Below are 132885 nucleotides of genomic sequence, written 5' to 3' on the forward strand. Positions count from 1 at the left end.
AACTTCTCCATCTGCTGGTCCCTGGGCTTCCTCTCATTACCATATTTGGCAGTGAGTGGAAACGCCAAGCAGATGCTTCACACTTATACATCCAATGAAATATCTGGCTCATTGTTCTGTGGCATTATCATGTCTAGCTAACCAGTTGAACCTCTGAGGTCGAACAGCAATTTTGAAACCCGATTTTACAGTATGTGTATTTGTGGGAGACATTTTTCTAAATAGCCTAATTTTCATGCCACAGTTTTTCTATCTAGAATGAGTTATTAAAATGTTGACTGATGCTACAGATACACACATACCAGTATCATACATCAAGTTACCAGTATGCATGTTGATATATCAAATAAACAGAACACATCATGTATTTGTATCTTCTTTATTGTTTTGAAAATGTCCTTACAGGCGAGGTACAGTTTCAGTTGCACTGTTGTCCTTTTAGTTTTTTTTTTTGGGGGGGGGGGGGGGGGGCAAATGGCTGAATGTGGCTTTGATGAAGGCACGACCTCCCAAAACTATTACAACAATCCTGAAGCACAATCTGGGAAAGAGAGAAGTGCAGCTTTAACTCTCAGACCAGTAGATTATCATTTTGTAAAGTTTGGACAACTCAGCTTCCATCATCAGTTGTAATTCTGATGATACAGAGCCTAATTGGTATTGTTAACACTGTTTATTCAAATAAAATATGAAAATCCACTCAAACTATTTGGGTATTTTTTTCTTTAGTCCACTGTTAATACAGCATCATGATTATGTGTACTAATGAAAACAATATCCCTTTAAAAGGTAGTTTGGCAAAAAGTAAACAGTACTTTGGTGAATGTCATCTGAGTTCAGAGGCATTGATTAAACATTGTAACTAAACCTATACATGGGGGGGGGGGTAAAATATGACACATTTCACATCTGAGAAATTAAATGCAAGAAAGATTTGAGAGGGAGTGGATTTAAGGAAACACTGACATTTCTTGCATATTTCCAACTGGGAGTTTTTTTTTCCTACAGTAAATATCTGCAAAAATGATTGACACTGCCATCAGCAGTTCCTACATTTGCAGATACAGATGTGCAAAGAGCAACAACAATTCACAAAAACACTGATTTTTTCAACCCTACACTGGTGAAGAAATAAGCATCAAATAAATGCTGGTGATACAAAGTTAACAGTGCAGATTTTAGGATTAGGAACACACTCATGTGGTGATACTTCAGTAATTATAAAACAAAACAGAGCACATTCCCAGCATTACATAGCTTATTGCAGTTCTAAAAATGTACTTCCTAATGGAATATAAAAATGTTTTGAAAATGTCTCATGGATCTAACATCTGTACACTGCATCTTTGGTCGAAATAGACAAGTATGTAATCTTAATGTCTTACAGACCCAGTGAGAAACATTTGGCACAGAACAAAATTATAGAAGTCCTAAAATTGCTGATAATGTTGCCACAAAATCTTGTGCGCTACCTGCTGTGATTTATATTCTGTATTAGGACAAACATTGCAGATAAATAGTTCTCTAGAAATATTTTAATTTGACAGATTTATTGACAAAGGTATAAATATACTGAAAAGCATAATTATCCTGTCAAAGGTAAACTCAGCGATATGACAGATGCATAAAAGTAATCAGCATAGTGGGTAAATTTCTGCAACAACTAAGAGTGATGAAGCGAGAGGTTCAACTTCTGTTTTGGTATCCAGGCTACCACGCTGTAAGTGTGAAGCGAACTCATACCCATGCGAAGATACTGTGTGTGACTGTTAGGGTGAAGTCTTGCATCTCACTCATCTCAATATCTGCGGTGTTGCTCATGGCAACGTCATTTAGCTAAGTCTACCTTTTTAAATTGCAAATTATGTAGAAATATTGCACTTTTTAAAATAGTGCCACAAAAGGGCTTGCTCTCTCAGATAACATTTTAATCTTACACCTGATATTGGTGGGACTGTACCAAATCAAGGCATTACATTCAGAGGTATATTCTACGTTGTGCAACACCGTTTCCGGCTATTCAGTATTTCCTTAGAGCACAGTGCAGTACTTTGAGGTTGCTTGGATAAATATATATTTTTTAAAGTTAGTCATGAACTCCAACCCCTTCACTATGTCACTAAAGCCAAACTGGCAATATCATTTTGGCAAAAAAGGATGAGAACGTGCACTCGTTTTCACAATTTTTACACACTCACAGTAGGATTTCCTTCATTTTCACATACTTCCTCTTTTAAAAGGGCATTAAGCTAAAATAAAATGGGTAAAAGTCCCCATCCAACCATACAGTAAGAGGCCAGTGACACGTGACTGGTAGTGAGACAGTTTCCTGGTTCTCAGAGGCCGCATTCCTGGGGCTGTGGAGAGGGGGAAGGCCAGTAGCGGTGTTGGGGGGGGACGTGGGCTGGGGTTTCTATTGGTCAGGTGGAGACAGATGGCCCGCTGTGGTTGGTCAGGTCATGTAGCGTGTGATGGCGCGCAGGGCATATAGCAGTTCTGCCTGCATCCTGGCCTCCATTAGGAGTAGGTTCACATGGACCTGGAAGGGGCATGGTGGCCAGAGGATTAGCATACCATACATACTATAACACAGTGCAGTTACTTTATATAACTGGAATGGTATGGACTGCAGTATGGACAGCCATTGAGCTGTAAAATGGATATACATTTGCAGAATGTAGCACAAGGCTGTAAGAGAAAAGACATCTCACTGAGTCGGATATGTAAACCAAGTGAGATTCTATTGAGAAACGTTTTAATGGGGTCTGAAGGAAAAGATGCTTGTACAGACATAATTACTAACTAAAGTGAATGCTGCTGTCCTCATTACGTCAGGTATGAGACATTTGTTCCAGGTTGTCTTGACCGGAGCATTAAAAACAAGACAATGACCCACTTCCACGCTGCTGGTTCTAATAATAACTCGAGCTCGTCTTTCATCTCTTTCAGCCCAGTTCCAACAGGGGGCCTCTCTGCAGAACAACCAAAACACAATAACAGCATGTTCCTGCGGCCAAGAGCTTCATTTCCTCCAGCTCTGCTCAATAGTCCTAGTGTACTCATGAGCCAAAGCCTCCTGCAGAAACACAATCTAACAGCATGACCAATCCTGCCACTGAACTCTGGCCTAGTTACAAAGACATATCAGGATTCACAAGATCATTTTTGTGGCTGTTGACAGTGTAAAGCAAAGCAAAACGTTGTTTTTCAAAGGATACACACGTACATTAACACCATACGATTATACACTCTCACAAATACGAGCATCTGCAGTTTTCTAACCTTCTCGGAGTGGCGGAACTGCCTCCAGTAGCTGTCATACATGCGACGAGTGGTCCTCTCTGGATAACATGTTACGGTCTTTATATAGACCTTCAGACTGCGTTCCAATAGCTGATTCACCTCCCCATAGTCATAATCATCATATCTGCAGACAGGACATCAAGCCTGGAGCATCACTTTACGGTCTGCTATGGACTACTTCAGGGCTTCAATAAACACTTACTCACTCATTTAAATATTATCATTATCACACTAACTTGATTAATTCTAAGTGTCCACACTTGATAGTGAATGAGAAATGTCTGTGACAGAAAGGGCACTGATGCCTTACCTGATGCCATACATGCAGTGCACGTAGTTGAAGAGTGCACGTCGGAGCATGGTGGTGTCCACGTCCTCGTGACTGGCCATGTTGTAGTAGGTCAGGTCACACGCTGTCCGGAACTTGTCATCCAGCAGCAGCCCGATGTCTGAATAAAGCCTGTTGACCAGAGAGAAACCATGGTCCTCCCACGAGTAGTCCTACAGACAGAGAGACAGAGAGAAAGCCAGTGAAGATGTTCAGGCATGACAGTAGAATTAAGGTTTTCCATTATCACCCACCTGTGCTCTAAAAGTTGGTGGATTGTCTTCCCCGCGTCGAGCAAAGTCCTGGTACCCGAAGGTGGCATCTTCCACAAACTGAGACACTTTGGATGTGGGCATCACCTCATCCTCCAAATCTGCAGAGTCACAATGGAGATAGATCATAATTAGTAATCATGTAATCCCTTTACTCAGTGAGAGAGAGACAACAGGAACAGGTGTGGTTGCAGTACCTCCAGAGCCCACCAGTAGGCTCTCTTTCTTCTCCTTCTCGAAGCGTGTGGCCATCTCCTCCTGCGAAGCCTCATCCTCCTCTCTCTCCTCCTGCAGCCTCTTCATTCTGTCCATCAGCGCCTCCAACTCACTGACCGAGTCTGTGGTCTGAAACACACACAACAAATTATTATATTATTATATTATTATGACAATAGAGTTACACATACTTAGATGCATTTCCATCACAATCCCTCCAAACACACATAGTTAAATCTCACCTCAGGGCTGCTACTGCTGAGATCTCGGTCCAGGTGATGGTCGCTGGCCAGGTCACATGTACAGTAGTTGCTGATCAAGACGGCCTGGAAGCCGTTGGTGTTTTGTGTGTCAACCTGGGGGTTGATGCCACTGCCAAACACAAAGCTGGCCAGAGCATGGAAATGGGCCAATATGACCACAGCATGGACCAGCTCTGCCAAAGACCAACTGTGCTCCCCTGTCTTCACCAAATTCTAAAGTAGAGGGGAAGAAAAAGGTTTGGTGCGAGTTACTTTGTCTGCGTATGTGGATAAAAGTCGTGTTTTTGAATAGATACAGTATGTGCATATGTGGATAATGTACTTGAATATGTGTATGCTTTATGTATGTCTGTGTTCTAACCTGAATGTGCTCCTTGGTGATGAGCCACGGTCTGTGTGCTAGGAGCTTGTTGATCTCGTTGAGGTTCCTCAGTCTCTGAGGGACGTACTGCAGGCCCTTCAGCCAGTCCAGACACACCCCCATCCTGTAGAACTCACGCACATGCAGAGACACCAGGAAGGAACACTGGTGACGCGCTGCAGCCTGGAGAGAGAAAGAGGGGAGGCTTTCATATCTATATTTATAGCCTACTGGGAAAACTCTTCCTTTACTGCATATACTTTGTTGTTTTCTACTGTCTAAACTATTTATATTCTTGTTATATATACTATAGGTGTCTGGCTAGACTGTAAACTCTCCTTCCAGACTCACATTAAGCATCTCCAATCTAAAATTAAATCTAGATTCGGCGACCTATTTCACAACAAAGCATCCTTCACTCATGCTGCCAAACATACCCTAGTAAAACTGACCATCCTACCGATCCTCGACTTCAGCGATGTAATTTACAAAATAGCCTCCAACACTCTACTCAACAAATTGGATGCAGTCTATCACAGTGCCATCCGTTTTGTCCCCAAAGCCCCATATACTACCCACCACTGCGACCTGTACGCTCTCGTTGGCTGGCCCTCGCTTCGTACTCGTCGCCAAACCCACTGGCTCCAGGTCATCTACAAGTCTCTTCTAGGTAAAGCTCCGCTTTATCTCAGCTCATTGGTCACCATAACAACACCCACCCGTAGCACACGCTCCAGCAGGTATATCTCACTGGTCACCCCCAAAGCCAATTCCTCCTTTGGCCGCCTTTCCTTCCAGTTCTCTGCTGCCAATGACTGGAACGAATTGCAAAAATCACTGAAGCTGGAGACTCATATCTCCCTCACTAGCTTTAAGCACCAGCTGTCAGAGCAGCTCACAGATCACTGCACCTGTACATAGCCCATCTGTAAATAGCCCATCCAACTACCACATCCCCATACTGTATTTATGTATTTATCTTGCTCCTTTGCACCCCAGTATCTCTACTTGCGCATTCATCTTCTGCACATCACATCACTTCAGTGCTTAATTGGTATATTGTAATTGCTTTGCCACCATGGCCTAGTAATTGCCTTACCTCCTCCCCCTTATCTTACCTCATTTGCACACACTGTATATAGACTTTTCCTACTGTATGTTTGTTTATTCCATGTGTAACTCTGTTGTATGTGTCAAACTGCTTTGCTTTATCTTGGCCAGGTCGCAGTTGTAAATGAGAACTTGCTCTCAACTAGCCTACCTGGTTAAATAAAGGTGAAATAAAAATCAAAGAAATATTCTGGGTAGTACTGTATTTTACAGTCCTGTTTTAGTTGGCATTCCATGTAGCTGGCTTGGCAGACTAATATAAAGCATACATTTTCCCTGTATATACATGATCTATACTAAATTAATATTTTATATGCATGTTGTATACTGTCACTTCTAAGCATGACTTATTTTAAACTGCACATTGATGGTTTCCACATGGTTCTTTGACAATGCATTGCATTCAGCTGTTCCTCCTGACATAACATGCTGTGTCTTTAAGAGTGAGGGGGCAGACTTTGGCCAAGTTGTGGGCCACATCAGGAATTGGGTGAGTTGGAGGTGGGCTGGGAGGACCCTCTGAGATGGCTGCATAACAAAGCTCCACAGACGGAGGTGTTGAGTGGCCAGTATGCCTAGGCGCGTGCGCACACCTCTCCCTCACTCCGGGGAATCTCAGCACTGAGACGAAAGTTTAAAGACTATAAAGAAAAATATAATCTGTCACGTCGGGACAGCTATTGGTTGTTAGGGAAATGGGTGAATATGGAGATGATATAAAATCAGTAGAAGATGTGTTAGGTAGGTCTCCTGAGCAGGGAGGGAGAATCTAAGAGAGGACGTGTCTATGCAGGAGACATCCCCCTCGGCTTAGCTTGACCGTTGACCTATCCTGTATCATGCAGCTTCAGGTAGAAGTTGCCTGTAGGATCAGCTTACCTTACCTATATCCTAACCTCAACCATTGCAGGGAAAAATGGGACACTATATATACTACACTTCTTTTGACGAGTTCCCAGGGCTCTGGTCTAAAGTAGTGCTCTATATAGGGAACTATGGTGCAATTTTAGACACACCCAATGATAATCTCTTGTTCATCCTACTGCAGTGTTTACCATGATGGCGATGAAGTGTCGGCAGTGGAGAGGCAAGGGGCCGTCCATCCTCAGCAGGTAGAACTGGCTGTGCAGGAAGGACTCCAGGTAGTGGGGGTGCAGTCCCATCACCTGGGTCAGGTGGTCCACCTGGCCTGACGGAGAGTAGGCCTCGGCTAGGAGCTGCTCTGTGAGGGGGTCCACTTGGGACGCCTCCACAATCTGGAACCAGGAAGGAGGGATAGGGGGAAGGGGTCCGTCCGGACAGGGAAGAGAGAGGTTTCAGTTAGGCAGTGTGTATTGAAATCGTGTTACAGTAAAAATGCTGCTGCTGTAATCTAAAATATGGTTTACACCTAAATTCGAGGCTAGAAGAAGATAAAGGTGGAAAGAAAGACAAAGGGGAAAAAGTTAGAGATTAAACAAAAGTGACAGAAAACGAGAGTGTAAGCAGGACAGGGGGAAGTATAGCCTCAAGACAGAACGAAAGCATTTTCTCACCTCTTCCTTTGGAATGAAGGCACTGGGTCCACTGGAGAAGGGTCGCGGCACTCTGACTCCTTTATCCTGAGACGAGACAAGAGCGTTAGATAAGGAAACTGGGTTAGCTAAGGAACCATAGTACACAAGGAACTTAGATGTACAACCCCACTTTAAGCACCACTTAAATGAACTCAGCCATGTTGGGGAAACAAAGATAATTAAATTTGTTTTTATGTGAAAAAGAGGGCATGTACGGTGCCTTCGGGAAAGTATTCAGACCCCTTGACTTTTTCCACATTATTACATTAGCCTTATTCTAAAATTGATTAAATTGTTTTCCCCCCTCAATCTACACACAATACCCCATAATGACAAATAAAAAATTTGTTAGAAATTTTCAAAATAACAAAACTGAAATATTGCATTGACATAAGTATTCAGGCCCTTTATTCAGTACTTTGTTGAAGCACCTTTGGCAGTGATTACAGCCTCGCGTCTTCTTGGGTATTAAGCTACAAGCTTGGCACACCTGTATTTGGGGAGTTTCTCCCATTTTTATCTGCATATCCTCTCAAGCTCTGTCAGGTTGGATGGGGAGTATCGCTGCGCAGCTATTTTCAGGTCTCTCCAGAGATGTTCAATCACAATGCCCGCTTAACCCGGGTTCAAATCCGGGCTCTGGCTGGGCCACTCAAGGACATTGAGACTTGTCCCAAAGCCACTACCTGAGTGCTCTGGAGCAGGTTGCCATCAAGGATCTCTCTGTACTTCTTTCCCTCGATCCTCACTAGTCTCCCAGTTCCTGCCGCTGAATGAAAAACATCCCCACAGCATGATACTGCCAGCACCATGCTTCACTGTAGGGATGGTGCCAGGTTTCCTCCAGACGTGACGCCAAAGACTTCAATCTTGGTTTCATCAGACGAGAGAATCTTGTTTCTCGTGGTCTGAGAGTCCTTTAGGTGCTTTTTGGCAAACTCCAAACAGGCCATCATGTGCCTTTTGTCTGGCCATTCTATCATAAATGCCTGATTGGTGGAGTGCTGCAGAGATGGTTGTCCTTCTGGAAGGTTCTCCCATCTCCACAGAGGAACTCTGGAGCGCTGTCAGAGTGACCATCGGGTTCTTGGTCACATCCCTGACCAAGGCCCTTCTTCCCCGATTGCTCAGTTTTGGCTCCAGGAAGAGTCTTGATGGTTCCAAACTTCTTCTATTTAAGAATGATGGAGGCCACTGTGTTCTTGGGGACCTTCAATACTGCAGAAATGTTTTGGTACTCTTCCCCAGATCTGTGCCTCGAAACAATCCAGTTTCTGAGCTAGGACAATTTCTTCGACCTCATGGCTTGGTTTTTGCTCTGACATGCACTGTCAACTGTGGGACCTTATATATTCCAAATCATGTCCAATCAATAGAAATTACCACAGGTGGAATCCAATCAAGTTGGAGAAACATCAAGGATGATCAATGGAAACAGGATGCACCTGAGCTCAATTTCAAGTCTCATATCAAAGGATCTGAATGCTTACGTAAATAAGGTATTTATTGTTATTTTGTAAATGGGAAAAAATGTCTAACCTGTTTTCGCTTTGTCATTATGGGGTATTGCATGTAGATTGCTGAGAAAAACATTTAATTTAAGCAATTTTAGAATTAGGCTGTAATGTAACAAAATGTGGAAAAATGGAAGTGGTCTGAATACTTTCCGAATGCACTGTATAGAAGTGAGGTTTGATATGTAATGGGCAGCAGGTAAACCCAGCGGGTAAGAACATTGAGCCAGTAACCGAAAGTACACTGGCTCAAATCGCTGAGCCGACTAGGTGAAAGATCTAACGATGTGCCCTTGAACAAGGCATCCTACCATAATTGCTCCTGTAAGTCGCTCTGGATAAGAATGTCTGCTAAGTGACTAAAATGTAACAGCCAGGCCTTTGTGCATCAATCCATTTGCTCAGAGGTAAAGTAACCCCCTCCTCTTGTAACCTTTTGAGATGAGCAAACAGCCTGTGTGCACACACATTAGCCATGGAACATTGGGATCAAGTCCTGGGCAGAGGAAAGAACGGCAGCTTTATGGTTCACATTGTCGTGTGTGTGCGTGCGTGCGTGCGTGCGTGTGTGCGTGCGTCTGGCATGGTAAAGTGTAGATTTATGTTAGGTCACTTCTATATAGTATGTCACACCTGTACATCTATTGAACTTAATGTACTGAGAGCTCTGAGGAGAGAGGGAGGTTAAGGAGATTTCTTCCCAGAGGCAGTGATGTAAAGTAACTAAGTAAAAATACTTTTAAATACTACACTGAACAAAAATAGAAACGCAACATGTAAAGTGTTGGTGCCATGTTTCATGAGCTGAAATAAAAGATCCCAGAAATTGTCTGTATGCACAAAAAGTGTATTTCTCTCAAATGTACAAATTTGTTTCATACACTAGCCCCACAACTGCAGACAAATTAGTTTCGTACACACGTCCAACTAGCCCCACAACCGCAGACCCCACGTGTAACCACACCAGCCGAGGACTTCCACATCTGGCTTCTTCACCTGCGGGATCGTCTGAGACCAGCCACCGACAGCTGGACTGAAGAATTTCTGCACAAACTGTCAGAAACCATCTTAGGGAAGCTCATCTGTGTGCTCACCCTTCTCACCAGGGTCTTGACCTGACAAGAGTTTGACGTCGTAACCGACTTCAGTGAGCAAATGTTCACCTTCGATGGTCACTGGAGAAGGCTATACACAATTCCTGGAAACTGAAAATGTCCCAGTTCTTCCATGATCAAGAGACATGTCACCCATTGAGCATGTTTGGGATTCTCTGGATTGCATGTTCCAGTTTGCGCCAATATCCAGCAACTTCTCACAGCCATTGAAGAGGAGTGAGACAGCATTCCACAGGCCTGAAATGGTGGTCACACTGATGGATTTTCTGATCCACGACGCTAACTTATATATATTTATTTTATACATTTTATTTATTTTTTCTCCACAATTTCGTGGTATCCAATTGGTAACTCCCGCTGCAACTCCCGTACGGACTCGAGAGAGCGGTGAATGTCGAGAGCTGTGCGTCCTCTGAAACACAACCCAGCTTCTTGCTTCTTGACACAATGCCCGCTTAACCCGGAAGCCGCACCAATGTGTCGGAGGAAACACAGGAGTCGCTAGTGCGTGATGGGACAAGAACGACGCTGGGCCAATTGTGCGCCTCCCCATGGGTCTCCCGGTCGCGGTTGGCTGGGACAGGGCCTGGACTCGAACCAGGATCTCAATTGGCACAGCTAGCACTGCGATGCAGTGCCTTAGACCACTGCGCCGCTCGGGAGGCCCCCTAACGTTAAAAAAAAAAAAAAAAGGTATCTGTGACCAAGAGATGGATATCTGTATTCCCAGTCATGTGAATTCCATAGATTAGGGCCTAATGAATTTATTTCAATTGACTGATTTCCTTATATGAACTGTAACGCAGTAAAACCTTTGAAATTGTTGCATGTTGCATTTTATATTTTTGTTCAGAAGGATAGTAAAACAAGAAAATTGGGGACATGACTAACCCTAACCCCACAAGAAAAAAGGCTATTTTAGATTTAGGGATTAGGTTTAGGGAACAAAGGATTTTGAATGTGAATCAATTGTTTGGTAACTGGAAAATGTACCAGTTTCTCTAGTGAAATCACAGTTGACATATTTAGTCATGTTCTACTGACTCCAGGAGAATCCTTTTTTCAAACAATGCAAGATGTTTTTTTTTTTCAATTTATTTGGAATGGCAAACCAGATAAAGTTAAACGAGCATATTAATATAACGAACATGAGCATTAAAACGATTAAATATTAAGACATTAAACCTCTCTTAAAGCCTTCATTGTACCACAATTGTATCTACTGTAAATCCAAATAGGATTTCTAGCAAGCTACTAAGAGAGGCCCATCCTATCTTTACCTTTTTGCAGATTAAAACCTTACATTTCGGTGGATTGACAATGGATGCCTGTTTAAAGTATCCTCCTGTTTAAATGAAGTCATACAGAGTTGGCTACAATTTCATCATCCAGAAAAGGCAGATATAATAGTACAGCAAATAATATAGCTAAAGTCCAATATACCGATAGAGAAAAAATATATACAATTTTGAAAAAATGTACATGAAGGGTATAATATTTATGAAGGACATTGTAAACAAGAACTGTAAAATGAGGTCACACAAGCTAACGACAGTGTAGGCTCAATACATATGGGGGTGGAGGAGAAAGAGTCAGAGAGACCCCTCTCTGTTCCAGTGGCATATGTCTTATTACATAACAGACCTTTGAATGTGCCTTCTGTCAACAGACAGGCAATTTCCCGTGAATTTAGCTAATTGGGTTGAAGCCCTGTGTCTCCCACTGGTGACACACACAGACAGACAGACCTGCCCTGTGCTGCAGACAGGTGCAACCTGGTAGCAATCCCTCCCTCTTTCTCCCTATCCCCCTCTATTCTCCTATTCTCTCTGCCCTCTGGCCCTTTATGTGTGATGTGTGTCTGTTGCTGGGGCAGCGTGGCTGATGCAACTACCTGAGATGATACAGAGAGATGTGGCTCAAGTGCTCCTATATATCCTGGCCTGTGCAGATCTAAAAAGAGCCTGGACCCGTCTGTCTCCATCACACAAAAAACTAATAGACAGTTGTAATTGTGGGATAAGTATTTGTTAAATAAGTAATAAAGTAATCAAAAACAAGAATCTTACATCATAATTAAAGATAAATTAAGTAAAATGCCAAGTGACAGTTCTCTCTCTCTCTCTCTCCTCTAATTTCCAACCAATAGGGTGTCTGTTGAGAACAACCTCTATGAAACCTTTTGGGTTTTAACCTACAAAATAAAATATCTATAGTTTCTGCCTTTACCAGTATATGTATATCTGATTGAGGCATAGAGTATTTACCAGTATCTATTGGTAAATGTAGGAGGCAGACATGAAAGTGTTTTTTTTTCTGTCAGTGATGTTTGTCATGAAAGGGCTGACTCTGGTGTGCATACAGACAAAGCTGTCTCTAGGCATTGTAATCTGTATGTCCTCATGTTTTGTTGTTAAACCGATAACTGTGGCAACCGGGATAGGACAGAGTATTGATGCATTCATTGACTGAGAGCTGCTTTTGAAGTTCTTCAACAGAATGTTGTTTAGACCGAAGTAGAGATTTAGAAAGAAGTAGGAATTAAGAGGTGGATTTAGATAAAAGTAGGGATTAACTAGAAATATACCAAAACATTTTTAGAAATGTACTTGAAATGAATTACACTTGAAGTCCATAAAAACATTTTTTTTAAGTATTCTATGACAGATTACAATAATTTTAGCATATAGGTTCATGGTATAGTTGTCCAAATCTATACACTGACATGCCTATACAAATATTACCACTAAATGTAAATACAAATGGTACTTCACAGTGAATCTGCAGAGAAAATGGAAGTGATGCAGTGGAAATATGATCACCATGCTAAACTAATATCAAAGGCAGTCTCTATTTGTTCTGCTAAATGTTTTTGAGTACATTAATGATGTAATGGATATGTGCCATCTGTGTGCAAAATGCAGATACATTTCTAATGAGTTTACCATTTACATGCAGTGAGTGAGTTAGAGACTCTTATCAATTCCCCCCCAACTCTATTGCTATCATACTGATTGATGACCATACTGGGAATTAAATCAATGCAAATGGAACCATTTTTGCAGATTGTTGTCTGATATGTTTGAATGGAAAAACAGCCGGATTGTCATCAAAATTATTATTAACTTTTATGTTGTTCATGAACTGCAAAAAAAGCCCATGATTAATGACTAAATTATTAGATTTCAGATTATTTACAATAGGCCTAAATCTAAAGCAATTTATGTCCTGAAGCAAATATAGAGATGAAGTTGAAATGCAGAATGTAATACAAACATATCAGTAAGGGAAGGATTAGACACATGAAAATAAATGTGTATGTCTGCTGTCTGAATCAGTAGATCTAATCAAAGCCTACTAGAGTCTATAGGCGACTTACTGTACTAGGATCTAATTGAAAACTTAATAGGGTGCAATGATATTTTATCTAAATTGGAAGGAATGACTAATCACCTTGATAAAACATGCTATTGGTCGACTAGTAAAAATAACATTTGGAGAAATCAATCTGAAAACACCATACCTTTTTCCTTATCACCTTTTGACAGATGTTGCACATGTGAAATGGGTTGGGGGAGGTGGAGTCCGCACTGAAGCTCATGCTGGCCGCCACTGTAACCGTCGTAGAAACGGTACTTTAAATAACTGTAGGCCTATGTCACTCTCTTGCAGGTGTGGTAGTGGTGGGTTGGGGAGACCGAAGAGTTGTTATATCACGAAGCCGTTTTTCGAGAGTGGTATACGGAGGCTCTGTCTTCCCCAGTCACCACACAAAGCCAGGCAGTTCCGTGAGCAAACTTCTGACTTTGCTCTGCCGGAGGTGGGCGCGCCCACCAGCCAATAGCGACGCACAACAGCTAGAGGGGTGTGTTTGCGAAACAACATACGCATGCTGTCTTTAGTTAGCTATTAAAGCAATAACTTTCCACAACCCGCATCCTTTTATTAACCCAAGACAACTAAAAAGCAACTTGAATCCGTACCAAATAAAGGAAAAAACAACATTCAGCAAAATAATACAATTTGATTACTTTTCTTTGTGTTACGATGTATAGATAAATTACAATGCGTTTGTCATAAGTCATTTCAATTGGATATAACAGCATGGATAGAACCAGGATACAATACTCTGGCCTACAAGGTTTGTTTTAGTAATAGGCAATAAAGTTTTACGTGTGTGTGTGTGTGTAAACAAACAAGATGAAAAACGAAGGCTCAGCAATTTGCAGAGCAACGCAACACAGGCCTACAGCCAGGTAGATCTTCAAGAATAAAACCATTATTTTCATATTTATACTAAAAACTATAAATAAATACAGACATAAAGGAAGGATCCTGCTTTTGTTTTTCGTGTATAGTACTGGTAAGTCTGACGTGAGTCACCATACTTTCTGCTGGTATGCTGTAAATTCTCTTTAATTTGAAATGCATTATTAGTTGAGGAAGCAGAAAATATTTCATACAAGTAAGTACAACATTGAGTCAGCAAACAAAGAGAGCAGCAGTGGTAACAAAACCACTCAGCAGAAATCTTGACTAATCCAGCCCCACAGACATGTAAAGACATGTCTCATCATCTTTCACCTCCTCTCTCTTCTTCCTTTCAAGTCTCACCCAGGGCTGGGGAGTAGTGAACTATGCTAAACAAAAATATAAACGCAAAATGGAACAATTTGGAAGATTTTACTGAGTTACAGTTCATATAAAGAAATCGGTCAATTGAAATAAATGAATTAGGCCCTAATCTATGTATTTTACATGACTGTGTAGGGGTGCAGCCATTGAGTGGTAGTGATGGGTCGTTCGCGAACGAGTCGGCTCTAAGATCCAGCTCTTGTGGTGAACGTTGGGAGCCGGCTCGCAGATCAAAAGAGCCAAATATATTTATAAAAATATAAAAACATTAAATATGAATAATCAAAAGATTTAAATGAATAGAATTAACAAATTCAAAGAATAAACAAAGAAATCAAATATATAGGCCTAAATGTTCAACACATTCTTTCAGACTGTCTGCTCAGACTAACAGCCTTACCTGTTGTTCCTGTCAATCAGACACACAGTGTCAACCAATGAACCAAAGATGCGTGAGGGCCGAGCCAACTCGCTCACAGTCACACATTTAGCAGCGAGGAGAGAGAGGACGGACAGCTGTGAAAACAACAGCTGGAAAATGAGTCGGAAGCACAGTAGCATGTGGATGCATTTTAATAATGTAGACTATGTTAGAGCACAGTGTAGAATTTGCCAAAACAAAATCTCATATAAATCCGGTTCTACGCACAACCTACACCGGCATATGCGAACTGTGCACCCAACTGTGAAGCTAGCTGTAGCGGAGCTTCGAGAAACTAGCGGGCCTGCTAGTGATACCCACCTATAGGCAAATCGTGCCATTTTGTTTTTACCAAGTTACTCAAGGCCTCTAGTTTCTGTGTACCAAATTAGAAAAAAGTTACCAATCTGTACTTGAGTTATTTGACCATGTCAAGAGAAAAAAATTGTAAGAATAAAAATAGGTTTGACAGCCTCGCTGTGAACCCCTAAATATGGGTGTTGGGAAAGCTACTCTGAAAATATAGTTTACCAAGCTACCAATTCCTACACACTGGAAGAAGTTAAGCTACACTAAAGCTACCTTTGAGAAAAACAGTTTACTTAACTAAAGCTACTTTGACTACTTCGTAAAATTCTCATATCTAAATCTGAAATGTCATCGAATACAAAATGCAATAACATAATGTGTAATTTATGCTATTAAACACAAAAACAATGTTTCAAGGGAGAATTAGGCTGGTCTGATGCCTGAAAATAAAGGACATTCTTGCCTACTTCACCCATCTTTTATTTGAGCAAAAAAGCAATTATCTACAGAAAACACGATGTACATTTGAACCAAGCTACTGCAAACTAGTTTAATTACTAGTTGAACTATATGTAGTAAACTACTCCCCAACACTGGGAATCTTATGAGTGCCACTGATGCAATCAGTTTCTCCCTTTCATTCTCTTTTGGAATTATCTCTTTTGGAACAATCTACATTGTTTTGTACTTAACTGATTGAAAAGGTGACAGGTCAAAAGGTAGTAAGGGACAATCTCCTCCACCTCATTGCCAGGGAGTCTCAGCAGGCGATACCAGGTGACTCTGGCTTAGGTGCTCTACTGCTCATTATCCCTCTGCATTAGGCTTTGAGTTTGGCTTTCCCACTTATATTTGTAAAGTAAAATTCTTTAAATCTCCCTATAAAAAAACAATTACTAATCATTAGCCATGAAACTGAAATGTGCTCCATCAAGTATGTATCAAAGGTCATTCAAAGTCTTGATCAAAGGTCATTCAACAACTGGCTCACCCAAAATTCTCACTGCTTAGTATTTCATCCCGACTATTGTTGTTGTCGTCGTCGTCCTTTTTCTAAGAAGAGTGACATTTAGATTATTATTTACTGTTTGTAATGCTATGTGAATGGGTTGTACATACACAGTACAGGCCTTTAATTTGAAAAATTTTACACTTGAGTGTATCTGTATCTGCACTTATCTTCCAAAATTGTATTTTTATATTTTTTATTTCACCTTTATTTAACCAGGTAGGCCAGTTGAGAATAAGTTCTCATTTACAACTGCAACCTGGCCAAGATAAACCAAAGCAGTGCGACAAAAACAACAACACAGAGTTACACATGGGATAAACAAGTGTACAGTCAATAACACAAAAGAAAAATCTGTATACAGTGTGTGAAAATTAAGTAAGGAGGTAAGGCAATAAATAGGCCAATAGTGGCGAAGTAATTACAATTTAGCAATTAACACTGGAGTGATATATGTGCAGATGAGGATGTGCAAGTAGAAATACTGGTGTGCAAAAGAGCAGAACAACAAAAACAAATATGGGGATGAGGTAGGTAGTTGGTTGGATGGGCTATTTACAGATGGGCTGTGTACAGCTGCAAACATCCAGAGTATTTATATACTGTATGTTGGGGGAATTGAAGACCTTCATTGTACTGTAGGTGATCACTATGCTGTACTAATACTGTAAGAATAACTGGAGAGAAAAATACTCAAGCCCTCATGTCATGTTGGCATTATCTGATTGGCTGTGTCATTGATTCCTGGCTCCTCCCATACAAAGATAAAGAGTTATACATATGACATCTTATAGTCTCAATATTTCAAACTAGTCACAATTGTTTATTCAGGTGTAATTCAATGTGTATTATTGAATTTGACACTAATCTGGATTTCAGCTTGGGTTTTCATATACACTGTAAATCTGCCGTGCGAGAGCTTGCTTCAAACAAGCAAAAAGTGTTACCCAGTAAGAAATCCGACATTTACAATGCTGTAAACTGAGAGACTTTCCAGCCGAAAGCTACAGTGAAAATGGTCAGTCTGCACAAAACATCCCATAATGACAAAGCAAAAACAGGTTTTTAGAAATGTTTGCAAATGTATATAAAAAATAAAATAATGAAATATCACATTTATATAAGTATTCAGACCCTTTACTTAGTTCTTTTTTGAAGCCCCTTTGGCAGCGATTACAGCCTCGCGTCTTCTTGGGTATTAAGCTACAAGCTTGGCACACCTGTATTTGGGGAGTTTCTCCCATTTTTATCTGCATATCCTCTCAAGCTCTGTCAGGTTGGATGGGGAGTATCGCTGCGCAGCTATTTTCAGGTCTCTCCAGAGATGTTCAATCGTGTTCATACCCGGGTTCTGGCTGAGCCACTCAAGGACATTCAGAGACTTTTCCCGAAGGTACTCCTGCGTTATCTTGGCTGCGTCCTTGGGTCATTAACATGTTGGAAGGTGAACCTTCGCCTGAGGTCCTGAGCTCTCTGGAGCAGGTTTTCATCAAGGATCTCTCTGTACTTTGCTCCGTTCATCTTTGCCTCGATCCTGACTAGTCTCTCAGTCCTTGCTGCTGAAAAACATCCCCACAGCATGATGCTGCCACCACCATGCTTCACCGTACAGATGGTGCCAGGTTTCCTCCAGATGCGACGCTTGGCATTCAGGCCAAAGAGTTCAATCATGGCTTCATCAGACCAGAGAATATTGTTTCTCATAGTCTGAGTCCTTTAAGTGCCTTTTGGCAAACTCCAAACAGGCTGTCATGTGCCTTTTACTGAGGAGTGGCTTCCGTCTGGCCTGATTGGTGGAGTTCTGCCGAGATGGTTGTCCTTCTGGAAAGTTCTCCTATCTCCACAGAGGAACTCTGGAGCTCTGTCAGTGAACATCAGGTTCTGGGTCACCTCCCTGATCAAGGCCCTTCTCCCCTGATTGCTAAGTTTGGCCGGGTGGTCAGCTCTTGGAATAGTCTTGGTGGTTCCAAACTTGATGTAGGCCACTGTGTTCTTGGGGACCTGCAATGCTGAAGACATGTTTTGGTACCCTTCCCCAGATCTGTGCTCCTGTCTCGGAGCTCTATGGACAATTCCTTCGACCTCATGGCTTGGTTTTTGCTCTGACATGCACTGTCAACTGTGGGGCCTTTGTATAGACTGGTCTGAGCCTTTCCAAATCATGTCCAATCAATTGAATTTACCACAGGTAGACTCCAATCAAGTTGTAGAAACACCTCAAATGTCATCAATAGAAACAGGATGCACCTGAGCAACATTTCAAGACTCATAGTTTTGAGTTTTGCACATTAGCAAACATTTCTAAAAACCTGTTTTGGCTTTGTCATTATGGGATTATTGTGTGTAAATATTGTATATGTAATCCATTTTATAATAAGGCTGTAACGTAACAAAATGTGGAAAAAGTCAAGGGGTCTGAATACTTTCTGAAAGAACTGTAACCCCTCTATTTGGTCAGTGCTGCTGTGTGTCGCATACATTATAATCTCTCTGTGGCACTGAAGCTACCCACTGGACAAAATCTGGTTGAATCAACGTTTTTTCCCAAGACATTTCAACCAAAATAATCTGTGATGACGTTGACTCAACATGCAAAACTGATTGGATTTGTAAAAAGTCATTAACATAAGGGCATTGTGTTTTTTTCCCCCTAAGTTTGAACATAAATCCAATGACACTGTGAATTATTTTGTTGATTTCTCGTTGAATTAACGTTAGATGTCAACTCAACCAAATGTAAATCAAAGCTATACCGTAAAGTGACTTCTGTACCCAGTGGGTAGTTTGTGTCCTTCGTTAAACCTGTCCCTACTACAGGACACATATGCTTCTCATTTTGCTTCCAATAGGTGGGTATTGAATGTGCACCTTTCTTCCAGTTCCTTTGTAGCTGGTTTACTTTCAAACTCTAAACTCTGTCATCAGGCATTGCACTGCCTGACCCTCATTGGCTGGTTTACACAACACTCAGTCCCACTGGCAGCAACAAAATAATACATCTTATCATCCCACTGGGTCCTCCAACACAATGAAGCCTGTCTGAGCTCACTGGGAAACCCAGACCCAGATCACTGGCTGTGGCTAGAGCAAGAGACTGATTTCCAGACCCTGTTAGCTAGGTGTTTGGGAGGTTATGCGGAAATAGCTTGGCTATATTGCAATTTGTGTTTATGCATATTACAGTCTGCCCCACAGATATGTCTGCACCGTACAGTGAGCATACCTAACCGCTGAGAATTTTTCAAAGCAATAAAATATTTTGTTTCCATTGCTGGACAGTGACACAGAGGAAGTTCAGATTGGTAGCTGGCAGGAGCGAGTGGCTTCTGATTGGATATCAGATTCTCAGTACTTCCTATACTGTGTGAGGATGACTATATTATGCATTACAACACATCGCAGTATAACAATCAAATTCATAAACAACTCCTACTTCATATCTCAGCAATCAAGGTTCAATGCCTGGCCACAATTCAGTTCATACAATGAATAACAAAGCTTTAGTGTGCCTTTGTTCATAAAGTTTTAAGTCTCATTATTGTTGAGACTTATGTAATGTGGTTCTTGTGAATATACAAAAATATGTTGGTCTGATTCAGGTTTTCTTGGCAGAAGTATTCACTTCCTGTTTTGTGAACAGATCCAGAGTGCCTTTCTTTCTGTCAGAGCTCTGTGAATACGTACTGCTGTTCTCTCTTCTCTGCATGAGTTTGAGCAGATTAAACTTGGACATTCACCTGCTGTTTCTCTAGTTAAGGCTGTGTTAACTGTATGGCTTTTGTCAAGCTGTCAGTAATAATTGTATTATCCTTACATTATTGGAAGGCTGAAGGACAACATAGTGTATTATCAACAGTAAATTCCATAAGAACCATTGTAATAGTGCAAAATGATCCCGGCGGATTTTGTAAATTGTAAAGGGCATAATAAAACAGAATCTAAAACTATAAATGTGGGGCCACATATATTGGGTCTAAGTTACATCTACTTTACATAAAATGTAACTCTTAAAGTAACTGTGAAAATATCCTTTTTAAAAGTTAATATTCTGTTAACCCATACCCCAAAAATGCTGTTGACTAGTCTTATACTCGTATTTGTGGTCAAAGCATAAATTGGAGAAAAAACACTTCAAAATCCCCACCTCAAACTTGAATCTAAACAGAAGTTTAAAAAATGCTTGCTATTTCCTAAAAGAGAATGCCATCCTGCTTCATTAGCTAAGCTGGCCGATCAGTGGTCTACATTAATATTTTTAATGACTAGTAAACGCCCACACCATTCTGTTGTTGGGGTAGGTCATTGACATCACCAATAAATTCTGACAGGGAGAGCAGTAAAGGGGGAGGAGAAAAGAAGCATCCATATAGATAATACTGCCTCAGTCAAGAGGACCCGAGTGTAGACCCCAATGCATTGATCCACATTCATACCTGCATTGACCCACATTCTGGACTGTTGACCCTTACTTCAGCCCAACTGACCCTTCTGAAGCCTATGTCCTTCTACAGGGCTGAACTACCTGATCCATAGACTGCAATGTGTTTGCTGTTTGTGCATACCATTTTGAATGACTAGCAGATAACATATGTAAATAGAATTGCGAAAACTTGTTCTAAACAAAGTGACATGGGATGACAGGCCTTCAATGTTGGGCACCTTCTCTCTGCACTCACATAACTTTTTTGATTGAAATCACAAGTCTAAGGGAGATTCTTACTTGAGAAAAAGACTGTCCTCTCCTTGACTCCTTCGTCCTCTCTCCTCTGTGACCAGGAAACCTATAAGTGGTTGAGGAGAATATCAGTTCGTTTGTAGGCAAACGGAGGAGTGTCCTCGCCTCCTTGGCAGCCTCCTTCCGCTGAGGAAGCACAAGAGTATCCTACCTGAGTCCTTTGGGGAAGAATTTAGAGATCCGCCACACCCCCTTTGAATCAGCTGTTGTTTACACGGAGGAGAAAGCATGCATATATTTCAAAAACAATATGCTTTTTATCCTTTTATCTATAAAATGTTTATCACAACTAGCTAAATGTATTTTTACTACTTTACACAATTAATTGAGGACTCCACCACTGGAAACGTAATTTGCATGATGTCCATTTGTTTCTACTTTCCTCTCCTCCCCTCGACTACCATTTACCTTTTTCAAAAGGAGGTGAGGATGGAAGAGTTGATCAAACCAATTGAGAATCTCCCAAAATTCCACTGTGCTGATTCCCTGGCATTTTCTCATTTGGGCAAAAGTCTGTCCTCCGTCCGCTCTCCTCCATCACCTGTAAATTGATAAATGGTTGAGGAGTATGCTAAACAGAAGATTGTCCTCCCCTCCTTGATAGCCTCCTTTTGGTGAGGAAGCACAAGTGTATCCTACCGTGGAAGAGTTTTGATACCTGCCATACACCCTTTGAATCAGCTGTTGTATTTTCAAAGGAGAAAAGCATGTGCACATTTAAAAACGATATGCCTACCTACCTTAATTAGTTTGATCACTTTACACATTTATTTTGGGAACCACCCCTGTAAATGTCATTTGATGACTCGCAAGTGAAGGATCATCTCACAAGCACATTTTCGTCTACGTTCATTCGCCTCGATTATCTTTGACTTTTTTCAAGAGGCAAGAGAGGACGGAGGAGACAGGACGCAGGAGTTGTGCAAATCCAATTGAGAAAAGGCCCTTGTTGTAGGGTTAAGACAAAACAAATCCAAAGGTGAAAGAGGACTTTAGTGCCTTAAAGTTTTAGCATGGGCAGCGCCATTGAGGATATTCGTCATTTTGAAGTAGTCAACTGGGTGGGTCTTCCTATGGGATTAGGGAGCATCATATAATTCCATCCAGGTCATCAGCCAATGAATTATTCTCATGATCAAACATTTTATAACTACAGGTAGTAGTAAATCAACAACCTTGGCTTTATATCTGTTCAAACACTCCAGGTGGCAATGTGTACCCTTTCAGTTTGTTTGCCAACTCAGAACTATCAGAAGGAAATTGACTACTTCAAAATGGAGATGGCCTCACTGGCACCGCCCTTCACCTCAGATGCCACAATTGGACAGATATAAAGAATTCTCTATCGGTCTTCTTTGGAAAAGCCTCAGGTAATATTAGATTAGTTTCAGACCATCCAAACTGTGATCATGGGTAAATTGTAGTGATGGGTGAAAAATACCCAGTTACATATCAGGATATTATTTTTGCTCTTTTTTAATAGAGCCAATTTGTTTTCAGCTTTCTTTCCCCATGACTGATCCAAATCAAATCAAATCAAATTTTATTTGTCACATACACATGGTTAGCAGATGTTAATGCGAGTGTAGCGAAATGCTTGTGCTTCTAGTTCCGACAATGCAGTAATAACCAACAAGTAATCTAACTAACAATTCCAAAACTACTGTCTTATACACAGTGTAAGGGGATAAAGAATATGTACATAAGGATATATGAATGAGTGATGGTACAGAGCAGCATAGGCAAGATACAGTAGATGGTATCGAGTACAGTATGTACAAATGAGATGAGTATGTAAACAAAGTGGCATAGTTTAAAGTGGCTAGTGATACATGTATTACATAAGGATACAGTCGATGATATAGAGTACAGTATATACGTATGCATATGAGATGAATAATGTAGGGTAAGTAACATTATATAAGGTAGCATTGTTTAAAGTGGCTAGTGATATATTTACATCATTTCCCATCAATTCCCATTATTAAAGTGGCTGGAGTTGAGTCAGTGTCAGTGTGTTGGCAGCAGCCACTCAATGTTAGTGGTGGCTGTTTAACAGTCTGATGGCCTTGAGATAGAAGCTGTTTTTCAGTCTCTCGGTCCCAGCTTTGATGCACCTGTGCTGACCTCGCCTTCTGGATGATAGCGGGGTGAACAGGCAGTGGCTCGGGTGGTTGATGTCCTTGATGATCTTTATGGCCTTCCTGTGACATCGGGTGGTGTAGGTGTCCTGGAGGGCAGGTAGTTTGCCCCCGGTGATGCGTTGTGCAGACCTCACCACCCTCTGGAGAGCCTTACGGTTGAGGGCGGAGCAGTTGCCGTACCAGGCGGTGATACAGCCCGCCAGGATGCTCTCGATTGTGCATCTGTAGAAGTTTGTGAGTGCTTTTGGTGACAAGCCAAATTTCTTCAGCCTCCTGAGGTTGAAGAGGCGCTGCTGATCCAAACTCATCCTCATGTCTCTCTGCATCAGACAAATGGTGAGCAATGTTTGGAACATCAAATACTAATTTTATTACTATCCAATCGCAATTCATTAGCCTATCATATTGGGACTTTAGTATCGTGATAACATATCGTGAGGTCCCTGGCAATTTCCAGCCCTAGTAAATTGTGACACAATCAATAATCAATAATTAATATTGAGTAGTTATTTGTGATGCAAGCTAATTTGTAGATCAATCAGTCTGGACTCACCTTTAAAGTCGACTGTCCAATGCACCCATTGAATGTAGAGCAATGTCTGAATCAGCATGTCAGATTTTATAGAATAAAGCAAACAAGTGCCACCTAGTGGTCAAACCTTGAATATCATTTGACACGTACGCCAGCTCTGGTGGAACAGGAAAACGTACAGGCACAATATGGTGGTGTTTGGGTGGGTCTGACAGTATTATGAAGGAATGATACAGGGCACAATAGTAGAGAGCCACTCATTGCTGAGAATGCAACAAATAAAAACCAAAACATGTTTAACCAGATTTAATATTTTTTTAAACATTGGGTTTGGAAAAAAAGTACAAAAGTGATCTGTACGCCACAGTATGAAACCAGTTTGGTCCAGAGCTGTAAAGTGAAAGTTGTGTTCCTTTAAAAACCATATTCTACATATAATTACCCAGCCTACACATACTCACTAAAACCGATACAAGTTACACATTTTAAATACATAGGCTGACCCCTGTAATACCTTTACATGTGATAAAAAAAGGACAAAAGTCTAAAAGTACATGAGACCACAATGCCAACCTGTATATGGCACTAAGTCATGCAGTATTACAATCGTTCCACTACAGAGAAACAGCAAAGCACTACAGCTGTCACAGTGAGAAAGAGGGCAGCCGGGAGGTGTCTCTAAATAACAAGGTTTAAAAATCTCTCAAAGAGTTGATGGTTTTTAGACTTTAACGCCGAGAGAAGTCTCCGCTGCTGGCCAGCAACGCTGTGGTTGGACACTATTTTAACATTTGCATACATAGTAAGTTGAGAAGGGTCTCTCCAATGAGGAGAGAACCTATTCCATAATTATGTCCAATTAGAAAAATATAACTAATATGTTAAGAGAAAGTTGCTGTTGAAGACAAAAATCCCCCAAACCCTGGTAAATGCTCAGAGTATGTGGTGAGAAAACACTAAGAAAGACAATTGAATAAATAATTCCATGACATATATAAAAATCAACTTGGTTCTGTGATGTTGGCAATCTTTTCCACCTTGCGCAAACCATGCTGCTGGACCCAGGCAGTGTTAACGAGGCTCTCTCCTCCCTCCATCCACAGTCACAGCCAGATAAAAAAAAATTAACTTGGGGCCAAAACATGAGGACGCATTCTTATTGTCATGTCAACATGAAAGAGAATTTCCATGTACAGCATGTTCACCAGGTTTTCCAATGAAGAAAACTGAAAATAATCAAAATTGAGAAAACAGAAAGGAGAGGGGAAAGGCATCAGCCTTTCACAGTGTTAAAACAACAAAGCCCCTCCAAGCTGTGGTTGGGTGGGCTTGTCGTTACGGTAACAGCAGTGAACTCCCTGTTCTGTCAAACTTCTTGCCCTTTGAGAGTGCGGCCACTTGTTTTAGCAGATCCCGATTTTTGGCCTGTAGTAAAAGAAAAGTAGTGAGTATGTAACCATCTATGTTTAATGAAAGCATTTACCGCACAAGCTAGTAGTGTTTGATTACATCCTACTGTGCCTCTTTCTTAGGAAAGTTGTTTGAATCCCATGCACTTGAGGGGCTAAAGGTCAACATATTGGGTTGGAACTTGTCTCAATGGCTGCGTTTACACAGACAGCCAATTCTGATCTTTTTCCACTAATAGATCAACCCATTTGCCAATAATTGGGCAAATGATCTGAATTGGGCCAACCGTGTAAATGTAGCCAATGGCTCACAAGATGTCAGGTTTTTTTCTTGTAAAGGCATGCATGGAAATTTCTAGTCTACCTGTTGCTGTTCCATGGACTCTTTGTGTGCCTTATCCATGTTGTTCATCTTCACCCTCATGTTGGATTCCTGGTACTGGAAGTCTGCCTTGAGCTCTGTGAGCTAGAAGTACAAAAAAATAAAAAAGAGGCAGACAATCTAATGAATACAACATGACCAAAAGTCAAATTTCACATAAAAAAAGTTTAGAAGTGTGTATGAGTACCAGTCAAAAGTTTGGACACCTACTTATTCTAATTATTCTTCAGTTGTATTATTTTCTACATTGTAGAATAATAGTGAAGACATCAACTATGAAATAACACATATCATGTCAGTGTTAAATCAAAAATATATTTTACATTTGAGATTCCTCAAAGTAGCCACCCTCTGTCTTGACAGCTTTGCACACTCCTGGCATTCTCTCAACCAGCTTCACCTGGAATGCTTTTCCAACAGTCTTGAAGGAATTCCCACATATGCTGAGCACTTGTTGGCTGCTTTTCCATCGCTCTGCAGCCCAACTCATCCCAATTGGGTTGAGGTCAGGTGATTGTGGAGGCCAGGTTATTTGATGCAGAATTTCATCACTCTCCTTCTTGGTAAAGTAGCCCTTACACAGCCTGGAGGTGTGTTGGGTCATTGTCCTGTTGAAAAACAAATTATAGTCCCACTAAGCCCAAACCAGATGGGATGGCTTACTGCTGCAGAATGCTGTGGCAGCCATGCTGGTTAAGTGTGCCTTGAATCCTAAATAAATCACAGACAGTGTCACCAGCAGGGCACCCCCACACCTCCATGCTTTACAGTGGGAATCACACATGTAGAGATCATCCGTTCACCTTCTCTGCATCTCACAAAGACACAGCAGTTGGAATCAAAAATCTCAAATTTGGACAGATTTCCACCACTCTAATGTCCATTGTTCGTGTTTCTTGGCCCAAACAAGTCTCTTCTTATTATTGGTGTCCTTTAGTAGTGGTTTCTTTTCAGCAATTCAGCCATGAAGGCCTGATTCACACAGTCTCCTCTGAACAGTTGATGTTGAGATGTGTCTATTACTTGAACACTAAAGCACTTAGGGATGCAATTTCTGAGGCTGGTAACTAATGAACTTATCCTCTGCAGCAGAGGTAACTCCGGATCTTCCTTTCCTGTGGCGGTCCTCATGAGAGCCAGTTTCATCATAGCACTTGATGGTTTTTGCAACTGCACTTGAAGAAACTTTCAAAGTTCTTAATTTTCCAGATTAAGACATGAAGGTCAGTCAAAGTAATGATGGACTGTCATTTCTCTTCGCTTATTTGAGCTGTTCATGCCATAATATGGACTTGGTCTTTTACCAAATAGGACTATCTTCTGTATACCAACCCTACCTTGTCACAACACAACTATTGTCTCAAACGCATTAAGGAAAGAAATTCCACAAATAAAACTTTTAATAAGGCAAACCTGTTAATTGAAATGGATTACCTCATGAAGCTGGTTGAGATAATGCAAAGCTGTCATCAAGGCAGAGGGTAGCTACTTTGAAGAATCTCAAATATATTTTGATTTGTTTAACTTCTTGGTGACTGGGGGGGCAGTAATTGAGTAGCTTGGATGAATAAGGTGCAGAGGGTAAACTGCCTGCTACTCAGCCATAAAAGCTAGAAGAATGTGCATATAATTAGAATATTTGGACAGAAAACACTGAAGTTTCTAAAACTGTTTGAATGTCTGAGTATAAACAGAACTCATATGGCAGGCGAAAACCTGAGAAAAATTCAACCAGGAAGTGGGAAATCGGAGGATTGTAGATTTTCAACTCTGTCATTCCAATATACAGTGTCCGTGGGGTCATTTTGAACTTCCTAAGGCTTCCACTAGAAGTCTACAGTCTTTAGAACCTTGTTTGTGGCTTCTACTGTGAAGTGGGACCGAATGAGAGGGGATTGCTTTTCTACAGACAAAGGAATTCTCCGGTTGGAACATTACTGAAGATTTATGATAAAAACATGGTAAAGATTGATTCTATACTTCGTTTGACATGTTTCTACGACCTGTAATATAACTTTTAGGACTTTTCGTCCGACCTTTCCGCTGGACTTGCAAGCGCGCTTGGATTTGTTTACCAAACACGCTAACAAAAGGAGGTATTTGGACATAAATGAACTTTATCGAACAAATCAAACATTTATTGTGGAACTGGGATTATTGGGAGTGCATTCTGAAGATCGTCAAAGGTAAGTGAATATTTATAATGCTATTTCTGACAAATTTTAACTCCACAACATGGCGGATATCTCTGGCTGTTTTGGTCTCCGAGCGCTTATTGCATGGTATGCTTTTTCCATAAAGTTCTTTGAAATCTGACACAGCGGTTGCATTAAGGAGAAGTTTATCTAAAGTTCCATGTATAATAGTTGTATCTTTTATCTATTTTTATTATGAGTCTTTCTGTAAATTGACGTGGCTCTCTGCAAAACCACCGCATGTTTTGGAACTACTGAACATAACACGCCAATGTAAAACGAGATTTTTGGATATAAATATGTACTTTATCAAACAAAACATACATGAATTCTGTAACATGAAGTCCTATGAGTGTCTTCTGATGAAGATCATCAAAGGTTAGTGATGAATTTGATCTATATTTCTGCTTTTTGTGACTCCTCTCTTTGGCTGGAAAAATGGCTGTGTTTCTGTGACTTGGTGGTGACCTAACAATCGTTTGTGGTGCTTTCGCTGTAAAGCCTTTTTGAAATCAGACTCTGTGGCTGGATTAACGAGAATTGTATCTTTAAAATGGTGTAAAATACTTGTATGCTTGAGGAATTTTAATTATGAGATTTTTGTTGTTTTGAATTTGGCGCCCTGCACTTTCCCTGGCTGTTGGCGGGGTGAGACGCTACCGTCCCGAATATCCCAGAGAGGTTAACACTTTGGTTACTACCTGATTCCATGAGTGTCATTTCATAGTTGATGTCTTCACTATTATTCAACAATGTAGAAAAAGGTACAAATAAAGAAAAACCCTGGAATGAATAGGTTTAGGTATATCTCTATTAGTTAGGCATGTACCTTTCGGTCCTTCTCCAGCATTGTCTGATCCCTCTGCTGAAGCATTCTCTTTAATGACATCACTTCCTCTTTCAGCTGGCTGATCAGAATGAAGTTGTCCGTTCCTCCAGAATCCATAGATTGGGTGATTGAACTACTGCAGGGAGAGAGCAAGGAAAAAAACAAGTTAGGGTGGCAGAAAAATGAAAATACCTGTTTGGAGATCTTTTTCACACCGGCCAACTTTACCTGCTCCACCAACACCTTGATGGCAACCATCACAGATATGTGTTAGAACCAAGAAGGCCAAAAATAAGTGTCAGGTACATACTGGATGTTCAGCCCTGTTTACTTCAAAAAGTTAGAACGAGTTTGTAACTCCTTACATCTGATTGAAACTCCTCTCGTACCTGTCCCCGTTGGATGGCTTCATCTCCAGTTTTGGTTTCTTCTTTGGGGTATCCTTCTGGATCGAAGACGATTTATGGCTGAAGGGAGAACCAACACACAACTTAAGCCACAGAGGCTCCATCAAAAACAGAACTCATCCCAGATTGCCCCATAGTTAAAATACATTGCATAACTAAGCAAATGGGCTTGTCATAAGTCAAAACACTAGGGAATGTGATTCAGAAAGAGGTGGTAAGTCACCTCTGCTTCCACATTCCCTGCTCCTGCTCTGGACTTAAGCTCCCACTGAGTCTACAACACAGAGACAAGAAAATACACACACAAACAAAAACCAAGTTATGTAATTTCATCTTTCAAGATGTTTCTTCTGATATTTGACACATACATCATTACTCAGACCCCTACATCCTTCCAAAAAGTGCCTGTTCAGCACAATACATATATAGTATTGTGACAGAGCAGAGACCTGCATTACAGAGGATGTAAAGGACTAACATGTAGAGGAGAGGGCTGTGGCGCCAGGGCCTACTTGTGTGAGCTGCTGTGTCTTTGCTGCTGGTGGTGATGGTGCTGTCTGGAGTGGTGGTCCTTCTCGTTGAGCGAGGAGTTGGAGTGGGAGGAGCTGAAGCCTTTCCTCTGCTCCTTGGTCTTTTGCAGTACACGTCGGTAGGACAGAGTGCACAGCCAGCACAGCAGTTTCCCATCCACCTGACACAACACACACAGGACAGTGGAGGATAGTGAATACGCAAGTGTTGAACAACATGCATGTCAGGGTACCAATGCAGCAGGAATCTGTGCCTACCTTTCTCCTGCCCTCCTCCTTGCGGTCAAATGCGCACTGTTGTTTGCACTGCTCGCAGGTCTGTGGAGGGCCATACTTCTTCTCTGAGTTGGTGCAACGCTGACACTTTGTCCCGATGAAAGCAGCAATGATGTTACAGTATTGGCAGGGTTTGGGCTATGTGGGAAACAGAAGACTATTTCAACCTGCGTTTGCACATTTTGGCCAGCTTAACCAGAACTGAGTCAATCAGTACATAATGTACAATTATAAACAGATAATTCAAGTCAAACATACTGTCCCAAACTGCTTTACATTCTGTGCACACTTCTTGCAAATGGTGTTTGTTTTGCTGGAATAAAGAACGGTAAAGAGAAATCACAACAACGTCCTGAAACCAATGTTTTCACTATATTAAGAATGGAATAAGAATACCAGGTGCTGGAGCAGAACTCACCTCTCCTGCTGAAACTCTGATCTGCAGTATGTACACTTGACGATGGGATGAGCGATGCGACACTCCTGTTGACACAAGAAACAAAGCATTAGTGATTCATCTCTTCAAATGTTTATAAAGCTCTTTCAAGGACAAAATATAAATATAATCGTGTATAACCGTGTTTAAAAAATAATAATAATGTTGGCAATAACACTAATAACTTAGTTATTAAAAACCCTCAATCATGAGTTGTTTGTCCTACCTGTCAAAACACCTTTGTCTGCCTTTATTTAGTGTTAACCATTTGTTCATTATTATTTACCATGAATGGGAAGTATTTACAACAAACCTTTTATTTAGTCAATCTGGGCAGAAAGCTTGAAAACCTGTGTGTGTGGTGGTGAGCTTATGGCAAATATGTATTTACAACGCACCAGCATGAATAGCAAAATGTTTTAATAAAAAATAATAATTTGCCACTGGAATTATAACTCGATTTTTGCCCATTCCATTTTGAATTTCTGTGGAACATAGCCTACCCTACAGGCCGAAGAGGAATGCTACATTGAGCCCACTGGAATTCAGTTTTGTAAATGCCGGTAGTTAGACTACATGATAAAATAGACTTGTAAGTGGCATGAAGTGTAAACTAATGACAACTGAACAGGTCATGGACGATGCAATGTGAAAATAGATAACGCTAGTTAATAACACAAGTTCATCTGACATTATTTTGTCTGTTACACCCAGCGGACACTTCGGTGAGAAAACAACTCGCGGATACATTGTATAGTCCCATTGTATATTATCCAGCTAACGAGGATGCCATTTGCGTCCCAGACATGTTGCAATGATATAGCGGTTACATAATTATCACTTGCTATAAGGGCTGAATGTGGCCAGAGACCTTGGAATTATACATCCAGGTAGCAGTCTAAACACGCGTGAAACACGTATACGTCTGTAATAGTACAGTAACGTTAGTTAACTTAACCATTCATATTGCCAGATTTGGGCTAACTAAATAGCAGGCGCCCACAACTAGCTAGCACCCACACCTCCAGTCCAAACCTTGCACAGCTGCTGTCCCTGCGACAGTTCTTCGAACGGATACCGCTGGTTACACTTCGTACACGCGTAGAGGGCCGTTGTTGCCATTCTCACCAAGATTAACAAAAAGTCACAGATAAAAACAAATAGAGTGAAATATGTAGTCACCTAGACAGCGTGCCGTCTTAACTATTTCCTCCGTAGCTATTTAGCTAAGCATGTAGCTAGCCAGCTAGCTAATAATAGTTAGCTAGGCTAATGCTAAATAAAACAGCTAAATGTTCTCAAATATCTATCATCTCTTTCTGTTGGCTAGCTAACATGAGTTAGTTAACATCGGTAGTCAAAACAGCTGATAATGGATTCTCAAAATATAAAAACGAGTAAAATATTTAACGCTGATCTTAGCTAGCAATTCTCCTAGCTTTTTTCCCTTTCTCTTTTTTTGTATCCGCGGCGGCGTCATTCATACCGGATGCGGACGACTAGAAAAGAAAGAAAGATAAGCCAATCATGACATATTATTAGTGCGCGGGACTTTGCATTTTGAAACACAGAAGCCAATCAGAGAATAAAACAAGACTGAATGATTAAGTTCCACCAGAAAGCGAGAGGATTTGTTTTGTATATGAGACTTTCGAATTACGTGAGGCCTGATCGAATAATAGTTTGGTAATGTTTAGACTATTACAAATGTACTGACATAAGTGGATGCACGTGGCCTTCCAGCCAATTTGAGAAAAACTACATAGTTTTTGCCAGTTGTTCACACGCGTATCTGAACACTCATTGGCTAGAATGGTTACTTCATGAAAACATGTATTTCAATTGTTAGTTCAGTCATCTTGTCAATATAATATATAATCTCCGATTCCAATAGCCTCTGCCGAGTGGCCATGTTTAGATGGGATACAATTTTTCTAGATGGGATACAACGTCAAAAGTCGTTTCTTGCATTTTTTCTTAATGTAGGTCGCAGTTGTAAATGAGAATTTGTTCTCAACTGGCCTACCTGGTTAAATAAAGGAGGGGGGAAATGATCTAACCTGCTACGTTAAATCTCCCAACGTGCTGCGTAAATTTTCCTAAACCTGCTATGAAAAGTTTTGACAAAAGCTGTATCCCTTCTAGACAAAACCCTACAGAAACCCAACAACCGAATGTTCCGGTTTTCAGGGGAATTGGAAAGAGACCTTGTGACGCGTGTTCAGCTTTTGGGCAAATTCATGGAAACTAAAATTAGCTTTTTGGTCTTAATTTAAGGTTAGAATTATGCATAAACTTAGCAGCGTGGTTAGGTTTCAAATCAGGTTTTAAGAAGAGAAATCTTTGAAATAGGCAAGGTTTATGGTTGTGGTAACTAGTGACTACCCATAAACAAGGCAACACTCCATCTTAACTCCACCTCCACATTTAATGGATTGGTTGAACAGTACAGGAGAGAACCTCCTTGTTAAGACCAGTATGTAGGGGATCTAGTTTCAGGCGTTTCTTTTACGACTCCTACATTAGGTTAGAGTTACCTCAATTTGTGATAAGATGAATTTGGAAACTAAGTAACTAGAATATACATGTGCTGTGTTACTATTAGATCTTTTAATTGTACAAGGTAGACACATTTAATGTATTGTTCGTTTTGACTCTACTGAGCCTTTTCCTAGCTCGTTTGTGTGAACCAGTTATAGCCTTCAGTCCTAGTTTTGATTCCTGCCAGTTTGCCTACCTGTGTATGACCCTTGCCTGCCTGTGACCACGATTCCTGCCTTTAGTGAAGGCAAAATTAACACCTGCCGTGCTCTGCGAATGAATCTACACCTTTTCTCCCTGAGTATTCATTACAGAATACCTAACCTAAAAACGTAATGGATTCAGCGGAGCTACAGCGGCGCCTAACCCAGCAAGAGGAGGGTATGGAGGAAATCTGCCATCTTCTCCGCCAGCCTATCCCTAAATCAAATCAAATGTATTTATATAGCCCTTCGTACATCAGCTGATATCTCAAAGTGCTGTACAGAAACCCAGCCTAAAACCCCAGACAGCAAGCAATGCAGGTGTAGAAGCACGGTGGCAAGGAAAAACTTCCTAGAAAGGCCAAAACCTAGGAAGAAACCTAGAGAGGAACCAGGCTATGTGGGGTGGCCAGTCCTCTTCTGGCTGTGCTGGGTGGAGATTATAACAGAACATGGCCAATATGTTAAAATGTTCATAAATGACCAGCATGGTCAAATAATAATAAGGCAGAACAGTTGAAACTGGAGCAGCAGCACGGCCAGGTGGACTGGGGACAGCAAGGAGTCATCATGTCAGGTAGTCCTGAGGCATGGTCCTAGGGCTAAGGTCCTCCGAGAGAGAGAAAGAAAGAGAGAAATAGAGAATTAGAGAGAGCACACTTAAATTCACACAGGACACCGAATAGGACAGGAGAAGTACTCCAGATATAACAAACTGACCCTAGCCCCCCGACACATAAACTACTGCAGCATAAATACTGGAGGCTGAGACAGGAGGGGTCAGGCGACACTGTGGCCCCATCCGAGGACACCCCCGGACAGGGCCAAACAGGAAGGATATAACCCCACCCACTTTGCCAAAGCACAGCCCCCACACCACTAGAATGATATCTTCAACCACCAACTTACCATCCTGAGACAAGGCTGAGTATAGCCCACAAAGATCTCCGCCACGGCACAACCCAAGGGGCGGCGCCAACCCAGAAAGGAAGATCACATCAGTGACTTAACCCACTCAAGTGACGCACCCCTCCTAGGGACGATATGAAAGAGCCCCAGTAAGCAAGTGACTCAGCCCTTGTAATAGGGTTAGAGGCAGAGAATCCCAGTGGAAAGAGGGGAACCGGCCAGGCAGAGACAGCAAGGGCGGTTCGTTGCTCCAGAGCCTTTCCGTTCACCTTCCCACTCCTGGGCCAGACTACACTCAATCATATGACCCACTGAAGAGATGAGTCTTCAGTAAAGACTTAAAGGTTGAGACAGAGTTTGCGTCTCTTACATGGGTAGGCAGACCATTCCATAAAAATGGAGCTCTATAGGAGAAAGCCCTGCCTCCAGCTGTTTGCTTAGAGATTCTAGGGACAATTAGGAGGCCTGCGTCTTGTGACCGTAGCGTACGTGTAGGTATGTACGGCAGGACCAAATCAGAGAGATAGGTAGGAGCAAGCCCATGTAATGCTTTGTAGATTAGCAGTAAAACCTTGAAATCAGCCCTTGCCTTGACAGTAAGCCAGTGTAGGGAGGCTAGCAATGGAGTAATATGATATTTTTGGGGGTTCTAGTCAGGATTCTAGCAGCCGTATTTAGCACTAACTAAAGTTTAGCCGGAAAGTAGAGCATTGCAGTAGTCTAACCTAGAAGTGACAAAAGCATGGATTAATTTTTCTGCATCATTTTTGGACAGAAAGTTTCTGATTTTTGCAATGTTACAATGTTGTAGATGGAAAAAAGCTGTCCTTGAAATGGTCTTGATATGTTCTTCAACAGAGAGATCAGGGTCCAGAGTAACGCTGAGGTCCTTTACAATTTTATTTGAGACGACTGTACAACCATTATGATTAATTGTCAGATTCAACAGAAGATCTCTTTGTTTCTTGGGACCTAGAACAAGCATCTCTGTTTTGTCCGAGTTGAAAAGTAGAAAGTTTGCAGCCATCCACTTCCTTATGTCTGAAACACATGCTTCTAGCGAGGGCAATTTTGGGGCTTCAGCATGTTTCGTTGAAATGTACAGCTGTGTGTCATCCGCATAGCAGTGAAAGTTAACATTATGTTTTCGAATGACATCCCCAAGAGGTAAAATATATAGTGAAAACAATAGTGGTCCTAAAACGGAACCTTGAGGAACACCGAAATTTACAGTTGATTTGTCAGAGGACAAACCATTCACAGAGACAAACTGATATCTTTCCGACAGATAAGATCTAAACCAGGCAAGAACTTCAAAAGCAGCACTAAGGTCTAGGAGCACGAGGACAGATGCAGAGCCTCGGTCTGATGCCATTAAAAGGTAATTTACCACCTTCACAATTGCAGTCTCAGTGCTATGATGGGGTCTAAAACCAGACTGAAGCTTTTCATATACATTGTTTGTCTTCAGGAAGGCAGTGAGTTGCTGCGCAACAGCCTTTTCTAACATTTTTGACAGGAATGGAAGATTCGATATAGGCCGATAGTTTTTTATATTTTCTGGGTCTAGGTTTGGCTTTTTCAAGAGAGGCTTTATTACTGCCACTTTTAGTGAGTTTGGTACACATCCGGTGGATAGAGAGCCGTTAATTATGTTCAACATAGGAGGGCCAAGCACAGGAAGCAGCTCTTTCAGTAGTTTAGTTGGAATAGGGTCCAGTATGCAGCTTGAAGGTTTAGAGGCCATGATTATTTTCATAATTGTGTCAAGAGATATAGTACTAAAACACTTGAGTGTCTCTCTTGATCCTAGGCCCTGGCAGAGTTGTGCAGACTCAGGACAACTGAGCTTTGAAGGAATGCGCAGATTTAAAGAGGAGTCCGTAATTTGCTTTCTAATAATCATGATCTTTTCCTCAAAGAAGTTAATTAATTTATCACTGCTGAAGTGAAAGCCATCCTCTCTTGGGGAGTGCTGCTTTTTAATTACTGTAGCTTTGCGACAGTATCAAAAAGGAATTTCGGATTGTTCTTATTTTCCTCAATTAAGTTGGAAAAATAGGATGATCGAGCAGTAGTAAGGGCTCTTCGGTACTGCACGGTACTGTCTTTCCAAGCCAGTCGGAAGACTTCCAGTTTGGTGTGGCGCCATTTCCGTTCCAATTTTCTGGAAGCTTGCTTCAGAGCTCAGGTATTTTCTGTGTACCAGGGAGATAGTTTCTTATGAGAAATGTTTTTAGTTTTTAGGGGTGCAACTGCATCTAGGGTATTGCACAAGGTTAAATTGAGTTCCTCAGTTAGGTGGTTAACTGATTTTTGTCCTCTGGCGTCCTTGGGTAGACAGAGGGAGTCTGGAAGGACATCACGTGAATTTGTTGTCTGTGAATATATAGCATGACTTTCGATGTTCCTTGGTTGGGGTCTGAGCAGATTATTTGTTGCAATTGCAAACGTAATAAAATGGTGGTCCGATAGTCCAGGATTATGAGGAAAAACATTAAGATTCACAACATTTATTCCATGGGACAAAACTAGGCCCAGAGTATGACTGTGACAGTGAGTGGGTCCAGAGACATGTTGGACAAAACCCACTGAGTCGATGATGGCTCCGAAAGCCTTTTGGAGTGGTTCTGTGGACTTTTCCATGTGAATATTAAAGTCACCAAAGATTAGAATATTATCTGCTATGACTACAAGGTCCGATAGGAATTCAGGGAACTCAATGAGGAACGCTGTATATGGCCCAGGAGGCCTGTAAACAGTAGCTATAAAAAGTGATTGAGTAGGCTGCATAGATTTCATGACTAGAAGCTCAAAAGACGAAAACGTCATTTTTTTTTTTTGTAAATTGAAATTTGCTATCGTAAATGTTAGCAACACCTCCGCCTTTGCGGGATGCACAGGGGATATGGTCACTAGTGTAGCCAGGAGTTGAGGCCTCATTTAACACAGTAAATTCATCAGGCTTAAGCCATGTTTCAGTCAGGCCAATCACATCAAGATTATGATCAGTGATTAGTTCATTGACTATAATTGACTTTGAATTAAGGGATCTAACATTAAGTAGCCCTATTTTGAGATGTGAGGTATCATGATCTCTTTCAATAATGACAGGAATGGAGGAGGACTTTATCCTAGTGAGATAGCTAAGGCGAACACCGCCATGTTTAGTTTTGCCCAACCTAGGTCGAGGCACAGACACGGTCTCAATGGGGATAGCTGAGCTGACTACACTGACTGTGCTAGTGGCAGACTCCACTATGCTGGCAGGCTGGCTAACTACTCCTCCGATGCCAGGTATCGTAACCCATAGCCCTCCTCCATTCATATCCATGCCTGGAAAATATGACGGTTCACCTGGGAAATGTCAGGGATTTCTGATGCAATGCAGCAAATGCATTGAGCACAACCCCACTAACTTCGCCACCGACAAGAGCAAGGTGGATTTTGTTGTGTCTCTACTCACAGGCAAAGCCCTGGATTGGGCAGCTGTCATATGGACTGCCAACAGCACAGAACTGGTATCTGAGACCCATTTCCACACCCTCTTCCGGTCGTCCTATAGGACTTCAACAAGGACGCAATTCAGCTGCCCTCGAGTTCCGCACCATGGCTGCAGGGGGTGGATGGAGTGAGGCTACTTTACTTACCGTCTACCGAAGAGGGCTCAACAGGGCTAAACAGGGAACTTCAGGCGGAGCTGGCCTGTAGAGGTGACCTTCAGGATTTAAATCAATACATCCGTATGTCCATCTCCATCGACCACCTCATCGCCGAAGAACTCTGCCACCCAGAAACCCAAAACCTTGTCTTTCCATGATTCCGTCATCCCATCCGAGTCTTCGAGAGCCATGCAGTTGGACCATGCTCCTCTCCTGTGTATCGAACGTCAAAGGCGGATCAAAGAAGGGCTCTGACTATACTGTGGAGGGAAAGATCATCTACTCAGCCATTGCCCTGTTCGCCCCACACAGAGAGATGAGAAGGGTCCCTCCGCTGGCACGCATGTCCTTATTTATAAATATCTCCCAGAATCAATTCTCCGTCCCAGTATTGATAACCGTGAAGGGGGTTACTAAGTACGTAGAGGGCTTGATAGACTTGGGAGCAGCAGGTAATTTTATTGATCACCAGCTAGTACAAGAGCTTGACATTGATCTAACACCTGTCACCCCTTAACTTCTTATGGGGAGGTGGGATGGTAGCAAAGCGCGAATTTCAAATGACAGAAATATAAATATTTAACATTCATGAAAATACAAGTATTATACATCAAAATAAAGTTTAACTTCTTGTTAATCCAGCCGCTGTGTCAGATTTCAAAAAGGCTTTACGGCAAAAGCACACCATGCGATTATCTGAGGACAGCGGCCTGCATACAAAAACATGAAAAATACATTTCAACCAGGCAGGTGCGACACGAAAGTCAGAAATAGCGATATAATAAATGCCTTACCTTTGAAGATCTTCTTCTGTTGGCACTCCAAAAAGTCCCAGTTACATCACAAATGGTCCTTTTGTTCAATAAAGTCCTTCTTTATATCCATAAAAATTCAGTTTAGCTGGCGCGCTTCATTCAATATCCACCAGTTTCCCTCCTTCAAAATGCATACAAAATGAATCCCAAACGTTAGCAATAAACTTATCCAAACAAGTCAAACAATATTTATAATCAAACCTCAGGTACCCTAATACGTAAATAAATGATCAAATTTAAGACGGAGAATAGTATGTTCATTACCAGAGATAAATAAAAGAAAGCGCTTTCACCCATGCGCATGGAAACTCTACAGCCAAAATGGGAGCCACTTAGAAAAACTACAACTTCTAACTCATATTTCCAAAAACCATCCTGAAACTCTTTCTAAAGACTGTTGACATCTAGTGGAAGCCCTAGGAACTGCAGTCTGGGAGGACTTCGCCTCAAAATAAACATGAAAGCCATTGGAAACAGTGGAAGGCTGAATTTTTTGGGGGGAGGGATGGTTTGTCCTCGGGGTTTCGCCTGCCTGTTATACTCACAGACATAATTTTAACAGTTTTTAGAAACTTCAGAGTTTTTTCTATCAGAAATCTACCAATTATATGCATATCCTAGCTTCTGGGCCTGAGTAACAGGTAGTTTTACTTTGGGCATTCTTTTCATCTGGATGTGAAAATACTGCCCCCTACCCAAAAAAGGTTAAGGATTAACAACCTGGACGGGCAGCCATTGGGCACAGGCTTCATTTGGAGAGCGTCACCCTCCAGATTGGAGACTTCCACACCGAAACCATTCAACTCATGGAACTCTCATCCCCCAAACAGCCACTCCCCTGGCTTTGTCGTCACGACCCTGCCATCTCGTGGCGACAAGGTGAGCTACTGTCTTGGTCTTCTACCTGCTTCACCAGTCGTCTCAGCATACCCTGCAAAGCCACCACCATTGAGGACTCTGCCTCTGAAGTGGCACCCACCATACCATCTGAATACGCCCAGTACAGCAATCTCTTCAGCAAAATCAAACCCTCCACATCACCCAGGGGACTGTGCTATTGGTCACGGTCACGGTCAATAACCGTTTCCCTCTTCCTCTGATCCCAGCGACCCTTGAACAAGTGGGCTGCACCAACATCTATACAAAACTCAACCTGCGAAGTGCATATAACCTTGTCTGTATACGTGAAGGCGACCAAATAGAAGACAGCCTTTATCGCACGAGGGCACTATGAAAACCTGGTCATGCCCTACGGCCTTGCTAACGCCCCTGTCGTCTTCCAATCTTTTATGAACGCGATTTTCCAAGATATGATCAACCGCTTTCTCATCGTCTACATTGATGGCATCCTGATTTACTCCCACTCCCACAGCATGTGCAAAAGGTTCTTCAACGGCTCCTTGACTATAACCTTTTATGTGAAGACTGAAAATACCACCTTCCATGCAACCTCTGTAAACTTCCTCGGCTTCGTACTGACACCTGGAGGGGTCAACATGGAGGAGAACAAAGTCACCGCCGTCAGTAACGGACCCAAACCCACCACCGTAAGGAACTCCGTTTCATTGGGTTCTCCAACTACTATCGCCGGTTCATTCAGAACTTCAGTTCTACTGCCGCTCCCCTCACTGCCCTTACCAGCCAAAAGACTGGACCCTTCAATGGACTGATACCGCCCTGACTGCTTGCAACAACTTGAAACGCCTCTTCACCTCAGCTACTGCCCTTCGCCAACCTGATCTGACCCTTCCTTTCACCCTGGAGGTGGTAGCCTGAGAGAGCAATACTCTCTCAGCGAGTGGGAACACCTACAAAATCACATCCCTGTGCCGTCTTCTCCAGGAAGTTATCCTTCACTGAGAGGAATTACGATGTGGGGAACAGAGAACTCCTCGCCATCAAGCTGGCCCTTGAGGAGTGGTGCCACTGGTTGGAGGGTGCACAACATCCCTTTCTCTTAAACTACTGAAACTACTGAAAGAGCTGCTTCCTGTGCTTGGCCCTCCTATGTTGAACATAATAAACGGCTCTCTATCCACCGGATGTGTACCATACTGTCGCAAAGCTAACTAAAAAGCAGCATTCCCCAAGAGAGGATGGCTTTCACTTCAGCAGTAATAAATTCATGAACTTCTTTGAAGAAAAGATCATGATTATTAGAAAGCAAATTACGGACTCCTCTTTAAATCTGCGTATTCCTTCAAAGCTCAGTTGTCCTGAGTCTGCACAACTCTGTCAAGGCCTAGGATCAAGAGAGACACTCAAGTGTTTTAGTACTATATCTCTTGACACAATTATGAAAATAATCATGGCCTCTAAACCTTCAAGCTGCATACTGGACCCTATTCCAACTAAACTACTGAAAGAGCTGCTTCCTGTGCTTGGCCCTCCTATGTTGAACATAATCAACGGCTCTCTATCCATTGGATGTGTACCAAACTCACTAAAAGTGGCAGTAATAAAGCCTCTCTTGAAAAAGCCAAACCTTGACCCAGAAAATATAAAAAAACTATCGGCCTATATCGAATCTTCCATTCGTCTCCAAAATGTTAGAAAAGGTTTTTGCGCAGCAACTCACTGCCTTCCTGAAGACAAACAATGTAAACGAAATGCTTCAGTCTGGTTTTAGACCCCATCATAGCACTGAGACTGAACTTGTGAAGGTGGTAAATTACCTTTTAATGGCATCAGACCGAGGCTCTGCATCTGTCCTCGTGCTCCTAGACCTTAGTGCTGCTTTTGATACCATCGATCACCACATTCTTTTGGAGAGATTGGAAACCCAAATTGGTCTACACGGAGAAGTTCTGGCCTGGTTTAGATCTTATCTTTCGGAAAGATATCAGTTTGTCACTGTGAATGGTTTGTCCTCTGACAAATCAACTGTAAATTTTGGTGTTCCTCAAGGTTCAGTTTTAGGACCACTATTGTTTTCACTATATATTTTACCTCTTGGGGATGTCATTCGAAAACATAATGTTAACTTTCACTGCTATGCGGATGACACACAGCTGTACATTTCAATGAAACATGCTGAAGCCCCAAAATTGCCCTCGTTAGAAGCATGTGTTTCAGACATAAGGAAGTGGATGGCTGCAAACGTTCTACTTTTAAACTCGGACAAAACAGAGATGCTTGTTCTAGGTCCCAAGAAACAAAGATATCGTCTGTTGAATCTGACAATTAATCTTAATGGTTGTACAGTCGTCTCAAATAAAACTGTGAAGGACCTCGGCGTTACTCTGGACCCTGATCTCTCTTTTGAAGAACATATCAAGGACAGCTTTTTTCCATTTACGTAACATTGCAAAAATCAGAACCTTTCTGTCCAAAAATGATGCAGAAAAATTAATCCATGCTTTTGTCACTTCTAGATTAGACTACTGCAATGCTCTACTTTCCGGCTACCTGGATAAAGCACTAAATAAACTTCAGTTAGTGCTAAATACGGCTGCTAGAATCCTGACTAGAACCACAAAATGTGATCATATTACTCCAGTGCTAGCCTCCCTACACTGGCTTACTGTCAAGGCAAGGGCTGATTTCAAGGTTTTACTGCTAACCCAGAAAGCATTACATGAGCTTGCTCCTACCTATCTCTCTGATTTGGTCCTGCCATACATGCCTACACGTACGCTACGGTCACAAGACGCAGGCCTCCTAATTGTCCCTAGAATTTCTAAGCAAACAGCAGGAGGCAGGGCTTTCTCCTATAGAGCTCCATTTTTATGGAATGGTTTGCCTACCCATGTGAGAGACGCAAACTCGGTCTCAACCTTTAAGTCTTTACTGAAGACTCATCTCTTCAGTGGGTCATATGATTGAGTGTAGTCTGGCCCAGGAGTGTGAAGGTGAACGGAAAGGCTCTGGAGCAACGAACCGCCCTTGCTGTCTCTGCCTGGCCGGTTCCCCTCTTTCCACTGGGATTCTCTGCCTCTAACCCTATTACAGGGGCTGAGTCACTGGCTTACTAGGGCTCTTTCATACCGTCCCTAGGAGGGGTGCGTCACCTGAGTGGGTTGAGTCACTGATGTGATCTTCCTGTCTAGGTTGGCGCCCCCCCTTTGGTTGTGCCGTGGCGGAGATCTTTGTGGGTTGTACTCGGCCTTGTCTCAGGATGGTAAGTTGGTGGTTGAATATATCCCTCTAGTGGTGTGGGGGCTGTGCTTTGGCAAAGTGGGTGGGGTTATATCCTTCCTGTTTGGCCCTGTCCGGGGGTATCATCGGATGGGGCCACAGTGTCGCCTGACGCCACCTGTCTCAGCCTCCAGTATTTATGCTGCAGTAGTTTATGTGTCGGGGGGCTAGGGTCAGTTTGTTATATCTGGAGTACTTCTCCTGTCCTATCCGGTGTCCTGTGTGAATTTAAGTATGCTCTCTAATTCTCTCTCTCTTTCTGTCTTTCTCTCTCTCGGGGGACCTGAGCCCTAGGACCATGCCTCAGGACTACCTGACATGATGACTCCTTGCTGTCCCCAGTCCACCTGGCCATGCTGCTGCGCCAGTTTCAACTGTTCTGCCTGTGAATTATTATTTGACCATGGTCATTTATGAACATTTGAACATCTTGGCCATGTTCTGTTATAATCTCCACCCGGTACAGCCAGAAGAGGACTGGCCACCCCACATAGCCTGGTTCCTCTCTAGGTTTCTTCCTAGGTTTTGGCCTTTCTAGGAAGTTTTTCCTTGCCACTGTGCTTCTACACCTGCATTGCTTGCTGTTTGGGGTTTTAGGCTGGGTTTCTGTACAGCACTTTGAGATATCAGCTGATGTACGAAGGGCTGTATAAATAAATTTGATTTGATTTGATTTCTCGTCAAAGAGGTTAAACTCCAGACAAGCCCGCTGGGCTCTGTTCTTCACACGCTTCCATTTTCATGTCACTTACATCCCTGGAAAGAAAACGTAAAAGCTGATGCTCTCTCCCGCCAGTTTGAACTTCTGACCAGTAACACAGACCCTACACCCATTCTTCCTTCCTCTTGAATTATGGGACAGGTACAGTGGGAGGACCCGGCTCCTCCTGAGACACCAGCTGGGAAGAGTTACGTACCAGCAGCTGTTAGACCCCAACTGATGGTGTCACACGTCCTTGGGGTCAGGACATTTGGGTATTACACAAACCAACGAACATCTAGCCCGGAAGTTCTGGTGGTCCTCACTTGCATCCGACGTAAGGGATTATGTACTCTCCTGTCCAGTCTGTGCCCAAACCAAAAGCCCTCGTCATCTCCCTTCCGGTAAGCTTCAACCTTTGCCAATCCCTCACAGACCATAGTGCCACATAGCTGTTGACTTCATCACAGACCTTCATGAATCCCCTGGTTACACCACCATCCTTGTCATAGTAGACCATTGTTTTCAAAAATGTGTCGTCTGGTTCCTAATCCTCATTTACCTAATGCCATGGAATTGGCTGAGTGTATGTTCCAGCAGGTGTTCCGTCTGTATGGGATTCCGAAGGACATCGTCTCTGACTGCGGGCCCCAGTTTATCTCCCGGGTGTGGCGAGCCTTCTGTGACCGACTGGGGGGGTCGCCCTCAGCCTCTCCTTCAGGTACCATCCCCAGACCAACGGGCAGAAGGAACGCCTGAACCAAGAAATAGGGAAGTACCTCCACCAACAATGTTCTGCCTCTTCACACGACTGGAGTCGGTATATGGCCTGGGACCAATACGCTCAGAACTCACTCATGCATTCATCCCTCCGCCTTACTCCGTTTCAATGTGTACTTGGTTTCCAACCCCCCATGTTTCCCTGGGAGGCGGAGCCTGGTACTGTCCCAGCTGTCGATGACTGGTTTCGGCATAGTGAGCGGTAATGTGAGACCGGCATCTGCAGGAAGCCTCTAATACCCAGAAACGCTTTGCCGACAGACAATGCCAACCTACGCCACTCTTTCACCCCGGACAGCATGTCCGGCTCTGCCTCCCCTACAAAAAGTTCTGTCCTCACTTCATTGGTCCCTTCAAGGTAATCCATCACATCAACCCTGTCATTTACCACCTCGTTACCCGTCAGTATAAAATCTTCTCGTCCTTCCATGTAACACACAGTTCAACAGTTACTGATTTATGTTGATTAAGGATGTGCCCTTGTGAGGCCATTAAAAAAGCCACTTCATCATTGCGCTAGTGGGGAATGAGTCACATTTCTTTCCCTCCGTTTAGTAATCAGATTACTGTTCAAAGACAAAGCCCTGGGGCGTATTCATTAGGCGACTCTTGCAAAATATTTCTTAACCTCTCTAGCGTCCCACCTGACCAACATCCGGTGAAATTGCAGAGTGCCAAATTCAAAAACAGAAATACTCATAATAAAAATTCATAAAACATAAGTGTTATACATAGGCTTAAAGATGGACTTCTTGTTAATCCAACCATTGTGTCAGATTTCAAAAAGGATTTACGGCGAAAGCATACCATGCGATTATCTGAGGACAGCGCCCAGCACACAAAACATTACAAACCAGCCAAGTAGAGGAGTAACAAAAATCAGAAATAGCGATAAAATTAATCACTTACCTTTGATGATCTTCATATGGTTGCACTCCCAAGACTCCCAGTTACCCAATAAATGTTAGTTTTGTTCGATTAAGTCCCTCTTTATGTCCAAAAACCTCCGTTATGTTGGCGCATTTTGTTCAGTAATCCAATGGCTCCAAGGCGGTCACAACAGGCAGACGAAAAATCCCAAAAGTATCAGTAAAGTTTGTAGAAACGTGAAATTATGTTTATAATCAATCCTCATGTTGTTTTTAGTCATAATAATCAATAATATTTAAACCGGACAATAGTCAATATAAAAGAAAAACAAGAAAGGCGCGCTCTCGGTCGCTCGCAGTAAACAGCTCTGGGACACTGCAGGATCCACTCATTCAGAGTGGTCTTACTCTCTCATTTTTCAGAATACAAGCCTGAAACAATTTCTAAAGACTGACATCTAGTGGAAGCCATAGGAAGTGCAATCTGAGTCCTAAGTCATTGGAGACTGTAAAGGCAGTCAATGGAAAACCACAAATCTAAAAAATCCCACTTCCTGAATGGATTTTTCTCAGGTTTTTGCCTGCCATATCAGTTATACTCACAGACATTATTTTAACAGTTTTGGAAACTCTAGAGTGTTTCCTATCCAAATATAACAATTATATGCATATCCCAGCTTCTGGGCCTGAGTAACAGGCAGTTTACTTTGGGCACGCTTTTCATCCGGAGGTGAAAATAGTGCCCCCTACCCTAGTGAGGTTAAGTGGAAGTGAATGAAACAGAGAGGGACCTACCTGAATTTGTCCAATAGAAACCATCGTTTTGCTCTATTTGTGTCCGTTTGGTCCTACAACTGTAAAGTTTCCATAATGAATATGCCCCAGGATGTAATCATTACTCCAAGCAGTTGCAACACGTTCCATTTTGTAACAAACTAGCGTTTCTATTGGACAGGTTCAGCAAACAGGGAATCTGTCGAATAGAAACACTAGTTTTGTTGTAAAACAGAACATCTTGCAACTGTTTGTAGTAATGATTACATCCCTGTTGCGACTATTTATTTTAAATAGTGCACACAGCTCTAAATCACTGCGCATGTGAGAGGCATGTCGTTGGTGAGACTGTTACCATCTTCCATGGAGGACTGGTTAGTGCCACATCTGTGGCATTCAGTTTCTAGTTTATGTATAATTAATTTGTTATTCTATACTGTTAGGTTCTGAAAAAACAGAGTAACACTCACAGACAACTAAAGTTAAAACCAAGTGAATTTCCCACTGGGTCAAACAGCTGCAAAGACAAACACGTTTCCACCAGCACAAGTATTTATACCCTCCTATTAGGCGGAGTTCCTCCTTGCCCATCTAGACAGCCAATACACCTCTGTTGCTAGGCAGGAACTTAGGTGCTGTGTGTAATAAAACGGTTCCTTCTCAGTTCATCTGACCTGACCTGGGCCCAAATTCCTCACTAATCCACAGCTATCTAACTTTTTCCACACTTTTTACCACAACCAGGTGATTGCATTTTCCCTCACTCAGTAACTTTCAAGAACCCTAGTTTTTAATCCACCCTCCACTGACTCCACCATATACATTCCTTATACATGTAATCATTATCAACAGTCCCTCCTTTTTAATAGTAACTTCATACTGTTCAACATTATATCAACTTTGAAATGACATAAATGAACAGAAGATAAAACATGATTAACATTATCAGTTGATTTGTATGTTTGCACCTCCGAGACTTATGACCTCTGATTTATGATCACGCTATGCACACTAATTCCCACTCCTATTGTACTGATAGTGACATTTCAGCTGGAAATTTTGACTTGATCAATTTCCTCCTTCGGGTTCCTAAGAGAGTGATAGCACAATACTTGGAAAGCAAAAGGAAACACAAAACATAACAAGTATTAATAATGCGTTAAGCTATGCATAATTATATATGCAAAGAAAAACCTAAGTTTGATAACATGATGATTCCCACTCTCTATTAGCCTGACTCTATACCTTCGGGATACTGTTCTTCTGGGGTCCACAAACATGAAGGCCCTAAAAAAACCTCCTCATGCTTTCACCCAATCTTCCTCCGTTAGCCACAGGTTACAAAAGTGTTCTAACGCCATATAATTTTCACTTCACTCACAATCTACTTCTTCCTCCATGGCCACCTGATATACACGTGCGGTGGCCTTAATCAACTTTACCTCATCTTGAGGTAAATCAGCACTCTATATACGTTTCAACATCAATGCCTTCAGAAGGTGATATCCCAGCAATGCTAACAAGGTAACTCCTGCTACCACTAACACTGCCCATGATGCATACTTCAAAATACTCCTAATTTGCGCCGTTGTCCAGTTCCATGCAGTTGCTATAGCATCCGTCACCACTACTACTGCTCCTTCAGTTACTGTCCCTACAGCGACTGCCGTGAGAATAGCTATTGCATTAAATCTGTCTTTTGCTCCCGATCTCCTGTTGCCTTTGTGGTTCACTGATAGATCTAGGACTGAATCTTTCAGATACTCTCTCCCAACTCATACCCGGTTTTCTAGCCACCAACATCTCCAATGACATCCTATGTTCAGCTAGAGTCGGTATCTGTGGAGAATACTTCCCTGTGCTCAGGTTAGGTACACATCTCTCATCTTGAGGCCGATCTACACCCCACCCCTTTGTGAACATCCTCGTTACAGTGTAAACTTTGGGTCCCAGCGGTTGATAAGCCGCAACCTTCTGACACTTTCCTGTTACCGTCACTCGGCCCCAATGCTGGTGGTTAGAAATGAGGGAGAGATTAGTGGCGTTGGAAGAGTATCCAACCTTACAAAACTCTGAGTCACATGTTTCTTAATCACACTCTGCAGGAGATGTGATGCTATTATTATAGTAAACTCCCCTTCCGGTGAGGTGGCTTCCTGTATACAAGGATCTGTGGCTATTCTTTCAAGAGTTGAACCAATCACTGAAAGTTGACAATGGTGTCTAAAATGACAACACTAGCTCTGTTACTTCCACCATGATCTGGGTATACGTTCAACTTGTCTTCATAGTAGTTTCTATATTGTACATAGTTAGCTGTCCTTCCTCTACTAAGAGCTATCCCCTGTATCACTAAACAGTGATGACTGTATCGTTCCCCAGAGACTCTATTACCCACTTCCTTAATTTATGAGCCACACAAATCTCCACCCCAGTCATATTCCATTCCACTTTCCCAATTCCCTGTAACTTTATCGCTATGGCTTTTGGGACTCATTAGAATGCACTGATGTCAGTCCTACCATGTTCACACCACCTAGAAAACACATTGACTTCAACAGAGAAGAGAGAATAAATGTTTAATCATTTCATACACCCTTAATGAGAATGATTGGGGCAAGGACCATCCATCCGTTCTGTTCTATGCCAATGGGATGCTAGTCTCCATGCCAGTCTTCTACATCCTCAGGTGTCAAAGCAAGATGCAGACTATGAGCCTTGTAAGTAATTAATTGTACAGTATCATCCAGAAAGCCATATGTATTGATGCGCTTTAACATTAGGATTCTGATGACATGGTAAAACAAAACCCCTACTATCAATGTCCCCATCATGGTTAGCCCAAGCTAGTGGGTTCTCTGATAATCTCCCTATCAGAGGACACTAAAATACAAGGTTTTTTGGGAGGAAATCCTCCCTAGACTCAATAGATTCGAGCAGTGCACCCTCCCCTCACTTTGCACTCTCTCTCCTTGCCTTTCCGAGTCATACTTAGAACTATTGATATCTTATCCAATCCAAATTTAGAATGACATTGCTTCACGTTGAGTCTATCACTCGAATTCAAGACCCTCAACTTAGCACGCACCGACAGTAGCAGAATGTACATTTACAGATGGGGGAAAATGTATATACAGTATGTACTACTTATATTATACCAGCATGACATTTTCTCATCACGGCCACCGTTTATCCCTGTCGCGTGTGACATGTTAATGACAGATCGGTCTCTCAATGCATTTCTAGTCTAAATTAATACACATTTTCCAGTGTGCAGACCCCCCTCAATTGACCTGATACCCCAAATAAACAGTTTAAATGAATTTACAGGCAGTTGACCACCCCACTCCTTCTCGGCAATCATTCTTCTGGCGTCTCTTCATTTTCTTTATCGGATAACGTTACAGTTCATCCTCACAATGGCACACATGTAACTCATGCCTGTCAAAGTGAATGTCCCTTGATAATGTCCCGATCTCAATATCTGGGAAATAAATCAGATTTTCCCAAGCAAACTAATCTCTCACCTAGGTCGCCACCATCATTCTGTACGATCCATTTTGTCCTGTCCATTTTCTGACCAGTACACCAGCAGCATGAGCAGTTTGGACGGGAACTTTCTCAATGCTCCCTCCACATGTAGTGTCAGGACTCATACCGCAATCCCGCCGCTGGAACACAGGTTGCTGGCTCGGACTCAGGTCTCAGGTAGGAATGGTGAAAGACAGGGCCGTAGTGAGCGCAATTGTCATCATTACTTCAGCCGGTTAGAGGGGGTGAGGCTCACACTGTTCTGTTGAATTATCCCTTCCATGTATCTAGATACCATCTGGAGTCACTATGGCCATTACCCCAAGAGAGGGCAGACCAGAATAGTTTAGGGCATTTATGATTCAGGAAATCCAGACAAACTATTCACTGTGCCATCAGAGTCCCTGGGTTCGCGGCCGCGACCGGGAGGTCCGTGGGGCGACGCACAATTGGCCTAGCGTCGTCCGGGTTTGGTCGGTAGGGATCTCCTTGTCTCATCGCGCACCAGCGACTCAAGGTTGCCAGGTGCACGGTGCAGGTGCATTGGTGCGGCTGGCTTCCGGGTTGGATGAGCGCTGTGTTAAGAAGCAGTGCGGCTGGTTGGGTTGTGTATCGGAGGACGCATGACATTCAACCTTCGTCTCTCCCGAGCCCGTACGGGAGTTGTAGCAATGAGACAAGATAGTAGCTACTACAACAATTGGATATAAAAATATTGTTGTATATTTAAAAAAAAATACAAATATTAAAAAAAAAAAAAATATATATATATATATATATATATATATATATATATATATATATATATATATATATATATTTTTTTTTAAATATATATATATATTTTTTAAATATACATATATATATATATATATATATATATGTATATTTTAAAAAAAAAATATTTAAAAAAATAAAATAAAAAAAATAAATATATATATATTTGTTTGTTTTTTAAAATATTTTATATATTTTTTTAAATATACATATATATATATATATATATATGTATATTTAAAAAAATAATAATAATATTTTTAAAAAATAAAGATATATATATATATATATATATATATATATATATATATATATATATATATATATTTTTTTTTTTTTTTTTTTTTTTAATATTATTATATATTTTTTTAAATATACATATATATATATATATATATATATATATATATATATATATATATATATGTATATTTAAAAAAATAATAATAATATTTAAAAAAAAATATATATATATATATTTTTATATATTTTTTTTTTGCTACAACTCCCGTCCCAAAAAAAGCCGATACCGATTAATCGGCCGATTTAAAAAAAAAATATATATATATTTTTTTTAATATACAACAATATATATATAAATATTGTTGTATATTAAAAAAAATATATATATATATTTTCTAAAATCGGCCGATTAATCGGTATCGGCTTTTTTTGGTCCTCCAATCGGTATCGGCGTTGAAAAAACATAGTCGGTCGACCTCTAATTGGTACATCAAAAATCTCTTCACAACTATTTTGCTATCTGTATGGCACAGCTGTCAACAGCCTGGTCCTCAAATTAAACTGGTATACTTTCCTATTTAAGCAATTTTTATTCCTCTGACAGTTTTGATCCTTTATATTGGGCAGACAGACCAGTTCCCTACCTCCTCCCACCGCCACCTGGGGTAATGCTTTAATCAATTGGATGTACTCTTGGATTGAGCAGACCTTCCCGTACAATTCTGATAACTCCATGAAGGACATAACTCTACCATTATAATATAATTTAAGAACAAAATACCCTTTTCAAACATCTTTCTCATAAATACAGGTATTTTTTCAACCAGCACATTTGAGTTCAGCCATAATATTTGTTCTATCTTTTCAGGGGGATGAAATTTAAAATCGTAGCCAGCTCTGCAATGCTTGTTTGAAAGATTGAGACTTTGAAAGTAGTATCATTTTCAATTACCCGGACTATTTGCATTGACCCCCCTCACCACTTTGTTTTTACTCTGCTGCTACTCGCTGTTTATTATCTATGCATATACACTTTACACCTACTTACATGTACAAATTACCTCGACTAACCTGTACCCCTGACTGAGTACCGGTACCCCCTGTATATAGCCTCGTTGTTATTTTGTCACTTTTTTTCCTACTTTTTGTTTATTTAGTAAATATCTTAACTCTATTTTCTTAACTGCATTGATGGTTAAGGGCTTGTAAGTAAGCATTTCACAGTAAGCTACCTGGGCTCATACTTGGTTGACCGGGGTGCAGGCAGTGGGACTCTGTGATGAGTTCACTACTGTAAGGATGACGGTGTTGCCATCAGATGTGGGAAGACCAGTGACAAAGTCCAGGGATATGTATGACCAGGGACGACGAGGAACAGGAATCGATTGAAGGAGACCAGCCAGAGCTTGCAGAGGAGTTTTATTCATGCAGGTGGCGACAAACGCGGAGATGTCAAGGACCATGGTAGGCCACCAAAAGAGTTGTTGCACAACAGGCCAGGTCCAACGAGAGCCCGGGTGGCATGCAAGCCTGAAGGAGTGTGCACCCTCCAGGTCCGAGGGGCGGAAAGCGTCAGGAACAAACATCCGGTTATCTGCCCCCTCCCCCCGGGGTCTGGTTTGGAACGCTGCACCTCACAGACATTATTCTCTATTCCCCAGCTGAGTGCCGCCAGGATAGTCTCGGGGTCCGAGGCAGTAGCCACGGGGCTATAAGCGGCGTGAAAGTGCATCCGGTTTGACATTCTTGGATCCTGGGTGGTAGGAGAGGGAGAAGTTAAACCCACCTAGCTTGCCTGGAATTGAGATGCTTGGCGGTGCGGAGATATTCCAAGTTATTGTGATCAGTCCACACTATGAAAGGATGTTCCGCCCCTTCCAACCAGTGCCTCCACTCCTCCATTGCCATCTTCACTGTGAGAATCTCACAATTCCCCACATCGTAATTCCTCTCTGTGGCGTTAAAAAGATGGGAGAAGTCAGCGCAGGGATGCAGCTTGAGGTCCAGGGCATAACGCTGGAACAGAACAGCCCCCACTCCGACATCCGAAGAGTCGACCTCCACCACGAACTGACAGGATGGGTCAGGATGAACTATTATGGGATCTGTGGTGAAATGGTGCTTGAGGTCCCAGAACGCTCGGTCAGCAGCTGGGGACCACGTGAACGAACCTTGGGAGAGGTGAGTTCAGACAGGGAGGAAGCCAGGGTGTTGTAACCACGGATTAAGCTGCATTTATTTTTTGAAAAACCCAGGAAGAGTTGCAGCTGCACTTCGGATGTAGGTTGGGGCCAATCCACCACCACTCATCTTTCCGGGAGCCATCGGTACATTCCCAGCAGCAATGATGTAACTGAGAAAGGGGATGGTGGAGCGATGGAATTCTCACTTTTCCGCTTTCACAAAAAGCTGGTTCTCCAGGAGGCGCTGGAGGACCTGTCGGACGTGGATCACGTGTTCTTGGGCTGAGCGGGAGAAAACGAGGATATTGTCGAGGTAGACAAAACTGTTCAACATGCCGCGGAGAACGTCCTTAACCAGAGCCTTGGAACACAGCTGAAGCGTTGGATAGACCAAATGGCATGACCAGATATTCGTAGTGAAGGCAGGCCGTCTTAAAAGCACTCGTCCCCTTTCTGTATCTGCACCACGTGGTAGGTGTTCCGCAGGTTCAACTTGGATAAAATGGTGGCCCCCTGGAGAAGCTGGAAGGCCAAGGCGATGAGTGGTAGTGGGTCAAAGCACAGGCTCAGGATTTTGTACTTCTACACAAAAACTCTGCACCGGCGGGGGAGGCAGAAGGACAGATACACCTTGCAGCCAGGGAGTCCTCGATGTAGGTCTCCATTGCCTTGGTCTCCGGACACGATAGTGAATACAGCCGTCCCCGGGGTGGTGTGGTGCCCGGGAGAAGGTCGATCCCGCAGTCATAGTCGGTGCGGAGGAAGCGAAGTGGCCCAGGCCTTACTGAAAACCTCCCGGAGGTCCTGGTACTCTAAGGGAATGGCGGAGAGGTCCAGGGCAACTTCCAAGCCAACAGGAAGATGTCCCGGGGCAGGCTGCGCCGACTTCAGGCAATGGGCATGCAGAATGGACTCCAGCCCATGATGGCACCAGCAGTCCAGTCAATGAGGGGATTGTGTCGCTGAAGCCAAGAGAATCCCAATACCATGGGAACCTGAGGAGACAATAAGAATATATTGGATACCCTCGCTGTGATTGCCTGACACTTGTAGGTTGATGGGAGTGGTGTTGTGGGTGACCCTGCCTATAGAGCACCCGTCCAGCTCTCCAACATCCATGGGAATGGAGAGGGGCTGAGTGGGAATGCCCAGCATAAATAAAAAACTCTCATCAGGCCCAGAGCCATTGAGTACCCGGAGAGATTTCGACTGGCTCCCCTACAGCAGGATGTCATGAAGAGGGGTGCGAGTAAAGGGAGAGGGAAAGTTCTCCGTTCCCGACACTCCAGCGAAGCATTCCGTTGGGAAGCCGGGGTAGCAGGGAGAGACGCGTTGCTGACAGCCAGATTACTGAGGGGCTGGGAGGTTACCGTCGTGGTAGGCTGCCTAACAGACAACCCGCAAAATTGCTCCGGCAATGTATCCAACGCGCGCTCATGGCATTCGACCAAGGTCTGGAAACCTTCCATAAGGCCAAGAAGCAACTCCTTGTGCCTTCCAAGGGTGGCTCCAGAGGAGACAGTGTTCCGGAGCTGTTCCAAGTCTGCTGGGTCAGTCATGGCCAGTTTGTACTATCAGACCTCAGGATAAGACCAAGTTGCAGACAGTTCAAAACAACAAAAGTTTATTTACGAAACATGGGGCAGGAAAACGACAGGTCAAGGGCAGGCAGAGGTCAGTAATCCAGCGCAGATTTCGTAAGGTATAGAACGGCAGGCAGGCTCAGGGTAGGCAGGGGTCAGTAATCTAGGGCAGTGTTAAGAGGTACAGAACGGCAGGCAGGGTCAGGGCAGGCAGAATGGTCAAAACCGAGAGAACTATAAAATAGAACTAACAAGAAACAGGAGTGTGGGAAAACACGCTAGTAGGTTTGACAAGACAAACTGGCAACAGAAACAGAGAACACAGGTATAAATGCACCAGGGATAATGGGGAAGATGGACAACACCTGGAGGGGGGTGGAGACAAGCACAAAGACAGGTGAAACAGATCAGGGTGTGACAGGCATGTGATTTGATGTCTCTAGCCTTTCTAGTGAGGGGGATCAGGCCCCACCAGAAAGTCAGAACTGTCATTCAACACCATTAAGTATTTTCTTTCCCTTTTCTTTCCCTGTACTTCAGACTACATTTCCATCATTCTGCTTACCTGGTTTACGTTGGGTTTTTCAGTACCCTTCTTATCAGGAGAATTTACATGGGTAACCACCACTAACAAATATTCATAAATGGTGTGTTGCGTGTGCTGGTGTGTGTGGTAAAACGTAGTGCAAAAACAAACAAATGGCCAGGCCTTACTTAATTGGGAGCTTCCTTTACAGCCGGATCCAGGTACCTTTTATACTTTATAAAACTGCATAATTTCACTAACTGCTCTCCCAAGACAACAGCCTCGGGAAACATTTCAAAGAGAGAGATAGGGACACCCCATCCTCTCCTGGAAGAGAGTGTGTACATTTTGTTAGTATTCACTATGCTAAATCTTAATCAGCAAAATTACAGACAAAACAAAACCTAACTTCTGGGAGCCCACTGTCCTCCTTCCACTCATCCCAACGTTTATGTACCCTTTATGTAGCCTGTACTACACTTAGACATGGAGACATTCCTCTCGCCACCGAGCCTAACGATTTCCTTCCGTACATGACTGGTCTCTCTTTTCCCCATGATTTTGTGTCACCACCTCATTACAAAATTGGTAAGTTTAGGTTTGGTAACCCCAATGCTGTCGCTTGACAGAATTGCTTTATCAAAACTCCACAATTACTCACAATATTAACTCCACTCTAATTTCTTGTGAGGACCCCTCCTTCCTTTAGTCAATTCTATGTCAGAATAAAGTGTCTCACAAGATTAAACAAAAACCACGGTTTTTAGCCGTGCCAATTTTAACTTGTTACCTTTTAGAATCCATTCCCCTGTCATTTTGCAAAGACTATAATTTTCCCTTGGCAAATTTCTCATCATAAGGAATCAGTGATATCTGAGCGCCGATATCTATTACAAAGTTGTGATACGTGGCCTCCTATGGCCTCCTACATCCCCCTCCACATAGAAACCGTCCTCTCGTCGAACCACAATCGACCATAGAGGCCAGCCAGCCCAATGTGAAGTTTTCCTGCCCCACTGCTTTCAAGAGAATTTGCTGCTGCTGTCTAGTGCGCCAAATGTCTGCATTGCGGCGTTCCCTCCAGAAGAAGCGGGTTGTTGGATTCAGGGTAAACTTTGAACATTAAGATATTAAAGACATGATAGATCAGACTCATTGTGTTTAAGGAGTGAAAGAGACTGGGTTTTATGTCAGGACGTAATGGGTCTCTGTCGAAAGACAGATGGCTTTGGAATGTGTTGGGCAAACGGGAGGAGATCACAGGATTGCTATAGGGGAAGCGGATGGACATCTGTGGATTAGGCAACGGAGGGGTTGAGGTCAGGTCAGATCCCCTGAAGTGAGTAATAAGGGTTTATTATCCTAGTACCGTCTTCCTGTGGAACCATAAGATGTTAGGATTGGAGAGAAGGAGTGTTCAAAGTGGAGTATATATACTTGTGATGGTGAGAACATGTTTTTGTCTGAATTACAACTGTAACAACCCTTTGGGAATAATTAAACTTGGTTAATTAAACTTGGCAATAGGCTCCAGTACACTCATTCTACCAATGACCGACGGTCCCACATTTAAAACAGGGATCTATCGCCCTACGCTTCTGTATTTTTTCGCTACTTTTCCTTCCCTGTTTCTTCGTCTTACTTGGGCCGTTAAAACCACTGTTATTGACTTTCACTGTAGCCGTATTAACTACTCGCACAGCTGCGAAGTGAGCGGAATTAGATTCTACTCTCAAGGCTGGCTGTACTATTTCATCCCAATGAGAATATTGGTCCACCTCCCCCGCAATAGCCGTTTTGATAACAGGTTTCAAACCTGCCATCTAAGCAGAGATACAAATATTTATATAAAAAGGTACTCATATACCCAGCCCTTTCGATGCTGAGTACATCTTCACATTTTTTGTTCCATCGGTTTTGCTTTTCTGTTGATAGAACGCTGAAATCAAAACGCTAGTGTATTGAGATTGATTTCTTTTGTCATTGTGTCAACTCACAACAGCATCTCTGAATTCTTTATTAGATTGGAATTTTCTGTCAGCAGAGATGCGGACCAATTTTATCCAGTTTGCTCAATTATTCCCATATTCAAACATAATTGGTACAATGCTTGTGCGCTTTTTTAGCGCCTCTATGGCTTTACTATAGTTTTCCTCTTCTATTCCCCCTTTTACAAGAGTTTCAGAAAACACGGGTGCCATCTCAATAGTGGCTACTTCTGCGCCTCTCTCGACGGTGTTTAGATTTCCTAATTCACTACTCTAACAATTTTCCAAGGTAGTGATACCCACTTTCCCTGAGAGTAGGTATGGTATTTATACCTATTAATTGGTCACGGCAACTGATACCCTGTATTAAAACCAATACTGAAGCGTCTGCCAACTTACTACTGGACAATACGGTATAAATATCATCGTTAACGACACACAACCAAAATGATTCAGTTGTCTTCCTATTTCCACATAATCTGTCACGGTTCCCCGCCCCAGTAGGGCATAAACCAACCTCTCTCCTTATTGATACTGCTAATACACTCAAATCATGTTCAAACAACATTTGAATATCTTTTTGCTTCTCTAACCATGGATGGGGCTCTCCTCCAGAACTTGTAGGCAACCTTTTATCACCATCCACATTCCCACTCACAATGTTTTATCTTTAAACACAGATATTTCCACCGTATGCATTTCCTTCCTTTGTCCTTCTACATGGACTACTTCTCTACAACCTTTTGTATTAGTACACAAGCATGACAATGTATCCATACACACACTCCACTGCCTCCTGGCCACCGTGGCTACACTTACAGATCTCGCAAGGGAACACCCCCACTATAGACCTATCCTACACAGAACCTACCCTACACTGTAAGTTAGCTATTGATCTAGGGACCTATCCTAACGGAACCTACCTTAAACTATATATTTATATCCTATTAGGCGGAGTCTCCTCTTTGCACATCTAGACAGCCAATACATCTTTGTTGCTAGGCAGGAATTTAGGTGGTGTGTGTAATAAAAACTCACTTCATCTGACCTGGGCCCAAATTCCTCACTAATCCACAGCTATCCAACCAGGTAATTGCCTTTCCATCACTCATTAACTTTCCAGACCCCTAGTTTTAATCCACCCTCCATTGACCCCACCATATACATGTAATCATTAACTTCTAGTATAGCAAGTATTTCAAGCTAGAATCCAATATGCAGCATTTATTAAGAACCTGTGAGTATGACCTTTCAAGAAGCACTTAGTTACAGCTTTCATTTTAAAACCCTAACTAAACCATTAAATGCACATTGTCAATCCTGATTATCCATTTTCTGAGTGAGCAGTCTGCAAAGTGATGTTATCGCAGAAATCACCACAATATACACATAAGCAGATAACAGGGCCAAAATTCTAACATACATTCATATAGCTACCCTCTAACACTATCCCTCCTCCCTATATATGATGCACAGCATAACTCTAGCTAGACTTGTCTAGACTAGTCCATATCATAAAGATTTCCACCACTACTCCCTCATCTTTGCTGTAGGAGTGAGGGATGGTATACAGTACACAGATCAGTCTTCATGCTTATGGTTAACAATATTTAACTAAGTCAAGATGACCACTCATTGCAACAATTCAATGTATTAGATGATTAACTGGTCTTTGCAGTCAAAAAGCCCTCAAGCTATAACCTAATCAATTAGGAATGAGACAGAACTCGGTGTAAGCCTATAAGTATATGGTAAACTGTAAACTATACACACAACCTACAAGACAGAAAATAATATGCAGTTAACTTGCTAATAAAAGGAACTTGACAGCTTAAAAACACAACATACTGATCAGATGGAATGTCATACATAACTAACAATACACCCACCCATGCCCACATTGATTCATTCACACCTATTTGGTCAAAATGTGTCCATTCAGTAACTATTTTCTCAACTCCGAGACAATTCTGACCTCAAACCCTATTTGGATTATGTCAAGTAGAAATAAACATACATTTGTTTAAATAGCCTGCCTTTCTGGAATAAATCTGCACCCTGCTTTAACAACGAAGGAATTAATTGAGCTATTACTTTTAGTGTGTTGCTTGTTTTATCCTATTAATCAATTAGTGTACTTATCACTTAGAATAAATGTAATACCTACATACAGTAAGCTAATATATTTCATACTCATTTGATGATAATATGTTACAGTACTCTTGACCCTGGCAGCAGAGGTCAGTAGAGTGTAGTATGGCTGTAGCAAGGTGGTTGGAAACAAAGGCAGCTCTGTTTGGTGCAGCAGAAGGTTCTGACCATAGAGATATAAATTAAATGTTCTTATTCTCATTCTACAGTTCTGACTCTATATGACCTCAGCTGTTGAGGTGGAGCAGCCAAAGGCCAATATGCGGTTTCTACAGACACTTGTTGGTTGTTTTGCTTCCTATAGGAGTTGGGCCTCTGTCCTCAGCCGTCCACTATAAGCTTCCGGACACCATCCCCCTGGGTTTTGTCTGTCTGCTTGTCAGACAAAGGTCTGAACTGGAGTGATGGAGCGGGTGGGAGAGCCCGCCCTCTCAGAGGATGAGGAGGCAGAGCGATTGGTCACCTCTCGCTGCAGCTCCTCCACCCTCTTCTGAAGCTCCGCCCGCTTTGCCAGCAGCTCCTTGTAGCGCTGGTGAACAGGCTCCTGGGAATAAGGTAGACAAACGGTAATGGTCAACACTAGAACATAACTATGCTATAACAAGCATACAAACAGCCATTTATATGAATGGAAATGTACATTTACCAGTGGAGGCTGCTGAGGGGAGGAAGGATCATAATAATGGCTGGAATGGAACAAATGGCATCAAACACAAGGAAACCAAGTGTTTGATGTATTTGATACCATTCCGCTCGAGCCATTACTACGAGCCCGTCCTCCCCAATTAAGGTGCCACCAACCTCCTGTGACATTTACTCATACTAATTATACCAGAAAGCATAAATATTACTACCATTAACTTCATTACTCCTGCTATAAAAGTGAGGTAGTTTTCCCAGACCTGTGGCCTCATGCGAGGGTTCCAGCGGATGTAGTATCCCACCCAGAGCTCCAGGTGGCGCATGCTGACCACTGGGAACAGCACATGGTTGGAATAGTTGACATACAGAGGGTTGGTGAACTCCTCTGGCTGGCTGTTGATGTAGGCCCACAGGGAAACTGTCTTCTTGGGCAGCTCCTGCAGAACAATACAATGTATGACATGTGGGTGTTAACATAAGCAAATCAAATATATCCCTTAGCATATTCGTTTTAGCAATGTTAAACAACTGTGTATGAAATGTTATCCATGACAGACCATATTTAATTTAGTTTCACATTTCTGCATTGCACTCCATGCGTTTGCCGTCAATCTAACGCCATTGTTGGCACTCACCTCCTTCACCCTCTGCTGTTCACTATTACACATGAACGTCCCAAACAGGCAGCTGTACAGGTGGTCCAGGATGGTGATCAGGAAGTATTCGTTGAACTCAAAGGCTGCAGGAAACTTAAGACGACAACAACAGTTAATTTACAATCCAAGGGGACGTTTGTTAAACATGACCCGTGTACTTTTTACTAGGGCCCAGAGCTTTTCCTGGTCAGGTCATATGGTTAGGAAAAACTCAGGGCCCTAACCCATCAGCACCAAACAGTGATGTCACTCACCTGGCGGGTCATCTGCCACACGCAGTCTATGAACTGCAGGAAGACAGGCGAGCGGTCTGCGTCTGTGTGGTTCTTATCCCCATGACCGATCCTCTGGAAGGAGAAGAACAGGGAGTCATGTGACCATAATGGCTGAACAAAACACAAGAAACAGGAAAGGGTGAAGTTGTGCCATGGGACATGGTTGACCCATGTGACCCGAGTCAGGAAATGATGTAGCCATCCAGAGTTTCAAACCATTTCAACTTCTCTTACCACATTAGAATGTCCAAAGCATTTCCAAAATGTGGCCCAAGTATTGAGACTTGGTATAAGGAACACAACACTGTTAGAGGGAGCAAAGGCTTATTTACCAGCTGGAAGCGGTGGCCGAAGCTCAGCCACTCTTTCTCCAGCAGCACCTGGAAGCCGCGGATGGTGCGGTAGTGTCCGTCCAGCATCACCATGGCCAGGGAGGTGAGCTGGGCAGTACGGTCCCACCCATCACTGCAGTGAACCACCACTGACGTCTTCCCTGACTCCACCTTGTCTGCAATACGCAGCGCCCCAGCCAGGATCAGCTACGCAGGGCACAGACAGACAGGTTAACATGGGCTGGAACAGCATCCAAGACACACCTTCTCCCCATTTTCTGCTTCCACTCTCTAACTCTTTATGTACAAAACAAATAATCTCAACCTTGATTTATTTTCTCTCCCCTCACCTTGATGTGTTCCAGCCAATGAGTGGACTCGAGGTTGGAGAACCAATGGGACTCCTCGATGTTGGGATAGACTACCTCCTTCAGCTTGCGCAGTGACTCCCTCATCACGTGGATGTTGTGGATGTCCAAGAACACCAATTCTGCATTCTGATAGGCATCCTCACTCTCATAACCACCCCCTTTCATCTGAGGACAACACAGAGAATGTAGTCATCTCTTGTAATTTAATAATGTTACAGATTTTTTTTATTTATGCTTCAGAGTGGCGATGCTGTTAAGCAGCTGGTGAAGATACTGCGAGACACTGGGGCAGCCCAGTCCTTCATTTTGTTTTGCCTTTGTCTGACACTTCAACTACTGCCTATAGTGTGTAGCACAAGGCATGGAGATGGGTTGCATGGAAGCTCCTTTGTATAATGTGGAACTCGAGTCAGATCTTATTTATGGATCCGCTGTCGGTGTGAGGTCTAGACTACCGGTGAAGGGGGTCTCATTAATTTTGGGAAACGATTTGGCTGGAGAAGGTTGTGCTAAATCCTGTAATTTGTAAGGAACCCAGAGTAGAGGAACCTGATGGGTTATCAGAAAAGTACACCTGATGCCCTTCCACTGAGAAAAATCACGAGAGGAACGTTACTATGGATATTACAGGAGTTTCCAATTGAAAATCAGACATGTCGGTGGTAAGGACAACTTGGTTGCCGTTTGTCTTTCAAGGGTGGGCAGTTAATAAGTTTTGTATTTAGCCAGTGTGTTGCCCTGGCTCACAATTTGTTTGACTGAACGTTTTGCTGTTTTGGAGAGGAGTATTGTTTTGGTTGGGTTCATTCCAGTACGATGAGAGTATAAGAAACATACTTTATTTTACATGTTTCTCAAAACTTCTGTGTTTTAGTCAACTATATAACAAATAATAACAATCAGGGGGGGGGGGGGGGTTGTCTTGTATTTAATTGTTGACAGTAGACGCCGTGTTAATATTGGAAAAGGCGATGCATAAGTAGCAACGCATTTAAGTGATATTAAAGTTGTTTTCTTTTGGTGGTGAACAAACTTGTCCAACAAAAATATAGGATATATTTGTTGTCATAAGAAAGAAGGTGTTTGGTTTTTCCATTTATGTTTTGAGGTTGGACTTTTTGCCATGTATAGCATGTTAGTACGTAGGGTGCGCCGATTGGCGTCATCTATTTAGTCAGTATGTGTTACACATGTGCTGGTTGCCATCTTGTTAGTGGGAAGGTGTTTCACCTGTGCTGGCCCAGATGCTATTTAAGTGGCTGGCCCAGATGCTATTTAAGTGGCTGGCCCAGATGCTATTTAAGTGGCTGGCCCAGTGTTCCAGTTGTCTTGAGAGATGTGGAGGATCAACACCTTTAGTTGGTGCACGCTATTTGATTTCTAGAAAAAAAAAAAACATTCCTTTGTCTGATCTTCCCTCTTCTCGTTTCACCTATATTTTTGCTTTGCTTCCTGTCTAACTTTGGTGTGGGTTTTAATTTCGTTTCCCTGTTCTTGGGCAAATTTAGTGGGCGCTCATTGTGGATGTCTTTAGTTCCAGTTGTTGTTGCTCGTCAACTTTCAGTGGACAACGCCATGAGTGTCTTTCAGATCCCCTCTTAAAACACCACCTGTTTTGTTTGTTTTCAGTGACTTTATTTAATTATTTTGGTTTTCTTGCTGGAGAATGTTCCCATACAGTGGGGCAAAAAAGTATTTAGTCAGCCACCAATTATGCAAGTTCTCCCACTTAAAAATATGAGAGAGGCCTGTACTTTTCATCATAGGTACACTTCAACTATGACAGACAAAATGAGAAAAAAAAATCCAGAAAATCACATTGTAGGATTTTAATGAATTTATTTGCAAATTATGGTGGAAAATAAGTATTTGGTCACCTAAAAACAAGCAAGATTTCTGGCTCTCACAGACCTGTAACTTCTTCTTTAAGAGGCTCCTCTGTCCTCCACTTTTTTTTTTTTCACAAGTTTGAACTTGTTATCAGTATAAAAGACACCTGTCCACAACCTCAAACAGTCACACTCCAAACTCCACTTTGGCCAAGACCAAACAGCTGTCAAAGGACACCAGAAACAAAATTGTAGACCTGCACCAGGCTGGGAAGACTGAAGCAGCTTGGTTTGAAGAAATCAACTGTGGGAGCAATTATTAGGAAATGGAAGACATACAAGACCACTGATAATCTCCCTCGATCTGGGGCTCCACGCAAGATCTCACCCCGTGGGGTCAAAATGATCACAAGAACGGTGAGCAAAAATCCCAGAACCACACAGGGGGACCTAGTGAATGACCTGCAGAGAGCTGGGACCAAAGTAACGAAGCCTACCATCAGTAACACACTACGCCACCAGGGACTCAAATCCTGCAGTGCCAGAAGTGTCCCCCTGCTTAAGCCAGTACATGTCCAGGCCCATCTGAAGTTTGCTAGAGAGCATTTGGATGATCCAGAAGAAGATGGGAGAATGTCATATGGTCAGATGAAACCAAAATATAACTTTTTGGTAAAAACTCAACTCGTCGTGTTTGGAGGACAAAGAATGCTGAGTTGCTTCCAAACAACACCATACCTACTGTGAAGCATGGGGGTGGAAACATCATGCTTTGGGGCTGTTTTTCTGCAAAGGGACCAGGACGTCTGATCCGTGTAAAGGAAAGAATGAATGGGGCCATGTATCGTGAGATTTAGAGTGAAAACCTCCTTCCATCAGCAAGGGCATTGAAGATGAAACATGGCTGGGTCTTTCAGCATGACAATGATCCCAAACACACCGCCCGGGCAACAAAGGAGTGGCTTCGTAAGAAGCATTTCAAGGTCCTGGAGTGGCCTAGCCAGTCTCCAGATCTCAACCCCATAGAAAATCTTTGGAGGGAGTTGAAAGTCGGTGTTGCCCAGCAACAGCCCCAAAACATCACTGCTCTAGAGGAGATCTGCATGGAGGAATGGGTCAAAATACCAGCAACAGTGTGTGAAAACCTTGTGAAGACTTACAGAAAACGTTTGACCTCTGTCATTGCCAACAAAGGGTATATAACAAAGTATTGAGATAAACTTTTGTTATTGACCAAATACTTATTTTCCACCATAGTTTGCAAATAAATTCATTAAAAATCCTACACTGTGATTTTCTGGATTTTTTTCCCTCATTTTGTTTGTCATAGTTGAAGTGTACCTATGATGAAAATTACAGGCCTCTCTCATCTTCTTAAGTGGGAGAACTTGCACAATTGGTGGCTGACTAAATACTTTTTTGCCCCACTGTATAACCTGAACGATAGTGAATAGTTTTCATACTTACAGAAGATCTGTGAGAGGAGATCAACATCAATTCCACAGCAAATAACGCTATCGGTTGAGCATTGAACTGTATTGGCATTGAGTATGTGAAACGCACTTTGCACTCAAATATTATTATTAACAATAACATACCTTGTTGGCAGCAGCATTGACGCTAGGCCTGGCATCGAAGATGAAGAGCTTGTGGGACTGAGCGTTGGCATCCATGATGGTTTGGAGGTACTTCTCATCATCTTTGCTGCGCTTGCCGTTGACCCCGACCATGGGCTGACTACAGCGGATCACTGTGGCCTGGCTCTCTGGGTGAATCCATGACAGCACCTGCACCGCACACAGCAGAGGCATTGGCATGGACAGGACCACAACACTGGACCACAAGTACTACATCAAGGTACTACTATGGAGGTACCGCAGACAGTGTAAAGTGTAAATATTAAACTCACAGGTATCCTGCCCTTGGCTCTGAAGGCAGCCACTCTCTTCAACTCCTCATCTGGGATGTTAACAGGCACCACCAGGGTTGATGGGTAAGTGTCACACAGCTCGTAGTGATCATTCACTTTAGTTATCCTCCAGCTCTCGTTGGGTAAGCCCTACACACACCCCACCACAAGTGTATAAACAGCTTATAACCAGAGGCCAGATTCTCAGAATATTTCAAATACCTGTCTTTTGTATTCCGCTTGAGCATCATACACTTTCCAGCCATTTTCAGGATAGACCTGCCCATACTCAAAGGCAAAGATTGTCTGTGGATGATAGATTAAAAAATAGTCAAGTCAGTTGGGTCTGTACATACAGCACACAGGTAACAGACCAGGGGTAGCAGAGACCTAGTGACTCACTCACCAGACCATTAGAAACAGGAAAGGCAAATTTCATCAGGATTTCGAAAATGGACTTCCTGAGTGAATCCTCCATCTGCTTGTGTGCAAACCGCAGATTACGGATATCCTGAGGAGACCGGTCACTGTAACCACTGTCATTTACACTCAGAGAAAAAAGTACACTAGTGCAGTGATTGGAGTCACATTTAAACATATTTATCTGAATCAATCATGGTAATTTCATCAGGGCACAAGAGTATAATAAAAATGCTTGTTCTCTTTGAGAGCGTCATAGATGATGTATTAGGACAAACATCAGGTAAGGGATGTTCCAGGCATTTCTGTGGTGGTCACTGCTCACCTTGCAGACAAGCCCGTAGGAGACCTCACCACGGCTAGATGCCCCTCCTATCTTCTCCACCCGGCTCACTACCCCCAGGGGCAAGTCCAGCACAAACGCTGGTTCCTAGGAGACATAAAGGAAATAATAAAAACAATGATTTGACATCCTGAAGGGTGGAATGGAGACAGATGGAAAGCTATTATGACTGTTATATCAGTATAACAAAAGCCTACATACCCTGTCCATGCATTTGAAAAACAACCTGTAGTTGGTGACAGTCAATGTCCCCCTCAGTGCACCGATGTAAGGACAGATGTAGGTGACATCTTTGGCTGTTAGAAGGTTTAAGCAGGTCATTACATTAAACTCAAAATAACCGATAGATGGCCACAAAAGGGGGGTGACATACCCATGTCTTGCACGCTTTCCTTTGGTAGTAACTGTGGTTCTTCTTTTGAATCCCTGAGCACCTGTATATAAAACAAGATTCCATTGATAGGTAAAACATACAGAGTAGAAGTAGATTATATTAATTAAAATGGCAACACAAATCTTTAAGGGAAGTGGGATTGAAGAATATACCTTGGCAACCGCTTTAGGTCTACCCTGAAATCAATAGAATAAAAGCAAGAGGGACAAAGGCAGACATGTTTTAGATGTTACTGCTACATTAGTAGACCTAAATCTACGTAAAGTGTAGGTGAAGAGCCATGTACCAACCCGTAGCTCTGGGGAAAAGTCTGTTGAGATGGACACATTGTCAGAAGACATTGCAAAGGTGGGCTTGGCAGCGTGAGCGGACCGGTCAGAACGAGAGGTGGAGGTACTGTGATGAGAATAGCAGAATACATGTTCTATATCTTAGGATACTGAGCAAAAATATCATACCTAGCCCAGGGGACTGGATAATATATCACTGTCTGTTAGACCCTGTTTTTCAGTCCCCTGGGCTACTTACGTTTGCCCCCAGACTAGATGGCTGTGGAATCTGCCATCGTGTCTAGCTAACTACACTGAACAAAAATATAAACGCAACATATAAAATGGTGGTCCCATGTTTCATGAGCTGACATAAAAGATCCCAGAAATGTTCCACATGCACAACTTATTTAGCACAAATTTGTTTACATCCCTGTTAGTGAGCATTCCTCCTTTGCCAAGATAATCCATTCACCTGAAAAGGTGTGGCAAAGCAAGAAGCTGATTAAACAGCATGATCGGTGCACCGTATGCTGCGAACAATAAAAAGCCACTCAAATGTGTAGTTATCACAACTCAACACCACAGATGTCTCAATTGGCATGCTGACTGCAGGAATGTCCACCAGAGCTGTTGTGAGAATTGAATGTTCATTGCTCTACCATAAGCCACCTCAAATGTAATTTTAGAGAATTTGGCAGTATGTCCAACCGGCCTCAACCACAGATCACGCGTAACCACATCAGCACAGGACCACCACATGCAGTTCGGCATCGTAACCGACTTCAGTTGGCAAATGCTCACCTTCAATGGCCACTGGCACGCTGGAGGAGAGGTGCGCTCTTCATGGATGAATCCCGGTTTCAACTGTACCGAGCAGTTTGCTGATGTCAACATTGTGAACAGAGTGCCCCATGGTGGCGGTGGGGTTTTGGTTTGGGCAGGCATAAGCTACGGACAACAAACACAATTGCATTTTATCGATGGCAATTTGAATGCAGAGATACCGTGAAGAGATCCTGAGGCCCATTGTCGTGCCATTAATCCGCCACCTTCACCTCATGTTTCAGCATGATAATGCACTGCCCCATGTCGCAAGGATCTGAATACAATTATTGGAAGCTGAAAATGTCCCAGTTCTTCCATGGCCTGCATACTCACCAGACATTTCACCCATTGAGCTTGTTTGGGATGCTCTGGATCAACGCCCACGACAGCGTGTTCCAGTTCCAGCAACTTTGCACAGCCATTGAAGAGTGGGACAACATTCCACAGGCCATAATCAACAGCCTGATCAATTCTGCGAAGGAGATGTCACGCTGCATGAGGCACATGGTCACACCAGATACTGCCTGGTTTTCTGATCCACGCCCCTACCTTTTAAGGTATCTGTGAACAACAGATGCATATCTGTATTCCCAGGCATGTGAAATCCATAGATTAGGGCCTAATTAATTTATTTCAATTGACTGATTTTTTTATATGAACTGTAAAATCTTTGAAATTGTTGCATTTTATATTTTTGTTCAGAGTAGTTAGTACTACAAGTAGAAAAGTATACTTTCCAGTGGTGGAAAAAAGTACAGAATTGTTATACTTGAGAAAAAGTAAAGATACTTGAGTAATTTTCTATTAAAAAAGGTAAAAGTGAGTCACCCAGTAAAATACTACTTGAGTAAGTCCAAGTATTTGGTTTTAAACATACTTAAGATATCAAAAGTAAATAATTGCTAAAATATACTTAAGTATTGTAAGTAAAAAGTAAATCACTTCAAATTCCCTATATTAAAAAAAAGATGGCACCATTTTATTTTTTTTACAGATCGCCAGGAGCACACTCCAACAATTTACAAACTTAGCATTTGTGTTTAGTGAGTCCGCCAGATCAGATGCAATAGGATTTGACCAGGGATGTTCTTGATAATGCGTGATTGAACCATTTCTGTCCTGCTAGCCATTCAAAATGTAACAAGTACTTTTGGGTGTCAGAGAAAATGTATGGAATAAAAAGTATATTGTTTTCTTTAGGAATGTAGTAAAGTAAAAGTTGTCAAATATAAATAGTAAAGTACAGATACCCCCAAAAACAACTTAAGTAAAACTACTTTAAAGTACTACTTAAGTAGGGGAGAGCGAGGTAAATTGTCACTGTTCATACAGTGGGCGGCAGGGTAGCCTAGTGGTTAGAGCGTTGGACTAGTAACCGAAAGGTTTCATATTCAAATCCCGAGCTGACAAGGTACAAATCTGTCATTCTGCCCCTGAACAGGCAGTTAACCCACTGTTCCTAGGCTGTCATTGAAAATAAGAATTTGTTCTTAACTGACTTGCTAGTTAAATAAAGGTAAAAATAATAAATACCTCCAACACTAGAGGCGCTCAAATCAAATAGCTACTTTGTGTGACCATGTTCTATGTTGAACTTCCTGTTCATGAGTCTCATCCGTCCATTGATGGACTCAACTATGCCAAAGAAAATGGCATAAATATGCTGTCATTCCCACCCCATTGCTCTCATCGGCTTCAACCCTTAGACAGGTATGTCTATGGGCCGCTAAAGAGGCACATCAACACCACGTGTGATGCCTGGATGAGGAACAATCCCGGGAAGACATTGCCACAATCCCAGGAATGTCATAAATTGACAATCTCCTATCCTCTGGCTGCAACCCCCTTGAACATTCAGACTGGCTTTAGGGTGGCTGGAGTACAACAGGGATGTATTTCTGGAAACTGAGTTTGTTGACATCCTACGTTACAGATCGCCCCATTCAGGACCAGGCCCCAGCACCATTCCAGCCCTGCCCAGTTCTTATGCTAGCACCAGCAATGCCATTGCTGACAGCGGACTACCAACTCCAGAAGACCTCTGGCCTTATCCAAAAGCTGGCCCCTGAAAACCAGCTTGCAAAGGAAGAAACAGCACAAAACAGCAATTCTAACTGACACACCAGTGAAGCAGGCACTAGAAATGGAAAAGAATAAGTCACAATCTAGCAAAAGTCTGTTTCTGAAGGGAAGCAAGGAGGGGGAGGAGTCAATCTGGATCTGCAAAAAACAAGGCATCTCAAAAAAGAAATCATAGAAGAGTCATCATCAGATGAAGAGGAGTGCTTCTGCCTCGTCTGTGTGGAGCCATTTTCAAACAGCTTTCTAAAGGAGACTTGGGTGAAGAGTGTGAGATGCAGCAAATGGGCCCATGATGCTTGCACCTCAGGCCAGGCAATTTGTGTGTTAGAACTGACTCTGAAAATGAGTCTGATTAATCTGATATGGATGTATGTCCTATAGACTGTTACAAAACGGTGCATTAGTGGCACCACTTCTGTTAAGACTTTGGACATTTAAGCAAGTTATCTGCAGCATTCCATTCCAACAATTACCATGGAAAGGCCTCCCGGGTGGCGCAGTGGCTTGCTAGTGCCATCAGAGTCCCTGGGTTCGCCCAGGCTCTGTCGCAACCGGCCGCGACCGGGAGGTCCGTGGGGCGACGCACAATTGGCCTAGCGTCGTCCGGGTTAGGGAGGGCTTGGTCGGTAGGGATGTCCTTGTCTCATCGCGCACCAGCGACTCCTGTGGCAGGCCGGGCGCAGTGCACGCTAACCAAGGTTGCCAGGTGCACGGTGTAGCCTCCGACACATTGGTGCGGCTGGCTTCCGGGTTGGATGCGCGCTGTGTCAACCTTCGTCTCTCCCGACCCATACGGGAGTTGTAGCGATGAGACAAGATAGTAGCTACTACAACAATTGGATACCACGAAATTGGGGAGAAAAAGGGGTAAAAAAAAAAAACTATTACCGTGGATCTATGCGCATGCCAGAGAACTTTCGATTTGTAAAGTGGTCGTGCCACTTAATCTGTGTTCTGCCAGCATTGTTTTGATTCTCAAGGCATGATTTTGCCAGATTCTCAAGGCATGATTGTTTTTATTTTGAATTATTTAATGAAGTTGAATTTGGTTTTGAATTTGAAATTAAAATCAATATTCACAAATAATGAGTTGTGTTCTTATTTGTTAATAATCCAATATGACAATTTACCCGCTGATGGGGCAAATTGTCACAAGTGCACACTTTCTATTTAACGGTCTACAACTCCGTACTGAAATAAGATATGAAGATGTAATGAATAAAAAATATGTGCCCAAGACTTTCTCCTTTCATTTCGTATGACATTTATACCATTGTGCCCAGTAAATGTTAGAAAGTGTGACAACATACTTCGCTCTCCCCTACTTTACATACCTCGCTCTCCCCCACCACTACTGCTTTTTTTGGGCAAACTGTTAAAATTACATTTTTGAGCTGTCTCCGATTGCTACTTTTGTAACCCTAATCCCAGTAAGGTTCAGCTAATACTTCAACATCTTTCATTGAATTACAGTCGTATAATGACATACAGTATATTCCCTATAGAGAATGTTTCGACGCATTTTAGATAGCGATAGGTAGCATAGTCAGATATACAAGCGCCTGTCAATCGACTACACAGGAAGCAAGTTGAGCGAGCCCCACCTGGACAGTGAATCAACACTCGGCTGCCTTGATGAGGAACGCTTCGAGCCTAGACTGTCGATGCTCCCGGTGTTCTCCATGGTAAATCTTGGTCAAATGTAAGTATATTAATTATCAGGTTGAGGCGAGAGGGCAGATATCTACATGCAACTGTTTTGATTCCGTCCTTGGTGAAAAGTAAATCAAAGGTACAGACAGGAAGCTACCATCTTTTCCCAGAGTTCCCTGACCCTGTCCATAATAACGGGAGTGGTTTGTTTTACTTCTCGTTTGTATGGAGCTATTTTTTAACAGTCCATCTATGGTTGGGGTTGCGCCCCCCGCAGCCATTACAGGTTATTACATGTAGCCCACCCCATCAACACTATCAAGAGCTAAATGCTCCATCATTAGAGTTTTTTTTTAAGAGAAATATGGGGAGAGAAGGTGAAGATGAGGATTGAGAATGAACACGTACTCAACACATTGTGTGCAAAACATTTTATTTGTGCACAGATATTAGGAACTAATATAAATATCCAGTGCATCATGTTAACATGTAGATTCAAGAATTCACAGAATTATCTATATTTTTGGTATTTGGAAATTGAAAAAGGCAAACAGACACATCAACATAAGAACTTAATATAGTTGGATGTTACAAAAACAAAAATGCATATCGACCCCATGCCATTTCTACCTGTCACACATTCAAAAAGCAATGTCCAAATCAGACCAGATTTACACAAACTCTGAAAACAGTGTTTGGAGGGGATACAGGGGAGAAGAAACATGTTATGAAAAATGTGTGCTATAAACTAGTGAATTGATAACTTTAAAAAAATATACAGTAGGCCTACATTATACATTCCAATCACCAACATTGTTATATATACACACAATACCACAAAGTATATATATTAACAATCGAGCAGTGTCTCATGTTGAAGGCAACCCAACAAGGTAAGGCAAGCTTGTTACATTCTGTTTACAAACGGGTTGAAAATATGGTCCGTTATGGCATCCCGGCAAAATAAATAGTGGGGGTGTGCTTACCGGTAAAACGTGAGCCTATCACAATTAATACAACATGCCCAAAAAACAATAGGCTTTTACAGAAGTATTTAACATTACTGCATGTCTGCCACATCAAATTGTTGGGGTTTGGATGCCGAAATTATTTTGTGAGTGGACGTATATGCGTGGGTAGCCTACAAGGAGCGTGTTTGTTAAGCGATTGTTTGACAATCAGATGAAAACATCATGACTGGTTGTGTTCATGCCACATGAAGGCATAGGCGGCCGTGCCATAATGCTAGGGGAAGCTTTCTCTGGAGTAAATTGAATTAAATTTCCGAAAGTATATGGCCTAATTAGCTTACTCCTGTCAATACATAAATAAAATAATTGAAAATAGGCTATTACACCAGAAAGCATGATTTGGTCACAGAGGATTATTAGTCAAAAAACAAACAACCTGTGGATTGTTTTCAATCGCATCGCCTACAGTCGGAAGGGTCCGACATTTGGACAGTGCAGGCTGCAAATACATGATTGAGTTACTACTGTCAGTGAAAAGCAGAGACCCAGCCAGGCATATCGCAATATTTAAAAATACAATCGCGGAAAAACTGTTTGGAAAGCAAATGGCTATTGCTGGAAAGAGATGACGATGAAAATATCAAAAATTAATTCTCAAAAAATTATTATGCTACTGTTCGCTCAATTAAGTTACCTTATTGGCACCAGTGGAGAATATCGACCATATCCCCGGTGTGTGCATATTCACTGTATTTGTCAATGGGCCAGTGCCACTTTTAGATTTTATTGATCCGTTTGTCAGTGTTAGCAGAGTAGACTACCCTGTACTTTATGTATGATTTTAAAAAAAATGCCTGCTCGCACCTGGGTGTTCCATACCGGTAAAGATGTTAATCTATGTTCACCCCCGTTTACAATGTACATGGTTCTACCTGATAACTCTCAATATCTGCCTTTAAAGATTCACACAAACTTCAAGTATCATTGTGAGAAACTCAAGGCAAAATAAAAAGTATAATTTTGTAAAATGAGTTTATAGCCATTGTAATATTCCTCTCTCTAAATCTATGTAATCAATCATTTTCTGTGTCCCCCTGCTGTCTGCATTGTGTTCCACACCAGCTGCAATGTGAGAGAATTATCATTTAGATTGTTGTGCACTACATCCTGTAAAATAGGTGTCTTTGCAGGGGGAGGTAATAAAATAATGATTGAGCCACAATCCATTTTGGGTATGACAGAATATAAAATCAAAATCACTTTGATGTAGGTGTTAGTTCTCCATGACTCTTGGTTGTCTTGCTGTGGCCTAGGGCTGGGCTGGAGGGCTACCATTGGTCTCATCGTCCATTTCCTGCTCTGTCTGTCTGTCCTGTCCTTCCTGTTCCATCTGTCCATGCTGCTCAACCTGTAGCTGCTCAAACTCTGCATCTAGGTAGTCCAGAGAATCGTTGCCGGGCCACCGCTTAATGTTGAGCTTGTGAGAGACCCTACCCCACTGTTCTCTGTTGCTAGCCACGGTTTCATACAGCTCTGCCGACCTGGGGAACAGGTCCTGGAGGAGTCTGTAGGAGGAATTAGAGGAAGGGGGTGGGGGGGGGGGGGGGGGGGGGGATATAGTCAGACAAGCTAAGGAGAGTCCACTAATATGCATTACAACAAAAACAGTTCTCATTGTCTGAGAACAATTACACCCATCATCTCCCAGATTTGGGGGTTAGGGATCAGTCAGAGGCTCACTTATAGATGGGCATGGCTATGTGCTCCATGAAGCTTGTCTGCAGCTCTGGGATGTAGGCCTTCTCCCTGTCCATCATCTCACTGGGACGGTTCCCCATAGCCTTCTCCTGCAGCCACAAGCACAGGGACACTCTCACACAGAGGAAATCGTAAAAGTCCCTGTACCATATGGAGACAGAAAACAATATGAGGCATACCATGTTGGGCATTCAATAAACAATTCCATACATACCAGATCTCCTTGAGAAAAGAATTCCTTGTAAATAAGTCCCTGTAACAAAAACAGACATGCGTTTCATGCGAACATATTGCATGGAGGCCTACACCATCTTACTAAGACCAATAAAAGTGATCTAAATGTGAAAGAAGGTGAGAACACAGTTGGTTATTAAAGGAGTAAGATCTGAGTGGGTTCTTACTGCAATCTTCCAGGTGGTCTTCCAGTCCTTGGTCTGGTCAGAGAGGTCACAGGAGGTCATGATCAGGCACAGTAGCAGGTTATGGTGCAGAGGGTCTTTGGTGTTGTAGCCCACTGGAAGACACAACAGACAGTATGATTATAATAAGAAATAGAAGAGAAGTGAAGTGCTACCTTTCATAAGACTCTGAGACAGGATGTAGGGGGATAATTTACCGTCTGCCATTTTCTGCAGATCCTTCAGGATCCGTAGGTGATGAGCCAAGTCTGTGGCTAGGATGATGTCCCTCATCAGGTCAAGCATCCTCTGGTAGTCCTGGCAATCAAAAAAACAATGTGGAAACAGAGTCAAAATGGTACAACACCAACTAAAAAACCTTGAAAAGAGCACAGTCCTTACATTGCCTTTTGTTTTACCTTTCTAGATAACTTTTCAAAGATGTTGCAGCCCTGGGTGTTGAGTATGGCAATCGTCTGAGCAAAGTGGTGCCTCTGGAAATGAGAGCCAATTCAATGTCAGTGGTGAGGTTGCAATTATATTTCATATCCACTCGAGGGCAGAAAGGACCCAGCGCACCATCGAGCCATGGTTTTGCCTGGGGAAAACCTAGTCAGTTGCACAACTGAATGCATTCAACGGAAATTTGTCGTCCACATATAAAACAAACCCGCTGAATCAGAGAGGTGCGGGTGGCTGCCTTAATTGACATCCATGTCATCGGCTCCTAAGAATGAGGGACATGCATAATACCATTCTGATTCATGAAGTATTTGTGTTTACCTCCAGCACAGATCCCTCAGAACTATACAGGCCAGCCAACACAGATTTCTGGAAAAAAGAAGACAGAAGAGCTTGTTTGGGTAATACACTTTTCTATGGCAGTTGGTATGATATACAGTGCATTTGGAAAGTATTCAGACTCCTTGACTTTTTCCATATTTTGTTACGTTACAGCCTTACTCTAAAATGGGTTAACAAAAACAAGTATCCATCAATCTACAAACAATACCCCATAATGACAAAGCAAAAACAGGTTTTTAGAAATGTTTGCAAATGTATGAAAAAGCACCTTTGGCAGGGATCACAGCCTCAACTCTTCTTGTGTATGACACTACAAGCTTGGCACACCTGTATTTGGGGAGTTTCTCCCATTTCTTCTCTGCAGATGCTCAAGCTCTGTCAGGTTGGATGGGGAGGTTTGCTGCACAGCCATTTTCAGGTCTCGCAAGAGATGTTTGATCGGGATCAAGTCCGGGCTCTGGCTGGGCCACTCAAGGACATTCAGAGACGGGTCCCGAAGCCACTCCTGCATTGTCTTGACTTTGTGCTAAGGGTCGTTGTCCTGTTGGAAGGTAAACATATGCCTCAGTATGAGGTCCCGAGTGCTCTGGAGCAGGTTTTTATTAAGGATCTTTATACTTCACTGTTCATCTTTCCCTCGTTCCTAACTAGTCTCCTCTGCCTCTGCCTCTGAAAAACATCCCCACAGCATGATGCTGCCACCACCATGCTTCACTGTAAGGATGGTGCCCGGTTTCCTCCAGATGTGTCCCCTGGCACTCAGGCAAAATAGTTCAATCTTGGTTTCATCAGACCAGATAATCTTGTTTCTTGTTGTTTAGGTGCCTTTTGGCAAACTCCAAGCGACCTGTCGCACCTTTTCCTGAGGAGAAGGAGTAGCTTCTGTTTGGACGTTCTACCATAAAGGCCTGATTGGTGGAGTGCTGCAGTGATGGTTGTCCTTCTGGAAGGTTCTCCCATCTCCACAGAGGAACTCTGGAGCTCTGTCAGTGACCATCGGGTTCTTGGTCACCTCCCTGATTGCTCAGTTTGGCCATGCGGCCAGTTCTAGGAAGAGTCTTGGTGGTTCCACACTTCTTCCATTTAAAAATTATGGAAACCACTGTGTTCTTGGGGACCTTCAATGCTGCAGAATGTTGTGCCTCGACACAATCCTGTCTCGGATCTCTACGGACAAAAATTTCTAAACCTGTTTTCGCTTTGTCATTATGGGGTATTGTGGGTAAATTCAGGGGAAAAAATGTTTTAATAAATTTTAGAATAAGGCTGTAACATAACAAAATGTGGAAAAGGGGACAGGGTCTGAATTCTTTCCAAATGCACTGTAGATATACATACAGCATAGGAGTCTGTGTGTTTGTGGTATGTGGGATCTTACCGATGCCACCTGGAAGGAGTTGTTGGTCCCTCTGTGGTCCAAGTCATGACACATGCAGGACACAAAAAGAGCAAACATCTCGATGTCCCTGAAACAAGAGAACGCTGCGGTGTGAGTTGAGGTGTTCATGAGTGTGTTTCACTTTGCTGTAGCATAGTTTGTAAATGCTTATCTCTGTGTGTTCATACTCTAGGTAGTTGGAGAGCTCCAGGTTCTTGCAGAGGAGGTAGCAGAAATGAGAGACTGAGAATGCGTGCATCCAGTTGTGATATGGAGGATCCCTGTAGCCTCTCTTCACCATCAGACAGAACCTGGCCAGCGTGTGCATGTTGATCTTGTAGGTGCTTATGAAGCCCATGTCCTCAAACATGCTGATAATGGCCTGAAAACAGGAGGCATGATCAAGAGACATGAGAAAAAATTAATTATACTACCAGTGTATTTCTCCAAGAGTGTGTGTTGATTGTCTCACCGTGGGTGTGCTGTCGTCTGACAGGGAGCGAGGTGTGTAGGTGAAGCTGGAGAAGCTGGGGTAGATTTCCCCTACAGGCTGGATTCCCACAGTCAGTAGCCGGGTCACTTCCTCCTCTGACACCTGAGAGACAGGGTCAAAGGTCAGGACATTAACTGCCAAATATTACAAACTGACTGGATCTGCATTCATAGGTTGAAGAGATTAGTTGAATAGGTTGAAGAAGAGCTCTGATTGGATGCTTTACCATCATGTGATACTTCATCATCTCATTAGCCAGCTGACTCCTAAACTGGGCTTCGTCGACTCTCTTATACAGGAGGGACTGGGGAGGAACAGAGCGCACAGGAGTCATTCATCATGATGACAACATTGATTAACACTAACGTGTCATCAACAATCTATCAATATCCTTACTCTATAGAAAAATATATATCAGGTAATAATCAGTTATAAGGTCTAAAGGATACGCAAAGGGAATGCCTGTGCACTCACATGAGCGATGCTGATGCCACAGTATATGGAGAAGGCTGTGGCCAAGTCCTCATCAAGGCGGGTGAACCATGGTCCATTAGTCTTGTTGACCAGCTCAGCCACGCCAATCACTTCTGAGAAAGATGATAGATGTATGTGTATAGATATAGATCAGAAATAGGGAGAGGGGCTGCGACCGGGAGGCTCATGGGGCGACGCACAATTGGCCCAGCGTCGTCCGGGTTAGGAAGGGTTTGGCCTGCAGGGATATCCTTGTCTCATGGTGCACTAGCAACTCCTGTGGCGGGCCGGGCGCAGTGCACACTGACCAGGTCGCTAGGTGTACGGTGTTTCCTCCGACACATTGGTGCGGCTGGCTTCCGGGTTGGATGTGCGTTGTGTCAAGAACCAGAGCTGCTTGGTTGCGTTGTGTTTCGGAGGACGCATGGCTCTCAACCTTCGCCTCTCCCAAGTCCGTACGGGAGTTGCAGTGATGAGACAAGACAGTAACTACTACCAATTGGATACCACGAAATTGGGAAGAAAAAGGGGTAAAATAATAAAAATGTAAATAACAAAAATAGGGAGAGGGGGAAATGGAGAGAGAAAGACAAAGAGAGACAGAGACAGACCTCCGTGTTCGTCCTTTATGGGGAAGCAGAGGATGTTGCGTGTCCTGAAGCCTGTGCTGTCGTCCACGGCGCGGTAGAAGAGAGGGTGGGAGTAGGCATCTGTGATGTTGAGGATCTTCCCTGTGGTGGCGACATGGCCTGCTATGCCCTGGTCAGCAGGGATACGCAGCTCTGTCTGAGATGAGAAGAAAAAGGCAATTATACTATGGAAATAACATCCATTTACAATGAAATGTTATCTTATACTAAACTTAGGGCTTTGATGTGAGTAAGTTTAGGATAAAGACCCACTTCCTCATTGATAACCACTCCTCCATCAAACACCTTGGCAACCAGCTCATGACTGACACTGTCCAACAGGAACACAGAACAACTGGAGGAGAGAAAGATGGGTCATATTAATCAGTGATACTAAGGCTGTGCTCGAATACCCACACTAACATCCTGTATACTACATAGTTAATGCGTCAGTCGTGATACAGTCATGGCCAAAAGTTGAGAATAACACAAATATTAATTTCCACAAAGTTTGCTGCTTCAGTGTCTTTAGATATTTTTGTCAGATGTTACTATGGAATACTGAAGTATAATTACAAGCAATTCATAAGTGTCAAAGGCTTTTATTGACAATTACATGAAATTGATGCAAAGAGTCAATATTTGCAGTGCTGACCCTTCTTTTTCAAGACCTCTGCAATCTGCCCTGGCATGCTTAACTTAACTTCTGGGCCACATCCTGACTGATGGCAGCCCATTCTTGCATAATCAATGCTTGGAGTTTATCAGAATTTGTGGGTTTTTGTTTGTCCACCCGCCTCTTGAGGAATGACCACAAGTTCTCAATGGGATTAAGGTCTGGGGAGTTTCGTGGCCATGGACCCAAAATATCAGTGTTTTGTTCCTCGAGCCACTTAGTTATCACTTTTGCCTTATGGCAAGGTGCTCCATCATGCTGGAAAAGGCATTGTTCGTCACCAAACTGTTCCTGGATGGTTGGGAGAAGTTTCTCTCTGAGGATGTGTTGGTACCATTCTTTATTCATGGCTGTATTCCTTGGCAAAATTGTGAGTGAACCCACTCCCTTGGCTGAGAAGCAACCCCACACATGAAAGGTCTCAGGATGCTTTACTGTTGGCATAACACAGGACTGATGGTAGCGCTCACCTTGTCTTCTCCGGGCAAGCTTTTTTACGGATGCCCCAAACAATCGGAAAGGGGATTCATCAGAGAAATGACTTTACCCCAGTCCTCAGCAGTCCAATCCCTGTACCTTTTGCAGAATATCAGTCTGTCCCTGATGTTTTTAGGAGACGGTCATGGCGATTGCTGGACTTTCTTGGGTGCCCTTAAGCCTTCTACACAACAATTGAACCGCTCTCCTTGAAGTTCCTGATGATCCGATAAATGGTTGATTTAGGTGCAATCTTACTGGCAGCAATATCCTTGCCTGTGAATCCCTTTTTGTGCAAAGCAATGATGACGGCATGTGTTTCCTTGCAGGTAACCATGGCTGACAGAGGAAGAACAATGATTCCAAGCACCACCCTCCTTTTGAAGCTTCCAGTCTGTTAATCAAACTCAATCAGCATGACAGAGTGATCTCCAGCCTTGTCCTCGTCAACACTCACACCTGTGTTAACGAGAGAATCACTGACATGATGTCAGCTGGTCCTTTTGTGGCAGAGCTGAAATGCAGTGGAAATGTTTTTTGGGAATGCATTCGTTTTCATGACAAAGAGGGACTTTGCAATTAATTGCAATTCATCTGATCACTCTTCATAACATTCTGGAGTATATGCAAATTGCCATCACACAAACTGAGGCAGCAGACTTTATGAAAATGTATATTTGTGTCATTCTCAAAACCTTTGGCCACAACTATACTATATACTATTAGATCATTTTACTATACTGTAAGCGAATAGTATCATTTCAGTTGAGCGTACTAGAGCTTCGCTTGTCTTCCGGAAATTGATGCTGTTGCTATGCAACCTGTTGCTAGCTTGTTAGTATAACAAATTACTAACTAAACATTTTATGATTTTGGTTGTGTGTGTAAATTCCATCTGGAGTGCTAAAGTGCGCTCTGGGCGTTCGTAAGTCTCTAGAGTGTTGTCAGATTGTCCATTCGTAAATTCAGAGCGTTTCGCTTTTGTAGCATTCAATGGCAGTCAACCACCCAAGCTAACTGGCTAACGTTGGCTAATTACTTCCAGACACAAAAAACACCTCACTCTCACCATTTTACCCACCCTAGCACAGCTGGTTAAGCTGTTTTCATGTTATCCAGAGCGTTGGTGACTGTAACTGTAATGCCGGCAACAATATCTATATATTTTTGAATTCAACGGGTGTTGAGCGTTCGTAAATTAATCCGTTATTCTTCAGGAGAGTGCTCTGAAATCTGAGTAGATAGCCAGAATTAACCATGTCCATTGAAACTCACAATGACTCTACCACTTGGCTAAAAATTATGTACAGTGCCTTGCGAAAGTATTCGGCCCCCTTGAACTTTGCGACCTTTTGCCACATTTCAGGCTTCAAACATAAAGATATAAAACTGTATTTTTTTGTGAAGAATCAACAACAAGTGGGACACAATCATGAAGTGGAACGACATTTATTGGATATTTCAAACTTTTTTAACAAATCAAAAACTGAAAAATTGGGCGTGCAAAATTATTCAGCCCCCTTAAGTTAATACTTTGTAGCGCCACCTTTTGCTGCGATTACAGCTGTAAGTCGCTTGGGGTATGTCTCTCAGTTTTGCACATCGAGAGACTGAATTTTTTTTCCCATTCCTCCTTGCAAAACAGCTCGAGCTCAGTGAGGTTGGATGGAGAGCATTTGTGAACAGCAGTTTTCAGTTCTTTCCACAGATTCTCGATTGGATTCAGGTCTGGACTTTGACTTGGCCATTCTAACACCTGGATATGTTTATTTTTGAACCATTCCATTGTAGATTTTGCTTTATGTTTTGGATCATTGTCTTGTTGGAAGACAAATCTCCGTCCCAGTCTCAGGTCTTTTGCCGACTCCATCAGGTTTTTTTCCAGAATGGTCCTGTATTTGGCTCCATCCATCTTCCCATCAATTTTAACCATCTTCCCTGTCCCTGCTGAAGAAAAGCAGGCCCAAACCATGATGCTGCCACCACCATGTTTGACAGTGGGGATGGTGTGTTCAGCTGTGTTGCTTTTACGCCAAACATAACGTTTTGCATTGTTGCCAAAAAGTTCAATTTTGGTTTCATCTGACCAGAGCACCTTCTTCCACATGTTTGGTGTGTCTCCCAGGTGGCTTGTGGAAAACTTTAAACAACACTTTTTATGGATATCTTTAAGAAATGGCTTTCTTCTTGCCACTCTTCCATAAAGGCCAGATTTGTGCAATATACGACTGATTGTTGTCCTATGGACAGAGTCTCCCACCTCAGCTGTAGATCTCTGCAGTTCATCCAGAGTGATCATGGGCCTCTTGGCTGCATCTCTGATCAGTCTTCTCCTTGTATGAGCTGAAAGTTTAGAGGGACGGCCAGGTCTTGGTAGATTTGCAGTGGTCTGATACTCCTTCCATTTCAATATTATCGCTTGCACAGTGCTCCTTGGGATGTTTAAAGCTTGGGAAATCTATTTGTATCAAAATCCGGCTTTAAACTTCTTCACAACAGTATCTCGGACCTGCCTGGTGTGTTCCTTGTTCTTCATGATGCTCTGCGCTTTTAACGGACCTCTGAGACTATCACAGTGCAGGTGCATTTATATGGAGACTTGATTACACACAGGTGGATTGTATTTATCATCATTAGTCATTTAGGTCAACATTGGATCATTCAGAGATCCTCACTGAACTTCTGGAGAGAGTTTGCTGCACTGAAAGTAAAGGGGCTGAATACTTTTGCACGCCCAATTTTTCAGTTTTTGATTTGTTAAAAAAGTTTGAAATATCCAATAAATGTTGTTCCACTTCATGATTGTGTCCCACTTGTTGTTGATTCTTCACAAAAAAATACAGTTTTATATCTTTATGTTTGAAGCCTGAAATGTGGCAAAAGGTCGCAAAGTTCAAGGGGGCCGAATACTTTCGCAAGGCACTGTAAATAATCAAGCCAATAAACATTGGGTGGTTAGTTAGATAGCATATAGTTAATATACTGCCTGGCAAGTTCGATGTATTAGTAGCCAACTAATGTTAGGTAACTAGCTAACATACCGGTACATTCTGCTGTAATGCTATGTGGTTGGTAAGGATAGCGTAGCTAACAAATTGTCAGCCAACATAATGTGTAATGTAACTTATTTGAAAAATCATTACTTTATTACATTGCTCAACATTTTCTTAACATTTGTCATAATTAGTTAAAGCAGTGAATTTGTATCCGCTCTCGTCCGACTTCTTTGCTTCAGCTGCATATTTTCCGCCATTTTCTTCAAATCTGAAAATGTTGTGAATCCACGCCCATTTTCTGAAGTATTGTATTGTGGACCCTAAAGCACAGATAGTGTCCAGTGCATGTATACTTCGTATTTTGGCGAATTTAGTACGACATCCAGGAACTTTGGCATACTAACTATATCCATACTATGACCTATAAGCATACTATATACTCAATTCACGTCACAAATAGTGCGGTTAGTATGAGTATTCAAACACAGCTTTAGGCTTTTGTTACAATGCTTGTGATAGCCTTATACAGTACTTACATTTCTGCACTGGTGAGACTCCGTGCTTCTGCAATGATCTCTTTTAGCAGGACTGATACATCATCTGGAGACCAAGATATATAAATGTTGTTATAACAGCAAAAAATGATGCCCCACTGTGCCACTAAAACAAGGATAATAGGTCAAGTATGATACTTACCCAGGTGTGTGAAAAGGTTTTTGGCGACCTGAAGCAGTGCCTATATGAACACAGACAGACACAGGAAACAGTTGAGAAGACTAGAAGCGTATTTGTGGGCTAGCTAAATATTCTCACTAAGTTAGGGATCGTGATGGACAAAAGGCAGTCACTCCAAGCAAGGCTCAGTAAATTGGGTGGTCAGTCCCTCAAAGTACTACTGAATTACTACATAAAACCTTGTCGCGCAGTAGTGACTATGTAGAGACCTGTAGGGATTGTGAAGTGAATGTGTAGTTTACACACTACTTAAGATACACAAGTAGAGTTGTGTACTTTTCAGTAGGAAACAGTAGTGTTTCCAGTAGTAATCAGGTAGATTTTTACTAATTGATGTTAGTAGTAAATAAGTATCACAACACTACAGCCAGACTACACCGGCTTTTTGCGACCACAGAAGTACACAAAACACGAAGTAGTTGGTTGTTGTTATCTAGCTACTTTTTGACAATCCTGAATTTAATCATCTTTCATTCTTCGTCATCCTGTCTTTCATAGCCCTTGTGCTGTCACCATCTGTACGTTTAACTTTCCTATATGTTTTATGAATACTTTCATGTAGTTGTTTAGCCATTTATATAACTTTTTACCACATCAAAAAGATTGCTAGACAAAAAAGACCACTTAACCATTAGCCATCATCCCAAACCATCTCAATTGGGTTGAGGTCGAGTGATTGTGATTGTCATCTGATGCAGCACTCCATCACTCTCCTTATTGGTCAAATAGCCCTTACACAGCCTGGAGGTGTGTTGAGTCATTGGCCTGTTGACAAACAAATGATAGTCCCACTAAGCACAAACCAGATGGGATGGCGTATCGCTGCAGAATGTTGTGGTAGCCATGCTGGTTAAGTGTGCCTTGAATTCTAAATAAATCACTGACAGTGTCACCAACAAAGCACCCCCACACCATCACACCACCTCCATGCTTCACGGTGGAAACTACACATGCGGAGATCATCCGTTCACCTATTCTGCATCTCACAAAGAAAGGAAATCTCAACTTTGGACTCATCAGACCAAAGGACAGATTTCCATCAGTCTAATGTCCATTGCTCATGTTTCTTGGCCTAAGCAAGTCTCTTCTTCTTATTGGTGTCCTTTAGTTGTGGTTTCTTTGCAGCAATTTGACCATGAAGGCCTGATTCATGCAGTCTCCTCTGAAAAGTTGATATTGAGATCTTGAGAACTCTGTGAGGCATTTATTTGGGCTGCAATGTCTGAGGCTGGTAACTCTAATGAATGTATCCTCTGCAGCAGAGGTAACTCTGGATCTTCCTTTCCTGTAGCAGTCCTCATGAGAGCCGGTTTCATCATAGCGCTTTATGTTTTTTGCTACTGTACTTGAATAAACTTATCAAAGTTCTTGAAATTTATGGATTGACTGACCTTCATGTCTTAAAGTAATGAACTGTCATTTATCTTTGCTTATTTGTGCTGTTCTTGCCATGATATGGACCGTAATAGGGCTATCTTCTGTATACCACCCCTACCTTGTCACAACATAACTGATTGTCTCAAATGCATTAAGAAGGAAAGAAATTCCACAAATTAACTTTTAACAAGGCACACCTGTTAATTGAAATGCATTCCAGGTGACTACTTCATGAAGCTGGTTGAGAGAATGCCAAGTGTTTTCAAAGCTGTCATCGGGGCAACTTTGAAGAACCTCAAATATAAAATATATTTTGATTATGTTTAGCACTTTTTTGGTTACTACTATGTGTTATTTCATAGTTTTGAAATCTCCACTATTATTCTACAATGTAGAAAATAGTTTAAAAAAAAAGGAAAACCCTTGAATGAGTAGGTGTGTCTGAACTTTTGACTGGTACTGTAAATACTATGCATGCCAGTCTCTCTTGGCTAAGAGTTTAGGAGAGACTGACTGCATCACTTCTTTTTATAATAAACGTGTTAAAGTCCAAATAGTTTGCATAGTTAACTTACACACAGCTCTGACACACCCTTACCCCACCAGACATGCCACCAAGGGTATTTTCACAGTCTCCAAATCCAGAACACATTCAAGAAAGAGTACCATTATTGCATGGAATTTCCTTCTATCTCATATTGCTCAAAATGAACAGCAAACCTGATTTTAAACTGATGAAGCAACATCTCACGACACAATGCCTCTCCCTTATTTGACCTAGATATGTTTTGTGTATGTACTGATATGTAGGCTATGTGTACCGTTTTTAAATTCATGTAGTTCAGTCCTTGAGCTGCTCTTGTGTCACGATCTTGGAAATGAGCGGACCAAGGCACAGCGTGAGTATAGTTCCACATATTTATTTAAGTGAAACTAACAAAACAAAATAACAAAAGTAGTGTCCAAACACACTAACACAAACAATCAATACCCCACAAATGCAGGTGGGGAAAAAGCCTACCTAAATATGATCCCCAATTAAAGGCAACGATTACCAGCTGCCTCTAATTGGGAACCACACAAACCACCAACCTAGAAATCTATGAACTAGATAACCCCCCCAGTCACGCTCTGACCTAAACACCATAGATAACAGAGGGCTCTCTATGGTCAGGGTGTAACATCTTGTTTATTAATGTTCTGTATTATGTCAAGTTCCATGTTTTGTGTGGACCCCAGGAAAAGTAGCTTCTGCTTTCACAACAGCTAATGGGGATCCCAATAAAATACCAAATACACAAAAGCTCAGTAGTTACATAGTCATTAATGGGGAATTATGTGGTAATTTGGGAAGGAATAATGTAGTGTTCTCCGGTAGTGAAATGTCCCAATTTACTACATAAATCACTACTGGTTTACTATACATCTCAATAGCAATCATGTAGTAAAACAGTACATTTTGTGCAGATCTTGTGTAGTAGTGATGAGTAGTAATTCAGTAGTACTTTTTCATGAGGGGTGGAGTCAGGTAGCGTCTCCTTACCTGGCATTCATACTTGAGTCTCTGTTCCTTTTGGAATGCCAATGTGCTGGTCAGTACTGAGGAAGTGTAGCAGAAACAGTGCTGCACTATGTGTTCATCCACTTCTGTGTGTCTGAAGAATGACAAGCACACACACATTTTACAGCAAGACACAAACCTATGCAGCTATGCAAGCACGTACGCATACACTCAGACAGAAGTTTGCATGCTTACGCTAACACACACAGCTCTATACCTGTCTGCTCCTTTTTTGTTGAAGGCACAGGCAAGGGCCACAACCTTGGTGGTGGCCCGACACTCAACAGGAACACACAGCATGGAGAGAACTTCAAATCCCAGAGTGCTGTTCAGCTGCTGGTGTTCCTTCTACAGTATCAGCCCAGAGAAGAGGGAAAAGGGGCAGAGATGTAGAGGACACGACCATCAAACATATCCAAACGTACTACTGTTAACACTACAATAGTGATCAGGGGACATTTCAGTGTTCTTACTTGAGTGACGTCTTGCAGGGAGATGCTCTTCCTCTTCTCCACAGCCTGACCAAGGTTGCCAAATGTCAGCTGGACCACAGACCGTCCGACCGACCGACCGACCGACAGACAGACAAGACAGACAAGACCAGACAGACCAGACAGACAAGACAGACAAGACAGACAGACAAGACAGACAAGACAGACAGACAAGACAGACAGACAAGACAGACAGACAAGACAGACAAGACAGACAAGACCAGACAGACCAGACAGACAAGACAGACAGACAAGACAGACAAGACAGACAGACAGACAAGACAGACAAGACAGACCAGACAGACAGACAGACAAGACAGACAAGACAGACAGAGTGAGGGTCAGGCAGACAGAGTGAGGGTCAGGGGCACAGGTGGTAATGTCAAAGGGATAGAAGGGTTGTGTTGTATAACTTACAGGGAAACTGATCTCCGCCTTCAGAACCTTGTCTCCAACTACCTGAGGAATAACAAAGACATCTAACAAACTTGTTTTTGTTTGAATTTTTGCACTTTTGCGTCATTTTAGAATATTGAATATTGTGTGTGTACATGTGTACCTGACAGAACAGCTGTTGGTTATCCTCTGATACCAGAAGTAAACAGCAGCACAATGAATGAGTCTGCGCCTCCAGCTGTGAAAACAACAATACAACCGATTCAGTCAAACAGTCACTCTGTGTATCAATCAAACGATCAACCAGCTTCTATAAATCAGTTTATTTCTGGTTCTGGACTCACATAACGGATTACTTTTAGTTGGAGGGTGGCAGCGTCTAGGTCATACAGCTCTCCTATAGTAGACAGTGAAAGAATCGACAAAATCATTACATATAGTAATATATTCTTAACTACTATTATCCAATAGACTCGACAATGACGAGTCTATAGACGGCAGAACACAAGTGCTGGGCCCCATCGCACTGTCATACCACAAAGCCTCAGGATCTGATGGTCCAGTGCACTGTAGTCCACATCAAGTATGGTCCTCCTGGTCAGGGATGGATATGATTTCCTGTTGACCTCTAACCCCTGGGTGTGCCTTTGACCCTGCAGGGCCTGGACTCTCTTACAGGCTATGGTGACCTGTGAGGAAAATCAGAGTTGTACCAGCAGTAGGCCTGCTGTCTCAGAATGTGATCGTATTAAAGGACTGGTGGGTCTGGAGAAGGACACTTCAGACTCACATGTCTCTCCAGTACATCAAGGCTTTGTTCCTGAGCTTTAGTGGGCTGTGTACAGCAAACCTTTCAGAATAGAGAAGACACCGTGTAACAGGCAGTCATATTAAAGTGATATCTTTGATAATGTAAGGCAGAGAGGTGAGAGGGTTATAAGGGTGGCAGGTTGCCTTGCAGTTAATAGCGTTAGGCCAGTAACAGAAAGGTTGCTGGTTTGAATCTCTGAGCCGACTAGGTGAAAAATCTATCGATGTGGCCTTGAGCAAGGCACTTAACCCTAGTCGCTAAATGTAAATGATGAGGAGCATGCTCACCAAGAGGAGGGCGGTAGTTACACCCTGGTCCATGATTGGAATGATCAACACTGTGGTGGACGTGCAGAAGATAGATGGGAAAAGGATTGGGTAGAGAGGAGGAAAGTATTAGCCACGAGGAGGACTGGGGACTGTTTTGAACTCTCTCAAATCTTTTAGAGTATAGTTGCTGTTGCTCATCCTGCAACACAGCCAGATACACAAACACACACCTCTTTTGTCCTGCTGCAGTGGCTCTGTTAGTCTCTCTCTCTGTTGCTCCTGCAGCTCTGAGGAAGGAAGTCCTTCACACTGTACTCTCCTCTGCTGGACAACCACATCCCTTAGAAAGACAGAGATTTTATTGATTCAGGAACATCACAAACAATGTCACTAGAGGGAAAATGAAGACTGAATTAGTACGGTCTGAAGTACAGGTCAACTGGGCACCAGATCAGCCCTGCCGATTACCTGAGTCTCCCCTCCTTCGGTAGCTCATGGGGTGGTTCTTCACACCACAAGCGTCCTGTCTCTGCATCCAATAGATAGACGTATACACTGTCCTATAATAGAGAGAGGGGGGGGGGGGGCAGCCTGTTAGAGGGGGGAGAAAATATGGTTGTAAAAAATGTTTTGTAACATTATTTGGTCAAACATTTTCAAGTGGATGGTCAACCCTCCCCCAGGGAGAATACAGTATGGTGCTGAATAGGATGGAGACAGACCATATATATAAATCATGATGGAGACAGTAGATACACACCACTTCATAAAAGACAGTCTGGAGAGCCTCTCTGATGGCATCCTGCAGGGAAGAGGAGTCTGTGACTGAGGCCAGTTGGAGCAATGCATACTGGGAAATAAAATAAGGGGAAAGAATAATTAATACTGTGGTGACTTTGATGCACAGATACACAGAGAAGAAGGAGGTGGAGGAATGGGCTCTGGATGTTACTCACACAGAGCTGCCTCTCCAGTAGCTCATATTCACTGGAGACACATGCACTGTAGAGTACAGCCAGACCGACCAGTGACACTTACAACCCACTCACCATTACATCAATCAATGCAGTATATTAGGCCTTATCTCAAAGGATGTAGCTGGGTCAATTCTCTAACTGTCAAACTGTGACTGACAACCCAACACTCCGCCTCCAATTGTAAGACAGAATATTAAGTAAATTAAAGTAGACTATGTTATATTCATTGCATAGCCAAAGGACATTCTGTGTTCCTTTATAATTTATCTAAATTATGGAAACTGGTTTTAATATTGTTTGATAGCTGTATTTTTTGCAATGTCAACAGTTTAATGTTTACATGCACAGTGAATGCCCTGGAGAGGGTGCCTGTTTTATAGTGCCTTGTATCAGCTCGCGCACACATGTACACATGCTTACACACACACTTGTCACACAGGCAATCTTCACTTGCCTTAGAGTAAATTACAAACAGGTCTGGAGAAACAACTTCATCATACACAGTGATACTCCTTAATCCCAGAAACCAGCGTGTGCTCAGTTAAACATAAAAAAAAACTAAAAGCATAGGCCTCCCGGGTGGTGCAGTGGTCTAGGGCACTGCATCGCAGCGCTAGCTGTGCCACCAGCTAGCACCAGAGACAGGCTCTGTCGCAGCCGGCCGCGACCAGGAGGTCCGTGGGGCGACGCACAATTGACCTAGCGTCGTCCGGGTTAGGGAGGGTTTGGCTGGTAGGGATATCCTTGTCTCATAGTGCACCAGCGACTCCTGTGGCAGGCCGGGCACAGTGCGTGCCAACCAAGCCTCCGGGTTGGATGCGCGCTGTGTTAAGAAGCAGTTGTGGGTTGTGTTTCGGAGGACGCATGGCTTTCAACCTTCGTCTCTCCCGAGCCCGAGCCCGTACGGGAGTTGTAGCGATGAGACAAGATAGTAATTACAAACAATTGGATACCACGAAATTGGGGAGAAAAGGGAGTAAATTTTTTTTTTAAATAATAGAAAATTATAATAAACTTAAAGCATTGTATGTGGGACAAATAATTCACTAAACCCTAAACCTCAACTACATCTTATAATAAATAATGTGGAAATGAAGCAAGTTGAGGTGACTAAACTGCTTGGAGAACCCTGTATTGTAAACTGTCATGGTCAAAACATGTTGATACAACAGTAGGTAGCAATGGGAAAAGTCTCTCCATAATAAAGAGCTGTCCTGCCTTTTTAACAAGACAGGTCCTACAGGCCCTAGTTTTGTTGCACCTGGACTACTGTTCAGTCATATGGTCAGGGGCCACAAAGAAGGACCCTTGGAAAATTACAATTAGCTCAGAACAGGGCAGCACGGCCGGCCCTTAAATGTACATATGGAGCTAGCATGAATAATATGCATGTCAATCTCTCATGGCTCAATGTGAAGGAGAGATTGACTTCATCACTACTTGTTTGTGTAAGAAGTGTTGACATGTTGAAAGCGCCGAGGTGTCTGTTTAAACTACTAGCACACAGCTCAGACACCCATGTATACCCCACAAGACATGCCACCAGGTCCCTTCACAGTCCCCAAGTCAAGAACAGACTACAGGAGGCGCACAGTACTACATAGAGCCATGGTTACATGGAACTCTATTTCACATCAGGTAACTGATGCAAGCAGATAAAAATACACCGTATGGAACAGTGGGGACCGTGAAGAGACACACATACACATGATAAGACACGCACTCTACACACACGTACACATGGATTTTGTATTGTAGATATGTGGTAGTAGAGCAGTGGCCCGAGGGAACACACTTAATGTGTTGTGAAAAGTGGTAAGAAATGTAATATTTTAAATGATATATACAGTGCCTTGCGAAAGTATTCAGCCCCCTTGAACTTTGCGACCTTTTGCCACATTTCAGGCTTCAAACATAAAGATATAAAACTGTATTTTTTTGTGAAGAATCAACTACAAGTGGGACACAATCATGAAGTGGAACGACATTTATTGGATATTTAAAACTTTTTTAACAAATCAAAAACTGAAAAATTGGGCGTGCAAAATTATTCAGCCCCCTTAAGTTAATACTTTGTAGCGCCACCTTTTGCTGCGATTACAGCTGTAAGTCGCTTGGGGTATGTCTCTATCAGTTTTGCACATCGAGAGACTGAATTTTTTTCCCATTCCTCCTTGCAAAACAGCTCGAGCTCAGTGAGGTTGGATGGAGAGCATTTGTGAACAGCAGTTTTCAGTTCTTTCCACAGATTCTCGATTGGATTCAGGTCTGGACTTTGACTTGGCCATTCTAACACCTGGATATGTTTATTTTTTAACCATTCCATTGTAGATTTTGCTTTATGTTTGGATCATTGTCTTGTTGGAAGACAAATCTCCGTCCCAGTCTCAGGTCTTTTGCATTCTTCCAGAATGGTCCTGTATTTGGCTCCATCCATCTTCCCATCAATTTTAACCATCTTCCCTGTCCCTGCTGAAGAAAAGCAGGCCCAAACCATGATGCTGCCACCACCATGTTTGACAGTGGGGATGGTGTGTTCAGCTGTGTTGCTTTTACGCCAAACATAACGTTTTGCATTGTTGCCAAAAAGTTCCATTTTGGTTTCATCTGACCAGAGCACCTTCTTCCACATGTTTGGTGTGTCTCCCAGGTGGCTTGTGGCAAACTTTAAACAACACTTTTTATGGATATCTTTAAGAAATGGCTTTCTTCTTGCCACTCTTCCATAAAGGCCAAATTTGTGCAATATACGACTGATTGTTGTCCTATGGACAGAGTCTCCCACCTCAGCTGTAGATCTCTGCAGTTCATCCAGAGTGATCATGGGCCTCTTGGCTGCATCTCTGATCAGTCTTCTCCTTGTATGAGCTGAAAGTTTAGAGGGACGGCCAGGTCTTGGTAGATTTGCAGTTGTCTGATACTCCTTCCATTTCAATATTATCGCTTGCACAGTGCTCCTTGGGATGTTTAAAGCTTGTGAAATCTTTTTGTATCCAAATCCGGCTTTAAACTTCTTCACAACAGTATCTCGGACCTGCCTGGTGTGTTCCTTGTTCTTCATGATGCTCTCTGCGCTTTTAACGGACCTCTGAGACTATGACATTGCAGGTGCATTTATACGGAGACTTGATTACACACAGGTGGATTGTATTTATCATCATTAGTCATTTAGGTCAACATTGGATCATTCAGAGATCCTCACTGAACTTCTGGAGAGAGTTTGCTGCACTGAAAGTAAAGGGGCTGAATAATTTTGCACGCCCAATTTTTCAGTTTTTGATTTGTTAAAAAAGTTTGAAATATCCAATAAATGTCGTTCCACTTCATGATTGTGTCCCACTTGTTGTTGATTCTTCACAAAAAAATACAATTTTATATCTTTATGTTTGAAGCCTGAAATGTGGCAAAAGGTCGCAAAGTTCAAGGGGGCCGAATACTTTCGCAAGGCACTGTATAACTGCCTTAATGTTGCTGGACCCCAGGAGCTGCCTTGGCAGCATCTACTGTAATGGGGATCCTTAATAAATACAAATACAAAAACGGCATCCCTCTTGTAAAATGTGCTATGCTGATTGAGCTATGCTGCTGAACCTGATTCAGCAGTGTCTTGCTTGGCAACGTCTTTCAACACTATCACTTTTCTCAAGAGCCCTTCGGAGGAGCAGAGCAAACATGACCTCTCCCTCTAGTGTCTGTGGAATGTACGTCATATAGGGGTGTCTCAGGTAAATAACAGCACAGGAAGTAATAGTGTTTGTGCTTCCATAGCAGCATCTGGTGTTTACCCTCTTTATCTTACAAGTGTGAGGAATTTCTGATGCAAATGCTACTGACGTTGGAGTTATTTTACAGGCAGCAACACGTACCTGTGCACTCCTAAACATTGTGAATAAGGGAGGAAAACACACGCACACAGATGCACATGCACACACCCAGGGTGAGTCAGACAAAGGTCATCTGAACCACCCCCAGCACCCATTGCGTGTGGAGTCATGTGTCTGCTGGTTGAATTGATCTATGCTAAAGTTCACAGTAACCTTATGGAGAATATAAGCACCAAGTAATCACATCACCTGGAATCAATAGGATTCCTCCTACACTATATGGCAGACCAATCTGCTTTACAATACGCCCTCCCTAAGTCTGCCCTAGTTTTCTGTGTCCCAGTCTTGTTTCATTTATCTTCATTTATATTCATTTCATTTATCTATAGCCTACTTCACACATCTCACACGAACAACTTCCTGACATGTGGCCTATTTTCAGTACATTTCTATACACACAGTACTAAACATAAAGCAGATACAGCGAACAAAGGCCCAATGACGCCAAAGCAGGAAGACGTGTATGAATCCTATTATATACAATATAATCCTATTTCTCCACCAGAGTGGAGACTAATGGGAGCAAACTTACGAGACACCTCGCTACTGTTTATAGGACAAAGTCTGAACACTGTCTAAAGATAAACACTAAGGTGGACTCATTTACCTTGTGTGCGTGGGTGTGTGCGTGCCTCTATGTGTGTGTGTGTGTGTGTGTGTGTGTGTGTGTGTGTGTGTGTGTGTGTGTGTATATATAAAATCAGGAAGGTAATGCTCACTCATTCGTTGCAGTAGGTCTTGCCTGCATGGTCTTGTTCAGTAATCTTCTCATCCAACACCTTTACCAGCCAACTCTGACTCTAGCTGCAGCAGTCAAGAAATATGATCAGGCTTATGTTGAGATTTCCTTTCCCCCATCTTTTTCTTAAAGGGTTGGAAGTGTGTTTGCCAGCAATGATACTGTTAGTATTGCTTATGAAATGACAGAGGAGAGACTTTTCAATTCTGCTCAAACTCAGACAAAGACAGATGTCACCTTCAGGCTGGCCTGCCATAGCCCCAGGTCAAAGGTCAAATGTTAAGAGGCAGCTCAGGAGTTAAAGCAGCACTGTATTCTAAAGCAGATTGGCCTGGGAGTGACAAAGAAGGGCCCTGCTTGTTAAAATTGACAAAGTGGGGGGAAGGAAAGCACATGTGAGAGACACAGAGAGATCAGAGAGAAAAAGAGTGAGAGAGAGCATTACATACATAGCTATGATAACATAATTTCACAGTCATTTCAGTGCATTAAACCCATATCTGAACGCATCATAAGGAGGATAAATAGGGGACAATTCACAGTACCACCGTCTGCCTACGTAAGCTACTAGCTTCTTAATCTCCTGGGAAGTTTCTGTAAACTCCATGTTTAGTTTAATACAGAGACCTCTTTCATCACATCAAGATAATGACAGTGGCACACAGACATGCCAAAACATCCACACCATCCTCACAGGAGTGTCAACACTATTACTCTAACCTGTATTCATTTGCTTGGCAGATACACTTATCTCTGGAGTCAAACATCTGTCTTTTAACCTTTACGTATGACAGGTAGCTCACTCACAATCTGCTATTTTCATCAGTTTATTACACATGGTGCTATCTGCTGCTAATATGTTACAGTGTGTTAGGGGGTGTTCAGACCTTTTGGTTCAGCATTAAGCCATTGGAGGACTGCCTGAAAACACTGTGACTGAGCAATCTGAGGGGTTCATATAGAAATGTACAGTGCATTCGGAAAGTATTCAGACGCCTTGACTTTTCCCCCCCAAAATGACTTTACAACCTTATTCTAAAATGTATTCATACCCTTTGCTATGAGACTCGAAATTGAACTCAGGGGCATCCTGTTTCCATTGATCATCATTGAGATGTTTCTACAAATTGATTGGAGTCTACCTGTAAATTCAGTAGATTGGACAAGACTTGGAAAGGCACACACCTGTCTATATATAAGGTCCAACAGTTGACAGTGCATATCAGAGCAAAAACCAAGCCATGAGGTCGATGGAATTGTCCGTAGAGCTCCGAGACAGGATTATGTCAAGGCACAGATCTGGCGAAGGGTACCAAATCATTTCTGCAGCATTGACGGTCCCCAAGAACACAGTGGCCTCCATCATTCTTAAATGGAAGAAGTTTGGAACCACCAAGACTCTTCCTAGAGCTGGCCGCCCGGCCAAACAGAGCAATCGGGGGAGAAGGGCCTTGGTCAGGGAGGTGACCAAGAACCCGATGGTCACTCTGATAAAGCTCCAGAGTTCCTCCAGAAGGACAACCATCTCTGCAGCACTCCACCAACCAGGCCTTTATGGTAGAGTGGCTAGATGGAAGCCACTCCTCAGTAAAAGGCACGACAGCCTGCTTAGAGTTTGCCAAAAGGCACCTAAAGACTCTCAGCCCATAAACAAGATTCTTTGGTCTGATGAAACCAAGATTGAACTCTTTGGCCTGAATGCCAAGTGTCACATCTGGAGGAAACCTGGCACCATCCCTACTGTGAAGCATGGTGAGGGCAGCATCATGCTGCAGGAATGTTTTTCAGCGGCAAGGACTGGGAGACTAGTCAGGATTGAGGGAAAGTTGAACGTAGGAATGTAGAGAGAAATACTTGATGAAAACCTGCTCCAGAGCGCTGAGGACCTCAGACTGGTGCGATGGTTCACCTTCCAACAGGACAACGACCCTAAGCACACAGCCAAGTCAACGCAGGAGTGGCTTCAGGACAAGTCTCTGAATGTCATTGAGTGGTCCAGCCAGAGCCCAGACTTGAACCTGATCAAACATCTCTGGAGATACCTGAAAATGCCTGTGCAGTGACACACCCCATTCAACCCGACAGAGCTTGAGAGGATCTGCAGAGAAGAATGGGAGAAACTCCCCAAATACAGGTGTGCCAAGCTTGTAGGGTCATACCCAAGAAGACTCTAGGCTGTAATCACTGCCAAAGGTGCTTCAACAAAGTACTGGGTAAAGGGTCTGAATACTTATGTAAATGTGATATTTCAGTTATTGTTTTTTATAAAAATTTGCTAAAATTAAATAAAAAACATCATTTTCTTTTATTATGGGGTATTGTGTGTAGTTTGATATTATTATATTTTAAATCCATTTTAGAATATGGCTGTAACGTAACAAAATGTGGAAAAAGTCATGGGGTCTGAATACCTTCCGAATGCACAATTTGCCAGCACTTGAATTTGTCTCGGGCCTAACAACACCTGTGCCATTATATCCACCAAACACAGCTTCTCTGGCATAATCACTTACATATAGTATAGTAGTAAAAGTAGCTTGTTTGAGTGGTTCTCAGCCTCATTCCATGTGAATAAGAGAGAAGATTGTAAGAGAATGTACCCTATCAGCTATGCAGATTTAGGAACTTCATCTAAACAGGAAAGTCTGAATCTATATAAACAATGTTGTCAAGGGCTTAATGGGATGACAGAAGAGAGATAAACACAGTGCCTCTCACCCCCAGCCTCCACTGTAGTCAGACAAACACTGTTTGTTGGTATCATTAAACAACAGGTGGGTTAGATGAAGGATGGCCTGCTGATTCAGCTGTATATGAATGGGCCCAGATTGATTAGCAGCATGCTAGTTGTGGCCCGGAAATAACTTCCCTATTTTTACACAATTGCATGCGCACAGAGTGCGTCAGAGAGCTGACACTGACAGTAAAAAACACTGATTGACACCCTCACCCCAACTGTGCTCTGACAAGCTGCTCAACTGCCAACACCAGCCTTCCATCGGACCGGTCTCCATTTGCAAACAAGGCTCTGGAGGGTGTTAGTTAGAGCTGAGCATCACCCACATTAAGAGGCACCCCACTGATAAGTTCTGTGGACGGACAGGAAAAGCATCACAGTTCAGAGTCGAGTCGTGCACCACTGTGGCATCACTAATGAGTAGACTCAACATGGTGTTCTTTGGGCTTGACACACAACAACATCCCTGATTATCTCTGAGGCTGAGCTGCCATGACCTCATGCATAGACACAGGCCTGCCTGCCTGCCTGTCTGTCAGTTAGCATGGAAGACCAACTGAGACTGTCAGTCAGAGTACTCATGGGAGGATTACTGTGGACATAGTCAGCTGTTACAGAGCTGAGTGGGGAGAAGGGAAGTCAATGACATGAGTTCTACACTCCCAAACAACGATTAATCCACTGCTCTGTTAACTTTCTGAGAGACTTCAAAAGAGAATCAATACACATTTGCCCTCAATACACATTTCAATTGATGATGTGGTTGGTGACACATTGTTTCTTGAAAGTCCTTTAACTGGAAATCTTGACTGTTGACATCCAACAGGCCAATGAAAAAAATACTAAAGGAAAGTTTTGAGTGGATTTTCCCTTAAATATCAAGTCTAATATGGGGTGGCCCTAATGTCGTTGCTGCTGTACTAAGTATGCTGTTTATCCTGGACAATTAGCTCTATCCTGTAGGGAGAGTAATTTTCAAAAAAGCTTAAAGATGGCGCTGACAGAGAGGGCTGCCTCGCTTCTAGTTCTTAGGAAACTTTGCAGTAGTTTGCTTTTTATGTATTATTTCTAACATTTTTAGCCCAGAAAATGTTATGTGATATTGCATACAGCCGGGAAGAACTATTGGATATCAGAGTGGCGGTACCTGACCAACACTGCCAGCATTACGACCAGGAATATGACTTTCCGGAAGCGGATCCTTTGTTCGCACCACCCAGGGCAATTTAACTGATTCCAGAGACTGGCCCAAAACAACGCTGGCGAATGAGAGGTACTCAGAGCGGTCTTCTAGCCCGATTATGGAGGTGCGCAAACCACCAACCGCTTCCGAGTATATTACTCACTGTTCAGTCCCTGGATAATAAAGTTGATGAGCTCAGGGCAAGGGTTTCTTTCCAGAGAGACATCAGGGATTGTAACATTCTCTGTTTTACGGAAACATGGCTCTCTCAGGATATACTGTCGGAGCCTGTCCAGCCATTTGGATTCTCAGTTCATCGTGCCGACAGGAATAAACGCCTCTCTGGGGGTGTATGTTTCATGATTAACGACTCATGGTGTAATTGTGATAACATACAGGAACTCTTGTTAGGTACTTTTGTTCACCCTACCTAGAATACCTCACAATCAAATGCCGACCGTATTATCGCCCAAGAGAATTCTCTTAGATTATAGTCACAGCCGTGTATATCCCCCCTCAAGCCAATACCACGACAGCCCTCAAGGAACTTCACTGGGCTTTATGCAAACTGGAAACATTATATCCTGAGGCTGCATTTATTGTAGCTGAGGATTTTAACAAAGCAAATTTGAGAAAAGGGATGCCTAAATTGTATCAGCATATCGACTGTAGTACTGCTAAAACACTCAACCACAGTTATTCAAACTTACGGGATGCGAGGCCCTCCCTCGCCCTTCTTTTGGAAAATCTGACCACCACTCCATTTTGCTCCTCCCTACCTATAGGCAGACACTCAAACAGGAAGTACGCGTGCTAATGACTGTTCAATGCTGGTCTGACCAATCGGAATCCACGCTTCAAGATTGTTTTGATCACGAGGACTGGGATATGTTCCGGGTAGCTTCTGAGAATAATATTCACGAATACACTGAGACGGTGACTGAGTTTATCAGGAAGTGTATAGGAGATGTTGTAACCACTGTGACTATTAAAACCTAGCCTAACCAGAAACTGTGGACAGATAGCAGCATTTGTGCAAAACCGTTTTTAACCATGGCAAAGTGACTAGGAATATGGCAGAATGCAAATAGAGTAATCATTCCCTCTGCAAGGCAATCAAACAGGTAACACATCAGTATAGAGACAAAGTGGAGTCGCAATTCAACTCAGACACGAGACGTACGTGGCAGGGTCTACAGACAACCACGGACTACAAAAGGAAAACCAGCCACGTCGCGGACACCGACATCTTGCTTCCGGACATGCTAAACACCTTCTTTGCCCCTTTGAGGATAACACAGTGCCACTGACGCAGCCCGCTACCAAGGACTGTGGGCTCTCCTTCTCCGTGGCCGAGTTGAGTAAGACATTTAAAATTGTTAACCCTTGCAGGGCTGCCGGCCCAGACGGCATCCCTAGCCGCGTCCTGGCTGGTGTGTTTACGGACATATTCAATCTCTCCCTATCGCAGTCTGATGCCCCACATGCTTCAAGATGTCAACCATTGTTCCTGTACCCAATAATGCAATGGTAACTGAATTAAATGACTATCGCCCCGTAGCACTTACTTCTGTCATCATAAAGTGCTTTGAGAGGCTAGTCAAGGATCATATCACCTCCACCTTACCTGTCACCCTAGACTCGTTTCAATTTGCTTACCACCCCAAAAGGTCCACAGACGATGCAATTGCCATCACACTGCACACTGCCCTATCCCATCTGGACAAGAGGAATACCTATGTAAGAATGCAGTTCATTGACTACAGCTCAACATTCAACACCATAGTACCCTCCAAGCTCATCATTAAGCTTGAGGCCCTGGGTCTGAACCCCACCCTGTGCAATTGGACGAGCTGCATCAAACACTCAAACTGGACAGTTTAATCTCAATCTCTTCATTCAAAGACTCAATCATGGACACTCTTACTGACAGTTGTGGCTGCTTTGTGTGATGTATTGCTGTCTCTACCTTCTTGACCTTTGTGCTGTTGACTGTGCCCAATAATGTTTGTACCATGTTTTGTGCTGCTACCATGTTGTTGTTATGTTTTGTTGCCACCATGCTGTGTTGTCATGTGTTGCTGCCTTGCTATGTGTTTGTCTTAGGTCTCTCTTTATGTGGTGTTGTGTTGTCTCTCTTGTTGTGATGTGTTTTGTCTTATATTTACAGTTGAATTCGGAAGTTTACATACACCGTAGCCAAATACGTAAAAACCTTGAACATGCCTATATATAGACAAGGACCTGTCCTCCTGCAGCTTTGGAGCCTGTGATTTGTGTGAGGGTCCAACAAGATTTTTTTGTGAATCCTCCTACAACGAAAATAGCATCAGAGGGCCAAAGAAGGTGATTTGGCAGGGGATTCCAAAATATTAATGTTCCCCTTCTGCCTGGCTTCCATCACAGGTGACTGTTAACAGGTGACTACGTTAACAGGTGTTCAGCGTGCTCTATCTCCCTCCTTTCATCACATAAATACACAGACAAAGACACAGATACACACATATACACTCCACGTTGCCATCAGTAAAGCATGAACCATTTGACCAACCGGCACAGCCAACTAACAGCCAATCCAGAAGCATCTACAAATCAGCTGAGCATTGAACATGTAAATACCTCCAACTCTGAACATGAGGGAACCATCTCTCTTTCACAGGGATTTGCTCACTACTGCATGTCAAATGATTCCAGCTGAAATGTGACTGACAGCTGTCTCTATGGTGTCCGATCATACAGTATCTCACAGACACACAAGCCAGTCCTATAGTTCTTAGAGTGCAGACACATGCAGTGGTGGTAAAGTACTTAAGTACAAATACTTGAAAGAACTACTTAAGTAGTTTTTTTGTGGTATCTGTACTTTACTATTTATATTTTTGACAACTTTTAGTTTTACTCCACTACATTCCTAAATAAATGAATATATGTTTTACTCCATACATTTTCTATGACACCCAAAGGTACTTGTTACATTTTGAATGCTTAGCAGGACGGGACAATGGTCCAATCCACGCACTTATCAAGAGAACATCCCTGATCATCCGTACAACCTCTGATCTGGCAGACTCACTAAACACAAATGCTTCGTTTGTAAATTATGTTGGAGTGTTGGAGTGCTCCCCTGGCAATCCGTACATTTAAAAAGCATGAAAATCTTTGTCAGGTTTGCTTAATATAGGGAAATAATTTGTACTTTTACTTTTGATACTTACGTATATTTTAGCAATTGCATGTACTTTTGATACTTAAGTATATTTCAAACCAAATACTTTTAGACTTTTACTCAAGTGGTATTTTACTGGGTGACTTTCACTTTTACTTGAGTCATTTTCTATTAAAGTGTCTTTACTTTTACTCAAGTTTGACAATGGATACTTTTTCAGCTACTGGACACGTGGCAGGAGGCTGGAACACTTTTTACTGGGGCTAGAAGAAGGAAGATAAGGGAAAGGAGAGCAGAGTCTTACCTGTACGGAGTTTGAATATGGCCCTCTCTCCTCCACCGGCGGGAACACCTGCCGTCCCCCTCCCCTGAAGAAGCGAAAGAGGGCAATAAGAACCCCCTGCAGCATACCTGTGTTTCTATAGCGCCCTCCTCTCCCTCCTCTCCCTCTTTATCACTTTCTTTATCTCTATGTTTCGTTTTCTATTTGTCTCTCTCTGTCTTTCAGCCACTAATCCTACGTCTCTATCAGTCTCCTTGGCTCTCTTCCTCTAACACTCTCCTGGTTGTCAGTGGAGACAGAGTCTCAGTACATAAACAAGCCTACCCATATCTACACATGCTCCAGGCTTCTCACTCTCTCCTTTTCCCTCTCTTTCTCTCTCTCAAGTCTCTCTTCAAATCTCCTCCTCCCTAACTCTTTCTCTACTCTGCCCTGCCCCCCTTCTCTCTGGTCCTCTGTAGCTCAATTGGTAAATTATGGATCTTGCAATGCCAGTACAGTGGGTATGATTCCCGGGACCACCCACATGTAAAAATGTTGGCATTCATGTCTGTAATTTGCTTTGGATAAAAGCAACTGGTAAATGGAATATATATTACAGTACTGTGTGTGGTTATTATGTTGTGTGTGCCTGTGTGTACATGTGCATGTGTGCGTGTGTCTGCATGTGTGGTTTGGGCAATCCAGTATCTGCACACTGGTATGGAAACTGCATTTTTGTGTGAGTGTCTGTGAATATCTCCAATGCCATCTCCACCTGCTCCAGAAAAACTGCAGGGCTCCAAAAACAGATAGAGAAGCAAACACGAAATGCCTAGTTTCTCTCTATCTCTCACTCTCACACTCACAGGGATATCGATCTAAGTGCCAACGAGTGAGAGATATTGTTTCAGCCCAGGGTCAGAGAGGCTGGCTCAGTGGGGGTGGGGGTTCCCTTTTTGCAAGCTCCGGTAACACAAGGCTTCATGGAGCAACATTCTATCACATGCACAAGCCTATCAACATATAATAGCACTGTCAGGTTGGTCTGTAGTGTAACCTTACATAGCCTATGGTCATATTTATTTGGGTCATATTTATTTTTTTCTGTTTAAGTTTTAATTAAATTAAGGGATTTATATTTCTATTACAGTCTAATAATCCAGGAGGATGTTATGACATCAATGTGACATGAATAATGGTCCTGTGTAAACATCCCGTTGAAGAGTCATCTCCATTGACACAAGATCCATTTGACTCTGAGTCATATTAGCAACTAAACAGCCATGAAGTGATAGCATATGACTTTCCAGTTAAAAGGTTTTGTTATTGATAGGCTAAAGCTGAACACAGAACATCGGGGGAATCATATGCAACGCAATCTCCTTTGTATGATAATGAGAGCAAAGAACCAAGACCCTGATATCAGAACAGGCCTGTCCCCTGTCAAGAGTTCAAAGCTGCTGCACCTACTGAAAAGCACAGCAAAGAAAACACCCATAAATACATCAGCAGGTGCATTTAGCATAATTGTGAAATAAGACACAGATAATAACACAAAGGAAACTTCATAGGCTTGTGTGATTCTATTAGTTGTGAATAAAATAAACATAATCTCTCTTCAAGCAGAAAAACCTAATTATATCTGAATGCTTTTTTTATCATGTACATAATTATACTGAATCAATTACCCCTGAATGAGAGCTGACTGGCAGAGAGTTAATAAAAATATTCACTTGAGCATGTAATAGGCAATTTATTGACATGACCAAACATGAGTTATACAAATGGTACAAATTATTATAAATAATAAGAAAACTATTTTTTAACAAATGTTAAGACCTCAGTCTATTTTTTCCTTCATAAAGCCTTTAAAGATTCATGACACCACCAGGAAGATGTTCCCTCTTTGGTTTCTAATCTAGTTCCATGATGGACCACCGAAAAAGTTTTTCTAGAACATGTTGTACCAGTAATTGGCATGCAAGTCTTCTCATTGCAAGAGAACCACTTCCATTAAACGTAGAAGAATTATTCAGTCTATGTCAGAAGGTAATTAAATGACAGACCAGTCAGCAACATCTAAAGGTCTGCAAGATGGGAAGTGAAAAAAGCTGCACTAAAATGTGAGATTCCATAATGAATGTAGAATTTTTGTGTCAAATATGCAGGTTGACATTTGTTGTCACGAGTTTTGCCCTGGAGGCTGAGCGGTTTCTGCTCGATGGGCCAGCTGCAAAGTCAAAATTGGCTTTATTGTAAAAATGTACGAAAACAAAAATATATATTTTTGGTCTTAATTTAAGGTTAGGGTTAGGTATTACCTCCCTAACCTTACTACATTTGCACACACTGTGCATAGATTTTTCTATGGTGTTATTGACTGTATGTTTGTTAATCCCATGTGTAACTCTGTGTTGTTGTTTTTGTCGCACTGCTTTACGGTGTCTTGGCCAGGTCGCAGTTGTAAATGGAAACTTGTTCTCAACTGTCCTACCTGGTTAAATAAAGGTGAAAAAAAAAAAAAAATGACATTCAGCCGTGTGGTTAAAGTTAGGGTTAAAAACCGATTGTATGACTTTGTGGCTGTGCCAGCTAGTGATCACTCTGCAGAGCTGCCTGCGGTACATGAGTCATCTTAATGCCAATCTGCGTCAAATATGAGCAGGTTATGGTAATGTGTGAAGCTTAATGGGGGTAGTGATTTAAGAACTGGGGGTGAATGGAGTGCATGGTTGTTACTAGGGTGACTGAGCCTCTTCAACAGCCCTGAGTTCCTAATGTAAAGCAATTACCCACGCAGCCTCACAGCTAATGACAGACAGCTGAAAAATAAAAGGATATTAGAAAGCCCTTTTATTGAGCGAGAGGCACTTAGCCCCACAAGAGCACCAATAAAACTTTATGGGAGATTGAGAGTGGTGGGGGGTCTAATGTGCTGTAGCTACACACAACATGCCAGAAATCCTTTCCTAAACCCTTTGTTACATCAAAATGACGATATAAACCTGGGAGAATTATAATGGGGTGGCAGGTAACCTAGTGGTTAGAGAGTTGGGCCAGTAACCGAAAGGTTGCTGGATCGAATCCCCGAGCTGACAAGGTAAGAATCTGTCGTTCTGCCCCTGAACAAGGCAGTTAACCAACTGTTCCCTGGTAGGCCGTCATTGTAAATAAGAATTTGTTCTTAACTGGCTTGACTAGTTACATTTAAAAATAATAATAATAATAGAATGTGGGAAAACATTGAAATTGGGAACAGCAGGTGTGTGTGATCTGGTGTGTTAACCTATGTGTTTTTAATGAAAGGCAGAGGTAGGCAATGGGCTAGCATGATGGTGAATGGAAACAACGTTGTGTGGATGATTCATGTTGGTGCTTGTTCTCATTTACCACAGGCACTTCATTTGCTTTAATAAACAATCAAAGTCTTGAAATGTTTTTATTTATGACAAAAATGGACTGTGATTGCCATTCAAATAGTCTAGACTCTAGATACAGCGGCAGTGTGAAGAGACAACCTACTACAGTGTTTTAGGCAAGCCATTTTTGCAAACACATCCATATCAAAGGCTACAATAAACAATTTACCATCAGAGATCTAGGGTGTAGAAATAATCTACTTCTCTACCTCTTCAGACTTTTTTTTTTATTTTGAAGGAGAAATGATCAAACACTGACAGGCCTTTTATTTCTATGCTTCTTCTACAGTAGAAGTGGATTTATTAAATCGGTAATGTTTTGCTTTGATCAACCAACCAAGTCAAAGAGGATTTTTAATGGCCACAGCATCCTGACCTCAGACATAAAAGGAACGGTGGGATAATGATTTTAAGAAACACAAAAACCATACACATTGTATTTCAAAGACAAATTCAACTTTGAATTATACACAATGATATCAACATTTCATTATCACAATCAGGTACTCAGATAATGATGTATAATCAACATATTCTGTTGTACTTCAGACACAACCACCCAGCGCATCAACATGTATAAACTTACATCTCTGCTGTTGTCGATGGCTGGAACTGCTGACTACGGCACAAGAAGGAGTTTCCACATGCCTGGCCCATCGCTGTCACCTGTCAGTCACAGTCCCAAACAGCTGGAACAGGGCCCCGTCTTCACAGCTCTAACCCCAGTCCACCCTCTCAGTACAGCGGAATGCTGTTATGGTGTCTATCTGAGCAGCAGCATCTCTGCAGCTCGTGAAGAGGAGATGGGTCGTTCCACAAAAAGAGTGGCATTTGCATCCCTTTGATATTTGAAGTAGAAATTGTGCACCAATATGTAGTGTTTATAGCTTGGTATGTATGAAATGAAAGGCCTTTTAAAGATGTTCTCTCTAACGTTTGTAACATTTCAGCCAGTAGTTTGGAAAGTGGTGCTCAGAGCCGAACGTGCTCTCTGTTATTTTGTGTACTACGCCGTTCATTTCGTGTGATATGTTACACATTTTGCAATTTTGCATGAAATCATATGTATTTTGCAATTTTGTGTGATATGGTACAATAATTTGTGCATTATGCAACACATGTGTTATGCTTAAGATCCCTGAGTGCATCTTCGAATATAGACAACATGAAGAATTCAATCAATCAGATTTTTTTGTATATGAATAAAGACTTACTAAAGTTCTAAAAGTCAGCTTTTTGACAGGTCCCTCTCAGGTCCCTCTCAGGTCCCTCTCAGGTCCCTCTCAGGTCCCTCTCAGGTCCCTCTCAGACATCTAGGAGGATTTTAACCAACTTAACACCAACATCCCAAAAATATTTTTGTTGATGTTGTGAAGACTGCATTCAACTGCCACTCCTTGTTGTACACAACAAGCTTCCATTCCCCCTGTCACAAGGGGAATTCTGGCTTTTTAAAAATGAAATCATCAACCCTGTTACGGTTAACTCTGTTACTTTATTTGAAACGTTATTTAAAACGTGTTTTTTTTATGAAGATGAACATGTGCTCTTCACGACATAATGTTAAAATAAAATACAAATGTTTTTAAAGTTACACTTCTCAAAAACCACCGACTTGGTGGAACGACCCAGATTTAGATACAGAGAGAGAGAGAGAAACCTCTGGGGCTTCGACCAGCCCGGCACTGGATCGATGCTGAATCTGCAATAGCAACTGGATCGGTCTCCTTTCCCTGCCCTGGCTGCTCTAAGGGTGCTGTCTAGCTAGCCGTACAACTCAGATTCCTTTTCATGTTAAGGTTCTGTTAAAGGATGAGCTGATGAAATTAATGAAAGTAATATAAACTGCACATCTCTGTAATGCAACAAGCTGTGGTCTTGAGTAGTGACAGCGTAGAAATCCTGCTCTCCAATCATTACTGACCACCACGGTTACCATAATGACATGAACAGAAAGCACTGTGTCTCATCTTAGATGGCTTTACGACTGCAGCTCTCCAACATGGTCATTATGTCCCCATAAAAGGGAACCTCAAAGTCAACATAGCGTTTAGATTATATGTCTCATGTGCCTCTAATATTATTGTTACTCATTTTTAGAATGGGAGTTTGTTGTTATAGTGTAGTTCTATACTGCCTCCCCTGTTATTACCATAGCTGTGGGTTATAAATAGGTTCAACCAAATATTGACAGAGAAAATATATACTTTGAGGTTATTGATTTGATATACAGTGAAAGCGCATTTCTTTCCAGGAAAGACCTGAAGACTTGAAAACATCTCCAGTAGTAGATGGGATGGGAAAGCAGGATCAGGTTATTTCCCCTTCAGCCTCAGATCAGGAATCTAGCCTGGAAGCTGCTGGCCACAGATCGCCATCATGCTATTAAAATGAATAAATACAAAAAAAAGTGATGAGAAAAGCTAAAGTAGAAAAAAAAGCAGGACATTTTATTTCACAAAAAGATAATTACCTGGAGGCTCATAAAAGTGGCCAGCCACTCGATCAGCTCGTTCTTTGATTCACAGCACAGGTACCTGAGAAGATTGGTAGCGGGCGAGGGTGAGTTAGAGAAGGGCTAGATCTTTACCATGATCCTCAGCAGAGCTTAAGTGCTCTAATTACTACTGTTTAACGATCTTCAGTTGCTACCCAAGATACTCACCATTGCTGTATGTCTCGTACTGCCTTCTCACACACTACAGTCATCCCCCAGCTAGAACACAAGATCATAGAGATCATAAGAAAGGAGAGCAAGGACATGATATGGACAGCTGATATGGACCCAAATGATTTGAAATGGGGGGGTTGCTGGTTAAAGCCCCAAGTGGGACATTCAGAGATTCTCACCATGACGGTGGCTGTAACTTCCTCTTGATACCACAGTAGACCTTCAGAGCGTGGATTTGACACTCCCTCTCAGGCTGAGAACTCTACAAGATGGGCAAACAAGGCTGTTGTTACACAAATACTGCATATACATTACAGGAGTCTCACACTGTCACAGAAACAACACACATCTCCTTCCATCCTCTCTTACCTTCACATCTTTGTACAGCCTTAGAGACAAGCCACTGAGCACACAGAGGCGTCTGCTGAAGGTTCCCTTACCCCTTTGACCTTTTTCTTCACAGAACTTGATCAGGCCGTTTCGGGAGACATCTACCCTGCCTGCTGTGAAAGGGTACATCCAACTCTCATTTACTTTGTACACATTTTCTACCATATCATTAACACATCTCCTTCCCCCTTTTCATTGGACTTTCTCTTCAGTTATCACTGCTTTTTATTTTTTTACAGAATATATGCAATTGTGTAAGTATATTTATGGTATGTACTGGTCATCAAAACTCTATGTAGTAAAGTTGAACTTTGTCGTCAATCCAAAACTGACTATGTAGTCATTCACAACTCATTCAAAATACTGTACCTATGTAGGTGAGAATGGCCTCCATGTAGCAGTTCTTCTTGACCACCAGATGACAGTCTTTACCCAGAGAGAAATAGATAGTCAGCGCTCGCTCTTGATAGTGCAATGGACGCTCTGTTGGGGGAACCAGAGAAGACACCATGTATTTTACCACTAGTTTACAGTTGAGCACCAGCTTTCATTATAACAATGTAAGATATTTCACACATTACCAACAGCTGTCCAACTCCTCAAACATTTAAGAAGAGACTTTGCAACTATAACTGAGGTGTTCTAAACCATTACCTATCTCCTGGCTGTTGTCGACCAGGAAGCAGCTCCAGTAGTCCCCCTGCTGTGGAGGGATGTTCCTGCGTCTCAGGACCTTACATACCAGCTCTTCAGCACTCACTTCCTGAGAGATCTGAGAGAGGGGAGCAGGCAGGGGAGCTTATGATTATCTGGGCACCAAAAAATTGCAGAAGAACACCCTGTACTGTAGCCTATGGATTCTAGAGTCAAAGGTGAAAGGTGAGAGTGCACATGGAGCTGACCTGAACCAGCAGCTCAGAGCCCTCCTCCTTCCTCTCCAGGTAAACCCCGCAGATGGTGAGAGGTGAGGGGCTTCCCTACAGAACAGTATGAAGAGAGAGACGCAGCAGGCCAACAGCCATCCTTAGTCCAGCAAATAGTAAGAGATAGATAGTATAGGTCAAGGAAGTCAGGATTTAATCATTTCAGTTGGGTGGCGAACAGCTGCTGCAAGGGTTCTGAAAATGTCATCATGCCATGGGTGTGTGCTCACCTCCTCTGTGTGTTCCTTCTGTGCTTTGATGACATGCGAGATCATGTCCAGCTGTCTCTGAAACTGCTCTGCATCCACCTGCCACACAGACAGACAAATGTATTCCATCCATCTGATCAGGCCAATTCATTTGTCTTCTTGTGACAACACAGTACATTTCTCTCTCTTTGTCTTCTATAAATCAGTGGTCATCAGTGTGAGACAGACACACTCACATTGAAGATGTCCTGGTAGTTCTGGATGAGATCCTCTACCACCTGTCCTGCGCTGTTATCAGTGCCGTCCATCTGGAAGAGCGTGGGACCAAACACAATGGCCAGGTTGTGCATGTTCATCTGATTCTCATCTGCAAAGCACTGGACGCTTTGGGAACAAAATCGCCAGATTTGTACAACAGCGATGCATGTCTTGAACTTTCAAAGACAAATGAGTCAATTCCTTATATAGAAACTGTATAGAAACTGTTTTTATTCTACTTATATGTGAATAAAGGACAAATGTCCTTTGGGAAAGAGGTCAATTTTTCCAGAATGGAGGTAAAGAAATAAAAAGAGAGGGGAGGACAGACAGACAGAGGTAGAGATTGAGGCATACCAGTAGAGGTGGTTGATGACAGCCCCCAGAGTGGCTCTGTTGACTCGGGGGAGGCTGTGGAGGAGGGCCTGGTACTGGGACACTCTCTCACTCATCTCACTGACAGCTGGTGGACATAGAAGAAGAACACCTACATATTACAGCACAGCACACAACTCCCTATCATGGGGCTACCACTGAATATGTTTACATGCACACACATAATTCTACATTAAACTGATTATGGCAGAAGGCCGAGTATGAAATTTGTCATGTAAACACCTTACTCTGCTTATCTTAATCTTTGTAAGGTCATAATCAAAGTAAGCATACGCCGATTAAAACACCTTGTTTTCTGAGCTATCTGTAGAATTATTAGGACATGTAAACAGCTTAATTGGCGTTCCAGTGGTTTATTTGATCTGGGTATATGCAAGCACCTGGTAGTGCAAACCTCCTCTTATGCACGAGTGAAGTGAGTTCAGAAAAACGTATAAATTGTTTTTACTTACAAACTTTATATGTCTGAACTTATATGTCTGATCAAATAGCCTTTGCAAAAATACCATGGTCACTGTGGTAGAATGTTCATTTTAATTGACGATTTTCTGCATTTATCAAAAGTCCCATCAGAAGCCGGATTTCAGATGTAAACAGGAACGTTTTAAACAAACTATTATATTAACCTGACTTTACACAATAATAACATTATTGTGTGCATGTAACCGTGCTCAATGATACGACTACCAAGACAAGCAGTGAAAAGCAGTGGTGTGGTCATTGTGGTCCACCAGTATTAGAATGAGGGTAGGCCAGACTCACTAGTGGTGTGGTCATTGTGGTCCACCAGTATTAGAATGAGGGTAGGCCAGACTCACTAGTGGTGTGGAGCCATGGCAGAGAGGCCTGATGGCCATTGAAAACCCCCTCTCCCACTTCCCTGAGGAACCTCTTCAGGACGTTTGCCACGTCATCCACCTGGCGCTCCCCTTCATTCAGACGGACCTGCCGGGCGTCATGGCGGAGAAAGAACAGCAGGGCGGCGATCTTGGAGTTCACACCACTCCTCCGATAGATGCCCTCTGACTTCAAACCTGGAAAGGAAATCTCCCATAAAGAAACACATCAACACTGAACCATTAACACAGACTTACAAATACACTGATAATGAAATGAGTGAAGCTAGTAAGAGCTTATCTTTTGTTAGGTATCTGTCCCGACCGATGCCATGCTAGGTCCACCCACCATGCTGTGTGATGTAGCTCATGCAGCGGTCCACGATGACAGGGACGTCTGTGTCAGTGAGCTGCTGCTGGTCCAGGGGGCCATCTCCTCTCCCTGAGCCCTGTTGGAGCCCACTCAGCCAGCCCTGGAAGTCAGGCCTCCTGTCCCCCTCCACACGCAGGCTCCTGCCTCCGTCCACCAGCACCACAGCACCAGCACCAGCACCAGCCTCCTGCTCCATGGCTAAAACAGGGACACAAAACAACATACAGTGTCATGATGACTCTATCTGTCACTATACATGACTCACACTATCTGCATCAGCATGTACATCAACGTAGTAGCTGTTTTATTTTGTTGCAAACAAACAATATAGCACTCTTACATCATTAGTACAACAACACACACTAAAAACTTAAACTTCACAAAACTTCTCCCTCTACAGTACATCCTAATACCTCCACTGTGGCAGTTTCAAGAGTGACTCACAGAGCTCCTTTATTTTGCGCAGGTCGATGTTCTCCACTCGATCTGCTCCGTGGAGGAGTAGGAGCAGTCTGGAGCCCCCCAGGGAGAACCAGCCCAGGAGGGGGCTATGGTGGCTCTGGCCCTCAGTGTAGCTCAACCGACCCACCCTCGCAAAGGGCCAGCACACCAGGTCCTCTGCTGCAGAGGGGACCAGCGCCTGACATGCAATAAGATAAGGCAGTACTATATACACTAGCAAAACTACTAATTACCAGTCTATCATGATACTCAATGAAATCTAGTTTTAAAGAGGTGGTTACCTTGGCGATGGCCTTGATCCACCCTTTCACTTTGTCAGAGGAGTCTTCTCCAAATAGATAGACTCTCCCAGAGTCATGGTACAGTTCAAAGGAATGAGCATAACTGAGCCAGGAAAGGTACAGTGTGGTAAGAAATATATATATCAACATTTTACTAAAGCCTACACTGATAGGGTTTTATAAATTCCCAATTATGCCTAAATGGTATAAATAATGGCATTTGCTACACCCTGGAAAAGTACATGTGATCTGCTCATGTCATTACTGATGGGAGTGAATGAGTTGCCTGTCTTACCCATGTTTCCCTGGGGGATTGACCAACAGACACAGGACATCACTCATTTTCATCCCGCCGCTCTGACTGGAGCTCTTCTCACTCTCATAGTAGCTGAAGTTACCTTGGTTCAGAGAGCACCATCGACGGCTAAAATCTAGAGAAAATACATACATTTAGCTGATGGTAACTGTATTGGCATTAATAACACTTTCCTAAGAGGACTGTCCAAGTTGGTCATTATTTCACCTGACCAATAGACATTCAGATCTAAACAGGGTTGGGGAGTAACTGGAATCTATTTACAAAAAACTGTAGCTGTAATCAGTTATATTACCAGCAAAAATATTGTATTCAGATTACAGATACTTTTGAAAAACTAGATGATTACTTCTTGGATTACTTTAAAATTCAGAATGGATGTTTGCTAAATAAAATTATGACACCTTTCTATTTTCTCAATGAAAAAGGCGGAAGTTTAAGTTTGTTCCGCTAATAGTGAGACCACTATTATGACACGCCAAAAGCATTTGATTGATCCTTTGTGTCTTCTTCTAATGCCTCTTAAGGGAAAAGTAATCAGATTACGTTACTGAGTTTGGGTAACCCAAAAGTTATGTTACTGATTACAATATTGGACCGATAACTAGTAACTGTAACAGATTACATTTAGAAAGTAACCTACCCAACCCTGGATTTAAAGCATGTCCAAACAAATCTCAGAGATTCGAGTTTATACATAGTGCCATGAATCACCCACCTCCTTTTGCTTTGCACTCTGTTACTGGCCGTATTGAAGAAGCGGTCTTGAAGAGATAACCAGTGTGTGAGACGGGGAGAGCAGCCTCTAGGAGTGTGTGATTTCCAGCCCTAGACCCTGGCAGATCTAGAGAGGAAATAAATAGAACTACTGATGGCTCCTATACTGAACAAAACACAGTACAAGTTGAATGTAAAGTTGGAGACGAGGGTTCCCTTTCATATATTTTATTGGAGTTTTTCTTTTTTTAAGTGCAAGACAACACAAAACATGCCACCTGGTGGCAGAAAAGCCACACAGCATCCATAAACAACAAATTCATACAATAGGAGTCAAAACAACACCCACAAACAATTGACAACAAAAACATGGAGCAATAATAATGATAGAGTTGATTCAGGACCTTTACGACACCAGCTACGTTGTGGTCAAGAGCTTCGGTTGCGAAAACTAAATAAAATCAATCCAATTTATTTATACATCAAATGTATTTATAAAGCCCTTCTTACATCAGCTGATGTCACAAAGTGCTGTACAGAAACCCAGCCTAAAACCCCAAAAAGCAAGCAATGCAGGTGTTGAAGCACGGTGGCTAGGAAAAACTCCCTAGAAAGGCCAGAACCTAGGAAAAAACCTAGAGAGGAAGCAGGCTATGAGGGGTGGCCAGTCCTCTTCTGGCTGTGCCGGGTGGAGATTATAACAGAACATGGCCAAGATGAGGGGTGGCCAAAAATAGGTGCATTGTTCCAGACCTGTAAATGCACCCAGAAAAATAGATATAAATGGAGCAGAGAGATGAGACTCCTACCTGTGTTGTGGTTGTGAGTTAAGAACTCCACCTGTAATATCTGTCCATAGTGTTGGGCCACAGACACAGGGCTGGGCAGCTCTGGATCACCTGTATAACAGTTCACATCTGCTCCACAGAACACCAGAGACAGAGTCTCCAACACATCATCCGTCTGAACGGTACTGCACAGAGCCTGAGAGGTAGGCAAGGAGGAGGGAGAGAAAGATAGAGAGGGAGAGAGAGATGAGAGACAGAGGAGAGAGAGAGAGAGAGAGAAAGAGAGAGAGAGAGAGAGAGAGAGAGAGAATCAGAGAGCAGCAAACACGTCTGAACTTTTGAGAGTATGGGATGAAGAGGGAGAGAAAGAGAGAAATATATATACAGTTGAAGTCGTAAGTTTACATACACTTAGGTTAGAGTAATTAAAACTTGTTTTTCAACCACTTCATAAATTTCTTGTCAACAAACTATAGTTTTGGGAAGTTGGTTAGGACATCTACTTTGTTCATGACACAAGTAATTGTTTACAGACAGATTGTTTCACTAATATTTCACTGTATCACAAATCCAGTGGGTCAGAAGTTTACTTACACTAAGTTGACTGTGCCTTTAAACAGCTTGGAAAATTCACGAAAATGATGTCATGGCTTTAGAAGCTTGTGATAGGCTAATTGACATAATTTGAGTCAATTGGGGGTGTACCTGTGAATGTATTTCAAGGCCTACCTTCAAACTCAGTGTCTCTTTGCTTGACATCATGACAAAATCAAAAGAAATCAGCCAAAACCACAGAAAAAAATGGTAGACCTCCACAAGTCTGGTTCATCCTTGGGAGCAATTTCCAAATGCCTGAAGGTAGTATAAACGCCATGGGACCACGCAGCCATCATACCACTCAGGAAGGAGACGCGTTCTGTCTCCTAGAGATGAACGTACTTTGGTGCGAAAAGTGCAAATCAATCCCAGAACAACAGCAATGGACCTTGTGAAGATGCTGGAGGAAACAGGTACAAAAGTATCTATATCCACAGTAAAAGGATTCTTATATCGACATAACCTGAAAGGCCGCTCAGCAAGGAAGAAGCCACTGCTCCAAAACCGCCATTAAAAAAGCCAGACTACGGTTTGCAACTGCACGTGGGAACAAAGATCGTACTTTTTGGAGAAATGTCCTCTGGTCTGATGAAACAAAAATAGAACTGTTTGGCCATAATGACCATCGTTATGTTTGGAGAAAAAAGGGAGAGGCTTGCAAGCCGTAGAACACCATCCCAACCGTGAAGCACGGTGGTGGCAGCATCATGTTGCTTGTGCTTTGCTCCAGGAGGGACTGGTGCACTTCACAAAATAGATGGCTTCATGAGGAAGGAAAATTATGTGGATATATTGAAACAACATCTCAAGACATCAGTCAGGAAGTTAAAGCTTGGTAGCAAATGGGTCTTCCAAATTAACAATGACCCCAAGCATACTTCCAAAGTTGTGGCAAAATGGCTTAAGGACAACAAAGTCAAGGTATTGGAGTGGCCATCACAAAGCCCTGACCTCAATCTCATAGAAAAATTGTGGGCAAGGAGGCCTATAAAATTGTGGGCAAATTGCGAGCAAGGAGGCCTATAAACCTGACTCAGTTACACCAGCTCTGTCGAGAGGAATGGGCCAAAATTCCCCCAACTTATTGTGGAAGGCTACCCGAAACGTTTGACCCAAGTTAAACAATTTAAAGGCAATGCTACCAAATACTAATTGAGTGTATATAAACTTCGGACCCACTGGGAATGTGATGAAAGAAATCAAATCAAATCAAAATCAAATGTATTTATATAGCCCTTCGTACATCAGCGTATATCTCAAAGTGTTGTACAGAAACCCAGCCTAAAACCCCAAACAGCAAGCAATGCAGGTGTAGAAGCACGGTGGCTAGGAAAAACTCCCTAGAAAGGCCAAAACCTAGGAAGAAACCTAGAGAGGAACCAGGCTATGTGGGGTGGCCTGTCCTCTTCTGGCTGTGCCGGGTGGAGATTATAACAGAACATGGCCAAGATGTTCAAATGTTCATAAATGACCAGCATGGTCAAATAATAATAATCACAGGCAGAACAGTTGAATCTGGAGCAGCAGCACGGCCAGGTGGACTGGGGACAGCAAGGAGTCATCATGTCGGGTAGTCCTGACATGGACTAAATAAAAGCTGAAATAAATTATTATTCTGACATTTCACATTCTTAAAATAAGGTAGTAGTCAGAGACCTGGCCGGGTGGTGCCAGAATAACAACCTATCCCTCAACGTAACCAAGACTAAGGAGATGATTGTGGACTCTCATCAACGGGGCTGTAGTGGAGCAGGTTGAGAGCTTCAAGTTCCTTGGTGTCCATCAACAACACACTAAAAGGTTCCAAACACACCTTGACAGTCGTGAACAGGGCACAACAAAGCCTTTTCCCCCTCAGGAAACAAAAATTATTTGGCATGGGTCCTGAGAACCTCAAAAGGTTCTACAGCTGCAATATCGAGAGCATCACTGCCTGGTACGGCAATTGCTGGTCCTCTGACCTCAAGGCACTACAGAGGGTAGTGCAAACGGCCCAGTACATCATTGGGCTAAGCTGCCTGCCATCCAGGACCTCTACACCAGGCAGTGTCAGAGGAAGACCCTAAAAACTGTCAAAGACCCCAGCCACAGACTGTTCTCTCTACTACCACATGGCAAACGGTGCCCGAGTGCCAAGTCTAGGACAAAAATGCTTCTCAACAGTTTTTACCCCCAAGCCATAAGACTCCTGAACAGGTAATCAAATGGCTACCCAGACTATCTGCATTGTGCCCTCCCAACCCCTATTTTACGCTGCTGCTACTCTCTGTTTATCATATATGCATAGTCACTTTAACTATACATTCATGTACATACAACCTCAATTGGCCCAACCAACCAGTGCTCCCGCACATTGGCTAACTGGGCTGTCTGCATTCTGTCCTGCCACCCACCATCCTCCAACCCCTCTTTTACACTGCTGCTACTCTCTGCTCATCATATATGCATGGTCACTTTAATCATATCTACATGTACATACTACCTCAATCAGCCTGACTAACCGGTGTCTGTATGTAGCCCCGCTACTTTTAAAGCCTCGCTACTATATATAGCCTGTCTTTTTACTGTTGTTTATTTCTTTACTTACCCATTGTTCACCTAATACCTTTTTTGCGCTATTGGTTAGAGCCTGTAAGTAAGCATTTCACTGTAAGGTCTAAACCTGTTGTATTCGGCGCACGTGACAATTTAACTTTGATTTGATTTGATCCTAACTGACCTAAAACAGGGAATTTTTATTAGGATTAAATGTCAGAAATTGTGAAAAAGTTTAAGTTGTACGTAAACTTCCGACTTCAACTGTATATAGGGAGCGGGGGAGAAAAGTGATATTTGACAGTATGTGTGTGTCTCACTTTGTTGAGGGCCTCCTGTTGGCCAAACAGAGCATGGTAGCGGCGATATTTCCCCTGACAGTACTTAGCAGAGACAAAGCGCTGGCGCTTCTCACTATCACTTGATGGTTGGAGCGCCTCGCTTGGTGGCGTGTTAGCTGCCCAGAACAGGTTTACCCTGTTGTTACCTAACAGGAACACCTGGTGAACAGGGAGTGGCATTAGAACCTTGATCTGAAAGATGTATCCCTTTATTGACAAGGTGAGCTATGAGAGAGTTCTTCTTTTCAAAGGAAAACATGTAAATTAATGCAAATATATAAAAAGAGGAACCATAGTGTGAGGAACATAAACAGAGGAAGACCACATATGGGTGGTGAGGATGAGGTTCCTAATAGAAAACTCATTAGAAACCTACCTGAATAAGGTTATCAGTCCACACCTTTTCATCCATTCTCAGACTGCGAACTTTGGACACACTCTGGCCCAGACCCCTGTGCACGCCTAAACCACAGAGAGATGTCAGAATTTGATGTCAATGTCCTCTCCCAGGCACTGTTATCCAATGGAAATGTATGTGCACTGTACCAATGTGGTACAACTTATTGACCTGAAATATTTATTTATCAAATTCTATTTTATTTGTCACATGGGCTGAATAGAACGGGTGCAGACTTCACTGTGATAGGCTTGCTTACGATCTCTTCTCAACGAAGCAGTTAAAAAAAACTATTGTAACACAAGAGGAATAAAATGCACAAGGATGGGGCTATATACAGGGAGTACCAGTACCAGATCAATGTGCAGAAGTACAAGGTATTTGAGGTAGATATGTACATGAAGGGTAAAGGGACTAAACATCAGGATAGATAATAATAAGAGTAAAATGGAGAACAGAGTAGCAGCAGGATATAATTAGCGTAGAAGTGTGTGTGTGTATGTGTGTGTGTGTGCGAGCGTGTATGCGTATGTGTTTGTGTTATGTCGGCATGCGTGTGTGTGTGTGTGTGTGTGAAAGTAGTGTATGTGGATGTGTGTGTGTTTTTGTGTGAGAGTGTCAGTGTAGTGTGTGTGACTGAGTGTGTAATCTGATCACTATAGAAACTGATCAATGCTCTTGACCATTCACTCTCTGAGTTTGGACTGCCATCTAGGCAAGGTTCTTCTGTACCTGCACAGCACTTGCAAAGGACCACACAGAGGTTGACAGAGGCCCAGTCTGGATGGGGGGCGCCACAGTCTGCACAGCGCTGGTTGGCCTCCACAGCCCAGATCTTCTGGGCCACCACATCGCTGGACAGAGAGCGACTGACACAGTCCTGCAGGGCCTCCACCCACTGATCCCTCTGCTGCGCCGACTCGGCCAGGAAACTAACCAAACAGAACAGGGGTCACAGAGTGTTCACTGTGGGATGACATTAAAGGGTCATAGGTCAGAGGTCAGTCTCACCTGAATGTTCTGTAGAAGGTGGTGAGGTTGAAGGACCGTTTGTCTGTGCTCTTCACAGTACCCACATTCATCTCAATGTAGGTGATGCCAACACCCTGGCTGTGCTCCTGATGACAGAGAACATCACAGGTTTTTAAGCATAACTGACTCCAAAGGACTTTCTTTCATGAACATTTCATTTTATTTATTTCAGGACAAAAGCATTCACCATGGATACACACCTCAGCGTTCCCGTAGAGGAAGACCCTGTCAGCACAGATGACTACATAGACCTTGGAGCGCAGTCCATTCATCTCCAGGTATCCTTGTTTACTAATAAGAGAGTTCATAAGGGACATCTCCATGCTGCTACGACGCTGCTGAATAGTTTCTTTCAGTACTGACACCCATTCCTCCCTGACAGCTGAAAACACACACACACACACACACACACACACACACACACACATAGATTGCACATAGATTGCACACAGATTGCACACACAAAGTATTCATATTTCCTCATTGTGATCATTGTTACTTTAGGCTGAACACTTACTGTTGTTTTCAGCACGGAACAAGAAAGTCCTGTTCCTTGTCACCACCTCAAACTTCTGCTCTCCAACGTTAAGCACTTCAGTGACAAACCGTATGGCTATGATCCGCTTTGAGTAGACCTCCTGAGGAATAAGGAGAGAAGGAGTGAGAAGGGGAGGGTCTAATAAGTAAGGTATTTCACAGTATACACTCTGATCTGTGACACTATGTGTGGGTCTATAGAAGACGTCTGAACCTTCTCATTTTGAAAGTATCGCAGGTACTGTGCATCCAACATCACCCAACGCTTCTGAAAAATAAGGCTCCTGCAGATAAAACAGAGATTACTTACACATGCACACACACACATGCATGAACAAACATACAAATGCACGCACGCACGCATGCACCTCTCTCTCTTACCCCTGAGGTGGGGTCTTGTCCAGCCAGCCCATCTTGATAACAGGAGTGTGGTGAAGATCAGAGTCTCCGAGGTCGTATGATCGTGACAGTGTGCAGGCAAGATAGATACTGTCTTCATCAACCGATGATGTTCTCCTGAGAACAGAGATACACACAAAAGTAGCAAGGACATCACCTTATCTCATCACGTTTTCTCCCGTTTCTAGTCAAGTATAATATAACCAAAACATGCAATCGAGGGGAATCACACACAACTCACAGGCAAACCAGTTCAAAAGAAACGCACCTGCTTGCTTCAATGTCTTCACACTCAACCTCCTCCATACTAAACTGACTGCGGAAGCAGTTCTGCATGGCTCGCAATGAATCCTCCTATGGTCCAGAATACAAAATGCTAACAATGTATCAAAATGTCATCTTTTATACTTCAATGACTGTGTACAAAAATAACTCTGGCACGTGTACGATCACTAACATAAACACCCATCAGTCAGTCACTCTAAACATCTGTAATCCCACAAAAATAAGAGACAAATGTAGTACCTAAACATCCACACAGATGCATAACGTACCTGGTCTGCCATGACATCTGAGACGAATAACTGAAGCCAAAGGATTACAGTTAATAAATAGTTTCTCTGTTATGTCGGGAAATGTACAGCTGCGTCACGTTCCAATGAAAAACCACACCATCCAACAGAGCGTCAGACCTCACAACTGATGGTAAGGAAGTAAATTAATACAGTAACTTCATACAGTACCTCATTCATGTTTTCTCAGAGTCTGAGATTAGTTCACATTGGTAAACTGACGGGGTTCGAGTAAGAAATGGGCACTGTCATCTGGCAACCTGCTTGGGATTGCGAGCCCCATCCGTCTGACAATGTTCCTCTTATCACAGCAGGTATATACAGGATGTGGGCTTAGTAAACTGCTGTCAGAGAGACTGATGTTCCTCATGAAACTGCAATCACCCTGAACAAACAGCCTCTGTCTGAGATTTACAGCAGCTTCTCTAATGGCACAAGGCCACAGGCATATGAGTAAGGTATGAGAGAGAGAGAGAGAGAGAGAGAGAGAGAGAGAGAGAGAGAGAGAGAGAGAGAGAGAGAGAGAGAGAGAGAGAGAGAGAGAGAAATCATTGCCCAATAGAGGGAACAAGGTCCCACAAAATATAATATGAGCATAGAGCATAGACTCTATGGCCAGACTCACAGATGGCAGCCTTTGTGATCAGAATGCTTGAAATAAATATTGATGGTATCACAAATACATATCATAAATAAGATTATTCTGTGCCCTGTCACGCAATAAAGTTATGTTGTAGTATGTAACACTAGGAAAGGCTGACCAGACGTTCAAAAGTCAAATCATCGTGTTTACTAGTAAACATTTGGCTGGATTAGCCAGCTAATAGTGGAAGTAAACAAACCATATAGTGCATATATGGGAAGTACACCGATGTTACCTGAGAGGCGGACAGTAACCAGGTTACCATCCAAACGTGTTATGCCTGTAAAGTACATGTTACAACAGGCCTGATTTGTCAGTACATTTCCAAACGTTGACTAAACAAAATACGCTAGAAAAGGTGGGATTTTTTCCTGCGCTCTAAAAATGAGGGGTTCAACAAGAGTTCTTCTAAGATCCTCAAAGTTCTCCAAAGAACCTTAGGGTTCTTGGCACTGAAAATGGCCTCTAAAAGCTATTCTAAGAACCCCATAGGAGGTGGGGTTCATCGAGAAACCTCCTTAGTTGGTGGGGGTTCTTGCAGGAACCTAACTGCCCAACTGAAACGTTTGGATTTGAAAGGGCAGCAGGTGCAGGCACTTAACTGAAAAATGTAAAGATCTCCTCAATTTAAGGTAATGGTTGTCCCTTGTATGATCTACATTGATATTGTTTTATGATGATACCGTTTATCTTTTGTGCAAATCTTTCTAAAATAGAAAATGGACACAATTCAATGGATATGAATCAACAAAGAGGTAAGAATGTGTAGGCTATAAGATATGTTGAAGGCTAGCTGTGTTGGGTGCAGATGACTGAACTGGAGGTATACAACATGGTATGTCAATATGCATTGGTATGTTATGCTGATCACATGTACCATCCTCCTCCCTTACCTCTTCAATGAATATTCCATAGGCCTCTACATTATGGACAAGGTATGTGTATGAAAACCATTATCAACACCATTTTTTTTCATTCACATTCACCTCAAATACCAAGGTATAAATTATGTCGTGCATGTTTTGTTAATCATCTGTATAATTATATTTCAAATCAAATCAAAGTATTTGTCACGTGCGCTGAATACAACCTTACAGTGAAATGCTTGCTTACAGGCTCTAACCAATGGTGCAAAAAAGGTATTAGGTGAACAATAGGCAAGTAAAGAAATAAAACAACAGTAAAAAGACAGGCTATATACAGTAGCGAGGCTATAAAAGTAGCGAGGCTACATACAGACACCGGTAAGTCAGGCTGATTGAGGTAGTATGTACATGTAGATATGTTTAAAGTGACCATGCAGAGTGTAGCAGTAGCGTAAAAGAGGGGATGGTGGGTGGTGGGTGGCGGGACACAATGCATATAGCCCGGTTAGCCAATGTGCGGGAGCACTGGTTGGTCGGCCCAATTGAGGTAGTATGTACATGAATGTATAGTTAAAGTGACTATGCATATATGATAAACAGAGAGTAGCAGCAGCGTAAAAATAGGGATTGGGGGTGGGCACACAATGCAAATTGTCCGGGTAGCCATTTGATTACCTGTTCAGGAGTCTTATGGCTTGGGTCTTTCTCTGATACCGCCTGGTGTAGAGGTCCTGGATGGCAGGCAGCTTAACCCCAGTGATGTACTGGGCCATACGTACTACCCTCTGTAGTGCCTTGCAGTCAGAGGCAACTGGTTGCATCACTGCCTGGTACGACAATTGCTCGGCCTCTGACTGCAAGGCACTACAGAGGGTAGTACGTATGGCCCAGTACATCACTGGGGCTAAGCTGCCTGCCATCCAGGACCTCTACACCAGGCGGTGTCAGAGAAAGACCCCAGCCACCCCAGTCATAGACTGTTCTCTCTACTACCACATGGCAACCCTAACCCTAACCGGAGCGCCAAGTGTAGGACAAAAAGGCTTCTCAACAGTTTTTACCCCCAAGCCATAAGACTCCTGAACAGGTAATCAAATGGCTACCCGGACAATTTGCATTGTGTGCCCACCCCCAATCCCTATTTTTACGCTGCTGCTACTCTCCCATTTTTGGGGGATTCCCAGACTTCACCCTCCCTACACCTCTGATGAATATAACAGGAAACCTGTGATCACCATGCACTGCAAAATCATTGTGGCTATGGATACGGAGAACATCATCACATTAACATCAACAGGCCAGAGGATAAATCCATTGGACTTGGGGCTCTGCTGGGATTGACCTCATTTAGATTGTATTTAGACATTGTGTTATATGTGCATTATTCATTATAATAATAATAGGGAAGAGGGTGTTGTTCAAAAATGAACCCAAAAGGTTCTTCAATGATCCATTAAAAGGGGTTATTTGAAGAACCATTTCAAAGGGTTCTTCGAATAATTTATAGAGGTTCCCCCACAGTTTCAATTTGAAGAACCCCTAAAGGATACACCAGGAACCTTTTCTTTTTAGAGTGTGTCTGTAAAATTAACTATTTGATAAATGGCAATGGGAACGCCTTAATTCGCAAATATTTATAAAATAACCAATCATATCGAAGTGAATTTGGGAGTCACATGATATGTTGTGTGGTCTTCCCACAAAGACTCGGGAAAACATGCAGTTTATTTGGCAACAGATTCGATACAAAGTGATTTTCGTAACAGGTAAGAATAGCATTTTTGCTAACCCTAACCTTTTTCCTAACCTTAACCTCGTTAGTCACCGCCTTTCAAAGTATGTTGCATTATGGGGATAAAATGTTCCGACTTGTGTTTACATGTCGACTGCATGAACTTTACAAAGATCATGTCATCAAAGGACACTAAAGTTTGGAATGCAGTCGACTGCAAGTTTCTGCAGTTGCTCTTCACCAACTTCATCCTGCAGCCATCGCCTGCATTGTGGGAGGCTCTATTGTCAACCAATCATTATTGTGTTTTTGTTTGACCCACAAAATGTGACTGAAACAGAAACCAACTGTGCTGCAATTCATGGAAATGTACAAATGAATGAATGTGATATTTGAGGTGCTCTCTCTCAACAATTGATTGGAAACACGTTAAAAGTTGAAAGTCCGTGTTGCCCAGCAACAGCCCCAAAACATCACTGCTCTAGAGGAGATCTGCATGGAGGAATGGGCCAAAATACCAGCAACAGTGTGTGAAAACCTTGTGAAGACTTACAGAAAACGTTTGACCTCTCATTTCCAACAATGGGTATATAACAAAGTATTGAGATAAACTTTTGTTATTGACCAAATACTTATTTATTATTTAGTCCACCATAATTTGCAAATAAATTCATTAAAAATCCTACAATGTGATTTTCTGGATTTTTTTTTCTCATTTTGTCTGTCATAGTTGAAGTGTACCTATGATGAAAATTACAGGCCTCTCTCATCTTTTTAAGTGGAAGAACTTTCACAATTGGTGGCTGACTAAATACTTTTTTGCCCCACTGTATGTACACATACTTAATCAGGGGGAATGGGAACCAGGTGTGCGTAATGAGACAAGACAGTCCGGGGTTGTTGGTAATGAATCCAGTTCAGTGACGAGGGACTGGGGCGTCTAGCGGCTCTGTGCAAAGGAAAGAAAACGTGTGGAGGGGCAATAGTCTAATAAAAAGCATGAGCTGGCGCACACCCAGAGAAAATGATTTGGTGTAGAGGTGCTGACTAACTGTAAGCTAAAAAAACAAATAGAGTCACACATGAATATGACTGTGGAAACAATGTCAAGGTTAAATGTTGTAATTGTGTGCAGCATTTGGTTCTGCCAGGTGCAGAAAGAAGCTAGAGAGGCCCAAAGATATAGAATCACTCATAATGTCTCTTATGCAGAGACTGCAAGGCAGATTGGTGAAACTATTAGGCAGAATGATGGAGATAAGAGGGTTACTCCTGGAATAGCTGAACCTACTGTAGAAAATGTCTAGACACAGATACGAGACCTGGTCAGAAATCTTGCTCTCACAAATGTGTCGTTTCAAAGGACACCTTAATAGTTAATCAGATTGACTTTATAGCCTTCATCGAAAAGATGATAAACCTGACTGTGTTTGTGGAAAGAACAACTGCCAGATTGAAGATCATTGTAGAAGTTTTTAGGAGTAACATATGTTACTGTCACCATGATCGTTGATATGTTGACTTCTAATAATACCAATGATGGAATGTCTCAGTATGATGATAATTAAAGTTTTATTTTGTTATCGTTCAGTGGAATGGCTGAGGCTTATTGCTAACAGTCGGGAGTTTAAGAAATGTGTAATAGATTTAGAGATCAAACCTGATGTGATACTTGTTCAAGAAACATGGCTTCGACCACATCGGGATTTTATTATTCCTGGTTATTGCTCAATCAGATCTGATAGATCAATTGGACAAGGTGTTGGGTGTGCTACGTTCATAAGGGAAGGTCTGGTATATCATAATATACCTGTCCCATCTGAATATGATGGTGGAAATCTACAGTGCAGGTAGTAATATTAAGTTAGAGGCGAAAGAAACGCACACCTATATAGCGAGGTGCTGGCTAGCGGAGTGGAACGCTTAAAAAAAATAAAGGAGAGCCGCAAACACTTGGAGCTCCGATGCAAAGATATTTATGTCCAACGTTTCGACAGACAAGCTGTCTTCATCAGGGTATAATGACAAACACTGCGGGATGACTCATTTATAGTGTCAAAAGACACACAGGTGTCTGTAATCATGGCCGGGTGTGGCCTGATATCACTGGTTAATTCTCATATATTAAAATAACATACAAAAACATAAATGGATAGTGTACGATCATAGATACAATTTGGCTACATAAGCCTACAAACATTTACAATAGCAAAATCACAATAATCACAAGAATGGCTTCAGATCAAAGTCTACGTTGAGACCGAAGGGAGCAAGGGTCTTTAAATTAAAGATCCAGGCAGCCTCTTGTTTTAACAAAAAATTGTCGAGGTCACCCCCTCTCCTAGGGAGGGTGACATGTTCGATGCCAATATAATGAAGAGACAAAATCGAGTGGTTTTCTTCCAAAAAGTGGGCCACAACTGGGTAAGTCGAGTTTTTGCACCTAATGGTACTACAATGCTCCAATACACATACTTTTAATTTGCGCTTTGTTTTACCCACATCATTTTTACCACAAGGACAAGTTATAAAATAAATAACTGCCTTAGTGGAGCACGTGATAACACCTTTGATTGGGATCTGTTTCCCTGTTTGGGGGTGTTTGAAGGATCTACATTTATAAGTGCCATTGCATTGAGCACAGCCATTACACTTGTAGTTTCCATCCAGTATGGGCGCAAACACACATTGTGCAGGGATATCTTGGGGTGGTAAATCAGAGTTTCAGTTTCTCTGTGGTTTCCGACCCACGAGAATACGACCAAGGGAAGGTCCGAAAACACATTACCGATACCATCATCGGATCTGAGAATGTACCAGTGTTTGACCGATTCCCTTAATGTTCAGAGCACTTTGACTAGCGAGTAGTTAGAATACTTATTTTTGCGAGACCGACCTTGAAAAAGGTCATATCTCGCCTTGTTAAGATATTTCTCAACGGCAGTATTAATCTGTACCCCCCCCTCCTTGAATTTACTTTGTGTCTCAGCTATATTTCTGTCTGATTGTTTTTTACAAATGATTTTGATTAGACAGAATTGGCTGTAAGGCAAACTTTTTTTCAAGGGAAGTGGGTGACAACTATCAACGATCAACAAACTGTTACGATCAGTAGGTTTCCTGTAAAGATCAGTATATAAAACATTATCTTCACACAAGATCAGAAGATCAGGGAAACTGATTTGACGTGTATCAGATTGCATAGTAAATATCAGATGCTCAGAACATGAGTTAAGAAAATAATGGTTGGCCCCCTGGAGCTGTTTTGGATCACCCCTCCACAGAACAAAAATATCATCAATATACCTTTTCCAAATAATGATGTTAGGCAAGAAAACATTTGAGAGGATTTGAAAATAGACTGTTTCTCCATGTAACCACATACAAATTAGCATAGTTAGCAGCCATGGGGGATCACATAGCAGTACCCTTCGTCTGAATAAAGACATAATTTAGAAACATGAAGTAGTTGTGTGTGAGTACTATTTCAGTCAATGTTATAATGCAGTTCATTAGGGTCACGTTGCAGAAGAAAATGTTCCATAGCTTCAATACCGACCTAGTGTGGAATAATTGTGTATAACGACTCAACATCAAAAGTAACTAACAAAGTATTCTCTGGGAGAGGATCAGAGATTCAATAATAGAGATCATACTGCTGGTGTCCTTTACCAAGGAGGGGAGCTGTTCTGCGAGTGGTCTAATAAAAAAGTCAACAAAAGTCAGAGGGGCCGTTACTGCATCAATGCCCGCTACAATAGGGCACCCTGGAGGTTTTGTAACATTCTTGTGTAATTTCGGCAAGGTATAAAAAGTGGCAATTTTAGGGTGTTGAATATTAAATTACAACATTTTTACAACCCTTGTTGTCAACTATCTGTAGCGATGTTTGATTAAATATCAGGAGAATAGGGCTCTAGAGATATGGTGCGGCGACTTTAATGCACATAGTAGTTTATGGGGAAGTAGACATACAGATGCTAATGGTACTATTGTGGAAGATATGATGGAAACAAGAGCATTAGCATGTCTTAACGATGGATGTGTGTAGGGGGTGCATACTGTCAGCAGAGAAGGCAGGCGCAGGAGAGCAAAAACTGATTTACAATGGCGTAGTTTAATAAACAAAACTACCGTAAACAGAAAAATAAATCAATGGGTAAACAAAACCTGTTACACACCAGCATAACGTGCACAAGCACTACAATAAACAATTCCGGACAAGGACATGGGGGGAACAGAGGGTTAAATACACAACATGTAATGATGGAATTGAAACCAGGTGTGTGGGAAGACAAGACAAAACAAATGGAAAATGAAAGGTGGATCGGCGGTGGCTAGAAGACCGATGACGTCGACCGCCGTACGCCGCCCGTACAAGGAGAGGGACTGACTTTGGCGGAAGATGTGACAATGTGGTACAAGAGTTGATGTTGTTAGAGGGGTTACATCCTGCTTGGACCTCACAATGGCTTCTAACTCTATTGCGTCTATCTGTGAATGTAATGTAATGATGATTCTACTGTTGGAAGTGATCATTTCCTGATTTCGTGTACAATGAACTTTGATGTTACTGTTCCAGACAGGGCACCATTCAGAAGATGGGGCTTTCATAAAGCAGACTGGTGATCATTGCTCAAAGTCTGTTGGACAGTTGTCTATAGAGAGGCCGGTTGATGTATGTGCTGCCTCTGTGATCTCTGATTTTGAGTGCTGCGAATGTATATGTACCAGTGAGTGAAGTGGGTGACAAAAGGAAGGGGGTTACTTGGTGGACTGAAGAGTGCACTGCGGCTATGCGAGAAAGAAATAGGGCGTAGGAACATGACTCCTGAGAATCTACTTGATTTCCAAAGGAACAGAGCTTTAGTATGTAGAGTCATTAAGTCTGTCAAGAGAAATGCATTGAGACAGTTCTGCTCTACAATAGGCAGGGTTACTGAGCTGGGGGTTGTGTGGTCTATGTTGAAGAAGATGACTGGAAGAAGCAGGTCTCCTCGAATTCCAGTTTTTCCTCAACTAACCTGTAGGTACCGGTACCCCCTGTATATAGTCTCATTATTGTTATTTTATTGTTACTCTTTTGTTTTCTTACCTCTTATCGTATTTAAAACTGCGTTGTTGGTTAAGGGCTTGTAAGGAAGCATTTCACGGTAAAATCTACACCTGTTGTAATCGGCACATGTGACAAATACATTTTGATTTGATTTGGTTGTGGAGCAAAAAATGTCCATAACTGATAAAGAAAAAGATGACTTGTTGGGAAGACATTTGCTAGGGTATATAGTGGGGTGTATAGTGTGGTTACTTTGGATTAAGTATACAGTGCCTTGCGAAAGTATTCGGCCCCCTTGAACTTTACGACCTTTTGCCACATTTCAGGCTTCAAACATAAAGATATAAAACTGTATTTTTTTGTGAAGAATCAACAACAAGTGGGACACAATCATGAAGTGGAACGAAGTGGAACGACATAGTGGAACACCATAGTGGAACACCATAGTACCCTCCAAGCTCGTCATCAAGCTCGAGACCCTGGGTCTCGACCCCGCCCTGTGCAACTGGGTACTGGACTTCCTGACGGGCCGCCCCCAGGTGGTGAGGGTAGGCAACAACATCTCCTCCCCGCTGATCCTCAACACTGGGGCCCCACAAGGGTGCGTTCTGAGCCCTCTCCTGTACTCCCTGTTCACCCACGACTGCGTGGCCACGCACGCCTCCAACTCAATCATCAAGTTTGCGGACGACACAACAGTGGTAGGCTTGATTACCAACAACGACGAGACGGCCTACAGGGAGGAGGTGAGGGCCCTCGGAGTGTGGTGTCAGGAAAATAACCTCACACTCAACGTCAACAAAACTAAGGAGATGATTGTGGACTTCAGGAAACAGCAGAGGGAACACCCCCCTATCCACATCGATGGAACAGTAGTGGAGAGGGTAGCAAGTTAAGTTCCTCGGCATACACATCACAGACAAACTGAATTGGTCCACTCACACAGACAGCATCGTGAAGAAGGCGCAGCAGCGCCTCTTCAACCTCAGGAGGCTGAAGAAATTCGGCTTGTCACCAAAAGCACTCACAAACTTCTACAGATGCACAATCGAGAGCATCCTGGCGGGCTGTATCACCGCCTGGTACGGCAACTGCTCTGCCCTCAACCGTAAGGCTCTCCAGAGGGTAGTGAGGTCTGCACAACGCATCACCGGGGGCAAACTACCTGCCCTCCAGGACACCTACACCACCCGATGTCACAGGAAGGCCATAAAGATCATCAAGGACATCAACCACCCGAGCCACTGCATGTTCACCCCGCTATCATCCAGAAGGCGAGGTCAGTACAGGTGCATCAAAGCTGGGGCCGAGAGACTGAAAAACAGCTTCTATCTCAAGGCCATAAGACTGTTAAACAGCCACCACTAACATTGAGTGGCTGCTGCCAACACACTGACACTGACTCAACTCCAGCCACTTTAATAATGGGAATTGATGGGAAATTATGTAAATATATCACTAGCCACTTTAAACAATGCTACCTTATATAATGTTACTTACCCTACATTATTAATCTCATATGCATACGTATATACTGTACTCTATATCATCGACTGTATCCTTATGTAATACATGTATCACTAGCCACTTTAACTATGCCACTTTGTTTACATACTCATCTCATATGTATATACTGTACTCGATACCATCTACTGTATCTTGCCTATGCTGCTCTGTACCATCACTCATTCATATATCCTTATGTACATATTCTTTATCCCCTTACACTGTGTACAAGACAGTCGTTTTGGAATTGTTAGTTAGATTACTTGTTGGTTATTACTGCATTGTCGGAACTAGAAGCACAAGCATTTCGCTACACTCGCATTAACATCTGCTAACCATGTGTATGTGACAAATAAAATTTGATTTGATTTGATTTATTGGATATTTCAAACTTTTTTAACAAATTAAAAACTGAAAAATTGGGCGTGCAAAATTATTCAGCCCCCTTAAGTTAATACTTTGTAGCGCCACCTTTTGCTGCGATTACAGCTGTAAGTCGCTTGGGGTATGTCTCTATCAGTTTTGCACATCGAGAGACTGAATTTTTTTCCCATTCCTCCTTGCAAAACAGCTCGAGCTCAGTGAGGTTGGATGGAGAGCATTTGTGAACAGCAGTTTTCAGTTCTTTCCACAGATTCTCGATTGGATTCAGGTCTGGACTTTGACTTGGCCATTCTAACACCTGGATATCTTTATTTTTGAACCATTCCATTGTAGATTTTGCTTTATGTTTTGGATCATTGTCTTGTTGGAAGACAAATCTCCGTCCCAGTCTCAGGTCTTTTGCAGACTCCATCAGGTTTTCTTCCAGAATGGTTCTGTATTTGGCTCCATCCATCTTCCCATCAATTGTAACCATCTTCCCTGTCCCTGCTGAAGAAAAGCAGGCCCAAACCATGATGCTGCCACCACCATGTTTGACAGTGGGGATGGTGTGTTCAGGGTGATGAGCTGTGTTGCTTTTACGCCAAACATAACGTTTTGCATTGTTGCCAAAAAGTTACATTTTGGTTTCATCTGACCAGAGCACCTTCTTCCACATGTTTGGTGTGTCTCCCAGGTGGCTTGTGGCAAACTTTAAACAACACTTTTTATGGATATCTTTAAGAAATGGCTTTCTTCTTGCCACTCTTCCATAAAGGCCAGATTTGTGCAATATACGACTGATTGTTGTCCTATGGACAGAGTCTCCCACCTCAGCTGTAGATCTCTGCAGTTCATCCAGAGTGATCATGGGCCTCTTGGCTGCATCTCTGATCAGTCTTCTCCTTGTATGAGCTGAGTTTAGAGGGATGGCCAGGTCTTGGTAGATTTCCAGTTGTCTGATACTCCTTCCATTTCAATATTATCGCTTGCACAGTGCTCCTTGGGATGTTTAAAGCTTGGGAAATCTTTTTGTATCCAAATCCGGCTTTAAACTTCTTCACAACAGTATCTCGGACCTGCCTGGTGTGTTCCTTGTTCTTCATGATGCTCTCTGCGCTTTTAACGGACCTCTGAGACTATCACAGTGCAGGTGCATTTATACGGAGACTTGATTACACACAGGTGGATTGTATTTATCATCATTAGTCATTTAGGTCAACATTGGATCATTCAGAGATCCTCACTGAACTTCTGGAGAGAGTTTGCTGCACTGAAAGTAAAGGGGCTGAATAATTTTGCACGCCCAATTTTTCAGTTTTTGATTTGTTAAAAAAGTTTGAAATATCCAATAAATGTCGTTCCACTTCATGATTGTGTCCCACTTGTTGTTGATTCTTCACAAAAAAATACAGTTTTATATCTTTATGTTTGAAGCCTGAAAGGTCGCAAAGTTCAAGGAGGCCGAATACTTTCGCAAGGCACTGTATAAGCAACTCAGATTTGAAATGTTCATGTTAATGTGTATAAGAAAAGGGATACTGTTGACTCTTCTTTGGATGCTGTTTTTACCATACATGAGATGCGTTCAGCCTTAGTAGGCTTTGTAATGTTTAAGCATCTACCAGATGAGGTCAGACATGTTATCCTGGGATTATTTAATATGATTTGGAGTGAGGGGGTTATATCTTCTGATTGGAAACATGCAGTAATGTTACCTTTTGTAAAGCCTGGTAAGCACCCTTCATGTGCTGATAGTTGTAGACCAATAGGACTGACCTCTAACTTGTGTAAACTGTTGGAAAAGTTGATAGTCAATAGATTGTCATATTTCCTGGAAAGGTAGATCTACTTTGGTTCCATTAGTTAAGGTGAGCAATGAAGTTGAAAAAACTCTGGTCATGAAAGACGTTATGGCTACTGTCTTTTTCAACATTGAAAAGGCTTATGACACTATGTGGAGAGAAGGCCTACTGATTAAGATGGAACGGCGTGGTATTGGTGGGAGATTATATAACTGGGTTTTGGCCCTTTTATTTAATCCCTCTTTTCGAGTTAAAATAGGATCCATTTTATCTGATGCCTATGGAGTTGACAATGCTATTCCTCAAGGCCGTGCTATCAGTCCTATTTTGTTTAATATTATGATTTGCAATATGTTTTTGAATGTAGGTATGAGTATTGGGGCTTCACTATATACTGATGATGGAGTTCTGGAAGATGGGAAGGAATGTCTCTCCTGATCAAATCTATTCAACAAGCTATAGTGGATGTTGAAAGATGGTTGATTGACTGGGGTTTTAAATTGTCAATGGCGAAGTCTTGTTGTATGTTCTTCTCGAAGAAGAAAGTTGCTGATAATATACAGTTGTTTCTGTATGGACAGCCTATGGGGAAGGTTTCTAAGTACAAATAATGGGGTATATGGTTCTATGAGCGATATACATGGAAAGATCATGTCAGAAATGTTGAAACAATGTATAAGAAGGCAAATCTTATGTGCTCTGTCTCTGGTTATGAAGGGGATGCTGACATACAATCGTTGATGGATATTTATAGAGCTCTGATCAGGACAACGATTGATTACGGATGCGTAGTTTATGGAACAGTGACGAACACTTGGCTTCAGAAGCTGGTCAGAATCCAGTATATAGCTTTAAGGATATGTATTGGTGAATTTAAATCAGCATCTGTATGTGCTTTACAAGTGGAGGCAGGTGAGATGCCTTTGGATATACGGCATAAAAAAAGTGTCATTAGCTTATTGGGTTAGGTTGAAAGGCTGTTGGGTTGAGCATCCCACTGATACTTTTCAAGATGACTGTTGGGAATATACTGCTAGAAAACGCAGTGGTTTCGGTTGGTCAGTTGGAAAGCTTGCTGATGAGAGTGGTTTGGGGGAGTTGGAGGTTGTCCCTTCTGTGGTGATATGGGATGCTCCTCCGTGGTTACTTCCAGATCCTGTTGTTGATCTAACTTTGGTAGAGAAAAGGAAAGATTGGTCAGAATTCAATGATATAGGGAATCTGGTTTACAATTACATTGGTAGAAGTTGTTATTCTTTTTAACTCTTTTTCACAGATGGATCCAAGGACCCAGAGAGTGGGCGCACAGGAGCGGGCGTTTACATTCCTGAATTTGATGTGCAGATATGTAGAAAACTAACAGATGAACTATCAGTACACTCAGTTGAACTGTTGGCGATAGTAGTTGCCCTCCACTGGGTGGAGGACATATAACCTGTTAGAATTATAGTATGCTCAGATTCTCTGTCTGTATTAAATAGTTTATCATCTGGTAAATCTAATAGGAGTGACATACTATTGGAGGTATTAATGCTTGTAGCGATGTGCGCTGAGAGTCGGGAAGCAAGTTCAGGGAGTGAGTGTTTAAATAAATAAAAGAAACATAATACAAAACAAAAAACCTGAACAACGCACAGACAGGAAACATAAAAATGACACCTAGGGAAGGAACCAAAGGGAGTGACATATACAGTATAGGGCAGGTAATCAAGGAAGTGATGGAGTCCAGGTGAGTGATGACACGCAGGTGTGTGTAACGATGGTGACAAGTGTGCGCCATAACGAGCAGCCTGGTGACCTAAAGGCCGGAGAGGGAGCACACGTGACAATGTTATTGTGAACAATTGAGAGAATGGGTGAAATTTTAAGATTCTGCTGGATTCCAGCACATTCGGGCGTGTAAGGGAAGGAAATTGTAGACCAGTTAGCCAAAAGAGCTTTGAAACGAGATATAATTGATATTAATGTTCCACTGGGTAGAGGTGAGGCCAATTGTAAGATCAGAGCCATTTTGATAGATGTATGGCAGAAGAGATGGGACTCAGAAGAGATGGGCATTTAAATGCCCTCCAAAAAAAGGTTGGTAGACCAAGATTCAAAAGGTCAGATTAGGAAGGTGTTTGCTCGAATGCGCTTAGGACATTGTACATTGAACCTG

At 42.5% G+C, this 132885-nt stretch overlaps 5 protein-coding genes and 1 long non-coding RNA gene across 22 annotated transcripts; 1 reads left to right on the forward strand and 5 right to left on the reverse strand.

The window, feature by feature from the left end:
- Positions 1 to 363: 363 nt before the first annotated feature.
- On the reverse strand, positions 364 to 13897 carry sesn3 (sestrin 3). Of its 2 annotated transcripts, XM_021623316.3 has the most exons (10): positions 13562 to 13897; positions 7389 to 7454; positions 6909 to 7109; positions 4744 to 4926; positions 4362 to 4595; positions 4101 to 4248; positions 3886 to 4004; positions 3614 to 3804; positions 3283 to 3427; positions 364 to 2539 (listed from the first exon to the last, which is right to left on the reverse strand). In XM_021623316.3, exons 1-10 carry the CDS (start codon positions 13637 to 13639, stop codon positions 2453 to 2455), a joined length of 1452 nt encoding a protein of 483 aa, XP_021478991.1. In that variant the 5' UTR covers positions 13640 to 13897; the 3' UTR covers positions 364 to 2452. The 2 variants fall into 2 exon arrangements, with proteins under 2 accessions (XP_021478991.1, XP_021478992.1); XM_021623317.3 differs by lacking the exon at positions 3283 to 3427 and having other exon boundaries at positions 13562 to 13871.
- Positions 13898 to 24114: 10217 nt separating this feature from the next.
- LOC110537354 (protein FAM76B) lies at positions 24115 to 33191 on the reverse strand. Of its 2 annotated transcripts, none has more exons than XM_021623319.3 (10): positions 31323 to 33191; positions 30270 to 30334; positions 30110 to 30164; positions 29834 to 29989; positions 29558 to 29736; positions 29269 to 29319; positions 29028 to 29105; positions 28639 to 28774; positions 25597 to 25698; positions 24115 to 25248 (listed from the first exon to the last, which is right to left on the reverse strand). In XM_021623319.3, the coding sequence occupies exons 1-10, from the start codon at positions 31407 to 31409 to the stop codon at positions 25159 to 25161; spliced, it is 999 nt and encodes a 332-aa protein (XP_021478994.1). In that variant the 5' UTR covers positions 31410 to 33191; the 3' UTR covers positions 24115 to 25158. The 2 variants fall into 2 exon arrangements, with proteins under 2 accessions (XP_021478994.1, XP_021478993.1); XM_021623318.3 differs by having other exon boundaries at positions 29004 to 29105.
- Positions 33192 to 57721: 24530 nt separating this feature from the next.
- Positions 57722 to 71079, reverse strand: mtmr2 (myotubularin related protein 2). 6 transcript variants are annotated; one of them, XM_090192170.1, is made up of 18 exons: positions 70614 to 70889; positions 67261 to 67488; positions 66904 to 67050; positions 66121 to 66226; positions 65983 to 66006; positions 65810 to 65870; positions 65638 to 65732; positions 65419 to 65523; positions 65080 to 65184; positions 64896 to 64979; positions 64674 to 64823; positions 64363 to 64551; positions 60915 to 61100; positions 60565 to 60771; positions 60212 to 60304; positions 59937 to 60050; positions 59562 to 59738; positions 57722 to 59203 (listed from the first exon to the last, which is right to left on the reverse strand). In XM_090192170.1, the coding sequence occupies exons 4-18, from the start codon at positions 66169 to 66171 to the stop codon at positions 59039 to 59041; spliced, it is 1806 nt and encodes a 601-aa protein (XP_090048296.1). In that variant the 5' UTR covers positions 66172 to 66226; positions 66904 to 67050; positions 67261 to 67488; positions 70614 to 70889; the 3' UTR covers positions 57722 to 59038. The 6 variants fall into 6 exon arrangements, with proteins under 6 accessions (XP_090048296.1, XP_090048295.1, XP_090048297.1 ...); XM_090192169.1 differs by lacking the exon at positions 67261 to 67488 and having other exon boundaries at positions 70614 to 70895; XM_090192171.1 differs by lacking the exon at positions 65983 to 66006 and having other exon boundaries at positions 70614 to 70864.
- Positions 71079 to 104528, reverse strand: LOC110537357 (cGMP-dependent 3',5'-cyclic phosphodiesterase). The gene is made up of 30 exons (XM_036937337.2): positions 104313 to 104528; positions 100347 to 100410; positions 88117 to 88206; positions 87825 to 87916; positions 87587 to 87696; positions 87375 to 87424; positions 87067 to 87126; positions 86812 to 86965; positions 86621 to 86673; positions 86440 to 86514; positions 86298 to 86339; positions 85863 to 85931; positions 85607 to 85737; positions 85372 to 85483; positions 82413 to 82452; positions 82253 to 82316; positions 77841 to 77922; positions 77550 to 77724; positions 76939 to 77051; positions 76691 to 76768; positions 76444 to 76566; positions 76160 to 76353; positions 75972 to 76059; positions 74573 to 74620; positions 74209 to 74283; positions 74008 to 74107; positions 73793 to 73905; positions 73606 to 73644; positions 73374 to 73480; positions 71079 to 73198 (listed from the first exon to the last, which is right to left on the reverse strand). The coding sequence occupies exons 1-30, from the start codon at positions 104381 to 104383 to the stop codon at positions 72943 to 72945; spliced, it is 2868 nt and encodes a 955-aa protein (XP_036793232.1). The 5' UTR covers positions 104384 to 104528; the 3' UTR covers positions 71079 to 72942.
- LOC149979130 (uncharacterized) lies at positions 74579 to 81519 on the forward strand. Its single transcript, XR_016484998.1, has 2 exons — positions 74579 to 74652; positions 76165 to 81519. It is a non-coding gene; the product is annotated as an uncharacterized LOC149979130 (long non-coding RNA).
- Positions 104529 to 105201: 673 nt separating the features above from the next.
- On the reverse strand, positions 105202 to 119218 carry LOC110537358 (arf-GAP with Rho-GAP domain, ANK repeat and PH domain-containing protein 1). Of its 10 annotated transcripts, none has more exons than XR_016484991.1 (29): positions 118928 to 119218; positions 118739 to 118768; positions 118453 to 118538; positions 118167 to 118301; positions 118000 to 118069; positions 117766 to 117886; positions 117449 to 117630; positions 117228 to 117334; positions 116949 to 117148; positions 116196 to 116281; positions 115799 to 115978; positions 112368 to 112542; positions 111560 to 111685; positions 110821 to 110956; positions 110526 to 110628; positions 110227 to 110422; positions 109759 to 109980; positions 109392 to 109607; positions 108535 to 108640; positions 108156 to 108303; positions 107941 to 108018; positions 107690 to 107810; positions 107442 to 107559; positions 107157 to 107270; positions 106767 to 106897; positions 106577 to 106659; positions 106392 to 106442; positions 106200 to 106263; positions 105202 to 106108 (listed from the first exon to the last, which is right to left on the reverse strand). XR_016484991.1 is itself a non-coding variant. In XM_021623327.3 (29 exons), the coding sequence occupies exons 1-29, from the start codon at positions 118934 to 118936 to the stop codon at positions 106064 to 106066; spliced, it is 3393 nt and encodes a 1130-aa protein (XP_021479002.3). In that variant the 5' UTR covers positions 118937 to 119218; the 3' UTR covers positions 105202 to 106063. The 10 variants fall into 10 exon arrangements, 2 of the variants coding, with proteins under 2 accessions (XP_021479002.3, XP_021479001.3); XR_002475612.3 differs by having other exon boundaries at positions 106767 to 106900; XR_016484994.1 differs by having other exon boundaries at positions 107690 to 107764; positions 109336 to 109607.
- Between the last annotated feature and the right edge of the window lie 13667 nt (positions 119219 to 132885).

This window comes from Oncorhynchus mykiss, chromosome 12, assembly GCF_057628025.1.
Source record: "Oncorhynchus mykiss isolate SJ-2025 chromosome 12, ASM5762802v1, whole genome shotgun sequence".
Lineage (NCBI taxonomy): Eukaryota > Metazoa > Chordata > Actinopteri > Salmoniformes > Salmonidae > Oncorhynchus > Oncorhynchus mykiss.

Excerpts from the sequence above, each read along its gene's own strand:
- LOC110537357 (XM_036937337.2), bottom strand. The coding sequence starts at position 104,383 with ATGGGCCAGGCATGTGGAAACTCCTTCTTGTGCCGTAGTCAGCAGTTC. Across the intron at positions 88,207-100,346 it reads CATATTCAAACTCCGTACAG|TATGCATTGCTCCAACTGGC; the intron begins GTAAGACTCTGC and ends TTTATTTCCCAG. Across the intron at positions 77,923-82,252 it reads AGTCTCACCAGTGCAGAAAT|TTGTTCTGTGTTCCTGTTGG; the intron begins GTAAGTACTGTA and ends TCTCTCCTCCAG.
- LOC110537354 (XM_021623318.3), bottom strand. The coding sequence starts at position 31,409 with ATGGCAACAACGGCCCTCTACGCGTGTACGAAGTGTAACCAGCGGTAT. Across the intron at positions 30,165-30,269 it reads TCAGAGTTTCAGCAGGAGAG|CAAAACAAACACCATTTGCA; the intron begins GTGAGTTCTGCT and ends TCTTTATTCCAG. Across the intron at positions 29,990-30,109 it reads ATGTAAAGCAGTTTGGGACA|CCCAAACCCTGCCAATACTG; the intron begins GTATGTTTGACT and ends TTTCCCACATAG.
- sesn3 (XM_021623316.3), bottom strand. The coding sequence starts at position 13,639 with ATGAGCTTCAGTGCGGACTCCACCTCCCCCAACCCATTTCACATGTGC. Across the intron at positions 4,596-4,743 it reads TCACCAAGGAGCACATTCAG|AATTTGGTGAAGACAGGGGA; the intron begins GTTAGAACACAG and ends CCTCTACTTTAG. Across the intron at positions 3,428-3,613 it reads CACTGCATGTATGGCATCAG|ATATGATGATTATGACTATG; the intron begins GTAAGGCATCAG and ends TCCTGTCTGCAG.
- LOC110537358 (XM_021623326.3), bottom strand. Across the intron at positions 117,631-117,765 it reads GTTCCGTGCTGAAAACAACA|CTGTCAGGGAGGAATGGGTG; the intron begins GTAAGTGTTCAG and ends GTGTGTTTTCAG. Across the intron at positions 109,981-110,226 it reads GCGCAAAATAAAGGAGCTCT|CCATGGAGCAGGAGGCTGGT; the intron begins GTGAGTCACTCT and ends TCCCTGTTTTAG.
- mtmr2 (XM_021623320.3), bottom strand. The coding sequence starts at position 70,693 with ATGGAGAACACCGGGAGCATCGACAGTCTAGGCTCGAAGCGTTCCTCA. Across the intron at positions 66,007-66,120 it reads ACTTTTCCCCAGAGCTACGG|GGTAGACCTAAAGCGGTTGC; the intron begins GTTGGTACATGG and ends TATTGATTTCAG. Across the intron at positions 60,051-60,211 it reads TGTGGCAGATGACCCGCCAG|TTTCCTGCAGCCTTTGAGTT; the intron begins GTGAGTGACATC and ends TGTCGTCTTAAG.